Raw genomic sequence first — 137,805 nt, 5'->3', positions numbered from 1 at the left:
GTCGTTATTAAAAGTCACATGCACGTCTGTAAGTATTCGCACTTCAAGCTCTGAAAATTTCAAAGCAATTTCAACAGCATTTTGGAATTCATGGACAGGGCCGTCACTAATTTAAAAATAACAATTGACCTTCAATTATTTTATTTATTGTTATTTATTTCTCACTGAACAATTTATCTATTGCTGGTGTTATGCGCTTTATTATTGCTCTCTTCTTTGTGTGTTACTCATGTACAATGTTCTCTTTTGTACTGTTTCTGTGTGAGCTACTGGGCCCAGAATTTACTGAGTGAGCAATCCTAGGGGATGAATAAAGTTGAGTCTAATTCTAATTTAACGGGATTTATTTCATTTGCAGTTAAACAAACGCAACTAAATTACTGATTTTCTTACTCAAGGAGCGTGAAAGGGGCTTTCCATTTTACTGAACGTCTTTATGACATGAATGAGGGGGGGATTAAAATAACAGTAAATGACTGTAACAGATGATGAAAAATACAGAGCGGGAACAGAACAGAACTCCTTTTCAGTACTATTTGCAGTAAACATTTAAGATATTGTTATTTTAGTTGGTGCGCTTCTGTGACTCACTTGGACTCACACTGAGCTCAACTGGGAACTATGATAAGATGATCTGCTCATTCTACACAAATCACTTCAGAAAGAAGGATGAATCAGCATGTACAGCATTTTTTAGTATTAAATAGTATAAGTATTGAAATGAGATCTAATGATGATAATGTCATGTAATTTTTTTCTGAGACTCCGCTGTTTCAATAGAAAAAACAGATGAAGCGGAGGTGAGAAACACGACATGAGAAACAACTTAATATAGTACTTTATATATTTTATATTTGAGGGGGCAAGCAAGACATTAAGAAGTGGAGTAGAGGAGAGAGGCATGAAATAATAAAAATATATCAAATGTAATACTACATTTGGGGGGATTTAGTTTGAGGGGGCACAACATTTATTTGAGGGGGCCAGGCCCCCTCTTGCCCCTGCCTAGGCCGGCTTTGGATACTGCAAAGGATGATTGTGTGGTGACGTCACTGTACGTGCGTGAGCTCCAGCCACTATCGTTCTGGTTATGGCCGAGGTAAGACATGTATGCAGCTCTCTTTCTATCGTAGGGGTGGGACGCTACGCGTGACTCAATTCAATATTGTGACAAAATGTGGCCCACGATCCAACAATTTCACAACACACAATATCTACAATATTGTCAGCAAATTTTAAAGCCGAAAAATCACAACACAGCACGTTGTACATTCAGGTCAAATAAAGACGCTGTGAGACAAACTTGGCTGCAGTTATTTAGGAAAACCAACCCAGAACACACAGGGGTTACATTAGAAGCATTTTTGCATCAGCTTCTTGAAATAGAAGGACACAAATATTGACGAAAAAGATAAACATGAGAATTATCTCAGCGAAATATTTGATTGCACTTATGTGTGACATTTAAAGAAGGAACAATTGTTCTATTTGCTTGTTTAGCAAACAAGCATCTCCATAGCAACAAGGGAGCTAGTCTCCAAATCCTGGGATGATATTGCAACATCTGCTGATTACGTTCCAAGGGTGGAGCAGAAAATGGTGAAAGAAAATAAGTAGCATGTTTACACATGATGACCACAATGAGGATGTGCTACTTCACACAATGGAAATTTAAATTATAGTTGTCATTGAGCTAATCATCCCATCTTGGTTTTTACTCTATTTCAGAAAATGCCTGAAAATGATCCTGCATTTTCTAATGAATTTTAAAATGTAGCTATATGTGTTTAACTTCATTTTTATTGCAGATAAATAACTATTAAGTTTAAGTTGTCTGGGAGCAGCTAGCCCCCAGTGCGAAAGAGCCTTTACCCTATTTGGCGAACTCTCAAGGTAATGTGTCGTAAATGTCTACTTTTCCAACCCACGAACTCTTAATTCATTAACGCCCAGTTTATGACCCCACCCCTCACAAAGACCACCACCTACCCATCTCGTCATTTTCTTTCTCACTGGGTTGACGCACATTCTTCCTTGCACCATTCTCCGTGTGGGTTAAGTACACAGTGTGGTCTTAGACAATTTACCAGTACGGAACCAGTCCTGTGTTGTCGCTGCCCATGCCTCTGAGGGCTTGTTGCTTTATTGCTCGGTTATCTCTATCGAGTAATCAAAATAAACCTCTGAAGTGTGGCTAAACACACATTCTAAAGCCAAGGAGTGAAACTGTGATGATTTAAGTTGATAGTTTAATTTGCATTCAGAAGCTGTATCGCTGTCCTGTTGGTATGGTGCCCCGATAAGAAATAATGCCTGCCATTGTTGCCAATGTTTCCAAACACATGCTCTCTTGCAGAGAAATGAGATTCTCTAGTGTGCTAACCACACTTTCAAATTGTCCAGTTGTCAGATGATCAATGGATTAAAAAAAGTATCAATTTTTTTTGACCCGATTTCATGTGGTGAAGAAATGTTTGACTGATGGCAATTCAACGACGAGTCCAGTTCACAGCGCCAGCTCTTTTCAACACCATCACCGCACGACACATGCAACTGCGTGGAATTGGATCACGGCATTACAAAATGAGAGAAAGAAACAAAATGTATTTTTTGTGTGTGTGGATAGTGGTTATCTTGTATTTCATGAGTTTTTTGGAAAGATATGATAATGTATTGGTGTAGGTCATAAATACGGTAATAGGTTAAAACAACAGCTTGATTTCCAAATTCTGGACCCCAAAGTCAGCGTAAAATTAAGATTTAGGTGTACAACATGACTATGATGCACTCAAGTGCTCTTGCTTGCATGAAAGTCCAAATTGTAGGGTTTAGCTTTTCTAAATGCGCCCTGGATAAAACAAAAAAGTTAAAAACACATTACGTAGAAAATAAGTGCAGGTTTGCGATATGCACACCTAATGTTTCTCTGCAAACAATCGAATTGTTGGCTTGTGAGAGCAGAAGACATTCATGGATGTTAAGTATAGATATGCAAGTTTACGATGCCATATTTGATAACAGGTCCCCAGCAAAGTTGACATTTCCTGCATTACTAGCATAACCAGCAAAAATGCAGTCATTACATACAAAGCAAATTCAACATCCACATTTTACATTTCTATAAGATGTGCATGATCTTTAGTGTTCTTAAAGTTTATTCTGATGCAAAGCAATTGCATTTGGTTTGTGACCATGATTGATTTCATGCTGTTTCGCATGAAATACATCATACTTTGTAGGTTTCACCAAAAACTGCATCAATGGCACTTTTTAAAAGCCTCAAACATCTGTCTTACATTGTCTTACCACCGAGCCCACAATTGATAAATGTTAGTGATGTGTTAGTCTACACCAGAGGTGTCCAAATGTTTTATAAAGGGGGCCAGATTTGGTTAGATGAAAATGTACAAATGTACAAGCCCGACTATTTGGGCTGACATTTCTCGAACCGTTACCATTGTAAATTGACTTGTAAATATGTCCTTTGCTGTCTGCTGATAGGTTGGTATTGCAAATGAGAATCTGTTGTCAATTGCATTACCAGGATAGTTAAAGATTAAAATAATAATAAATTAAATACAAATGAATGATTTTATGAAAGTTGAGTGATTCTTTTATTAAATGTATTGAGTTTATTTTACTATTGTTATTGTTTTAATGAGAAGGGTGATATTGGTGTTTCTAAATTTCTCCTGTTCGCCATTGCACAGTTGTCCCTTTCAGTTCAGGGAAGAAAACTTTTGTAGTCATGGCATCACCAAAACTGGCTTTCCCGAAAAAGAAAGTGCTCGTTTTGAGCGTCCAAAGATTTCAGCTTCTACCCGGTAATGAAGAAAGAACACAGACGAATTAGTCATTTGAAAAAGACCACCTCGATGTTGTACATGTGCTGCTTTTCATTTCATGAATGAAGCACAATGCAACGCTCGCATTGAATTTTGTGTAAATGTGCTTGCATTAAACCACCGGAGACTTGCCACAATAACATTGGGTATTGTTTAAATGTGTGTGGGAGACTTTGATTTCACAAGCTCTGAAATTATCAAAAGGATTGCCGCAATATTTTGTATTTTATGGACAGTGACGTCTTTGTCAATAAGCTGTAGTGTGACCATCAAAACGTTATGCTCATAAAATTCCAAATATCGAAGCTGATTGTTCTAATGTTTGCAGCGGGCGTTTGAAGTTGACATACTGTAAGTAGTGATGTTCACATGAACTTTGAAGAATGATTGCAGTTTTAACTGTACATAGAGTGATTTGAAGCTTGTTTGCTCGAAGCGTCACGGTTGTGTTTAGCATGCAGTGCAAACAGATAAATCTGATGAAAAGATGAAGGGCAATAAAAAATGCTAGCCATATCTCTGTTTTTAAAAGATAAAGACAATTTGTAATTTTAGTAATGACACAAAGTGAATGCAAAGTGTTTCTTTGCGGGCCACATAAAATGACGTGGTGGGCCGTCTTCGGCCCCCGGCCCTTGAGTTTGACACCTATGCCATCAGCGACATAAGGCTGAGCATTTGTGTATTTTTCACAAACAAAGGAAGGGAAGCCAATGATTCAATGAATGAGTTAACATGTTATTTGAAGTGGTGAGATCCCCCATTGTAGCCGTTGGTGGATTACATTTGTGAATCAAATGTTTCCACCCAAACAATGAGGTCTATTCATTGATTCTTCAAAACAAAACTGGGGTCAACAAAGGGTTTTCAATGATGAGCTAATGTAACAAAATACAAATTAAAAATTGGGATGAAAAGGTTTGGGGTGATTTCATCATGAAGAGCCAAATACATCTGTGGAAACTGAGCTGAACAACTGTGAGTTATTTTGCTCTACTTTGCTCTTTGTAAAATGTTCTAAATGAAACTGAATCCACAAAACGACTGACACTGTCACAACAGATCTCTGGAAAATGAATGGAGGCCCAGTGACCTTGGATCTTAAATGTGGTCAAATAAAGTAGAAAAATTCAAAATCACAATTCATTTTTGTCATTGTCAAATGTTGGTCAGTTTGGGCTGTATTTTCATAGACAGATACATGTGCGCTCAGTGTAAAATCCAAAAACTTTCATTTTCATGCTGAGGTAAGTAGTTAAGCGTGTTCAGGAATTTAGCAGATCATGCTGGGCGTTCGGGCAGACCCCAGGGCATTTTCTTTTACACCGCCACCATCGGCGCACATGGCAATTTAGTGACACATTAAACTTGATCAGATAAAATCACACATGGACACAAATGGAAAGCAGTCTCCAACTGCCCACTTCACAGCAGTGATCAATGATGTCCTGGTAAACATTACTCATCCACTTTGCGCGCTTCCATCTTCTGCATGGACTCCAGCAATTTTATTTCTGCTTCTGCTATTTCATGGACTATGCTAACAATCACAACAATGCTCATGCCTGTTTCTAATTGCGCCTATCTACCAACATTAAGACTTTGCTAGGCACAAAAAATAATGTAACTCAATCACCTGGTGAGAGTTTTAATGACACTTCCTGTTAAAGAAAAACTATGCCAAATTAAAGTTAAGTTAAAGTCCCAATGATCGTCACACACACATCTGGGACAAAGTAAAAATGTGGACTTGACTCTATAACGCAATTTATGTTTTTAATTTTGGAAAACACGCCCTTGTGAAGATAAGCAGGTCGGCTGATGGATGGACGGGTCTTATATATGTCGGAATGTTCCCTCACATTGGTCTGGTAGAGCTTCTCATCCAAGAGGCTTCTGCTGAGCTGCAATTTTCTCACTAAGACTCAAGAGGTGGGTAATTTCTCTGCCAATTACCTCGTTCAAATTTACACAAAACCCACTGATTGCTCAATTTTTCCCCGTTAGCTCCACGGAAAAGAGACACAATCCTTTAGTGAATTCGGCCCTGTGAGTTTGGAATTTCAAATTTGGCTACTGTAAAATGTTGCCCTTATGATTAACATATAAGACATGCTGCAGCCACAAACGTATTGACTCATAAATTTCCCAGCAAAGTTTGCAGCTGGTTCATCCACAGATGCTTAAAAAAACTTGTGTGTCAGTGGAACATTATGCACACTGTCACTGATAGAAGATCGTCACAGGAAATACCTGAAAGTAAAAGAAGACTAAAACAGCTGCCCTCCACACCAAAAAAGGTTATGATAATAATGCTTAAAATACTGTTCTTGGTTGTTGTTTTTTAACACAGTCGGATCATTTTCTATTTTGGGTCATATTTTTATATCTGACGCATGGGGAGTCAATGCCTCACCAGTCACATGTCACTGCTACCAAATGTTAATCAAAGCTAAATATGCTTTGCCACAGCTAATGCAACTTTGTTATGTATTGTTCAGTCACCGTGGGGTATTTAAATTGATTTTGATGGCTTTAAATCCGTCTCTGCACTCTGTTAAGTAATCCTTAATCATCCAGTCGAGCCTCAACAACTTGACTACTGTCTGCGTGTTTGACAGGAATCGCCCGCATGGCTTACTACGGTGTGTGTACACTTCGAATGTTCTGCAGGAAGTGTGTCTGTAGTGTTATTTGACTCTGTGCCCATAAGCCGCGATTCTTGTTGTTTCTCATCACACCGCTGCAGTCGGCTAGAACTAAAAGCTTAGTGGCCAATTAGTGTATGACCTCTGGGTTGGCTCTGCCAGCCCCATGGTGCCCCCCTGTCCTGACAGGCTGTGACATGGCAGGCCAGCACCTAATTGGATCAACAGGATTTCTCGCATTCCGACCCTGCTGATGTTAGGGGCGGGTTCAATTGTAGCAGAATTTTATCAGAAAGATGTGAAAGCACATTAACTGAGATACACATAAAGCAATTTACCCTAATGCTTTATTTCAACTTAATGACAGGGTTTTTTAATACGAACTGAATTTTAAAAACTGTTAACATAGAAATATTGAACATTCAAAAATGGATTTTTTTTTTTACCTCATTTGAACATTTGAGCCACAGTCCTTCCTCTCTTTAGGTCGAACATTTCAATATCTGTATTTTTTAATACGCATGATCTGGAATGGTTGAAAATATTACCAGGTGCATTGTCAGCAAAGCTGATGTAAGAAGATGACAATGCAGCAATGAATGTCAGAAAACATCCTTTTTCGAATAATCACTTTGTCACTACTTGTATTTTTAGACCTTACATTAGTTCCTTTCGTACAATTTTCAGTCCAATCCTATTTCTTGTTTTAAATCTGTATCTCTCGTATATGCGTCATGTTGAACATAACTGATGATTTTATTCACCTCAATCTAAACATGTAAAAGTTGCAGCAAAACGCTGAGTCAATAACTTAGAAATGACAGAACCTTGCTCTACTGCCACCAGGTGGTGAACCCATTAAAACGTGAAGTATGTTTATCATGTTTATTAAATTGATTTCAACTTTGGCCGAGACTGAGTTTTGCTGCTGCAGACATGACACTTGAAAAGGAAGCAATTGAGCACAATATAAGTAGCCTACAATATCATTCCATCAGTCTATTGAACCGTCAGGCGGAGGATTGTGTATGAGAGAATTAAGGTCCAGGCATCATAGCAAACCACTTCCCTCCCTCTGCAGCGCATTTGGCTCCAATTAGCAAGCAGCCCCCTCTAGCCCCGGCTTCCTCTTTATCTCCTTTTTCTTCTTATGTTCTTTCTTCCAGCTCCCCCCTTACATGAGCGGCTTCCTACACCATGCAACTGACACAATTACCCCAAGTAGCTTTTGCAATGAGGCTGTCTTTGTTCAAGAGCAAGAACCAAGTGTAAGCACGTGTGTGTGTGCGTGTGCAAATTTGTGAGTTTAATTTGTAAGATAACCCTTATCCTCCCACTGCATTTTTGTTTAACAGGGCACCACCAAGGCAGATCTTGTCTGTTTTGAGATGCAAGTACACACACTCACAAATTGAACAAAGTGATTTAAGACTAAACATAAAGTACATATTGCAATGAAATGTAAGCCTCCTAGTGATTTAAGACTGAACATAGAGTACATATTGTAATGAAATTTAAGAGCCTGAATGCAGTTTTAAGTTGTGGCAAACATTGTACCTTCTGTTTTCGACTCTTTTGTCTTATCTGGCCTAAATTTGTAACAAATTAGAATCACTCCTCATCATTATACATTCTATTAAGTGTCTATTGACTAACTAGCAGACAATTATTGGGTGTGACCTGTTGAAAATCCATCAATCTATCCATTTTCTATACCGCTAGATTCATGAGTGAGTTGACAAAAAGCCTATACCCTGGAATGACAATTATTCACTATATAATTATATATTATATAGAGCAGGGGTCTCAAACTCAATTTACTTGGGGGCCACTGGAGGTCAAGTCTGGGGTGAGGCTAGGCCGCATTGGGGTTTTTTTCAGGGACCCCTGATATAGAGTCTTCAATCAACCTAAGAAGCATGTTTTGGAAAGTGGGAGGAAGCCAGAGTCCCTGGAGAAAAGCCATGGAAGCAGGGGGAGGACTTGCAAACGTATGCACAGAAAGGAAACCCATATTCAAACCGTGCACATGCATTAATCGTGCCACCCTATTGAAACATGTCAGGTGATTTTGGAATACCATGTGGTTCCAATGTGGACCACTTAAGTTTGAGAAAATTGTTCAATTAAATCAATCGAGCTTGTCAATGTATGGGTTGAATGTTTTCCATTGTTCCATCAACGTTTCCAATTCAGGGACATGAGGAGCCAGAGCCTGGCCTTAAATTGGACTCCATCCTTGTCACCAGTCAAAGATACAATAAAGACAGATAACCTTGCACACCGGCAAAGATTGGAAACTGAATTGAATTCGCGTAGCCTGTAAGTCAGTCAATTGAATACTATACCAATACAATTTATATTTAAGATACCATAGTAACTCAGGACTATAGGAAATAACATGAGGGACAAAGATAACGGGTAATGAAACAGATTATCTACATATTAAACCCTTATATAACTTCTCTGCATTATTAATAAATGCTGTCTTGTAATGGCATCAATCTATTTTATTGTCTCCCCTATTGGGTGTCTCTCTTCTTTTGTAAATTAAATGTTTTTCGGTTAATGCAGAAGTGAATGGCCTCATTGGTGTTTATTGATTGAGTGACGTGACTGCTGGTTGAACTAACAAGATCAATTCTGGGTGTAGTATTACGACTATTCTCTATCCTCATATTCAGTTAACGGACAGTGTGTATTATTTAGTGACATCTAGTGGTGAACTAATAGAATGCAATGATATAAATTCAATGCGTGTTCATTTTGAAGCACGCGCACTTCAGTGCCACACAGACAACAATGTTGCAAGCCTACCACAATGTCTTCTAATTTTCCCTTTAGTGACAAAGTGCATTGTATTTGTTACACAGGCTGTAGCAAATTTGCTATTTTTGTCCCCTTTGGGGTTCCATAGTAGAAAGATGGCGGAGAGACATGTCAGCGTCCGATACTATGATGCTTGACCCATGTAACAAAATTAAAGATTACCAGACTAGTGGGGTTTAAAATGGCTGAACATTAATCAATCACAAGGTTACACACTGTACTTTTAATATGCATTACTTTATTAAATTGTTTCCGGTATCCAATTATTTATTATCAATGTCTGCTCACTGACATTCTATCAGAGCTAGGATGCGGGTTTTTTCCCCATTTCTCCTGAGTCAGTAACTTTGTTTCAACATTATGCTATTTGATTCGAGCAAGTAATGGGAGTGCCATTAGTTTTGTAGGCATTTGTTCAAACTTTTATTGGGTTTTCATTAGGTTTATCCTCTGGCTTGTGGTAATTTCTTATAAAGAATGTTCCCAGAAGCATCTGGGATGGATTTATATAATTCTAATATATGTTTTTAGACTATTTACGAGTGTAGTCACTCTTTCCCCAAAAAAAAAAAAAACTGTGATAAGGTGAACTTTGGAAAACAAACAGGATACATTCAAGACACATTGTATCATTCTCTGTTCCTGTATATACTGAGGATTTGTTTCCTAGATAATGGCAAGATTCTCAGCTTTTAGTCATCGTACAAAAGTAAACTCTATTGGATTTCATGTGTGACACTATGCTTGTGTATTTGTGTGGTCATAGGATTTGTGACAATCTTATCTTTTATTTCAGACAGACCATCTGCGGAGGAAGTTAAAGTTCACCAGTGTCAAAAAGGAAGATGAACAGTCCCTGAACCAAATACAACAGTTCCTTGGTGCTCGGTGGGATGTGAAGCTGTGGTGAGTCATGTGTGATGATGCATACTGTAAAATGCAAGTCACGTCCGGGCCTCTTAAAACTGTAGTGACAGACTGTTAACTGTCTGATGATACATTTAGATGATTTAGACTAAAAAAAATCGAACGTTTTAATCATTTAGAATCATTAACTTCAGATTTTAGAAATGCAGCAATAAGCTTGGTTTATTCCATAATAATTCATAAATACATACAAGAACACACACCAAAAGTTTAGAAGATTATGTTTTAGCTTTTTGAAGAGACCAATGGACGGCATGAAATGTTCCCACCTACAGTATGAGAGGGTGCCAAATTGTGGTTAACACTCAAAGCTGATGCAGATGTCCCAGGGTTTTCGTTTCTTGTTAGCGACGGGAAAGAATCTAGCCAACTGACACATTAAAAAGGGTCCCCCGGCGAGGAAAGGAAGCCAGAATGCCACTTCACTTCCGTCAGCTGCAACACACACACGTTCAGAGTTTGTCATACTCCGCTTTACTATGTTTCGGTATCACAACTAATGGGGGGGTGACTGGGGTTGGATATGCATGACTCTGCAGCCTTGGGAGATTTATGAGAGATCATATTTCATGAATATTCTTGCACCATTTGTATTTGCATTTGTATATGAGATTCTAAGAATAAGAACAAAAGACCAGAAGCGAGGACAATAGCACAACTGTTGGTGTTCGGAGAAGGGCATTACTGATGAAATAGGTGCAAAACAAGACAGGGGGTTGGAAACATGTCATTAATTATAGACAATAATTATGTTGCAGTTATACTTGACAGTTTTGAGAACATTCCAAGATCATGGTGGTCCCACAGAGTTACTTTTTAAGTGGTGCAATGACAGAAGATATGTCAGACATCATCAACTGGTCCATTCCAGCATTTGTTTTAAAAATTAAAATAAACTTTAAACAATGACATATATGGAGACTAATTAACTTTACATGTATGTTTTGAAATGCAAGAATAAGTGTCTGGAGAAAACTCATTCAGCACAGATTAAAATTCAACTGTGAGAGATTGTGCTGATCATTACATCAGTTCCGCCTAAGATTATGATTAAAAAAAAATAGTCATAACATATGCTAGAACAAAGGAAAAACAATAATTTTGTGCGCAACACTTTGGCAGCTGTTTGAAAAACAGAGATACTCTTATCACACCTATTTGAAAGTGGTCACCTCATCAACAAACTTCCCAAACTACTCCAAAACAGAGAAGAAACAGCATGAAATCAAGTAGCACAGCACATCACACTGTAGACATCAAACAATGTTTTCAGGGTTCAAACAAATTTTCCCCTTCAATGACCACACCTCCATTCATTCCACTTCTTGCCCTATTATTTGAGAAAGCCGTTTAACCCATGTCTGTGACCGTGGGTCAGTCTTTCAATTAAACCAGTAAATGTGAGTGAATCAAGCTGGAAAAAATCCTGCTTTCCAGGTGAGTTGAATTCAAGTTGACCAGCTCAGACTGCGGTCACAGCAGTGCCCCCATTCTCGACTTTGCTGGGTTTGACTCACTTGGCTGTAAAAGGACACCATTAGCCAAGAGGGTCATTAAGCCATTTTTCACCAATTACTTTTCCTTTACACGCAACACTCTCAGCCGGAGGGCTCTTGTATTTTTTTGCAGAAAGAATGAGGCAAATCAATGCTCTGTGGAAAGTAAGAATAGAACAAATGAAAATCTATTAAAATAGGCTGTTATTGTTATCAATCCACTAATCAAAGATGCGATAATGGCTCAGACGCGTTCTGTTTGTGCTAAAGTGTAGCTGGGATTCTCAGCAGGAAATTGGGATGTACTACGTACCGTACATTTCGGACTATAAGCCGCTACTTTTTTCTCAAATTTTGAACCCTGCGGTTTATAGTCCAGTGCGGCTTATATAGTTTTTTTTCCATGATTTTTCTCATGACTAATACACTTATACACTCATAAAAAGGCTGTGGACTGCTGTTGTGCTGTTATGTTAATAAAAGTTATGCGTCCCTAAATAATCATCTCTTTCCTGACAATCATCTTTGTGTATATTCTCTTACAAATGGGAATTAAACATTAAAAACATTACCTTTGTAAATAACTCGTGTGCACGTGCGGCTTATAGTCCGGTGCGGCTTATATAAGTATAAAACTAAAACAAATCACGAATATAAGCTGGTGCGGCTTATAGCCCGAAATTTACGGTACGTATTTATGAATTTTTTAGGAGTAAATTATACCCTCAGATCATGTTGAAGGGAAGCCTCGCAGATTTGAATCGGATCTAAATGGAAAAGGAGAAGCGAACAATTTTCTCTCGGTCTCTCCATTTATCAATGGTCGCTACAGCAGATTGTTTACTTTTCACTCGTAGCTTGTAGCATATGGGTGACATCATGCAGTGAAAGGAAACTTTATTCTTTCTTTCATCTACACGCAACTGCTTCAAACAACAAGGCGCATGTATGTCGGAATAGTTATGATTGTCTTATTGCCAATGTTTAATGTTACGTTTTCTATTGATATATTGTTATTCTGTTATATGGTCTGTATTGCGCTTTGTACAGCTACAGCTGTTGTGAAAGCCGTATATAAATCAAGATGTGTTATAGTTTCCCAGTTCGTTCTTTAATGCTCACTATGCTATTAGTAATTAGTAATAAAGAAACCACAGAACGAAAGAAGAGAGTATCCAAACAAAACACTTTTTTTTTTTTTAACAAAGATAAAAATCGCTGGGGATCTGTAAAGTCCCCGGGATGGACGGAAACCCATTTCCTGTTCCGCGTTAACGTCTCTGTTTGGGTCAAGTCAGACACATGTCCATCCTGTTATGCTTTGTTCACTCAGGATGCAAAATGAACTGTGGCGTGGTGTGTCTTGCGCAAGGTTGATTGCCCTTCACTTGCTTGTGCGAGCATTATTAGAGTTGTCAACTCCCTAAAAAATAAATAAGGTACACCTCATCAACAGGGATGGCCGACCTTGATGCCTTCATTGCCTCATAGGCTTGATTTGGGTTTTATTTACAATTTATTTTGGTGGGTGAAACAATTTTGAACTAATTAAACATGAGTTGAATAAAATGCACTTTTTAGATGACCCAAAAAGTCACAAGGGGTCATATTGCTGTTCAAACATATGTCGCTGTCATCAATGCTGCTTTGTTGCTATTAACAGTAACGAGAGCAGATTCTGTATCATCATTCTCGTATATGAATATGCTGTTAGCTCATTGGTCACAGAGGAAGGGGAGATCCTTGGACCGTTCCCAGCGTAAGGTATCGAGGGCACCGTTGTTCATTAATTCCATCGATATTTTACAGACTATTTTTGACTCGCTCGGTACTAAGGGACAAAGTGCGTCCCTGTTCAACTCAATATGGGACGATAAATACAATTACGTTTTTCAAGGGACAGTTTGCAAAGAAAAAGAACCAATTTCATCATTTCCGAAACAACAAGGATGACACAGCAACAACAGCTGCTTTATTCTTGTAATCCGGGACCGTCAATAAACACACAGCTGCTTGTGAATTTGGCAGCCTTATTGGGGAATGATTGACGGTTGCAGAGTATTCTGTGAGGTTGTTTGTTATACTGGTTAGTACTCTGCACTACTAACGTGTATTTTCCGGTTTTGATTACCGATTCGAGCTTTTGGGGGAGGGGCGGAATGACGATTGATGGAAGCGCTTTTAAAATAACTTGGATGAATATGAGGTGGCACAGTGACGCACTGGTTTGCACGTCGCCTCACAATTTAGAGGTTATGGGTTCGATTCTGGCCCCGGCATGTTCTCCTCTGGGTTCTCCGATTTGCTTCTACATTCCAAAAATGGTAGGTTGATTGAGCACTCAAATTGCCCATAGTTGTGAGTCCTGATGATTGTTCATGTCTGTGTACCCTGCAATTGGCTGGCAATGAGTTCAGGGTGTCCCCCGCCTACTGCCCAAAGCTGGCATAGGCTCCAACACGCCCGTGACCCTTGTGAGGATGAGCAGTCCAGAAAATGAATTTATTTCAACTCATACGACTTTATTTAGCGACTGCCCTCCTGACATGCAATAAAATCAACTTAACTCCCTCCAACTGTGTGCCCTTTCTGGGCATTACCGAAGTAACACTGCCCCCTAGCAGTGTAACGTGTGAAGGATGTTACTTCAAATAAAACAAAAGTTGAAAAATGTCCCATGTCACAAAACTCAAAAGAACTAGAGCAAAAAGAGACTGACATTGAATTTTAATCCATCTGAAGGATACCATGGCACTAAAGACCATCATACTTTACACTGTTCTAAATTTTTAAATTAATTATCCATTAATCATCTTTTCTTGCATCACTTTATCTGTTTTTCCTCCTTTGCTGAACTCATTTCCCCTCCTCCGCTTTCGCTGTGTCATGTTTGAACCTGAACGTGGGAAGGCCAGTTGGTTTGATTTTGTGTGGGGTGTTTCTTTAATCCCAGCTGAATATGTTGTCTGTGAATGCATCCTTATCAAACAGTTTCTTGACTACTGTCCAACACTCTGCTGACTGCATGAGCCAAAACAACTCACTGGGGAAGCACATACATTACACACACGTAGACACAAGTGTTCAGTCTCCCTAAATCACCATGCTTCAACAACCAATTAAAAAAACTAATAAAATTAAATAGTAACCGGTGTTATTCTTATAAGAGTATCACAGATCATTTTGCAAAGCAGGTCTCTTGAGTTTTATTTCTGCATAGTTACCTCAACAATAAGTAAGTTTTGGAAAAACATTTTTTTTAAGAAAATCTGAAAAGTTGCAGCAGGCAGCTGCTTGCACTCCCCTAAATAAAATTGTGTTAGTATTCCGTCTTTCAAATGTTTAGATTCTAATATATCATTGTGTATCATAGATGCAGAATTGGATCGTACAGTATTATTTTTACATTCATTTCTAGTTCCTCTGTGGTCAACTTAAAACAACCATTGAGCTGTCCATTGAGCTGATCAGATACTGGATGCTATCATGAGATGTCTTTCCTTAAGGCATAAAGCTCAGCATTGCACGTAAATCAGTATAATTCCACAACTCATTAGTGAAAACTAATACTTCTCAATTAGTGCTAGTCTGTTGCAGTGAGCTGGGTAAATCTGAAAAGAGGCGGGTCAGACAAGGTTTGGGTATGTTCACAGATGCATGCAAGATGGCACCGTTAAAAAAGGGCAGTTTGCACCGTTGTGGGCGTGGACACAGCCGATTGATTCACCACTAATCAAAGCGGCTTCTATGATCATCCTTGAATTCGTGAAAAAGAAATTGATTTGCTTGAGTTCGGGAAATTGAATTAAGCCTACAGTTGTTACATTTAGGAACTGCAGACAAGTAAATGGTGTAAATTTGTCCAGGGAGATGCCAGATCTGTCCTATGAAGGAGGCAATTGGAGAGCGCCTTCCACCCCAATCATTTGTGTTTGTGCGTGACACCAACCTCCTAAGCTGATGATGACTTTAAAAATCTAATAAAGATAAGAATAATTACAATACAGTACTTAATAATGGTTTATTTTTTCATAGATTCAGAGGTTTTCGATGCACGCTATTGTCATATTTATGAATAAAATACGAAGACATCAACTTTCTACTAGCTCTTTTGATTTGCTCTATTAAACCAACAGTAGTAGTGCTTTCAATGCGGAACTCCCAGTAAATCAATTCACACCTTTTCTAAAATAAAGTTCATTTCATTAAGAACAACTATTGTATCGGCACGGAAACATTCTGCCACCCACGCTTCTTCTGCTTATTTGGCAAACTGCATAGGAATAAATCCTGCAGCAATCTTTTAGCACCATCTAGTGACCTTTGACTTCCATTGCAGATTATTCAAATTTCTTTTTTCTTCTTTTTTTTATCCTGATAGGGAAATATAGTTTTACATTTCATTATTGTAATTAATTCAAATTTAAATGTGCTCTAAGTCAAGATATAAGATGAAATGATATACATAATATACTATAAGTGTACTTCTAGAAGCTAATACTGTACAGCATGTCTTTTGAATTTACTGAATGTTGTGATGTATTTACTCTTAGAAGCAGTATTATGCATTGTACTTAATAAACTATTTCCAGATCTACTGATTATTACATTTGAGAGACCAGGCAAACATTTATTTAGTTTTACCACTCCTACAGCTTTCAGACTTATTTCAACTTAGTAAAATACACTTCAGGTTATAAACATAGGCCTATATTCTCTCTGTTCTGCTGAAACAACAGCTATGACTGTTGTGAACTACAATCAAATTCAGAACCTCCTTACAGTACTTTAAAGAAATGCTGACTCAATATAAATTCAGTAGGGCTCTGAGGTCTGTACGCTCTGGTCAATTAGTGAAGACAGAATTCAAAGCAAACATGGTGAAACGACACTTAGCTGTTATGCTGCTAGCAAATTGAATAAAAAGCCGACTGAAGTGATGTCAGCTCCAAGTGTAAATGCTGTTAACTCCAGATTTAAAAACTAAGCTTTTTTCTCCATGTAGTTGATTAATAGCAAATTGTGGTCACCACTTCTTCTCTTCCTCCTCATGTGGAAGGAACTCTAATGGAATAGTTACTTTTTGGGGGGGCTGTTATTAATATGTAACGCCGGTACATGTACATATCCACACCCAAGACTGATTGTCAGGAAGGAAGGAATGATTTTTTAAAAAAAAAGTGCCTTTATTATAAAAAGGACCAAAACAACCCCAAAGTGCAATAGGTCAACAACAATCGTAACACCATCATTTGAGTTTTAATAAATTATCTTCGGCTTACAGAATTCCGAAAATGCAAATGATATATACCACATAAACAACAACATGCTCTGACAATACAATTTTACCAGCATTAGCGTTAATAAATAAGTCCAGAGGAGGTCACTGCTGCGGGATAGGTTTTCAGGCACCAAGGATTTGTGTGCGTACGTCACGCACGCACAGAAGGGGGAGAAAGGCAACATCTGCCTGCAGACCGCAAAACGGGGGCGTGGTGTAAAAGGGGCGAACATCTAAAAAGAGGCGTACCCCCAGAAAGGGTTGTCAACTTGTATTTCATGACGTATTCAGACCCCCTCGAGAAAGGACGTGGAGGGGGCGGTGCCTGGTTCTGAAAGCCACGCCCCTAGATGATTTCATATTAAATGAGGTCGGAACAGACGAGTGCAGTCATCAGTACAGTAACAACACGGACTTCATTCACCTAAACACCGGTCGTCATGCTTCAAGGATGCGTCGGAACATCCTCTGTTACCCTGGCAGGAGAGTTGGTCCACTTTCTACCGCCCTCCTGTGAACTTTCCACGGCCACAGCAGAACGCAGCGGCTATGGACGGATACCGGTGCCCCTGTGCGGCATGCAAATACGTACTCTGACGTCGGCGATCATGTGGCTTTTGGCGTAGATCCTCCTTGTGATCGCCAATTTTTCTCTCTGCTGTTGCCTGTTGTCTGCCTAGCTACTGGAGCTACAGTGTTTTGAACAGCTTTCGCGCAATCAATCGCTTTGGGATTGTAAAGCACGATACCCAAGCATCGGGAGTGAACAGTGGACAGGTAAGAAATAATCCTAGTTTTCATTTAGCGCTGAAGTCCTGCAAGTCAAAAGTGGATGTATTCGTCTGCGGAACCATTCTCTCCTTCTCATCTTTTGCGCGTCTTCTAAACAGCTCAGCGTCTAAATATTCAACTTGTCTCCCTACGTGAACTTTGCTTGCCTGCTTATCTCCACCTGCGCGCTAAATGTGTGCATCAAGTTTTGGGACATTTTGGGTGCCCCCCCCACCTATGTTCGAGTTCTACTCTGAAACGCCGTCGCCGAGTCGACAGAAGGAAGGAAGCCAGGCAGAAAGTCGGGGAACTAGAAATGTCTGGTCGACTTTTCCTCCTCCTCCGTGTGTCGACATAACCAGCAAAACATGGCCGTCCTCTGCCGACATGTTGTTACGTCGCTGGCGAGAAGGAGGGGAACGTTTGGGAAGCGGGAGAGCATTTCCCCGCGCCGCTGTCACACCTCAAGCGGGGAGATAGCGTTCGGCTTGACTCCCCCGTCGCTGCATCCGTCCAGGGGTCTGAGTGCAACTTTAGGAGTCCCCTGTTGTTTAGCCACTTCGAATTGTGATGGAGGCGGCGTAACGCGGCCAGTCGGTGACGCCTCCTCCCAGCCGGGCGCAGGCTGAGGCTCACTGAGGCTGCGTGCAGGCTCCCTTACTGGAGCTCACTTTCACTGCAGTGGTCCGCTGCAAGACGCCAGGCGCGGTTCTCTCTGTCCCAATGTCAACTTTGGGGGCAGGCCTATTGCCTCTTGCTTCAGATAACAAATTGTTATTATTTGGTTGTGATGGGAGCTTTGCATCGCAACACTGTGTGAACGTACACGTAGGGCACAATTTAGCTTTTTCTTTGGATACATTTCTTGTTAAATCTGTCTGTCATCATTTTTAAGACGATGCCAAGACAACTTCATCAATTCTAAAGCATAAAGTACAACAAATTAAAAGTCCTGCTTTCAAAGATGATTTAACTTGGTATAATCAGAGAGTATGTCAGTTTCACAGAGGTGTTGATTTAAAAATTTAAATGTCTCGTATTTTGACTCTTGCCAAGCCAAAGGCGATAAGACAGAGAATATCAGAAAGCAGCGATGATTAGCAAAGGTTTGCACAAGGCGTGAATGTAGATTTTTCATCAGGGTTCGTTCAAGGTCGCAAAGACGTTTGCTAGATATTCGCCAACAGTTTTAATAGTTGTCAACAGTTTTTCTTGTCGCAAAGAAATAACCATTTGCAACTGTTTGCAACTTTTTAGGAACCTGACGAAATAAAATATTTCATAAGAAATTAGATCGCCATTGTACCTAAGATACAATAATTTATATGCCTGTAATTATCTTGGAAAGCTTAAAATAGTGAGTTAGAACAACAACATAGCAATCACGCTAGTGGGAACAATAACAATGAGATGATTTACCCCCAAATCGTTGTTTTAGAAGTGCGCGTCAAACTGGTTGCCCTTCGTCTTAACCAGTACTCAAGAAGTAGCTTATTTCCAAAAAGTCGGTGGCGCCTGCATTAGACTCTGAAAATGTTCTTTGTGTTTTGGCCTGTCAGTGAATGTATACTGATTGTGTTCTTAATTTAAGTCTTTTTGAGGTTGTGTTGTAGCACTGCTTTTTATGCGAGTCCATAGTCCTTTGTAATGTTTTCTAGATTTTTCTGTTCTAGAAACTAACATAGTTATCATACTGGTAATTATTCATCGTTCCGTGTGCAATAGATTTGACTAAATGTACACACTCCACGGAAGCTTTTGCTCTGCGTGAGTGTCGGATAGTTGTCTGGATCGTTATTGGATATGACACGCTTGGCTTTTGAAGACGTATGGTGTACATGTGCCAAAACCCTCCTCACACTGGGATGACCTAAAAATTCCATGTTTGTGAACACACACTACTCAGCTGCAGCCCCCAGTCAGCCTGAGATCTAAGTGGGTTTGATCACAGCGCAGTTAACCTCCTGTCATACTTTCTAGTACCTGCAATTCCTCCGGGTATAAACTTGTCGCCTCACACTCCTGCTCTGTACATGTGAAGAGCTATCCGGCTCATGTTTGTTCGCATGTTCGCCCGTGTGTGATGTACCTAATCGAGGATAATGTATCATTTAGAGTGACAGCGGGCTCGATTCTATTGTTGCGATAATGAATCAAAGACGGTCTCCGAGGAATCAAAGTAAAGCGTGATTTGTCTGTACATTCTATTTCAGCACGAATGTAGACCAAATTAGCACCTTTTTATTTAGCTACGTCTGTTGTAAGTACAAAAAAATAATAAAAATGATGACAGATGTATTTTGTGGAGGTGGGGGTTGGAGTGATGGCAGAATTGCTCAAAGGATTATTCACAAGCGTACAGATGTCGCGTCGTCATTGCTACACAGAGCATTTAAGGTCAACTTCAAGTCATAGTTTATTTTTGTTGATGGTAACGTATCTCACGGCCGTCAATTGCCATTCAAAGCACCATTCATGATCAAATTCCGTGTAACCCGCTTCTCACCCCCAAGTCAACTGCAGTAGGTTGTACAGGACCTGGAACAGGATAAAGCTGTGTAGAAATTGGATGAAAGAACCCAGACATGAATTGTTGTTGCTGTTGATAACGCTGAGAAATCCACTCTGCTTCCCGGAGGTGTTTCCTTCTCTTCTTTCAGCAGAGTGGAAACGGGAATGACTGGCTCTGTCAGATTTTGTGGGATAGAAAATCGCTATGCATGAAGAGCCGCCATCAAGTTTTAATCCAGAAACGGAATCAAAGGACATTTCATTAACTATGTCTTATTTGTTGTCTGACTTCTGCTGCAGCTTTGCAATTGTTTTGTCATGCAAATCTATTTGTTTGCAACTTTTGTATAGTCATAATCATAAGATATACTGTATTGAATGACAGGGAGGTTACCTGCTGTGATTGAACCCACAAAAATAATTTCAGGACAATTTTTTTTCTTTTTTTTCCCAAAATGTATTTATTTGTTTTACTGTATTGTAAGAGGAGTTTAGTGTGGAAAATGATTTCCTGTTACAGAGCCATGGCCCGACCCCAGGCCCGTCAGACAGAGAAGAAAAATTGTGAGCAAGGTCTGAGCATTCAAATGGTCTTCTGAGTGATTGGACAAAAACTCACACTCCTACTGTATATCTTGTTGAAAGTATTACCAGAAGCTATTATAGCTGCGGGTGGGAGACCAACTCTATATCATCTTCCATTTACAATTGCTGTAAATGTAATTACTCATTGTCCCAATATTTATGTATCTTTTTTAATAAATGTCATTTATGGAATACAGAGCACAACTAGATGGGCTTGAGTACATTGTGTGTGTGTGCGCGTGTGTTAGTTTAAAGGCTTGTTGATAACTTTTTACTTTGGTGATGCAATGAAACAATAATGTTGTGTGTTTGTGCTGATTTATTCTACATCTGTTTTGTTATTTTTGGCTGTCTTGCAGTGTTGTTTTGTTTTTTTCAATTGACATCAATAGCTTTCAGCATCTGCTGACTCTACATAAAGCATTCAAATCATGTTTCAAGCCGGCCTCGGTCTTTACACAATATAAGTCATAGCACATTTGAAAGATGAATCTGCTCAGCTCGGCACTGCAATGACATCACCAACAGTGACGTGATTTTGTTTCAGTTTTTCAGATGTTGTTTTGTGACTAATGCTACCAGAGATGTTAGGTCATCACCTGTTTTATGAGGCAAGTTGGTAAGAACCAGATGGAAATTTCTTTGTTTTGCAGGGCTGAAAGATTAATTGCATTTGCAACATAACCATAATTTGATCAAATGGGATTTGCTCATTGGAAGTGGTTAGGGGTTAGGGTTAGGGTTCTGACTTGTCACTGGGAACTAAATGGAAGGGTTCAAAGTAAGCAGCTCCATGAAAGGTGTAATTCGGTGTGCATGAATTTTGGTGGGTTTTCTGTCTAGGCTTTTGAGAATTCAAATTATTCAGTGTCTTAAAAGTCAGGTGTTTTTTTTTTTTCATTGTAAAAATTGTAATATGGTTTAAATAATTTTAACTTTATATTTTACGCAGTGACGCTCTGGTGCGTTTGAGGACTGACGGAAACCCCAGCATAGGGTTACAGGAGAACCTGGATTTATTGTGTATTTTACATAAGGAACACAGACGAATCCCCGTGATAACCATTCAGCTGCTGCCAAAACAACCATCCCTAATATGCATAGCATTATTTTACACGTATAATTTACTCACCTCATCTTCTCTCCATAAGCATTTATTAAATTCCATGCTATTTTTGTGCAAAGAATGGATATTCTCCGCTTTTACGCCATTACAAAAAATGTCCTTGGTCACCCAAGCACTTGTATTTCACCGATAACATTAGTGGATAATATTATATACATAGGTCAACGCTACACTTGTGTGACAGAATTTTGTTGTTGTGGTGAATGCTTACAAGACTGAGCGTCATATTAGACCTTTACGAAGCATTGAGGACATGAATAGATTTTTGCCACTTCCTGGCTCCCAACTTTGTTGGAACAGTTTAGAGCTGGACATTTCCACCTGATACATTGCACCAGTGTACAAACCAAGTCAAGTATGAACTTCACTGGCCTGCATAGAATCCTGACCGGATAGAACATCCTTGGGAGTGAAGACTCAGAGCCAGGCCTTGTCCGACCTCAGTGTGTGAACTCACAAATGCGCTTCTGGAAGAAGAGTCAAAGATTCCCATAAACGCACTCCTAAGCCCTGTGGACAGCATTCCCAGAAGAGTTGAAGCTCTTACAGCTGCAAATGCTGGCGATGGTGAATTAACGTCATATTGAACCCTGTGAATTATGAATTCATAGTCACTTTGGGAAGAGGGGGTGGCTCAGCGGTGGAGTAGATGTCTCCCAACCAAGAGGTTGGAGGTTTGATCCTCAGCCAGTGACCATGTCGAAATGTCCTTGAATAAGACTTTGAATGGTATGTCATCAGAATGTGAATGAGGAGGCAGTGTGAAGTGCTTTGAGTACCAAAGGTAGAAAAGTGCTATACCATTCAAGCAAGCCCATTTACCATGACTTAAATTGTCATTTAAGTTGTGCGTGAAGGCAGGTGAGCCACAGTTCTTCGAATGCATTGCGTGGTGCAATGCAATGAATTATTGAAGTTATCGTTAATTCTTGTTTTATATGTGTCTGTTTGTGTTGTCGGTAATTTCTTGAATGTGTGTCTTATTTAACTGTCACATTTATGGGCAATTTCTGTTGCAGTGTTTTGGTATTTCGTTTTCGTTTTATGCTCTAGCTCCTAAATTAAACTCTTATGGGCTATTTTTGTTTATAGCCTAAACAAATCAGGCATTTAAAATGAACAACAACCTGAAGAAACAAGGGTTTTGCATCTTTTTTTTCCCCCATCACTATCTGTACGGCGGTGAATAGTTTGAAATCCTGCTGCCATTTTTTTAACAGTCATTGCAGTCTTTTTAAAATTTTGGATGAAGCAAAGGGAGGCACTGCGTGTTCACTGACAGGCTCATTGCACTGCATCACGTCAGCCACGGGCAGCGTAATGCCACCCCAACCCCCACCTCCCCTGATAGTGTAAAGAGAAGACAATTCTGATGTGAGGAGAAGACAGAACAGAACAGGTGCAGAGATTTGACCACACGGTAATGGGGAGACTCATACATAAACTGTTTTCTTCAATGAGCAATGTGCAATTTGTCTCTTGATGTATCCAAATCCATGAGCGATCGTTTTAGATGTTGATGACAATGTTGTCACGCTGACCTAATTTGAAGGCTGCTAGATTAAAAATGGGCACCCCTCCTCCCGCATCCCTCTTTCAATTTTATTTATTTTTTATTTTTTTAATTCACTGCCAACGTTGGAATTTCCCCGAGTGGGACAAATAAAGAAAGATTGATCTTATATCTTAACAAAACACAATGTTCCTACTTGGGGTTATTTAGTTATTTATACTTTATTTGAGTCACAAATATCCAAGACCTCTCTTTAATGGTGTGGATAAGAGTACAAAGTTAAGTTAGCTTAAAAACTAATGACGTGGGTCCCACATCACTTGCTATGACTACGACTACCGCTACTTCTATTCTTCGTATTATTTTTCTATTTATTATTTTACTTCGTTTTGGCGGTTGACAAATACATGCAAATTAAGTCATTGTCAACTATTGGGTTACATGGTATGATTGGTCTTTTTACTATACTGTATATATTCTACTACTCGCATCATTAAATCAATCAATCAATTAATCAAGCCTTAATTTAGTTTGCGGCTTTCATACTATGTGCGTGCGTGTATATGTATATATGTGTGTATGTATGTATGTGTGTGTGTGTGTGTGTGTATATATATGTATATATACGTATATATATATATAATGCACATATACATACATACATATATATTAGGGGTGTAACGATTCATCGATTAATCGATATAATGCTCTACGATTTGTTGGCATCGATGCTAAACGTAAACATCGATCTATATCGCCCGTTTTTGACCTCGGACATTAGACACGACTTTATTTTGAAATCCAGTTCATTGTTGCTTGCTTCCTCTTTCCGGGAGCAGTGCGCGGCGTGTTGAGTTGTGAGCAGAGCAGGCACGTGAAAGGGGAGGCGACAACTACGCGGCCCCTGGGCTGGTGCTATGACTAGTGTCCAAGAAGACGAGGAAATTCGCTCCCCTTTGGGCTTCAAGTCATTCGTTTGGAAGCACTTTGTAATTTCGTAAATAAAGAGTTTGCAGTACGTTGTTGATTTTGCGTCTGAATTGTTATAAATCAGGATATTGTTCTCAGCTCAGTGGCCTAGTGGTAGAGTGTCCGCCCTGAGACTGGAAGGTTGTGGGTTCAAACCCCGGCCGGGTCATACCAAAGACTATAAAAATGGGACCCATTGCCTCCCTGCTTGGCACTCAGCATTAAGGGTTGGAATTGGGGGGTTAGATCACCAACTGATTCCCGAGCGCGGCACCGCTGCTGCTCACTGCTCCCCTCTCCCCCAGGGGATGGATTAAAATCACACGGGGATGGGTTAAATGCAGAGGACAAATTTCACCACACCCAGGTGTGTGTGTGACGATCATTGGGACTTTAATCTTTTTAATCTTTTAATCTTAATATCGATCGTAGAGCACTATATCGTGATGTATCATGAATGAATCACAGCAGGCTTTAAGATATCGGCGAATATCGTATCGTGGTTCTTTGTATCGATATGATATCGTATCGTTACAAAACCCGCGATTTACACCCCTAGTTTGTAACCCTAACCTTGATTTAAAACCCTAGTCGGAAACCCTAACCCTAGCTTGAAACCCTAATTAGCAATGGCAAAACTCCTTGGAAACCCTGGTCGGAAACCCTAACCCTAGTTTTGAAAGCCTAGTTAGAAACCCTAATCTCAGAAACCCTAAAAGTAGTTTGAAACCCTCGTTGGAAACCCTAACAGCTTTAAAACCTAGTTTGTAACCCTAAGCTTGGTTTAAAACCCTAGTCGGAAACCCTACCCCTTGTTTGAAACTTTAATTAGCGATGGCAAAACTCCTTGGAAACCCTGGTCGGAAACCCTAACCCTAGTTTTGAAAGCCTAGTTAGAAACCCTGATCTTAGAAACCATAAAAGTAGTTTGAAACCCTCGTTGGAAACCCTAACCCTAGCTTTAAAACCTAGTTTGGAACCCTAACCTTGGTTTAAAACCCTAGTCGGAAACCCTGAGCCTAGTTTGAAACCCTAATTAGCGATGGCAAAACTCCTTGGAAACCCTAGTCGGAAACCCTAACCCTAGTTTTGAAAGCCTAGTTAGAAACCCTTAACCCTAACCCTAACTCTAGTTTTGAAAGCCTAGTTAGTAACCCTAACTCTAACCCTAGTTTGAAAGCCTAGTTAGAAACCCTAACCCCAACCCTAATCCTAACCCTAACCCTAACTTTGGAAACCCTAGTCGAAAACCCTAACCCTAGTTTTGAAAGCCTAGTTAGAAACCCCAATCTTAGAAACCCTTAAAAAGTAGTTTGAAACCCTCGTTGGAAACCCTAACCCTAGCTTTAAAACCTAGTTTGAAACCCTAACTTTGGTTTAAAACCCTAGTCGGAAACCCTGAGCCTAGTTTGAAACCCTAATTAGCGATGGCAAAACTCCTTGGAAACCCTAGTCAGAAACCCTAACCCTAGTTTTGAAAGCCTAGTTAGAAACCCTAACCCTAACTCTAGTTTTGAAAGCCTAGTTAGTAACCCTAACCCTAACTCTAACCCTAACCTTAACTCTAACCCTAACTCTAAGTCTAACCCTAACCCTAGTTTTGAAAGCCTAGTTAGAAACCCTAACCCCAACCCTAATCCTAACCCTAACCCTAAGTTTGGAAACCCTAGTCGAAAACCCTAACCCTAGTTTTGAAAGTACCTTGTTGATTTTGCGTATGAATTGTTATAAATCAGGATATTGTTCTATATCGATCGTAGAGCTCTATATCGTGATGTATCGTGAATGAACCACAGCAGGCTTTATGATATCGGCAAATATCGTATCGTGGATCTTTGTATCGATATGATATCGTATCGTTACAAAACCCGCGATTTACACCCCTAATATATATATATATATATACATGTATATATATATGTATATATATATATATATATGTATGTATATGTATATGTATATATATGTATATATATATGTATGTATACAGATGTATATGTGTGTATGGTTAATATTGTTACACTTTTGAGCTCCCTGTAAAGATATTCTCCGGTTAACATGTTAATCCTATTGAAAGTAAGCCTGCTCTGTTGCTGTGCAGAACGTAGCACAGCACTTGAGATCTCAGTGCAGCACTTTGCTTTGCCCTCGAGGAGCCACGTGATTAGTTTTCAATTAATTCTGTGGTGGTCCAAAATGCTGCCTCATACACTCCTGCTAGAGACACTATGTACGTGGTAGCCGTGCCTTTCCTTACCCACACACATGCATCTCCTCTTGCTCTGCATTGGCTAACTTGTTGAACAAGTAGTATGAAGTAGAAACAATAGTAGTATGAAGTAGAAACAATGCATGTGTTTCTACATGCATTGTAGAAAAATTGCTGTCCACAAGCAGCAATTTTTGATGGGACGATAGGTTGCAGTAAAGCCTCTTGTCGTTTTATGGTTGATTTATGAGCGCCATTTTAAAGGACAGATATGGGTTTATATTCAGTGTTTTTCATAAGTTGTGGCCACTGCTGTGACAACTGTGTGCCCAAAAAACTGTGATTGGCTAACTGCCCCGGTGCAGATATTTTCCTGGTTCTTAACTACGCCAGTGTCAGCCCATTTACCATTTACAGCAAACAACATTAGCGGAATTCTGCATGTTGCTCAGTACTCTGTGTTTTTTCCTTGCACGCCTGATTAATCCGGCTGCCTCTTGCCGTTTCACATCATCCATATTTGAAGGGAGTCCATGTCCTTCTGAAACATGTATTTAACATGTCTGCGACTTTTTGTTCCCTCTCACTGAATGTAGAGTTACCTTTTGACCTTCAAATGCAAATACACTGCAATTACCATCAAGGTTTGTCAACTGTCATAGTTATAAGAGAGAACCCCCACATATTCAGTTGTGGGGCATTCGCATGTTACTATTCTTCATTATTCTTTGAGATTCTTTCCAATTTGGTGTTATTGTGCTCAGGCCAAAGCAAAAAGAGTATGCGTATATGTTAGCACGTTAGCATCTTGTGGAATCTTGGTGTTAGGTTTAAATTAATTTAATTTTTTTTTTTTCTTTTTGCTTTTGAGAAGTCCTGGTTTGTTTGTGATCCTTTAAGGCAGGGGTGTCAAACTCATTTTTGTCGCGGGCCGCATTGTAGGCTGTCAACCCAAATAAATGAACACCTTATATTATATACAGTATAAGCTACAAAACAAACTGACAAATGTTTTTTTTTTCAAATCAGACTAGTGGAAACTTTTCAAGTATTTTAAAAAGATGATTTTTAAAAGTTAAGACAATTTGCAATTTTAGTATGTCATAAATTTAATGCACAATTTGTCTTCGCGGGCCACAGAAAATGATGCGGTGGGCCATATCTGGCCCCCAGGCCTTGAGTTTGACACCGGTGCTTTAAGGGTACTCCCTGTGCTTAGTAGGCGTGTAACAGTGTACAGCAAAATATTGAACCGGTCGGTCCACTTAGCTTGGGACAATACGCCCTAATGGACAGCGAGATTTTGGTACTTTATTTTACACAGATATATTTACAGGCAACCATGTATGTGCCTCTTGGAGCTGATAAAAAGCCCGCCCTCCCTCCGCAAGGTCATGTCCAATCGCTGTTGGGTCCACACTCGCGCTCTTGTACTACTACCCCTTATTGCTTTGGCCTTGTTGTTTAGAAAAATCGCTTGTAAATGTTGGCAGTCAGAAGTTATGGTTTCCATGTGCAGCCACTATTTTGAACTTTTTCTACTCCCAAACCCAGCTCGCTTCTTTTTCTGGCATTTATTTGACTGTACACAGAGGGGTACTTCTCACATTTATAGAAGTTAACAAATTTGTAACAACACATTGAGAAGTCAGAAGTTATGGTTTCCATGTGCAGCCACTATTTTGAACTTTTTCTACTCCCAAACCCAGCTCGCTTCTTTTTCTGGCATTTATTTGACTGTACACAGATGGGTACTTCTCACATTTATAGAAGTTAACAAATTTGTAACAACACATTGAGACGTCATTGTTTCTGAAATAAAAATATATAACTTGTATTCAAAATCTGAGCGGGGTGAAATATGTGTGATGTCACGCTATGGGCACTTCAATTGGACAAACTACATAACATTACACCTATTAAATAAGACCCCATTGTAATCATTTATCTTTTCCATTTGCGCCTTCTCTTCAACTTGAACCTTTGTCTCAGTGTAATAAAGAGAATAACAAACAAATGAACTGAATTGTGCTTTAACACTCTACAGTTCAAAATCTTTATTACAAGTACAGTATGGTTTCAATTTTGCATCTTCCTTTTAATGGCACAATAAATGGTGCAATTTTTCTTCGCATAGAGCGGTGGTAGCAGTTTTGAATGGACCCAGGATTCTCACTAGATCTTGGGCAACAGCAATGTCACTGCAATCCAAAGTGTCAAATTTTTTGTTGTAGTTCTGGACAGCAGATTCAGCGCCTGCTGCTAGTTAACGTGTCTAATGAGCTGTTCTGGCATGTGACGTCCACAAATAGTTTGTGTGCGTTTATTCGACAAAAGTGCTGTTGCTGTTGAGTTGTGAAAAAAATGAATAAACTATCTGCCTGACACGTACAAGCCAACACAATATGCGGCCAACTTTGAGACCAGTCTGACCATCGAGATATATCGTGAGTCCCGAGCCGAAAGCGTGACTCATAACTTGCAGCCCTCTTGTATCTATGTGCTGAGTGTTGTCGGTCACAACAGCAACTCTGTGATTTCAGTTTAAAATCTAAAAAGCTGTGCTAAACTTACCTATTGAGCAGAAACATCGGTCAGCCCTGAATCCTCTTCGCTGCATGTCGGCTCCTCCACTTTGAAAAGCAGACTGTGTGTAACCAAGGCCAACTAAAAGAGCTGGACAAATAATGATTTTTACTCTTGATACCTTTTAAGAGGCAGTTTTGTACTGGCTGCTGTCTGGTAGCGTACTTGCCTTTCTCAACAAGTGAGTACGGCGTCTGTGTATGTTGGAAGCCCAGTTATGGCTGTGACTGGGCTGCACACACTGCACTGTCGTTGTTATTTGCGTCGTAAACAGAAAGCTAAATACATTCACACACAAACAACAGCACAAATCTCAGTGAAGTTGTATATTTGATCTCTGCTGTGTGTCTGCAATATTATAAGCAGTAAAATCAGGTGATTGGCTGTAAAGGGAAGAAATTGACTCTCAGAGTGAATCAGCGTTTGACCATGCAATTTCACCGCATTTTTGGAGGACGACCCATATAATCTTTAGTTCGCATGGTGCTACATTGGCAAGGTTACATAGAAAATTCGCTACAAGGGGTCAACAACCTGGTGCCCCCTAGGACCATGTGAGTAGCCCATTAGCTCACCAGTAATGGGACATTGTGGTTTTCGAGTAGTCATAGAAGTGATCGTTTGAAAACACTGGCCAGTATTTATAGAAACGGCATTGTTGTAATGCGAATAGATATTTTTCTGTTTCCTAATTCTTGTGATAAATCGTTAACGTGATCTATGTCGTCGCCTTAATGAGCTTCATTCAATATTAGAAATAAAACAAGAACATTAAAGGTCGTTCGAGAGCAAATCTATGTTATCTAAAGTATCAAACTGGCATTGATCCCTACCCAGAAAGTAGATCTCGGTTTCAAAAAGATATGTGACTCTTGTTCGAGACACAAACAATGTGTTTCTGTGGTTTTACACATAATGACACTGGTTTACGCTATAGTCATGTTTTTCAGAGGAATCTGTAAGGACAACTCACTGTGTGGGATGTGTTGCTGTGACTCACCCCCACAGTGTATTTATCATCTAGCTGCTCCTATAACAGTTATGCGGTCGTTCTCTCTGGCGTCATCGTTGCCAACTTCATACATGAGACAAGGTCTCTACCAATTTCCCCTGTGCTGTTTTGTTTCTCCTCCCAATACATGCTGTAATGCTATCCAGTGTTCATCAGTGGTTTTGCTGCCATCTTCTGATTCCCTCAAAATGACATGGCTCCATTCTCGCATATAGCATTAAGAAAGAAGAAAAGAAAGTCTGGCACTTGCCAGGCGAAGTATTCATACAAATTTAATGAGCATGGCGGGAGTTGGGGCACACAGAAGCCAAGTGATGCACCAAGGTTAGACACGGCTGGTAGACATGCTTTTTTCTTTTTGTTTGAGACAGTGAGTGTTTCTTACTTTTTATTTGAGATGCCTGATGTTTCTTAGGGCTTTAACTTGATAGCTGTTACGAATTATATTATTTGGAGTCCCTTTACGTGAACATTTCCCCAAATGTCTCAGTAGGTACTTGGAAAATATGCAATGTCTGACACTAAAACGTGATTTCTTAGTCAGTTAACACTGAATATCAAAATCTGTAGCAGTTGTGATTACAGCTTACCGATGAGGATATGGCATAAATTGAATTGCTCATCAGATCTTTCTTATTGTGTGGGCAATACAAGTAGGAGGAGTACTTGGTCCAGCTCCATGTTAATCTTAACGCATCCTTTTTTTTTTTTTTTTTTTGTTACGCCAATCCCCTTCACAACTCAAAAAGTGATGAAACAAAATGTCCTACAGGAATTATCCATCCCTCCATTTTTAATACCGCTTATACCCTCGACTGGTTGCCAGTCAGTTGCAAGGCACATATAGACACATCAACACCATCGATGAGTGGGAACTGAACCTACGCTTCCTGCACCAAAGTCAAATGAATCCAACACACTACGTCATTAGTGACTCATGTAAGAGTTATGATTTCATTATTTCTGCCATTTTAGTCCTCGTACGTATAAGTAATAAAACATCATGAAATTCTAGAAGAGACATTTTCTTCATGGTCATAGCAGATACCAAACGTGACATTTTCTTTGAATGATTTTTCTCATTTTATCCATGGCTCACCTCGTTCTAATACACATTGCGGTCAGACTATTACTGTGAAGATAGTCACTGTAGCAGCTGGACTACAGCGCTATGTCCTCAGTTGCTATAGCGACACCATTGTAATGAGTCTGCATTCTAATGACTTCTGGGTCGGTCGTTTGATGAGTTACATTATCTGGGGAGTAACTTTGATTCGCAAAGTTCTGTCACAGCGGTTGCGTCAACTCTTATTTTTCTCATTTATGTAGAGACCCAAGTATTGCCATGAAGGTGGTATGCAAATTTTTAGAGGACATTCTGGTATCAACTCTTGGCTGTTCTATGCAAACTCACTTGATCGTGAAACACTGTCGTTTTGATTTGTACTTGTGATTGTGAGAATGATGCGTCAGTGTGGAGCCCCGAGAATATCAATTGACATTCCAGTCTAACTCGCTGCTTCTTTTATAGTTACCCTGGAAAACTTCTATCTTTTCTCTATTCTCATGATTGCGTTAGAAAGTTGTCTAGCAACAACAAAATAAAGCTGATTGCTGCCTTTGCTTTTGTTTCTTTGGTTCTCTATTTGCAGCATTGCATTCAGTCATTATACTCTTACCGAGAGTCAGGCACCATTTTCATGTTTTATATCTGCACTGCAACAATGTCATCAATTACAGTGATAACACTGCTAGTTCCATCCTGAAGTTGTTAATGTAAATTTAAAATTCATTTTGTGACAATGAGGCGACAAATTTTACATGATCTAGTGATCATTATCTCATAACACAGTATTTTGCTGAAAGTACACGTTTCAAATCAGTTTCTATTAATGGTCCATTAGGTTTTGCCCACAGTAGTCGACTCAACATGTGATGCCCTTCTGTCCTGCATTGGTACATGTTAATAGAAGTGGCTTTATGTTCACTTTGAGCTTTACACTGCTTGTGTTCTGTTAATGAAAATAATAGCAGAAAAACTTGAAAACGCCCTTAGAAAAATGTCTGATCCCTTTATGATAAAACATTAAAATACTAGCCTTAAGCCCTGATTTTACTGAGCGGTGCGGGCACATGTCACAGTGATAAGATATTTAATTGGTCAACGGCGAACAATCAATTCGTTTTCTCAAACAAAGCTTATCTAATTCTTCTACTAAGAAATCGGCACGCCAAGATGAAAAACTGAAAAATGCTAGATCTCCTCAATTGCTCATCTTTGTAAACAGTCCTGCTCCTGTTCTTTAAGAATTAAGAATTGTCATGCACTGCCTATCTTGTAGATGTCATATCATTCGCGATAGTGAATCAGCCATCGTCACACCACCCACAAACACTGACACAAACACAATCCAGGCCAGGGTTTTCATTCCGAACCGTAACATTGCGAGACAAACAGAACTGTCTGTCTTGGTCATAATGTGGCTTTGTAGTGATGGGAACATTGCTTTCCGCTCTGCTGAAAACTAAATAGGGCTATCAGGCATATTTAGAAGTAGAAGAGTTTTCCCATGACTTGTGTCAGGCGGCAATGTACTTAAAAGTACATCTGGCAAAGCTGATATCTGTTTTTGTTTGTCCAGGTGTTGTCCTGTCATGCAGTTTCACGAGGTCATCCTACTGCAGAGGTGACGCTGTCAGCCAGACAAGCCCAGAACGTCACCCTCTATTGCACCTTTCTCTGCTACTCTCTGTGCCCCAGGGGGCGGTGGCGCACCTATTCTAAAAGTTTGACCCATCCCAATACACGGTTCTCCGAGCTAATGCATTCTGCCTCTCTTGGTTCCCAGTCGTAGTTTCATTTACAGCATATCCGGTCAAGTAAAAGTGTAGCGAGCCGTCCTTCATTATTCATCATCATGTCGAGCCGACGGAAGGCTTCCACCCCCTGTATGATCCGACCACAGGAGACCATGTTGCCGCTGGATGATGATGAGGAGGTACCGTATTAATGTCTGGAATTTATAAGTCCTTACTCTGAGTTAGTTAAATAAATATATTGTGATGTTTTTCTTTTGTTTTAATCAAAATACCCTACCTGTACAATATAGGAAGAATTATTAGATTTATTTTTTTTTTTTTTACATACTTTTTAACTCTGCTTATTTATTACATTTTGGGCAAATATATTCCAGCTGTAAAAAACAGATTGCACTGATTTGCAAATGGAATATCTCATCCGGTCATTTCTAATTGTAAAACCTGTCTTCCTCTGCCAGACAACAGAGAACCTTACTGAGGAGGATGCTATGGAGACAGATCCATCTGGTGACCTCGACCTAACGGGGAAGACCTCTGACTCCCCAGCAGCACCTGACATCCCAGTGTCCGAGTCATCAGACACTTCCAAGTCTTCGCGTAAACAAGCAAGAGGCTATGAGTGCAAATACTGTTCCTTCTCCACTCAGAACCTCAACACATTCAAAGAACACGTGGATGCCAACCACCCCAATGTCATCCTCAACCCACTGTACCTGTGTGCTGTATGTAACTTCAACACGAAAAAGTTTGACTCCCTGACAGAACACAATGAGAGGAGTCATCCCGGGGAGAGCAACTTTAAGTTCAAACGCATCAAAATGAACAATCAGACAATCTTGGAACAGACAATAGAGGGCTGCAGCAGCAACGCAGTCATTTACAATAGTTCCAGTGTTACATCTGGCAAAGCGGAGGGCCAGACCGCTGTTCCCCACAACAAAACCACCGCAGTCAAGATGGGGAAACAAAAGGTCATGTCTTCAGATAATAAACGGACGGAGCCTCAGTTGTGTAAACTGAACTCCGACTTGGCTAAGAAAGCAATCACAGCACTCAATGTCAACGGGACCGTAATCATCCCAGACTCGGCTCTTCTCAAAGCTGACGGCCTTTCTCACATCATGCCTTCCTTGCAGCGGCCTGTAAACTACACCCAGGTAGGATGCAATACAAAGTCCTAGGTTAGGTGTCAGCAACTCTTAACCCCAAATTTGAGCAGTATCCCACAGAATGAAAGTTTTCTTTTGAATATTTTCTTTATTCTGATTTTTTTTATGGTTTGCCTTATGTGGCAAATAGCTCAAAAAATCTTGGTGCGAGGTCTCGCTTGTTTACCAGAGGTGAGCGTTCCGTCAATACTGACGGAAGCTCTGTCAGTCCATCACTGATGGATGCTCCTTTTGCTGGCAAATGTCGGGAAACGTAAAAAGAAAACTGATTGACTAAACACAGACGAAGTTTCTCACTCACTGGGTTACAACTAATTTTGGTTTTTAATGCACCAATGAACCACTAAACAATGAGATCAGTGCAAATCGTTAATGGATGGATAAATTACTTCAATTAATCATTTACGTTTTACGTTGAAATTATTTTATATTGTACATCCCACGCTGTTGTTGACATGGGCCCACTGTTTTATCTGAAGCCAACAATCTCGAACTTGGATTTTGAAATTGGAAAGTGATTTTAAGTTGAACCGGCAAATTGGCGCTGTTGTCTGGCTTTTTTTTTTTTCTTTTCCTTTTCCCCAGACAGCTGGCTAAAATAAAGCCTCTCCTTTCTCAACAGCACTCAAACACTAATCCATGCCTTTGTTACATCTCTGCTAGATTACTGTAATGCATTAAATGGACTTTATCTGAAAGGTTCTTTTATTTATTTTCAAATCTTTATCTTGCGGAGGATCAGAGGAGTCGAGCTTTTTCTGTTTCCGGCCCCTCTTTTTGGAATGATCTTTGTGTTAACTTAAAACATATTTTGATTCTATGACTCTGCATTGTTCTCGTATTTTATGATGACTGCTGCATTGGTGTTTAAAATATTATATTTTCACTGAACTTTGTATGCAGCAATGGTTGTTTTAAAATTCTCTATACGTTGAGTTGAGTTGAAAATAAGGCTCTGTTAGTGAATTCTATTAGCTTCCATAGCTGCTTTCATATTTTCAAGCTAGGACATTTATTTAATTTATTACACTGCATATTGTGTTTGTCATAATTTGTTTTATAGTAGTTAAAACTATATGAAGTGTAAAATATCAATATTACTAAATGTTGGTGTTTCACCATAATTAGCAGTCCGTCATTATTATTCCAGGTGCCGAAGATCGCTATTCCTCTCAACACAACCAAATACAATCCCTCTCTGGACGACAACCTGACCCTCATCTCTTCCTTCAACAAGTTCCCCTACCCAACACAAGCTGAGCTCTCTTGGCTTACCGCAGTCTCCAAACATCCAGAGGAGCAAATTAAAGTTTGGTTTACCACCCAGAGGCTCAAACAGGGCATTAGCTGGTCACCAGAAGAGGTACAAACTGTCTATTTGCTATCCCTTTATTTGTTTGTAATCAAGTTGTTTGTCAGCTCAAGACTGTCAAACACACTGAGAGGTTATTGTAATTGAAATATCAATGGACATAACCGTAATATATTTCTCCCATACTAGGTGGAGGAAGCAAGAAAGAAGATGTTCAATGGTACAATCTCCTCTGTGGCTCAGACCTTCACAGTTGTCACGCCTCAACTTACCACTCAGTCGTCCGCCAACACAGCACCAGTAACCACCGCAGTCTCCAAATCCTTGCAGCCTACGGCCTCACTCCTCCAGTCCGTCCCTTGTCATCTCCTGGGACAGACCAGTCTGGTGTTGACTCCCGTAGCCAATGGCTCTACTGTTACATGTGCACCGCTGGCACTCACGTTGGCTAACCAGGTGCAAACAAAATATAATACAGATATTTAATTGACTCTGGACCACAATTCTGGCAATTGTGAAATCATCAACCAGAATTAAAACATGTCGTAAAAAACGTGTATAATGTAATAGACTCCCCAATATGTGATCATTTTTCGGGGGGTGGGGGATTTATTCTGCACGGGATTTTACGTTCATCCAAAAAAAAAAGTCTAACATCTGATATCTAATTTGAAATGTAACAAAAGCAACTCATGGTCTTTGCCTCCGTTTTTTTCACAGGTTGCTCAGTCACTCAAACGACCCTTGGCCTCTCCCTCAACTGCCTCAGAGAGTAAAAGGCCTTCCATCATTCAAGCCATATCTGCGCCTATCACCACATCCAAACTCGCATCACCCAAAGTGTTAAATTTCACCGCGGACCCCAACAAAACAGCCGAGCAGCTATCAGTGCTGCGGTCCAGCTACATGCAGTGTCCTTTCCCTGAGGAAGAAGAGGTAGGAATAATAATATAACCACTGTTATCGCGATAAATATAGACGGAGATAATCACATGCATTTTGTCATGTGACAGATCTACAGGCTGATAGAGACCACCGGGCTGTCCAGAGGGGAGATTAAGAAGTGGTTCAGTGAACAAAGGCTCCTTAATCTGAAAGGTAACTGGTACCTCATGTCTGAAATTATGAATGACCTCGACCTGTAGGTTTTCATTTAATGCTTTGAAGCTATGTTTGAAACGGTCACGTGCAGTCCTAAAATAACAGCTTCATAATCATTTTGGAACACTGGTTTGGGACGGGGAGGATATTGTCTCTGTTGTTGCCATGGTAACACCATCTACTTTTGGAGGACTGAAATATTGGCGGGCTAGCCTGGACACAGTGTTCAGCACAAATTCCGGATAAGGGGAAGAAAATGGATGGAAAGAATATTAATTGGGGCACGTTAGTGTAGTCTTGTGTGTTGTGGGAAATTATCAAATTACACTTAATTGGCCAAAAAAAAAATTTATTCGTGACATATAATATATCTATTGTAGAGACTTATCCACCTTATTCCCAGCATCTGTCATGAAACCACCAATTTGTGAGGAGCTTCCAGTTAAATTCTCCCATTGGTTACAATGAGTTTCGATTCACGGGGCGGTTTTTGGAACAGTTTTCCTTTTCTAAGCGACAATTAGCCTTCATTCCCTTGAAAATTGTCTTGCACGCTTTGGCAGCTAGTAGGTGTGCTACTGGCGGTCGTACAAAAAAGCAGTTGAATCTTTTACTCCAAGAGCATTGTTTTTTAACTGGCTTTCCCAGACTAACAAAGATGAAATTAGTCTGAGAGTCGTTTGGGGGGGGGAAATAAAACCACCTTGACGTTGTACCTGTGCTGCTTTTCATTTCATGGATGAAGCACGACGCAACGTTTGCATTTAATTTTGTGTTAATGTGCTTGCATTAAACCACTGGAGGAGAGTATTTAGTAGATTTTGGATTTTATGGACAGTAACTCGTGTCAAGCTGTAGTGTAGCAAGAAAGACGTTTTGCTCATAAAATTCCAAACATTGAAGCCGATCATTCTAATATTTACAACGATCCGAGTTGTAAGAAGCTTGTATACAAGCAACTGAGCTCATCTATACTTCTGCTATCGTTCTAAATTTCAATTTCTGGCTAACATTTTTCACTCTGTACCCTTTGAAGGTGTTCCTCCGCCCCCAGTATTGGTGAAAGCTGAAGTGACTCCAGTACTGAAAGATGGACCTGTAAGGAAAGCGGTTCCAAGCCACTTCCCCCTGCTGGAGCGGGTGAAGGGCAAAACCTCTGAGCAACTCAATGCACTCGAAGAGAGCTTCCAGAGAAGCAGCACTCCAACAGACACTGAGCTTGGTACAGTTTCACTGTCAGACTTTTATGTGGGCCTTGCCCTGTGGCAGACGAACAGGAATTGCTGAATTATTGAATAGAAGTGATGCCTTGTGAATTTGGCCTGAGTAAGAAAACCTCGTGAGAGGTTGAAAATAGAGTTCATAGATTGATCTAAAAGAGGAAATCACTGTGAAGCTTGTGTGAAAGAGTCTGTTCAGCAGTGATTGTCATTTTCACACAATGGCTAAGAGCTTGTCGAGACAGTATTCCTAGTTTTTAGTGGAAGCAGCTCACCTGACTCCTTGAACTCTGTTCTGCTCTAGACCAACTGGCCCAGGAGACCAGGCTATCCAAGACTGAAGTGGACTGCTGGTTTTCTGAGCGCAGGGCGCTAAGGGACAACATGGAGAAAGCCTTGCTCAGCGTGACCCCGAAGAACACAGATGACAAAGGCGACAGACCGGGCGTGTTGCTCAATGGCTCTTCCCATCGCGAGCAGGATGGGAAAATGCTCCAATCGTCAGCTCTCCCACCCTTCCTCTCTTCTTCCTCATCTTGCTCCCCTCCTGTGCTCGCAGCCTCCTCGCCTCATCCCCCGACCTTGTCTGCCTCTGCATCACCTCCAATCCTTAATTCGTCCTCCTCCTCGTCTTCTCCGCATCCTCCCATCCTCTCGCTGTCGACGAGCCCGGCTCCCATCCCGAGTGGCTCACTCGCTCTGCTGCGTGAGGTAACAATTGATAGACTGACTGCCTAAAATCATGCCTGAAAAATATGTCCTTTTTAGATGGTCTGCTAATGATCACTGAGTTTTTGCGTGGGGACGAGAAATTACTTGTCAGGGTTTTTTTTAACAGAAAGTAGCTTTTTCTTGCTAGTTCGGATGGAAAGAAGTTAGAACGGAAAGTGAATGGGTTTTTCGGTTACACTGCGTTGTGCTAAGTGTAATGTGAAAAGGCCTTTCAAACTAGTGCCATAAAATTTTGCTCTATTTCTTCTAGTGTAAGCCACATTTTTCTGCGGGTAGAGCTTATTCTGCCATCTGCTGTTTGTTTGCATGTAATACTAGAGTCCAGTTTTGTGAGAGCCAGTCAGATCTTATTGTAGATGGTTGAGGACTAAATGAAATTCAATTGCTTTCTTCTGTGTAATATATTGCTTTTGCTCTTCTGACCTATCTTGGCAGATGTTCTGCCGGACCCAGTGGCCAACACCCGAGGAGTACAGCCAACTGGAAGGGCAAACAAGCCTGGGCCGCACTGACATTGTGCGCTGGTTTAAGGAACATCGCTCAGCCTTGAAGAACGGTGAGACCATGGCCTGGTTGGAAGCTTACCAGAGCCAAAAAGAACAACAGAAATCTGGGCAAGAGCAAAATGGAGACAGTTCTGACAAACCGCAACAAAGTGTATCACCAGAAGGAAAAGGTATATTACATTGGATCAGCACGCTTTGTGGAGTTGTCCCATTTTAACCCCACAAACTTTGCTGTAGTGGAGGAAGCTGGCGAGAAGAAAACAACAGCAGCATCTATGGAGAACTCCAAGCAGTCCAATCCAGACACAGTACAATGGTTGACTGAAAAACTTACTCACAGTGTGCCGGACCTCAGCCAGGCCAGGCTGGACCAAACCAGCTCTAGCATTGCTGAAAAGGGGAGGTGGGTATCTTAATGTCAAAAAAGAAATCCTAAAAAGAACTCCGACGGATGGACAGTTCCACCTTACAAATGAGACAGTTCTACCTTACAAATAATAATGCTCCGTCATGACACTGTCAGTATCTAAAGTTCTATCCGATGATGTATGAGGTCATCTATCAGCTCAGTTTCATGCACATTGAATATCGTTGAAAGTGTCATGCTGTGTTGAAAATGGTGCATTATGTACTGCGTTTGTCAGGTGGGTTCAGGTGACAGTAGCTGTGGGCGAAGAGAGCGAGGGAGGATTACAAAGACAGAGACTGGCGGCAGATACTGATGTTTTGACGATGGAGCAACCTGGGAGGGTTACTGGCTGATGGTAAGTAGATGTATTTGATTATAGTTTGGTAAGTTCGCTAGTATAGTTTGGTAGATTGTTGGTTGTATATCGGCCTTTTTTCCCCCCAATAAATGTTATAACAGATATTCAAACCTTATGTGTGCACAAAATTATTGGTACTCCTCCTGTTAATGAAAGAAAAACCCAGAGTGGTCATAGAAATAACTTAAATATAGAAATAATTAGCCCTTTCACACCAGCATTTTTTTCCCTGAGGGAATCTTTTTTTTTTTTGTGCTGATTTTGACATAAGAACAACATAGGGCAAATGGAGTGCTCATGGGTTTTTTTTAGGTTTTTTTTTATGACCCCATTGTTGGCTTGGCACGCTCCACTCCGCTAACTGGGCGTATGTGAAACGTCCTGACTTGATTGTTATTGGTTACCTGGGACATGGACAAACATGAATCAAATATGCTGCCATCATCATTTTTTTAATAAGGTTACTTTTAGGTCGCCGATGGTGTAGGCATACACTCGCCTGACTGTTATGTTTCTTCAATTCAAGTTATTTCTTTGACCAACGTGAGTGTTTCTTTCATTAGAGGGCTAGCAACAAATTTCTTTGTTTCAAATGAGAAAGAAGTATTTTTGTAACAGTAATATAATCAAGCCAATAGTTTTTGTTTTTCTTTATGCTCATCCATTTATTTTAGTATAAACAATTGAGAAAAAATTACCGATATTCTCAGCAATTTCCCAAAAATATTTTGTCCACACTATGCACTGTTAGTCTAGCCTTCATCCAATAATATTTATTTTGGCCGTGTTCTGAAATGAAGCTAAAACAAAGCTGATTTGTGCATAGTGATTTCACAAATGTAACCAAATGTGAGGCTGGCATACTTTATTTCTGCTGTGCTGGGAATTTGTCAGTGCAGCAGCAATTGCACATCTTACTCTTGTAGAGAAGTCCACAAACTGTGAGCACCCTGTGGTGGCATTATAAAGTTTTGAAACAAGAATTGACTGCTGCCATCTTTGGCTTCAGAGTTTTCCTCCTTTTCCCTAGATTTCACACAGAGAGGGGTTTATCCTCCTATGACCCGCAAAAGGATTATCTGTCTGTCTGTGATTGGCTGTGGCCATGAATGGGGGACTGGGCCTTTAAAATGCCACAGCTGCAGTTTCATCCATCCATCCATCCGGGAAGTTATTTGTGTCTAATTAACTGTGATTGGTCCTAATAATGGACAGTTTGACGGCAGCCGTCGTTGCGACTTGCTGTCATTAGTGTGTGCATACACACACATACATCAACATACAGCCTGCTATTATTGGAGGGAGGCACTGCCATTCATTTAATAATGATGTTATGTAGTGTCAATCTTTGTTTAAGAGGACATTTGTTGTACATATTTTTCTGGCAATACACTGTTCAAATCTGTAACTTCTTGTACTTAATGTCTCAAATGTTATTTGATGAAAAATCTCAACCTGACAGACCGTTAACAGAAGATAATGAGGTTAATCAAACAATAGCTGGGACTTCACTTCTTAATCATGTCTAATTTCTTTTCTAGCTGATGTGAAAGCATACAAGGGTCACGTACAAGCTGCCAAACGTGGAAACAGGGATGTATCTCCGTGTGGTCACCAAGCAGATTGGACATCTGCTCGCGTGTCATGTGGCGCCGATGCCCATGTACTGTAAGGAGTGCCAAAGCTGGACTTCATTATTTTTGGGGTGTCATGGTGGTGGAAAAAGTATCTTTGTAAATATTTTTTCTGTATTGCTAAAAAAAAAAAAAGTCTGTACAGTTTTTTTTCCTGAAAGGGCATGTTTTGTTACTTTTTTAAAAAATGTGTGCCCAGTACTTAGAATGTTTGTGTTCTTTAAAGCTTGAAGTGTAAAATAGCTGTTTATTTGCTGAAAATCAAGCCTATTTTGGAGGAAAATTGAATCTGCTTTCTGCTCGGTAAGAGCTTTTTTTTTCTTTTTTTATGGAACTAACTTGTACTGTAAGGCTTTCTTGTGCTCAGCGACTTCGTCTCCAGCTCGAAACCTCCTCTTGCAGCGTCAGCCCTTAAGTTCTCAGACTATATTCTTCAAGGAGAGGGAATGGATTGTGGGAGTACAAGCTTGGCCTCGCCTCGCCTCACTGCTGGAGACGGAGCCACGCGTTTGCCACAAAGAGCCACATGTGCAGACCAAGACGAACTGCATTAGGCCAATGAATGATAGAATGCACTAACTTGTATCTTTTTGAATCAGCTGTTGTGCTCCTGCATCAGTACCTGAGGCAATAACAGTGCAGAATGTTTTTCTGTTTAAACACGTAGTCTGTCTGATCGCACCATGCTGCCTTTTCAGGTCTTTCCGCATCAACTGATGATGGTTCATTTCAATGGAAAAACAAATTCTTTTTGACTGAAATTAGAAAGTTGGGGAGATTCATGATTAAGTATCGAAAGCAGTTTCAAGTATGAATCTTGTTCAGCCGTGAATTGTGAACATGTCTCGTCCGCTTTCGCCTTTCTGTGGTTTGTCTTCGCAATGGACAGCGGGGAAGTTTAGTTTAAAACTCGTTGTCAGTGTACAGTTGGTTCAAACGGCGATTTCTTTTAAATGTACGATCAAACCTGTGTTGGCTGCCTTAGAATCAACATTTTTGTTTCACTTCTCAAGATTTAAAGGGACGTTTATTGTTTTTGTCTGATTGCATCGTCATGCATCATTTGTGCAAACGCTGCTATAGATTCAACTGTCACTTCTATATAATGCTGGTTTGAAAAGCAGAATGAACATGTTTCCGCTGCTTACGTTTCATGTTAAAGCGTCCGAGCGTATTCTGGCTTCTGGTTGGCTTCTAAGAAATACTGCCTGCATTTTCATTTTCTACTTTAAATCTCCTCTAACCCAATAAATACGCAAGCTGTTCAAGCAAACAAGCTGTTTGAAAATTGGTTGTGGTGAGCAATTTAGTTATTTTCAAGCAGGGGTCTCAAACTCAATTTACCTGGGGGCCACTGGAGGTAAAGTCTGGGCCGCATTTAAATGAATGAACATTGAAAAATCAACCATTTCTTCAGTGTTGCTTTTAACCCTCTGTCGTGTCTTGAGTAATGCGTCTGCCCTTGAATTTTGAGTGTACCCCACCTCTCACCCATAGCCAGCTGAGATAGGCTCAGGCTCACCCGCGATCCAATGTGGACACGCAATGGAGATAATACGGTTTTGAGAAGTCCTCCCCAATAGTGTGTAATGTCGCCAGAGATTGCCAAGTAATTTGTGGCCTTGTGAAAATAAAAAAAAACAAAATAAAGTGACATAAAAAATAAAAGTATAGTAAGTATAAATAGATAAATAAACACACTCAGACTCAGTCATCTTTTTGGTAACTGTTGTATTTACAAAAACAATAATCACTTGTGGCACTAGGAAGTCTGTAGCAGACAACCAAGACATTACTTCCAGTTGGCCATGTGTGCCCTACACAGAAGCATTCATGTTGACAATTCCAACAGTCTTGTGATATGCTATCTGAAAGGGTGGAGAAACTCATGAAGAACCTAAGTCAGCTATGGCATTTCTCGAGCTGTCAGTCTGCTGTCAAAGGGTGAAATAAGGCAGTAAACCAAACTGTAAGAAAAAGGGTTGAATAATGATTTTTTTTTTTTTAAAGAAAACATTGAAAGTCACAAAACAGCAGTCTTATTTTACTTTTGGAGTTAAAATACTTGCCACCTTTACTTTTCACTTAAGACTTAAATTAACTAATTTGGAATTCCTCAAATAGAAGAAAGTGAAGTAACATTTTTTTTAATCCAAGTGTAGTTGCTCAAAGTAGGCAATAGGTTGCTCTTGTCATCTTTTGTTAATCCCCCAAACGAAAGCCTTGACCCCAGTTGTGGCGCCCGCCACCGCCGCCCCCACCTCCTGCCTGCTCCTGAGGTGCTGCTCTCCTAGTGGGAGGGGCTCCAAAGCCTGACACTCCTCCTCTCCGATTAGGAAGGAGCTGATACCTGTATGACAATTACAAAAAATGTTTAGTTTACAAAGACAATGGGAATTCATTTCTCATGTAAATTGTCATTGCAGTTGTGCAGAACTGTATAGCATACTGAGACCCAAATCTATTTTTTTAACCTCTGTTGCACCTACTGCACATCAATACAAAATAATGAACATTTTTATAATTTAATACCTCTGTTTAGGGCTGGCTAATTAATCAAAATTCAACTGTGATTTTGATTTTGGCTTTTCACAAAAATTGAAGAAAATCAATTAATGTGAAACAGCACTGTCTTTGTAATGTCCTACATTGTGAAAGCACTCTGAATGCACCGTGTGGTTGTGCACAGCTCTTGTAGTTGAGCTCACTAGATTGTGCAACTAACCTATTATTATTTTAACCTATTTTACTCATGAATACTCCACTGCTAATCTATCTAAAACATGTTGACACGTTTCTTTTACATTTTGTTTAAAGAAGTGAAGGAGAAAAAAATATTTCTTTAAATCTGTGTTCTGCAAATAATAGAACTTACAAGAACTGTGGCGTAGAAAGGAAGGTGCGTCCTCCTAGGTCCATGGGATATTTGAACATGAGAAAGAAGTAGAGGTGACCCACCAGGTTCCCAATGAGTTCATTCACAAACCTGCCCAAAAACAGCAGAGAAGCATGTCGATCGATGTCTGTTGTCAAAATATAGTGCTAATGAAAAAAAAGATGCCGTGACAAAGGGAAGAGGTTACTTACGAGCCTCCGATGATAAAGTTGAAGATCAAAATGACCCAAGGCAGATAATGTGCCTAAATAGAACATATTATGAATATCCTGGACACGTTAAACAAGGCTGTTCATGAATAAATACATTGATGCAATTTGAGTGGTGAAACAAGATGTTACCTTGAATCTTGTTCCAAACCAGAAAGACACAATCGTGTCTTTATTGAACTGAGCCCAAATGTACAGCACAGACATGATCAATGGGATCATCAGCAGCTAAAAGAAAAACAACACACTGTAAGTATGCAGGTAAACATCATTAACATTATTTTCTGCTAACACTGAGCATCATAACATTCTACAAATATTTACTTCATGACCGAAGTACTATGACTTAACTACTTTGTAAGACTAGTGCAGGGTAGTGACACGCTGCCTTCCGACATACATACAAATCCACGTTTAATAATGAGGCTTTTTAACAACCACTTACCTGCATGTCCATGAGCAGCCCAGTTATCTAGAACAAAAGTCAAGGACAACCACCACAGAGGTCACTTTGGTCACAGCTGGAGATTTGCAAATAAAAATAATAAAAAAGACTAATTACACCAGAATGACTATGTTGAGGTTTGGTGCTACTTTGTCTGCATGTGAAAAAATGACAGTATAGGAAAGGATACAACAATGCAGATCCAGTTGAAGAGGAGCATGAAAACATAGTCAGCCGGTCGCCCATCAAACGCTCCTAAAAAAAAAAAAAAAAAAAAAAATACAATACATAAAGAAAACACAGTGAGTGAGTGAGTGAGTGAGTGAGTGAGTGAGTGATCTCACCTGTCTCTAACCGAGTTGAGTAATTGTAGAGAAAATAAAGGTTGACTAGATACAGGAAGCCAGTATTGGGGGACACTGGGAAATACAGGGTGGCAGTCACTGGTCTCCACAGCTAAAAATAGAGCAATGAATCTAATTGAAACACAATCCAAAAACATAATACAAACAAACTGCTTTGAGAGGACACAATCTCCAAGATAGTATTCCCTGGGTAAGTGCTACTGCAAAAACGCCAATGTTTGCCACACTGTAAGAAAGTTAATAATAAATTCTGGAATTAGCCACAAAGGTTGCATTATTGCAATGCAACCCTGCATAATAAGAACTTGGTGCATGTCAAGTGAAAAGAAACAACACAATAAAAACATCTGATTGCATCTACTGGGGAGGTACAGCTAGCAATGGCACTGGTATGTGACATCAGCAGGAGTGCCGCAGTAAATTGACCATTTTGACGAGAGTGGTCTAAAAGTAGTTACACATTTCACGTAGCACTGAAATGTGTCTTTGTTCATCTATCAACGCCAGAAATGTCGAGTAACTAGAACAATGAAATGCAAAGTAGCCTGTGATGTGAATCCGATTTTCAGGACAACACAAAAAGCCCATTTTGACACACTACGTTTTGTTATTTTATTTGAAAGTGTACGGATCTGTAGAAATAACTCAATTGTTCAAATTCTGTCTGTTTCTATTTTTATTTTTTTATCCACTTTACCCGGAAGTTTTTCGGCTAGGCCTATTGGGTGAGCCAAGCTAGCCACCTGCTAACGCACTGACACTTTCGTAAACACAAACATTCCAACATAACCTTGGATCTCTCGAGGAAAACCCAAGAAACACTCACGTGAAATCTCCTTAGGAACAACCCAGGCCTCAGTGCAAGGTTCATGGGATCAATCAATCCGAGTTTCCCGATGAGGGGAACAGCAATCGAGGCAGCAAACCAGCTCCTGGTGATGAAGGGGATGCTTTTGAACCAGTCCCCGATGTCTGACATCTTCCATATAATTATTTCAACAAACTAACCATAAAGTTCAAAGTCCGATTAGAAGTTAAGTGAATTATCCTGATAACGCCAGCGCCCATAAGCCTTTCATCAATATCACTTCAAAAGTTTACATGACGTGGCTAATCACAACCGGCTAGCTATGCTTGTTAGTTACAACTGTAACGACGTCATCCTCCTCCGGTTAGGATTTTCAAAATATTTAGTTTGTAGAAAAAATCCAATTGAACAAAGGGTAGACACGATTTATGTAAAACTAAGACCAAATATCCTTATTTGAATATATAATATGACCTGGCTCATATCATTCTGAATATATATTAATTATATAATATATTAAAAATATATTTTAATATAATAAATTATTTTATTTTGAAGGCACAGCCATTACCAAAAGCCGGGTGTTTTTTATGCTAATTTTATTTTCATGCGTCCAACTTGGATTTGTAAGAAACAAAAAAACATGTGCCATCCCCACGTACAAATAATATTTTCCCCAAAATAATATTTAATAACATATTTATCATGTCTGCAATGACAATGACGAAAAGGGTGGTCCTATAAAAAGATTTCTCCCATAATGCACCTCTCTGTTTACGTGTGACGTAGACTCCGGGCGACACAAATTATTTCATTGCAAAAACGTAAATTGGAGGAAGTTAGTTCATTTACGATTTATAACGTGGGAGAATACCTTTTTTAAATATGGCCTAATGTCAGAGGTTTTACTGATACTGTTTGGTACTTGTTTGTTTGTACGAAAAAGCGTCGGTTTTCTTTTCAAACATTCCAGACTGCCCGCCCAGCGAGTAAGAGATTAAATCAACCAGTGGTTGGCGTTTCAGTTTTGTCATATTGCTCCAAATGGAGCTTCATTCATAAATCTTTTAAAATGGATGTGACCGACATCGGAAACAAAGAAGAAGGGAAGCTCAATTATCGAAAACCAGCTTCTGGAAAAGGGTAATTATTAGCTGAGCTGAACTGTTTACATGGCCATTGTCATAGTTTTCTAAAGTGTACACACGTCAAATGGTATATCATATCAAGATGATGGATGATGCATGGATCACGTGTTTTGAATCTGTGCAGGGTGCAATGAAGTATCATGAATATTAAGCCTGTTTCTCACTAAGCAGCGAAGGGAAGCAAGGGTTTGCGCACATCCTGAATGTTGATTTTTCATCAGGGTTCGTTCAAAGCCGCAAACGCTCGCAAAGACGTTCACCAAATATTTAGTTTTTCTTGTCAAAACGAGATTTCGCACATGTTTACAATTTCTTTGTGACAAGAAAAACAGTTTGCAACTATTTGCAACTTTTTATGAACCCTGACAAAATCCCAACACTTGCTATGTGTGCAAACCCTTCGGGCTCAATGGCGTACGGGCTTTAATATATTCTGCAGAAAAATGTGCTGATCCAAATTCAATTGAACATCTTTGGAAGGAGCTGAAACATGAGACAACTGGAGAAATTAGCTCATGAAAAGTGGGCCAAAATACTTGCTGAGAGGTTCAGAAGTATCATAGAAAGTTACAAAATTTGTTTGATTATGGTGATTGTTTCAAATGGTTGTGCAATATTAAGAGTGACATCATTTTTGTTCGGGACAGTTTCATGAGTGGGTTTGTTTTTGTTTGTTTTCAATCTGTTGAACCATAATTCAAAGGCAATGTCTGATTTTCAGTGGTTAATTATTATTATTATTATTATTACTATTATTATTATTACTTTTGTCAGATTCAAGTTATTTTTGTGACCATTATTTTTTGAGTTTTTCTTGAATTCACAGAAGGGTACTGACAATTTTTTCAAAGTCAAAGTCGGCTTTATTGTCAATTTCTTCACATGCCAAGACACACAAAGAAATCGAAATAACGTTCCCACTATCCCACGGTGACAAGACATAGTACACAATATACATACAAGTAAACAACACAAAAAAATTAAAAAAATAATTTTGTCTGCCTGTGTAAATATTTAATGACATAATTTCTCTTGAATTCCAAATAATCTGCGTCCAAAATGGCAGAGAACAGCATGTCAGGTTTTGAAGCTTGTTATTGTAGTTGCCATGATTGAGTAGCCATGATTTCTCTTTTTTTTTTTATCTCTCTCTCTTTGCTGTTTTCTTTCTTAGTGTGTTGTTTTTATTCCCACAGTGTTTTGTTGAAGGTCGTACGTACTGCTCAGCAAGTTAAGGTGCGTTTCCTCCACGCAGCCTTTAACACCACAGGAGAATCCTTCCTGGCTGGTGATCACCATGGTAACATCTATTCCATTGACATAAGTAAATACAGGTGAGTCATTATTTGTTCCCACGAGAACCCCGTCCCCTCCACCCCAATTCCATGAAACTGATTTTTATGATGCTGACATATCAGATACATATGTTTCTCTCAGTTTGTCCTTCTTATGTTTGGACAGATTTCGTCTCGTGCAGAAGACGGGACAGGCCTGCACTGCTCTGGCATTAGGCTCCAATCAGAGCAGAGAGTTCCTGGTGGCTCTTGTTGATAATACCATCAAGTGTTTTGACCAAGGTAAGAGAAACACTTACACATACAGCATCACCATCTTTGAGTCTAATTGTATTTTAAATGCTAGTTTTTGTCTTTCACACAAAATCCAGCATTGATATTTTTGTTATCTAAAGCACCCTGCAAAGTACAAACCAGAAATAAGATAAATACTTTGTTTGCACTTGATTGTATGTGGTTTTTGATTGCACAGACACAAAAGAGATGGTCAGCTGTATGCGGGGTCATGAAGGGGCCGTTACGTCCATCTCCATCCATAGTTCTGGCCGGTATGCCATCACCACTTCCTCAGACACTGCTCAGCTATGGGACCTGGACACCTTCCAGAGGAAGAGGAAGCTCAATGTCCATCAGTCAATTGGCATTCAGAAGGTAAATAACATGATTCATGTGTCTAATTGTGGGGTGCACATGTGTCCATTTGTAACACTTGTTAAAGTTACCAAATGTGACTCGATGATGGTTTAATTGCAAAGTTTGACTTTCATAGGTAATACAATGGTGGTCCTCGTTTCAGGTTTTCTTCCTCCCTCTCAGCAACACCATCCTCAGCTGTTTCAGTGACAACTCCATCTTTGCCTGGGAGAGCAAAACCCTGGTGTGTAAATACCAGCTTCCCGTGCCAGACCACGGAGCTCGGCACACCTACAAGACCTTTGCTGTAACGCAGTGAGTCACCTACTTCCTAGGCACACTGGCCAATGCCTGCGTGCTACTCTGGCATGTTTCCTAAATCTTCATCAAAGTCTGAACAGGATAGTGGTCCACTAGAAGGAGAAGAAAGAGAAAGACGAGATTGAATAATCAGGGGGGGGAAAGTAAAAAAAAAAAAATTATATTATAATTATAATAATATTTTGCACAAAAGTAATAATAATAAGTTATAACAATAATAATTGTTATTATTATGATGTGTCTGCGTCCACGAGGAGTCCACGTTACATTTCATTTTTGTATTAGCTTTTTTTTCCTGATATTTTTAAAAAGGAAATAAAAATAAAAAGTTGCTAAACTAAACTAAATAATAAACTAAACTATAAATAAACTGCAAAAAAAAAATACTACATACTGTAGTATTTTTTTTTAGCAGTTTACCATTGTAAGGAAGAGTGGGCATTATTTATTATAAGTTATTAAGGATTCTAAACTGATAAGAGTGATACACCAAAAATGTGATGCTATTATTTCAGCAAAATAATGAAGTATTAGTTCCACGCATATGTTTGAATAAAGATGTATTGTGTCATTGTCTATATCCCATATATGATTCAAATGTCTGTTGTTAACAGGGACGGTAAGAGCCTGGTAGCTGGGGGCCGGTCCAACCTTCTGCACCTGTGGTGTTTGGACAGCAAGAAGCTGGTCAAGGTGATCCAGATGCCCACTCAAGTTCGGTTTGTCAGACAGCTGGAGTTTCTTCCCGACAGCTTGGATGGAGAATCCAGTCAGGTACACTTGCTGTGGTTTTTCCCACCAATACCGCTTATATTATAGTATTCAGATATTTGATTTCTTCACAGACATTGGGTGTGTTGGGGCAAGATGGAATTATGCGTTTTATTAACATTCACACCTCCAAGCTGCTCTTCCACATCGGGTCCCACAATAATGGCATCAACGCAGTGACCATCAGCCCTACTGGCCGTCATGTGGTGGCCATCTTTGATGACGGCAGCATCAGCATCTATAGTACTCAGAGTCTCATGGAGGATTTAAACGTAACCCGCATCTGATAAATAAATATTTGGCTTAAAATCAGCGATTGCAGCTTATAACCTACTCTCCTCCACAGCATCTTCTTCCGCTGCTTGCGGTAGTCTCTGATAGTGCAGCAAGCCAGGCACCATCAAATCTAAAGGTCAAATCTGATACGATACAAAAACCAGCCAATCACACAGCTGGGTCGAAACAGCGGAAGATCCGTGCTCTTGCTGCTGGGTCTGCAGTAGAAGATAAAGAGGTAAGAAATATAGACAAGAACAATATTTTTCACTTGCTACACAAAAAAACACTAAACTGTCCTGAGAGTTCGTAGTTTTTCTTTCCCAAGTTTTGAAAAATATAAGTCATAAACATGGCCTGACTGGATGAAATTGTTGACGAATCTACAACCTCATTCTTGTTGTAGCTGTAAATTGGGAACTGATTTTCTTCTCTGGTTATAATGGATCTGGTGTCTCAATTTTTATCCATGTGAGATTTTGATGTAATAAATGGTTTGTCTTTATATTTGACTAGAACCAACTCTACGGTGGTCTGAACAAGACGCGACTGGTGGGTCTTCTGAAAGCATTTGGGGAATATCCTGCTAAATACCGGTACTGTCATTCTCTCCTCAGTTTGGAGTTTGAGCATCTTTTTGTGATCTAGAATATTTTGCAACCTTTTAGGATGTTTGTGTGGCGGTCCTTGTTGTGCCTTCCTGAGAACTACACAGCATATAACAGTTTGACTGAAAAAGGCGTCCACGCAGCTTATCTCAGCCTCCATGACAAGTATCCCATCAAAAGTCAAAAACTTCAGAGAGGGCTGCAGAGGTGTGCATCCTTCGACTTGAAATGCTCAATTTAAACATGCACACGGTTCTCACGGCAATATTTTGTCTGAATCCTCACACAGGGTTTTATCTGCACTGTCTCATTGGTCTTCCATCTTTGGAGAGGCAGAGTATCTCCCGCTATTAGCCTTTCCATTTGTCAAGTTGTTCCAGAACAACGCTTTGCTGTGTTTTGAAGTGGTGGCCACTGTCTTAGGTACATCTTGACCACCACGGCATTTGTCACACGCTATCCAAGATTTTAGCTGATTAGGTTGTGCTGTGTCGCAGTGAACTGGTGTCAACACTGGTTTGAATACTTCCCCAACCCTCCTTTAAACATCCTCAACATGGTAGAGAACCTTCTGGCGCATCATGACAAGGAGCTTCTGCAACACCTGGTGGACTGTGGGATCACCTCTCAGGTATTCCCACGTGATGACACACTTTGTCAGAAAGGCGCACGTGTGCTATTTCTAAATGAACCGTGTGTATTTGTGGTAGCTCTACGTGTGGCCCCTCTTGGAGACGTTATTTTCAGAGGTTTTGACTCGTGACGAATGGCTGCGACTCTTCGACAACGTCTTTTCCAATCACCCGTCCTTCCTGCTGATGGCCTGCGTGGCCTACCTGATGTCCTGTCGGGAGCCCCTCTTGCTCTGCTCGCAGAAACGGGACTTTGAGGTAAGCACTCGCTTTCTCTATATGTGTATATATGTACAAAGTAAATTAAATCAACTAAATGAAAAATGTTGTGTCCCCGCCCCCCACACACACATATATCAGTATTTCTTCCACCATCGGAACAACTTGGACACGGAAGCCATGATCAAAGACACCTACCGGCTGATGAATAACACGCCGGCTGAAGTTCATCCGAGGAGGATGCTCTTGGGGTTCACGCCGCTGACGAAAGACTCTTACCCTGTGTTTAACCACTACCCGGAGTTCATAGTGGAATATCAGAACCGGGAGAGGGAAAAAATGCGGCAGCAAGAGCTGGAATACCTCCAGGAGAGGTGACATTGCACTTTAGAAAAATCATTTTTAGAAGATGAAGAAAAAAAATGTAAAAGTGTGCACACTTGGTCTCATTAGGCAGGAGATAATGTTGCAGCGTACAGATTTGGTACGGCGCCAAGCTGAAGAGGATACCTATTATGTGCAACAGGTAGAGCTTTTGAGAGGAATGGTGTTAGGGAAAAAAATGCACTTTTTAAAACGTTTCGGACTCAACTCCTTTGACTTCACAGGAGTTGCTGCAAAAGGCTGAAGAGCAGCGCAAAATTATCCTGGCACAAGCGGAAGAGAAACTCGTACAGCAAAGGAAAAAGTAAGTATATTTGGATTTAGTAGTTAGAAAAATTGGTATTAAACTGTCCTGGTCCTGTCACAGTTTGGCAGCCATGAAGAGAGACCTGAAGGCGAAGGAGTTACAGCTTCTCGATGCAAATAGAAATCGTCTTTTCAAACACCAGCAGGACCTCCAACTCTCACAATTACACAGATTGGACGAGGAGATCCTAAGAAAAGTAAGAAGGATTATGCATTATGCTGGGACGAGGTTTAAAAAGGTAGTTGTTCTACTTTTGTTTGAACCATACATTGGCACTCACCACTGGCGAGCGACAAGCGGATTGCTCTGTTCAGAAAGTCCAAACATGGGCGTGGTTCACAAGCCCCTTAAATGAGGCACTTTGTCTCATTTAAGAGGTCAAATGACTAAAAAATCAACTTTTGCTACTAAGGACTTATTGTAACTGTTTGGCTGCAGATGGCGCTCCATGAGGAGGAAACATCTGCAGCATTCCAGGCTCTGGATCTCAGGCAGATGGAGTTGGAGGTGGAGCGGAAGCAGCTTCAACAGGTGACACCTTTCTTCTTTCCTTCTCGTTCACCTTCTCTGCTCTCTTTTCCTGCTCCCCTCTTGCCATTGTGAACAATGCTAGAGAGGACTAGCGTAGTCTCCCCATTTATCTCCTCCATCTCTGTTCGGATTTGCTCGATATTTACTTAGCACGTTGTCATCCATCCTCAGTATTCAAAGGAAATACGTAGTTTTGAATCCAATGCCACTGACAGCCATGTCATCATCCTCTTCTTTTTGTCAGCAACTGTGCAAGGAGCAGCTTCGCATAGAACGACAGGTTGCCGACATGAGGATGAAAAGCACAGAGGGAGAGAAGGTAAGGTCAGAAATATGCAATAGTATCTGGAAGGTAGGGAGAAAAAAGGTGCGTGAATGATGTCATAAGCCAGATAAGGACTTAACAACCGGAGAGAGTTTTTATTTTATTTGTGGGCTGATCAGGCAAAATAGATATTAAAAAATTACAAATTTAGATTTGGACATTTTATGGCACTTTTTCATTGAGCTTTAAGTCAAAGTCAAAGTCTGCTTTATTGTCAATTTCTTCACATGCCAAGACACAAAGAAATCGAAATTACGTTCCCATTATCCGACGGTGACAAGACATAGTACACAATATACATACAAGTAAACAACACAAAAAATAAAAACAAGAAGGCACAAACAAAGAATAAATAAGAGTGATGAATAAATAATAAATAAACAAATAACACAATAAATAAGAGGAGCAAAAATGGAGCAAGTGTGCATACAGCAGACAGTCAGAATATAGCGCAAAAGTACAGGACACTACGCAGAAGGGGGGAGAGAGTTCAGGATCCTAAAAGCCTGGAGTATGAAGCTGTTGGTGAGTCTGGTGGTGCGGGAGCGCAGGCTCCTGTACCTCTTCCCAGAGGGCAGAAGATCGAACAAAGAGTGAGCGGGGTGACTCACATTACTCACAATCGTGGTCGCCTTGCGGGTGAGATGGGAGGTGTAAATGTCCTTCAGGGAGGGGAGTGGAGCACCAATAATCTTACCAGCCGTGTTCACTATGCGCTGCAGGGCCTTCATGTTGTATTCAGTGCAGCTACCATGGAGAGGATGCTCTCAATGGTGCCACGGTAGAATGTAGTCATGACGGCCGGAGGAGCACTTGCTCGCCTGAGTTTCCGCAGGAAGTACAGGTGGCGCTGAGCTTTCTTTGCCAGTGATGCGGTGTTGGCGGACCAGGAGAGGTCCTCACTGATGTGCACCCACAGGAATCTGGCGCTGCTCACTCTCTCCACCACAGCACCGTCGATGGTCAGCGGCAGGTGTTGGGTGTGACCCTTCAACAACAATTTCCTTGGTCTTGTTGACGTTCAGCAGGAGGTTGTTGTCCCTGCACCACGCGGTCAGAAGGTCAACCTCCAACCTGTACTGAGTCTCGTCGCCCTTGGTGATGATTTAAGCAAATGATTCACCTTTACATTAACTTTTAAATCATTAATCACTTGTTTCAGGTTATTTACAGTTCAAAATTATTTTAATTTTAATGTCATTTCCTTTGTTATTGTTGTTTATATAGTGCTTCATATACTACTTGAGCAACTTGGTAGTTTTCAATGCTGTGAAAGCCACATTCCAGCTCCACTTTTGAGTCGAGCATCTTTTGTGGCGTCCGTTCACTTGCATGTACAGGAGCTGGAAGACTTCCCGGCAGAGTCGCATAAACCTGGCTCCGATCACAACTGGCAACAGGACGCCGAGTGCCAACAGCACGACAATGGGGAGCTGGAGAAGAAAAGGCGAACATTAGCGGAAAGTGACCGGCTGACGCGCACCATGAGTGATGTTGCTGGAAAGGAGGTGAGAACAACAAAGAAATGAAGGGACAAAACGCAGAAACAATTCAAATTAATTGATTTAGTACTGAAAAATGGGCATTATCCGTGTGTGGCTTCCAGTGGGATGAAGTGGTGAGTCAGAGAGGGCGCTTAGCGGAGCGACAGCGATCCAGGCCTGCAGCGTACACAAGTAACTTCACTCGTACACAATCATACTTACATTATGATTATGAAGATGACTAATAATACATAAAAATTAACCAATGAAAATCAGGCACTACTTTTGAAATACGGTTCAAGCAAATTACATACTTTAAAAAACAAACTCGTGAAAGAGTCCTCAACAAAAATGATAATAACCCTAGAAAAGAAAATCATTTCACATGAACCACAGAAAGTGAAGATGGGAGCTCAATCGGTGGATGTTAGCATATTTTCAATCATGTGTTTCCAGGTTCTCAAGGACAGAGTTCCAACACCCCTTACGTCAGGACGGCCACCACTAAGCCAGCTACACCGAAGCAGGCTGGAAGCAACGGCATGGTGTGCTTGAACAGCTGCTCCCCCTCAGAAAGCACCGCCACCATCTGTGAGTCTACACGGGCAACGTCATGACCCGTTTACAGAGCATTAAAATTGGTCATTTCGTGGCTAAAACATATTGTTCTCACTCTGCTATCTGCCAGTGTCACTGGACAGAGGCCGGACACATTTGGACAGCAAAGAGAGGCAACTGATGAAGCAAATCAAATGTCTGAGAGAAAAGCTTGTGGCCAGAGCCCTAGAAGACAACGGTGCCTCCTCACAGTCCCTCTACACACACTGACTGACTACTCCACTGACCACCAGCTCTTACTTAACTCTTATTGACACTCTGGAACCTATCTTTGTTGACATTATTTAACATCCATGGCTATCTTTTTATGTTGAAAAATCATGCATGCTTATTGTATCATGTTGATTCGACATTTTAAAGGCTGTTTTACATAGTTTTATTTTCACTATTTTTACTTTCACACATTTTAACTGTACAAACTTTCAATACATGGCCACTTTCAATAAGAAAGGCAGCTTGTGATAAGATCTTTAACCTGTTGCAAATTACTGTTTTGGAAATCTCTTCAAATATTGCCAATGGGGTTCAATATTGCTAACTAATGCCATGAGCGGTGGTATGGAAAACACATTCTGATGCTTTTTAATGTCATTTCAGGATTAAAAAGTTTTAAAAAATCAAAAGTCTGTTCATTGATGACACTTCATATGAGGTCACACATTACATTTAGGCAATAAACTATTACATTTTAGTACAAAAGCATGCTGTGTATCTTTTGTTAACAGGTTGTCAAAAAGGTCAACTTCACTGTCATTTTTATTTTCTCTGTTTTGTTTTGGCCACCGTGACTGCTTGCATGCATGCATACATACATACATACATACATACATACAGACACACACACATACATAAGGCACGCACACCGTCGTAGTGATGTGCATTCCAGTTCTTAAAAGAACTGAAACTTTTAAGTGAACTGAATCTTTTGAATCGGTTCACTCAAAAGATTTGTTCAAAAGAAGCGTTCATCGAATCGTTCGCTACACTTTCATATTTATTTATTCTTTTCTTTTTTTTTTACCTCGTGTAGTGTACCTTATTGAAGTGTCCGTGAGGTGTACCTCAGGCCACTTCATTAGGGAAAAAGCTTAAGTGAAAGTGAAAAGTGCCACACCCGCCCTCACCCCCACCTCCTGATTGGCTGTTTGATCTGTGACGTCATTCGGACACTGCATTAGGTACCCCACCATTTTCAGGTGTACCTAATAACAGGCCACTTCATTAGGGAAAAATCATGGCCAAAGCTTAAGTGAAAGTGAAAAGTGCCACACCCGCCCTCACCCCCACTTTCTGATTGGCTGTTTGATCTGTGACGTCACTCGGACACTCTATTAGGTACACTGCCATTTTCAGGTGTACCTAATCACAGGCCACTTTATTAGGGAAATATCATGGTCAAAGGTCACAGGTGTCAAGCTCTAGTCCTCTGGGCCGCGTTCCAACATGTTTTCCAAGTGCCCCTCGTTAAGCGCACCTGCGTGAAAAGTTTTAGCTCCTTTCACGTTCTGCAGCAGCTAAAACTTTTCACGCAGGTGCGCTTAACGAGGGAATCACACGGATACTCCATTAGGTACACCGCCATTTTCAAGTGTACCTAATAACAGGCCACTTTATTAGGGAAATATCATGGTCAAAGGTCACAGGTGTCAAGCTCTAGTCCTCTGGGCCGCGTTCCAACATGTTTTCCAAGTGACCCTCGTTAAGCGCACCTGCGTGAAAAGTTTTAGCTCCTTTCACGTTCTGCAGGAGCTAAAACTTTTCACGCAGGTGCGCTTAACGAGGGAATCACACGGACACTCCATTAGGTACACCGCCATTTTCAAGTGTACCTAATAACAGGCCACTTTATTAGGGAAATATCATGGTCAAAGGTCACAGGTGTCAAGCTCTAGTCCTCTGGGCCGCGTTCCAACATGTTTTCCAAGTGACCCTCGTTAAGCGCACCTGCGTGAAAAGTTTTAGCTCCTTTCACGTTCTGCAGGAGCTAAAACTTTTCACGCAGGTGCGCTTAACGAGGGAATCACACAGACACTCCATTAGGTACACCGCCATTTTCAAGTGTACCTAATAACAGGCCACTTTATTAGGGAAATATCATGGTCAAAGGTCACAGGTGTCAAGCTCTAGTCCTCTGGGCCGCGTTCCAACATGTTTTCCTCGTGACCCTCGTTAAGCGCACCTGCGTGAAAAGTTTTAGCTCCTTTCACGTTCTGCAGGAGCTAAAACTTTTCACGCAGGTGCGCTTAACGAGGGAATCACACAGACACTCCATTAGGGACACCGCCATTTTCAAGTGTACCTAATAACAGGCCACTTTATTAGGGAAATATCATGGTCAAAGGTCACAGGTGTCAAGCTCTAGTCCTCTGGGCCGCGTTCCAACATGTTTTCCAAGTGACCCTCGTTAAGCGCACCTGCGTGAAAAGTTTTAGCTCCTTTCACGTTCTGCAGGAGCTAAAACTTTTCACGCAGGTGCGCTTAACGAGGGAATCACACAGACACTCCATTAGGTACACCGCCATTTTCAAGTGTACCTAATAACAGGCCACTTTATTAGGGAAATATCATGGTCAAAGCTCACAGGTGTCAAACTCTAGTCCTCGGGGCCACGTTCCAACATGTTTTCCAAGATTCCCTCGTTAAGTGCACCTGCGTGAAAAGTTTTAGCTCCTGCAGAACGTGAAAATTAACAAAATCTTTTCACGCAGGTGTGTTTAACGAGGGTAACTTGGAAAACATATTGGAACGCGGCCCCTTGAGGACTGGAGGTCAACACCCCTGGTTTAAGTGAAAAGTGCCACACCCGCCCTCACCCCCACTTTCTGATCTGTGACGTCACTCGGACACTCCATTAGGTACACTGCGATTTTCAGGTTCACCTAATAACAGGCCACTTCATTAGGGAAAAATCATGGTCAAAGGTCACAGGTGTCAAACTCCAGTCCTCGGGCTGCATTCCAACATGTTTTCCAAGATTCCCTCATTAAGTGCACCTGTGTCAAAAGTTAGGCTCCTGCAGAACGTGAAAATGAACTGATCTTTTCACTCAGGTGTGTTTAACGAGGGTAACTTGGAAAACATATTGGAACGCGGCCCCCCGAGGACTGGAGTTCAACACCCCTAGTTTAGCTGAAAGTGAAAAGTGCCACACCCGCCCTCACCCCCACTTTCTGATTGGCTGTTTGATCTCTGACATCACTCGGACACTCCATTAGGTACACCGCCATTTTCAGATGTACCTAATCACAGGCCACTTCATTAGGGAAAAATCATGGCCAAAGCTTAAGTGAAAGTGAAAAGTGCCACACCCGCCCTCACCCCCACCTCCTGATTGGCTGGTTGATCTGTGACGTCACTCGGACACTCCATTAGGTACACCACCATTTTCATGTGTACCTAATAACTATGCATTTTTTTGTACGTGTCAAGAATGTGTATTTGACTACTTGCTCTTTATTTTGGGGGACACCAACACATACTACACAACGTAAAATACATATACATATTCTCATATAATGTCAGGTTTTTATGTTTTCATGCCCAAAAAAATAAAAACAAGGAATAAAACACCAGACAAGTTTTAACATAAATGTTTATTAAAATAATAATAATAATAAAAGTAAATTTCAAACCAGCAATCTAATGTGAAATAAAGTTAGCCGTTAGCTTGGAGAAAAACTTTCAGCTTGCATATTGGGTTAAATATCTCATCAGCACAAACTGACGTCACATCATACGTGCGTAAAGAAATAGTTGAACTAGCACTTAAAACTATTAAACTTACATTGGGCGTTTATCAAGATCATTTGGTTCATAAATATAATGAAATAATAATGAAACCTAACGACAGGATTCCGCTAGATGGCGACAGAGTGATACTTTTTTGTTTCTGAGCACAAAAAGTGAATAGACTTAAATTTCAGCAAATAACAAGAGGATAAACTGTATCTCTCCTTTAGTTTATTATTATTATATTACGTGTCAGACAAGGGGAACATCCAAGACAGTCAGGATACATCTCTTGAGGAAAGAGTTCAACCCCCCTCCCAATACAGGATGACCTTTGAACTAACAAATCCTGGTGATAGAATTGTGTACCATCACCATTGTGATCATCCTCACCTCATCAGTGTCTCCATCCCTCCACCAATGTCATACTTTCTATCCCCCTGGCATGGCATGGCTGCATGCGGACGTATAATTTAGCACCAGTTTGAGTGAGAGAGGATGAAAGCAAGGCTGTGTTTTTCTAAAGAAATTAAGTGAATAAGAGGGAATGCATTAAACGTGTGCTTCTAAATTTACAAACGTGGTTGTTTAGCATAATGATACACACTATTAAGGCAGGGAAGACGTCAAACAGTACTATGGCGCCATGTAGTGGTTTTAAAATAAATTCAGAAAGTAAACGTCACAGGATTTCTTGAAAATGCTGATAAATCACCAGTGTTTTCCATTAAAAAAAATTAGGGTTAGCTACTCCCATAGTAAAAATATTTATGATAAAAAAAAAAAAGTGAATAGTTGAGTACACAATTCTGTAATCGCGCACCAGAGCACATTTTTCTGGGTTGTGTTTACCAATGACAATCATACTCGACTGCGTGCATTGAATTTGATGTCTTTATTGAGAAGTGTCATTGGCTCAACCCGACACACAAACGCGCATTCACACGTGCATTCACACACAGACACACGCAAGCATACATACAATCAATCAATCAATCAATCCCTTTCGAGTGCGCTCTATGGACGCGTGCAGTCACAGGAAGTGACATGTGCGACTCAGGTGCGAGGTGCTCGTGCTGCTTTGGCAAGGCCGTCTTTCCTGCGTGCCTTACCTTCAGTATTTAATTTTTTATTTCCTCAACAAGTGACCGCATCGCAATCCTGCCGACGCAGCGACCATTGGTCCCTCCCGTGGGTCGTTCGTCTTCACACGCCAAAGAAAGAAGTCCTTGTCCTCTGCGGGTGGCCATTTTAGGCCCGCCTGTCCGCGTGAGCCTTCGTCTCTTCCTTTGGCCGCTTTTGGGCTGCTCCTTAGCGTCTTTTGCGGGCGTCAAGCATATTAGACGGTGTTGCGCGGCGTGCCGTTGAGCGCCATGGCCTTGCCGCGCGCCGGCGAGCCCATGGGCAGCGTCCCGAGCGGGCGCTGTGCCGACACGCCCACCTCGAATACTTCGTGGATGGCCTTGCGGAAACAGTGGAAGTTGTAGTCGATCAAGCCTGACGAGAGAAAAGCGAAAGAGACAGAAAACTGGATTCAAATTGGAACATTTGGACATTGAGTTCATTTAATTGTGTTCGATTGAGAGCAGTTTAGAGCACTCAGAGGTCCGCCATTGGTCTCATTACTCAACGCGGGAGGTCTTTTACCTTTGCGCTCGAAGCTTTCTTCCCTCAGGATGCATACGAGCGCCAAGAACTTGGTGACCTCCTTCAGGTAGAGCACAGTGGTGTTGTTGAGCTTGATGATGGCCATGGACTCCTTGTCGTAAGCGCTGCCGCTGCCATCCTCTCTCAGACTGTACCGTCGTCGGGGGGGGGGGGAAAAAAAAAAAAAAAAAAAAAAAGACTATCAATATTGGATTGCTTTGAAGGCCTGACGCAAAAATCTGGCTCACCCGTAGATGCAGGAAACGTCAATGACCACGTCAATCATGTCGCAGCACAGCTCGTACGACTGCATGTCCACGGGGGAGCTGTCGGTGGCGATGTAGATCTTGCTCACCACGTCGAACAGGAAGGCCTTCTCGATCCCGGAATTCTGCAAGGCAAGGAAAACGGGAATTTCCAGCGAAGCAGCGACAAAGGGCAAGCGACATAGCAAACATGTTCTCACAGAAATGAAGATGTTGAGCAGGTTCTCCAGCGTGGGCAGCTGCGGGATGAGCTTCTGCACCACCTTGCTGAAGGCCTCAAAGATGGAGTGGTCGTAGATGCTCGTCAAGTAGAAGCTAAGCCACGGAAAAGGGGTTGACTGTTAATACGTGGCGCTAAAAGATCACTCCTGGCATCGACTTGTTTTCCATTCGAAGGAACAAGTGGTATGTCACAGAGACGTGTCAAATTACAGCACACTGTGTGACATCGTGTCAGTTTGTGCTAGCATGTTTGGGCTAGGATGTTAGCTAATACTACTCATAACGTGAAGGTGGTTGCTTTCTGTTGAATGATTCAACTCCAAACTAGTTGATGATACAAGGCATTGGTGCTTTATGGTTCTCTGATTTAGTTTACTTTGCTGCCATCTTGTGGCAGCTAGATGTCACTACAACCCCCCTTTGGGGTATAGATTGTATAGCTGTTTAGTTTTCTTTTTGAGATATAATTCCTCTTTATTTGTCTAGTAATAAAGGCGGCGTACCTGAGATGAAGCTTCTCCAGGCTGGCGTCGGCCAGGTCGTCATTGGCCCTCTGGTGAATGTCCCGCTGGGTCTCGATCTTGTGGTCGTCCGAGAGGCCGTCCACTTTGTGGATGAACACCTCGAAGTTGATCTCCGGGTTGACCCGGTACGCCCGCGACACGGTCAGGTGGAGTCGCCCCAGGGCCTCCACGTAGTCATCCTATGCATATGAGCAATCCTACACTTTCAGACATGGTCTCCGAGATGTTCCTGATGAGCACAATGCCTCGTGCTTCACCTGAGCGTCGATGACAAATATGAGGGCTCCGGTTCCCCTGAAGATCATCTCGTAGTCAAAGGTGGGGTCGAAGAAGTCCACTTGGCCCGGGAAGTCCCAGATCTGGAAGTTGACGAAGGAGCTGCTGGAGATGTCGTCCTTGTAGATTTTATTGGTGCTCTCCAGGAACAATGTCTCGTTAGGCGACATTTTGTGGAATACCACCTGGAAAATACAACAGTTGACCTTTCTTTACCTTCTGCCTCAGAATTTGAAAGCTTCACTTCAAAACCTTAAGGCAAGAGTGCAGGGCAAACAATATTAAGTGAGCCCCACAATCAGCACTGTCATCTCACATCCAGAAGAACAAAACAAAACAAAATGTTGGCAGCGCTGCGTGAGCTCTTCAAGTCACAGGGGCGGTGAAGCAGCAAAAAGCCACATCACATGTTTGCTGGACCTACTCAAAGCTGATTAGCGCAAAGAAATTGCGTGCCCACCACTGTACGAGTGCTAAATTTGACCACCAATATGAAAATTCAACAAGCCACTTTCATTTGTTATTCAAAGACACTTCAGTCAAGTCACGAATGCGACAGATAAAGGCCATTAAAAAATAAAAAATTCAAACACAATTCCTGGAATAGTGGCAGTGGCCCAATTATTTAGTGGGTGGGATTTAAAAACATTGTCCTAACTAAACTACAACCTTTCTTCAAAATAGCAGATGTGCATCAAACAAGCGATAAGGGAAATTAGCACATCGCCTAAAGAGTAAGACTCAGCTCTTTTGGAGATTTGTTGCCACAATAAATTGCCAGGTACCTCTGCTTTAATAATATCCAGTTACATTTAACTTTCAAGTAAATTTGCATTTTATCATTGAAGGTTTTTTTTTTCAAACTATTAGGGAATTTTTTTAATGATAGTGTATTTTAGCACTTTTAAAGTTCAAACTATGCAGCGTGTTAGAATGGCTTACAATAACGAGCTTGTTTCTGATGAACCCTTGTGCCTACTACACTACTGTACTGTATTTTAATGTCGCTCATGGTGGCAACACTTGAAAAGCAAATTAGTATTTTGTCAAAACTACCTGAAGCACTAGCTTACAGGAAAGGGGAGGTGGTTGTTTTGCTGTGGCCCGCGGGGACACTGTTGGATACCATTTAAAAAGTCACAGGACGTTATGTCCACATAATCAGGGAGATGCATTAGGAGTCTCTGGAAGACTAGTTAATAATTCACAGGCTCACTTTCGACTAGGAGACAATTATTTAGCTTAGCATTTGTGGCTAGCTGCTAATACTTGTACTTTAGTTACTGCATGTGATACTTGTAGCTCCATGTTATCACGAAGCTAGCTGTCGGCTAACACACCTTCTGTATGGATGACTTGCCACTTCTCCTCAGCCCCATGAGCAGGATTCTCGGCTTGCTGTCGGACGGCGCCGGGCTGTCCTCGATGTCCGCCTCTTCGTCCCCGTAGCCGAAGTCTTTGGGGAACGAGTCGGCCACCCCGTAGCTACCCGCAAGCTGCTCCACCTCGTATTGGATCGACATTTTGGGCCAAAAGCGACGGTCGCCTTATCCCTCGGGTGGTATCCCACTGATATCACCCCCTCCGCCTCTTCCTCCCGGGCCACGCGCCAACCTTCACTTGTCGACCACCACGCCCGTGATTTTACCCACGGGATTCACCTCGTGTAGCCGCAAAAAAGTGCGACTACTGTGCCGTTAATGCTCCATTTGACTGACGTACAAACTGCTCGGACCAACACGTTTCCTTCGGATTTCCTCGCTCTTGAAAAAAATAATGCATTTCATCCCGCCCTTCTTAATTCTGATTGGATGATCGACCGCGGATTCGAAATGCGATTGGTCCAGAGTACTTGTCATTTCAAGAAGTACTCGTCGCTGTCACCTGACTTGTTTCGTGACCTGGCAAGCAAACCTCAAAAGTATTCTTCCACACTTGTCATTTTCTTACCTTGAAGAATATTCATCATTTCATCATTATTTAATAACATGGAACAATTATGTTCTGATACAAAACAGACCCTAAAATAGTAGGCAATGTTGAGTGGCATCGACAGATGACAACACGCGAGACGTTCCATGACTCTCAACAATATCGGAAATAATAACTTTTTTTTTACCAGCAAAGAAAAAGCTGAGTAAATTCACAATATAAAATACAATGCAATACAAAATATTCTCAAATTTAAAACATTTGGCAGCACATATGGTGTTTCTATGACCAGCATAAAACGTCAGTCCCAGACGTTAAGCATTGTGTTGACATTGTTCGTTTTATAACCACATAATCATAAAGACTTAAAACAATGCACGCCGCCGTCATTTATACTGATGATAAAGCAAATTAGTGTGACGACACAACAGCGTTTCAAAGTGAGAATCAAGTCGAACATCAGGGACGTCCTGAACACGACACTACAAGAATTTAAAAACATAGGTAGGATTATACTTAGATGTTTTTGTCACCATAATAATATATAGAAAAATACACCACAAACAAACAAAAAAAGAAATCAAATTAGGAAATTGAAATAATATTTTCTTTTTTAATTCTATTTCCGGTGTGTGTCGGAGGTTGTCGTCGCTGACTCCAAACCAGCGTTAAACTGCGGCGAAGAGCTTCGTTACCAAGCGAGACAAAACCAAAACAACAAAGACACCGTATTTGTGTTTATAGCGTTCGACAATCTTTTTGTCAACATGTCGCATTATAAGGTAAGTTTAATTTGTTTTATTCAAACAGTTGTCAAGGACTTATTTTTCATAAGTACGCTCGCATCGTACGGGTTAATGTTTGCAATTAAGAGTTTGTCGCGCACCTGCACTTGTTGCAAAAATGTCATTACGTTCGTTTGACCGCAAAAAGACACGAACATTTGTTAATTTATGTGATATTTCAATTTTGTCAAGAGCGCCAAAGTTATGGGGGAACGCGCGTCTGTTTCGTTTTCGCTGAAATGTATGCATTCAATTATTTCTGCAGGCTCCAGACCACAAGAGAGAGCAATTTCGGAGGTACTTGGAGAAAGCTGGTGTTGTTGACAGTTTGACCAGTGGTAAGATAACTATAATTGATAACACAAAATTAATTGACAGTACATTATTTTAATGGCTTTGGAAAAATAAAAAACATGATTCAATACAACTGTACAAGTAGTCATTACTGGCCAATATGTATAATGAAGGAAATCAACAGCCACTATGAGGAATGGTGCATATGTTGTCCACATTTTAATTAACACGTTTGTGTCTCTATTTCAGTTTTAGTAGCGCTGTATGAGCAACCAGAAAAGCCTACCAACGCTCTGGAGTATCCTCATTGCTCAAATAAATTAAATATCCTTGTTCAGAATAAAGTTAGATGCCTTAAACCCAAACTGTCCAGATTTGTCAAGCAGCATCTTGGCACACCCGGCCTTACAGAATCTGACACGGAGGCTCTGCAGCAGGAAGTGGTGGACCTGAGGCAAAGGTGTGCCCGTCTGGAGGAAGAGAACCTCGACCTCAAAGCCAGAGTGAGTGTCACCATTTGCCCGGTCTTCCAGTTTTTTTTTCCCACTCCTTTCAAAAATAAAAAATAAAAAGTGAGTGATACATTCCATAGTTTTACATTGTATTTTCTAGTAGTTAACCTAATGTCCCCTTCCTCTAGCTTGAACACCACGAGCCACCGCCCGAAGAGCCTGCTGTTGCGGAATAGACTTCCGCTCAACTCCAGGGATGTTTGACTGCTTTAAGTTTTGATGTTTTGTTTAGTTAGTGTCACTTTAAAAAAAAAAGTGCCTTTTTCTATCACCACACAAGTCATCTAAAATTCACATTATGAAGAGGACAGCTTAGAAACATTTACTGACACGTAACCATACCTACAGCTTTTATGTTCATAATTGCTGCTCAGATGTATATTGAGGTTGTAACGTCACATCTTCACTTAGTCTTGTCACGTTAAACTGATTGTAATTGTGTAGAAATCAATCAAAACACTGCAGAGGAAACATCAAAACGAAAGCCATTTCAGTACGATACTTGTACGATGTCTAGACACAGTAAGTCCGTATATTTTTGTTGTGTTTGATTTAAATGCACACATTAGTAGCAGGTGAGTTTTGTCACGTTTGAGTTTATTTAAATGATTAAAAATATTTTGCAAATGCTACCCAGTGGTTTACAGTTTCTTATTTAAAAGAATAAAACAAATTTCTAGAACACTATTGAGGGTTACTGGACTAACCTTGCAACTTCAGGTTGAAGTCACGAAGTATCCACGAATTGCCCCGCCCTGGCGGAACTGAGCTCCGCCATAGCCAAGGTGCTTTCTTGCTGCCTCTCTGTGACAAGAATGATGTCCCTCCTCACGACCTTGGAGGCCAGGTTTAGGATCTCCAGGATGTTGAGGATGAGGGACAGCGCGGCCATGAACTGCATAAAGACCATGAAGATGCTCTTCTCCGTAGGCTTGGACACAAAGCAGTCGATGGTGTCTGGACAAGGGTAACACTGACATTTGAACAGCGGGTACAGCCGCACGCCATACAGGAGATACTGCCCGGCCATGAAGCCCACCTCTACGGCGGAGCGTGTGAGCACATGGGCCACGTAGGTGCGCAGCAGCGTCCCCCTGAGGGGTGCCTTGTTACACCTCCCACGCTCGAGCCGCTTCAGCGCCAGCTCAATTCGCTGCTTGGATTCATCCGACTCCGCTTCCTCCAGCCGTCTCCTGAGCGAGACCTTCCTAAGATGCCGCGCTTTTTTCAGAGCCCGAAGCCTGTAGAGAGCATGACTGGCGTAGACCAGTGAGGGGGACGCCACGGAGACTACCTGCAGCACCCAGAAACGCACGAGTGACACGGGAAAGGCCAGGTCGTAGCAGGCGTTGCGGCAGCCCGGCTGCTGCGTGTTGCACGCAAAGTGGTCCTGCTCGTCAGTCCAGACGTCCTCGGCCGCCACGCCCAGCACCAACATTCGAAACACGAGCAGCAGCGTCAGCCACATTTTTCCCACCATTGTGGAGTGCGCGTGTAGCTCCTCCAAGATGCCACCCAGAACGTTCCAGTCGTCCATCTTGCCATTGTGACTGTAAAAGTACAAGATGGGAGAATCTGAATTCTGCAACTGGCAAAACATTCATACAAATTAAGTAAAATTCAAAAAGCTTAAATAATCATTTCAAAACAATGTTGAGGATTATACAGTATATACAGTTTATACAGTAAGCTTATTTTGATAGTTGTTAAAGTTAGAAGTTAAGAGTAGTTATAGTTAAGACATGTTAGAAAGGTAAAATGAGTAAACAAATTAAGTCAATTCATGTTTTCATGTACAAGAAAATAATGCAACCACATTCATGGTCCATTTCGCTTCAACTTAACAAAAAAAAAAACTCAAATTTCGCACATTTGTAATGTTGTAATAATAAGTTGTTTACCTTCCGGCGTGGACAGATTGCCGATGGTGACTCAAATCTCCGTGGGTCATGCGGTCTTCCCCGCAAAAAAACAGTGCAGCAAAACAAAAGTGAACTAACAAATGGGTTGGGATCACCTCGCCTTCTGAGCGATCCCCATCGTTCATCGCGCTAATGCGGTACAAAGCTGTTGTTCAGGGAAGCGCGGCAACAACATCAATTCCACAGGAAGTCCGCGAAATGTGCATTTAGGTCACGGCTTTATCGACGTCAATCTCTGCAGGGAGGGATTGTTTGGAAACATCAAATATTGATCATCACACCAAAGCGCGTCTGCTTAAGACGTACATGTACATGCCAAGTTGGCGACCATGTACGATCACACACCTATTGAGCAAACACATGTAAATAACATGACTTAACACTGAATGGGCATGTGTCATAGGAGGAAAAAGTGAGACTGCGGGCATCCTCGTCAATACATTACTGTCCACACAGGCCTGGTTCAATCTATAGCGCATTGTTATGTTAATAGGATCAATGGTGTTTCAAAGGCCACTAAAACCTGCGAAGACCACTTCTTCTTTTACACGCTACTATCACAACACTGAATGAGCGTTAATAAGTCAACATTAAGCTTTTCAAGTTGCTTTTATATTTACTTTTAGCTACTAAGTGGTTAATACTAAAACTAAACTAAAAAACTAAACTAAACTAAAATAGTCATAACAACATAGACAAACTGAAAACGGACATGTTTTTAATATGACATGCATTAAATGACAATAAAATACAATGTAAAAACTTTGCAGAACTATAGGCGAAAACTGAAACTAACAAATATTGAATGGCTATGCTAGGACGGTGCAGGCGAAATAAAAATGTTGAAGATCACGGCAAAGAGGAAGAAGACCAGGTAGGCCACGATACACATCCAGAAGCGAGGGTCCTTCAGCAGCTTCTTGTTGTAATCGCTAAAGAACACGTAGCCCACAGTCATGCCCGCAACGATGCCCGCAAAATGAGCCACGAACGACACCTGGCCATCACAGGAAATTCTGGGTTAAACTTCTCTTACGCGCCTTTTACAAGAAATCATTGAAGCATTAGTTAGTTACCTACTTAGTAGCCTAGTTACCGGTTAGAACAGTTGTTGTTTCTGGGATAGCTACCTAGTTAGTTGGTTACTAGTTTATTTTTAGTCAGATAGTGGACAGGCATGTTATTAGTAGATAGGTTGGTTCGTTACTGAGTCAGCAAGTTACTTTACTTTAAGTAAAGTTTGCTATTTTTGTGGCAGGGTTTGAAGCTACAAGAAGCAAGAAGCAAGTTATAACACGATCGGCTGATGGACTACGAGAAAAAGCAAATGAAGCACCTCCTGATCTTATGTGGCACGCTGGAGGCAAGCAAGTTGGATTTCTAGCGAGGACACAGCAAGCAGGCGCACGTACCTTCATACCTCCCTCGTCGCCGGCAAATCTTCTGTAGAAGGCGAAGCCAAAGTCCACGCCCACTGCAACATATAGCATACATCTCAATAGTTGAATAGAATTTTTTTTTGAAAAAGTGTCAATTAAAATAAAAGATGTCTGCCTACCAATCAGCACGATGACAAGGATGCGAAACACACCGAGCAGCGGGATCATCTCTCGGAAATTCTGCAACACGAAAAGTAAAAAAATTTATTATATACAATTTGACTCCTGAAAATGATTTTTTAAATATTATTTGTCTTATATTGCAACTTTACAACTAGTTTTTTTCTTGAATTATTACAAACTCAGTCTGAGAAAATTAAACCTTATTTCATCACAATAACGTATTAGGGTACAATTACAACTTTCTTTGTTCAATTTTTGTCTCTTCCTGTAATGTCAAAATAAATCACAATTGTAACTTCATTTTTTAACAATTGCGATTTGTTTTTGCTTAACAAAATTATTACTTTGTGCTTGTAAACAATTACAACGGTATCATGTAGTACATAAGGAGCCTCACCACCACAGCATTCATAAAGTAGCCTCCAATGAGGGCGTAGACCCCCCCGGAAGCCCCCACCAGGGCACTGAGAGGATCAAAGATGGAGCTCGCCAGTGAGCCTGGATGTAAGACAATGCAAACGTGTTAAAAATGATCTTTGAACGTTCCCGTCGAGAGCGCTCCTCACCTGCCAAGACTCCGGCCATGTAAACCATTCCCACTTCAAAGCCTTTGTGGACCAGCTCCAAGGGGATGCCCAGCAGCAGTTGCATGAACAAGTTGCCCACGATGTGCTCCACACTTGATGGAATTCAGGCACCGTTAGTAGTTTGAACTAACTTTTCCTTATCCTAAAGCTATGTGAGGCATTTTAGTGCAGTTGAGGTGGTCGAATGTGAGACTTCAAAGCTAAAGCAGCTTGTAATGCGATCATGAAAACATGTGGCGTTTGTTTTCTTTGTCTTTCCCACGGACGTTAGGCCGCACTCACCCAGCGTGGACAAACATGTAGGAGAGAAAGCGCCACGCTTCCTGCCTGTACTCGGCCCGGTAGGTGAGGCGGCTGTTCCAGATGCCTTCATCCAAAGTCACCCACTGCTTCTGAGGCTTCCACACGGCGTAGTAGATGAACATGCACAGCTGGAGACAAAATGCGTTAAATTCACTGTGACCATTATTTTTATTATGGATTTGTTTATTTTGAGGGGTTGGGGTTTATCACTGCTACTTCCTGCACTGACTAACATCTGCAATAATCATTAAAAATCCGACTATACCAGAGTCTGACACTTTTTGGATTAATCCTTTATTCTTTAGATTTTATTTTTGTCTATAACTTTGTTTCACGTCAAATTATTTTCACTCCTTCATTCATTTTCTCCAATAGCCTATTCATTATTAAATTTCTTTGTGCATTCTCCTCTTCAGATTATGACTTCCCCATAAATGACCACCCTTACTCATTACTCCCGTAATTCTGACTTTTTTGTCATACTTAGTTTTTAGCTTGAACACGAATTGATTGGTGCCTTCAACTGGGTGTTGCCACAGTATGATGTCACGAGATTTATATTTAAAGCGTTCACCATCCCGCAAAAGATTTACGCATTGCAAGTCTTTCAAGTGGACATGTTTTTTTGGGATGTTCCTATTCTCCTTTGAGCTCATGTGATGAATCATGAACCACAAAAAAGGAAGGAAGTGATGCTTGAAGTCCAAAATGTTTATTCAAGATGACCCAAGCGGATGTCATACCTCTACAACACTGATGATGATGATGAAGATGGGCGGTGGGCAGCAGTTGGCCCTCTGCAGGTAGGTGCTGCGGGAGTCTTCTGGAAGCATCCACCTAGAGATGCTCTGCTGGAACTTCTCGCAGTATCCCAACTTCCGCCTCCCGTCTGGGAGATCATCTCTGGCCTGGGAGTCCTGTTTCTGCTCTTCCCGCTCCACGGGGAACGGCTCCTGTTGCTCCAGGTCCACATCGCCCATCGCCACTGCTGCGGCGGAAAAACATACGTGACACACAACCAATCTGACATTGCACAAAATTATTTATTTATATTTTCAACTGTATGTGCAGTTGATATAAATGGTGATAATTGAATTCGTTTATTTTTTTAAATATAAAAAGTGGGCCTTGGCTAAATAAACTCTTGGAAACACTGGTTTAAACTCAGGGAGTGTACCTAATCAAATGTCCAGTTAAATGTCATTGCGCTCCCTCCTCAAGGCAGATCAAGCATGCACGGAACTAACTGGTTTCCCCCCCCCCCCCCACACACACAGATCATGCCGCTCATCTTTGCGTTATTAAGCCAACAACAAACACGATCACAACTCTAAATATATTAAGCGGCAGAAAGGAGCGTAATTTAAGTATGCAAACTCACTTCAAACTTGACCGGGAGGCGAGCCAAAAACACTGTCGACCCGGTGCTTGGTTAGGATCGATGAGGGGCAGCTCGTCCGTTGTTTAGTTTCGGCAGTTTTTAGATTTGTTTCATTTGTGTGCAGCCTCTGTTGCTAGCCGGCGTCGTCGTCTCTCGTCTCGAATGAAAACTGGAAGAGGAGGAGGGGAGAAAAATGGCTTGAAGATAATTATAGTCCCCTGAGCTTTTTCCCCTTCCTTCTTCCCAGCGACTAAACAAACAAAGACGCACGTAATTCGGAATATTTGACCGTCTTACTGCAGAGTTCCGAGTTGTCCAAGAGGAGGAGGAGGAGGAGGGCGGCTAGCTTACCTGCTTACCTGTCAGCTTCTGTTAGCTACCTGAGTCTACCTACCTGTTAGCTCCCGCCTCTCCCTGCATGCCACGCCCGTAAACTAGAACGAGACGGCTAAGCTTGATTTGCCCTAACATTCATAACAAATTTAAAAAATATAAGCAGTAAATGATTAAGGCCACCGGTACTGGGGTCATGTGAATCCAGCCTGATTTTTATGGACGTAGTACAGTCTATTCAGCACAAGTGAGGTGTTATTACGTTAGTATACCACACAGAGGCGCTCAAGTCCGTATAATGTCACACTCCTGTTTAAAGCAAATATTATACTGTATTTTTGAGTAAACTACTGGACTCTCATCAGAAACCGTACTTAACTTGAAAAGTAATAATGAACGTACTGTTTTAATAAAAGTTTGGAATTTTGAATCATTCACTCTGTACTCAACTGCATTCCATCCATCCATCCATCCATTTTCTGTACCGCTTGTCCCCACGGGGGCCACGGGCGTGCTTGAACCTATCCCAGCAGTCATCGGGCAATAGGCGGGGGACACCCTGAACCGGATGCCAGCGAATCGCAGGGCACACAGAAGAACAACCAACCGCACTCGCACCTAGGGGCAATTTGGAGTGCACAATCGGCCTACCAAGCACGTTGTTGGGATGTGGGAGGAAACCAGAGTGCCCGGAGAAAACCCACACAGTCACGGGGAGAACATACAAACTCCACAAAGGGAGGGCCGGAGGTGGAATCAAACTGTCACCCGAGCCTCCCGCATTTGAAACATACAATGTAAAATATAGAAAATTGTTAGAAATCAAGACAGAATCCAACTGGCAAATTTTATTTGCAGAACTTTTATTTTTTTTTTCAAAAGGGAGGAAAAAAAGCACAGTCTCATGTTGACAGAGAAAGAGTGAGCAAGGAGGGACGACATGAGAGGCGTTAAATACAGCTGCTCACTCCAAAGAGCTTCTATCACATGAGCCAAGAAGAATAAGCTTTGTAGTCTACAGCGCCAGGCCAGAGATTGGACAACGGGGATCGGCTTCAGTCCACATTTTCAGGTAGAGAGAGACAGCAAGAGCAGTGATGAGAAACTAAAAAAAAAAAAAAATTAAAGACAAACAACAGGCGGGAGGGCGGGGGCAACAGGACAAAGGTCATCTTCTCAAGATTTCGTCGAGCTTTTTGGCCAGCGGGAACAGTTTTAACTTAAACCATGGCACTGTTTGTCTGTGTGCATGTGTGTGTCTGCATGTGTGTGTGTGTGTGCGCGTGTGTTGGTGGTGGGGTTAAAAAAAATAAATAAAAATCAAGTGGTAGAGGGCCTTAGAAGAGCAGCCATCTTGTGTGCGAAGGAAGAAGCTTGGAACTCGTGGTGGCGCATTCAAGAGACATCTGAAAAGAAGCCAAGGGCAGTGCGTAGGCATCTTTGAAGACTATTTTCATCAAACTAAAAAGTCCAATAAAACATTTAAAATAAATCCTAAACACAAAAAGATGTTTCACAAATATAAGTTGGTATTCTTACAACTAGCAGGCCGGGCGCCGTATCTTCGCATGATCTGATCTTGCGTGAATTTCACAAAGGATTCATATTGTTCTGTGGAGAAAAGCCCAAATGATCAAATGGGTTCATTTCGATCGACCAATCACGGGAGTCCATCTGATTTCCATAGCATAGAGAATGTAATTGTTACACTTACCTGAAAGTTTTGTGTTGAGGATCTGTTCATACTCCTCGCGGATCTTCTCCTCATGGTCTTTGAGCAAGCGCTCGCACAGGTAGCTCACCTGCTTCAGCGTGAACGAGGGCTGGTCCCGTCTCGAGGCGCCTGACAACCCAAAAAAGATTTTTTGTGTGTTTTTTTTAAAAACGAAAGGACATTTTTGAAATATAATTAGTTTCAAATTCACAAACGTTTCCCACAAATTCAACCAATGGCTGCGAGTCGTGCGCAAGCTAGCAATTTCCTCCAATCAGCACAAGTGCTGGTCTTCAGCTACCTGGTGGGGAGCAGGGGGCGTGCAGGGATGAAGAGGGGCTGGGGACGTCAGAGTGTCCACATGCCTCCGTCTGGTTGAAGGCACCCTCCAGCTGCCGCCTCCTCTGGATCCGGCTGTACTCCTGGCGCAGGTTTTTGAAGATCTGCTCTGTAGAACGACAAACAACAACATATCAATTCGAGCACGCATTACTGATGATGACTTGGAGCATTTTGGTCATTATCAACTTTTTGATGTGCAAACCACTGCTAGCATGCTAATTACCTACGTAACGCATTTCACAACAGCCGCAGTAGTAATCGTGCGATGCTTCACATTTATCGTTAAAGGTTCAAAGTTTAACAAAAGCTCCTGTGAAAACAAACCAGCTGATAAGCAAATGTGAACACCGCATCTAAAGCCCCTCTGGAAAGTGGCCATTTCACTGGCTGGATCACAGAGTAGAACCTTTCAATTTAGCAGGCTCAAGTGAATTAGCCAAACAGAAAAGGCAACAGCAAACTCTCATTTATCTTGGGTGGAGGGTCCAAAGCTGCCCATCAGCTGCTGACAAGCAAGGGAAGCATTCGTGGAAGCAACGTGTACCGCTAGAAGTCACGTGGCCAGCGACGATTGTTCAAAGATGTCCCCGCGCATATTTGCCTACGTCCTCATCAGTAGTACCGACTCAACTCTGGGGTTTTGCTCGGTAACAATGGGCCAGGCTGAGCAATCAATCACAGACACTTCCTTCCGGGAGTTCGGGGAGGGAGAAACATGGCGAAAAATCCAGAGCGAGCTCAAAGGCTCAGACGCTGACCAAACAATGAAGCAGACACGAGATCCAGCACATAGATTGGACTCGAGTGGCTGGGCTGTGAGAAAAACCAGCGTGTGTGTGTGGGGGAGCGCTGAAGCCTATGATGGCTCAGTTCAAGTTACAGTAGATCAACAAAAGGCGACCATTTGCTTCAGGGCCTGCACTGCATTGAAGCAATGCTGCATTCCAGGAAACTGGGACATGTCTCCGTTCAAAAGAAAAGGGAAAATGGAACACTGTTTTGTTTTGTTCCCACCCCGCATCACCCTCACTGGTCGTTTTCAAGCTAAACATTAGCATAATGCTAGGGGCCACATGCTACTGTGAGCGTTCCAGGAAACTTCTGCATTGGAAAATGTGCAATACAAGAGGAGTTTGTTTTTCTAGCACGTGAAAATTGTGCTGTTTGTTGGCTGGTGTCTCTTGTGTAGTCTTGTCTTTTCATCACTTGGCGTTGGCATGATGCTAGTAGCTGAAGGCCACTGTGAGTTTACAGGAAACGAGGAAATTTCAGCATCAGATTAAAGTGCACTAGAGCACTGATGTTTTTAACAGCTAAGCGACGTACTGTACCAAGTCTAGCTATTTTATCAAATGAAGTCAACCATTTTGTAAAATGAGGAAGAGGCCATTTGCATGAACTTCAAGTGAACGTTTCCAGGGAGAGAAACAAAATGTCAAACCGGAATAACACAGTTGTGACTGAGCAGAAGTACGTGATGTATTTGTCAGAAAACAGCTGCGCGTGTGTGCGTGTGCGTTCCATCAAGCTCGATGAGCATGCTGCGTAATCGATAAGTACCACTCCCTGTGTCGGCCTTCATGCACGTGCTCAACAAGGTTCCTGGTCTGGCAGGTCGAAATAAACCATATGGCCCTTTCTTTGGCTTTTTATTGCTACAGCGCCACAGGAGAAGGTTATGTAGTACAAAATGGCTGATAGGTTGATCAAGTGACAAAGGGGCATGCATTCGGTCTCGTGAAGAGACCAGGAGACTCAATCATCTTTAGGCGTCATCGTTTTTTTTTACATCTGTTGTCTAGTAACAATATTCAAATGTTCGGTTGCGCGGTTAAAGGTTTAATGTTGCCGACAGTTAGAATTTTGGGTTTCAGATTTCACTATACAATTGACGGCAGCTATTCACAGGCAATGGGACCACAAATACCCAAATTCCATGTGTAATTGATGCTCTAGAACCAAACTCCTGACTTCCTTTCATTTTTTTAGCTCCCAGGTGTCACCAAAAGACCAAAACGGCAGTATTAAGAATCTTGTCCATGGTAAACCGATCATTCCTTGCAGCATGCTAATGTGGTTGGAAATCATTACCCTGGACAAACGGACAACGCTGAATTAAGTGACAAGCATAGGTTAAGCATGGCATCAAAGTTGGTCGAGCATTTCAAGGGTTTGCTGCGGTGATGATGCAGAATCTCTTTTGCAGCTTTAATTCCTGCTTCTGCACCTCAGTTTATCAGAGAGGAGTGAGGCAAAGGCATCAAGGAAATGAACAATGCCCTCCCACCCTCAGGAGGAAAGGAATAATGGAAACCCCGCCACCCAACCACCACCTCAATCCAAGATGATTGTGCCAGCTCCTAATTAGCAGCCTGCAATCCTATTAGCCTGCTATCATTTGTTCAACCTTTCCCTGTCATTTTGCAACATCTTATATGACGACACATGAGGTAGACATCACGGCTACGGAAGGAAGACGTGACGTCCCTCCACATTAATAAGTGAAATTTACAACTTCGATTTCAACATTGAAGGCCAACAAAATGAATTCACATTCGATTTCGTGGTTACGTGTTGTACAGTGGATGCCATTAATGGTGCATTTAAATGAAAACGTGAGGAAATAGAAGTCATTAATCAGCAACAACTCAACGACGACATTCCCCTCTCGGATGTTAGCCTAGCGAGCTAAGCGCTAGCTTCCAACCCCCATTCAAGCTAACCACTCCACCCAAATCCCCTCCTCCCCATGACACCCACCCCAGTAAAGGCAACAAAAACAGCAATCAGGTCATGTTAAATCGTACCTGGCGTGAGTCTGTTTTCGCCCGCCACGCTTTGCGGCGACATGGAGTGCGTCGGGCCGTCGCCGGCGGTGCGGAGGTTGTTGCATCTTTGCGGGGACGGAGTGCCGGGTGTCCCCGGTAGGGGGTTGCACCGTCTCCGCTTGGGAGACTGGGGGCTGAGGAGGGCCTCAAACTCCATCGAGCGCTTTAGCGTCGCCCCGCAGGCCATCTTCGGCGGAAAAATGGGACGTCAAGCCTATAGAAAGGAAATTCAGTGAGTGTTGATGCCGGTGCCGGCCGTTCTTTTCCGGGCTTCGAGGCGTCTATCTTCCTTCCCACGACAACGGCTTTTTCTCTCTGAGGGCCAAGAACCGACTGAGCTTACTGAATTTTTCAAACGTCACAATGGCAGAGCGTACCAATGAGCAACAGAGAGCGGGGTGTTGTCGTAATGTAGCGACTTCTTGCTTGTTGTCCTTTCTTATTCACCGGTATATTTGAGTCATACGTTTTTCTAGACATTCTTATTAACCCATTTTAAAAAATAAACATGTTATGACTTCTAACTCTGTTTTCATAACGTGTTGTTACGGACCCTCCCCTGCGGTTAGAGTAATGGTTTGAGTTGAACTCCAACTAAAGTCTCTGGTGTTCAGGTAAACGTAAGCTAACAAAAGCTGAACGTCAAACTTAATTCTTTGAGCCATCGTCTAATTGTGTATTTTTCACCTTAGGGTTAGTCAAAATGACGCCTTTTAAGTCAGCACCCTCTAACAAGCTCGCCAACGTCATTTCACCGTGGATATGACTTGCGAAAACAACCATTTCACCTGTTAATCGCTAGCAAGTACATGGACTAAATTTGTGTAGAGAAGGGAGAGGAATGGTTATGAACACAATGGTTTATTTTTTTTAATTCTCAATATTATCCTCAATTTGATTTATTGAGCACCTTAAAATCATCGCCCTGAAAGTGTTGTACATAAACATCTAAACACAAGAATAATCAATACAATAAAAACAGCCAACGTGACACTAAAATATTCTCATGCTATGTTGAGTCATCAAATGAAAATGGACGGGTTCAAAAAAAAAAAAAACACACAGCGAGGGTTTTTGTCTAATGTGACCAGTGACCCAAAAAAGCCATCTTCCCTCTGAGCTTCTGGGCAGGAGTGATGAAGCAGCAGAAGCTAAGGTCCGTCCGGCGAGACCGTTTCGATATTTTAAATCAAACAGCAGTATAGTTTTAATGATTAGATGCGAGGGGGTTAAATCCAGTAATTTATGGTGCTTCCCACATCAGTGTCAATGGGAGCGTTTAGCAGTAGCCCCCCCCCCCCTTTATTCAAAACAAAAGAATGCTCTAGTGGTGTATTGCCCCCACCCTCCACCCCCAGCAGTCTTTTCTTCTGGCATGTGCCCCATTTAAATCCCCCTCTGCATAGGAGCCTTTGTGGCCTTCACTTGCAGTTAGTGTAACTGCCCCTGCCTAAAATACACACACCACACCCCCAAGCTCTTATAGGGCCATACATCACACACACAAGCATATCCTCATGTCATCACATACCTAGAAAACAAAACATTGTACTCCACGACAATTACAAAGTCATACATGACAATATAACACTTAATCACAGTGAAACTCGCTGGGGTTCAATCTGCTCCATTTCGGCACCACCAAAATCTCATTGTGAGCCAGAAGACACTGAACTACCTGAGAATCTACTCTGTTTCTCTCAGTATGAAGCTGGATTTTTTTTTTCCCCCCCTCACATTTCTAAATTCATTAGTTCAGCTTAAGCTAACGTTAGCCACTTAAGATTGTGACCCTTACGCCGCAAGCAGCGTTTGACTTTGGATCTCTTTTTTTTTTATTCCTTGAGAACTACTACCGAGCCCTGCGTTTTAGTGTCCTAATATCCAGTTGCTACTGCCTGTCTGTTAGTTCCAATACTGAGCAAAATTGAGAGCTTCCGGGTAGTTCCTGTGTGGTACAGTTCTCCATTGATGGTGCTCTTTGGTCTGAATCCCCCGCAGTGGCCTTCTTACACGGAGCGGCCTGGCTGAGGACCTTAACTTGGTGCAGCAGGGCCAGTCTGAGCTCCCGGCAGCGCAGGGCATAGAGTAGGGGGTTGACGGCCGAGTTGAGGAGACACAGGGTGCTGCAGAAGGCGAAGGCCCGCTGCTGGGTGCGGCTCAGTTCCACAGCCACGTCGGCCAGCATGAAGGAGAGCGCTGGGAGCCAGCAGCCCACCAGGGTGAGCAGGATCAGGCCGAAGGTGCGCGCCAGCCGGATATCCATCCTCATGCGGGCGTGGCCTGCCCCCACCGCCCCCTGGAGGTTGCTTAAGGAGGCCTCGTGGCGGTGGGCTTTCCACAGGATCAGGACGTAAGCACCCAGGATGAGCACCAGGAGGACCAGGATGAAGCTGGTCCAGCAGGCCAGGTAGCCCCGACTGATGTAGGGGAAGAGGTGGGAGCACGGCGATGCCAATCCAGTGGGGCACGTCCAGCCCATCAACAGCAGCGTCGAGATGAAGATAGTGGCGCTCCAGAGGGCGAGTAACCCCAGTAGAGCTCGACGGTGAGTCAGCAGTGCCTTGTAGCCGGCCGGCCGGTGGATGCATAGGTAGCGGTCCAGGGCGGTCAGCAGCAGGCTGCCCACCGAGTTGGTGAAGGCCATGGTGACTCCGCCCAGCTTGAAGAGGTAAGCGGTAGGGCCGTCGCAGCGGCGGAACAGGTGGAAGTCCAGGAAGCTGGTGGTGAAGAAGCAGCTGGCAAAGACGTCGGCCAGCGCCAGATTGCCGATGAAGATGTAGGAGGGACGCTGGCGCAGCGAGCTCGTGGCGGCGATCAATCCAAGGATGACGGCGTTCTCCAGCAGCGTGATGGGCCCGGCTAGGAAACAGATGGAGCCGATGGCCGTCTTCTCTGCCGCGATTAGGACCATGTAGAATTCCAGGTTCTCGCAGGACCTGTTGACTGGGAGAAAACCTTCAGATCGTCTAAAACCGAGAAGCGCATCGTATCTATTGATGAGGCATACCAAACGCATAGATCCTTGTTTTGCTTCGTGTCACTTGAGTCAAAGATCACCCACTCAAGCATCTTCCCTTACCCGTTGAAGCAGACGTGTTTTCTTTGACTTGGGTGAGCACTAAAGAAGGATTCTCCAGTTCCTCCATTTTAGCCCTTCGGTTTTGTAGCGCCTTGACGACAATAAAATATGTTATACGTAATCACATTGTGACTGTCATATACAATGAGCTAAATGTCAAACCTCATGGGCGCCAACCAGCACAACCTTTTCCACTCCAACACCAATTAAGGGCAGACGTTTCCTGCCAAGGGAGGGAGGGGCAAAAACAGCAACAATAATAAGCACAAAATGTAATTACGAGTCCTCTCTGTCAATATTGAACTTCGAGCTAAGAGGGAACATTGACATTTTTAAGGGAAAGTGGAAAGTCATTTGGAGCTCAAAGCAAACAAATGTAATGATCATTACGGCCTCGAACATGTCGGCCATAAAGACGAGAGATCGGCGTGAATGTATTTGTAAAACTTGTCTTCAGTTGATATACAGCACAAAAAATAAATACATTTATCACCAAACTCACTTTTTGGACTATTTTTCAAAAGGCTCCAGTTAATTTCCTGACAATGAGGATGCACGATGCACCGCCCCCTGGTGGACACATGAGGTAGCGGACTTGTAATCAGAAAGTGAAGGTCGGTCAGCTTTTATGAATCCTTTCCCCTATATGCAATCAATAGATTGAAGTAATGTAAGAGGATTGGGCTGAGGTATTAAATAATGGAGCCATTAATGGGGGTGGACCATTAGAGTCAAATTTTTAGGAACAATAAATCCATTCTAGTACAAGCTACCTGTTGTCAAGAGAGGCCTTAAGATACTGTAACTTACCATTGTTTATACTAAATATTTACACTATTAGGTAACAGTTTGATATATAAAGCATCAAATAAAACATGTCAAAATATACACACGAAACATCTAACATGAAAATATAATTGTATAGATTATACCAAACGATGTATTCTCAATAACATGATTAAATAGCCACCTTAATGAAAAGAATAAAGTATGATGATTCAAGTAGCCTATAATGTTCATATTACACATTCAAATACAACATGTAAATACTCCTAAACTATCAAACTAGCGTGAATTAGAAATCTCTAAAATACACTTAAATATAAAGTCATGCTATCAATCAAAATCCATTGTTATATGATACATGTACATGTATATAATACATATACATGTAATATCATTTTAAAATTACGATGATTGTGAAAACAAACTGTCGAATGAAGAAGTGCTATCATTTGGGAAAGTTGATTTTCCTCTTTTTCTATTAATCACTTAAACAAATACATAGCACATCCCCTTTTTCACAACTGAAATGTGACGTTGAGTCACTTATTCCACATGCACCAAGTTCAGCAGAAATTCATCATCACAAATCATGACGATTCCCCAAAGTATTGCCCAACAATATGACAGCTTGCATTAGCATATTTCAAAATTGACATGTGAAGAAGCTCACGGCAGGTTGCTTACCTGTTGCTGTTTGCGCTCGCCACTTTTAGTGATGTGAGCACAAGAGGAGAGCAAATAAGACCAATTGGACAGAGCGAGAGGGAGGGATGATGATGATGATGATGAGAGGATGAAATAATACAAGGAAGCATCAGCCTGAGTGTGGTCTGTTGCCCGGTCATCTAAATGGAACGTTTCATTTCACTATTATAGGAAAAATTGAAGAAAAGAGGCAATCATTTCACTTGGAGATCCTGTAAAACCCGGCATTGAGATACAAGTGCACTTCAGACCCCCACCACTAGACGGCGGTAGGGAACATCACAGCATATAAATTCACTTTGTTTTCCTTGCAGTGGAAGCACAATGGCTGGTTTAATAAAGTAGTTATTACAGATATTTTCAAAAATGTTAAAAAAAGTCTGTGTTTTTCGAGCTTAATGCGCAAAACATTGAGAACAAAACAGGTCTCAATGTGAAATGACACCAATTTGCGCCGTTAACGCTACTCCGGTCAATTAACTCCCTAAGCAGTTGTGTGGTATTTCTTGACATACTTTAAGACGGTATCGTCATCAACTTCTGGGCTGGAATATATTACGACGCCTTCAGGCATTTTTCCAAACCATGTTGAAACACGTAAAGTAATACTGCAGCAGGACTTGTATTACTTTCCATATGAAACATTTGGAATGAGGAAGAACAGTGGAACAAGTTGGCGCACCCGTTTAAGTGAAGGTCAAGAAGCTAGTCAGAAATAAAAGCCCTGCTCGCTAATCGCATTGGTTCCACGGACAAACACAGTGCAGCTCCACCTTTGTCGTCGTGACTGGCAATAGGTTTCTGGCAGCAGGTGAATTGTGGTCACTCATTGGCAATGAAACCGGCGTAACAAGAAAATAATTCTAGTGACGCAAACCACTTAGGCTTTCATTTCAACAACCTCTCCCTGCCTCTTTCTTCAAAGCCAAACAAAAGCCACAAATGTTTCCTAAAAGAAAAACTTTTTTGCCGTTCGGTGTGATTTTTATTTTGATTAAAAATTTGCGGCTGACTTTTTTTTCCTATTTTAAATTTTTAATTAAATGGGTTCCGTTTTGACAAATGAAAACCACTTGTTTTGCACAAATGTGGACTGAACCAAGACCTTGAAACTGAGATAAGGAACAAAGCAAACTACTCTCCAGAAGGACTCTGTTTTGTTTATTTAAAGCAGTTGTCCCTGAGCAAGTCTATCTGAATGTTATGAAATCTCAACATGTGAAAACAGTTTCAAACGTACTTCAGGTTCGCACAGTCAAAGGGATCATTCCGTAAACAATGCAGGCCTCGAGTGAACTTGGGGAGGAAAAACTGAGTTAGTGTGCCAGGTTTTTTGCTTGAAGAATCAAATGACATGGACGTGTTCTTTTTTTTTTTTTTTACTATGGGTGTCATGTTTACATTGACAAATATGGTGACGTGGCCTTCATGCCAGGTCGATGCGACCCGCAAAAGGCCTTGCTGATGACCTACTTTCCTTAGTTTGGGACTTGTGATTAACGACTCCACCCCTCCCCCCTGCCTGTTGTGCAACTTTTAAAAGTCCACACACTCTCCAGCGGAGGAAAGCCACTCTTGACTGACTGATCATGCTCTCCCGAGTTTTTACCTTTTTTGTGCAAACATGGCCAAGGTTGTACTAGCTGACGTATGGCGGAGATTAAGTGGTACAAAGGCCAGAACGTGAGGTTCCCCAATTGTTGTTAGTCTGGAAGTTATGTTATGGCTGTTACGTATGACTTCCTGTCCCTTACCTACTTACCAGTTTCACAAGACACAACAACAAAAGAAAAAAAATTTTTTTTTTCCTTGTTTACCTGGATACCGGGTACTCTGGCTTCTTTCCATACTCCAAAACAATGCAAGTTAGAATTACTGGAGACTCAATTATATTGCTCTGAAACTGATAAAGAAAAACTTGGTCATGTTGTGCCATTTGATTATCTGACAGCAGTGATTTAGTTGTAGCAAATTACAGGTTAGTTATTGGAGTTTTGTTTGGCCTAAATATAACAGCACCACCACCTCGCAAAATAGTTAAGTCTCCCATGGGTCGAAACACAATGTTTTAGTGAGTTGAGGAATGGGGGTGGGGGTTGATGGGTGGGTGAAGGGTTTCATTTCCAGCCTGCTGCAGCTGTTTCGACACAAAATGGAAAAAAAACAAGACAAGATACTAAAACGTCTTATTTCATCAAATGATTTCTTAAAAACTGCGTTCGATTTCGATAAAGGATCGACATTACATAACGTTTAATCCGCTCCTTACGGTGGCCTGTCCGTAGCGTATGTGTTGTGTAATTACATTGCGTTACCTAACAAAAATGTCAAACAGCGAAACAGCTTTGTACACTCGACATGTGGTGTATTTTTTTTGTGTTTTCTCTTCTCACTATGAGAAATTGCGGAAAGCACAAACACAAAGACAAGTCAGTCACTGACGTCACTCGTCTGGCAACAAGCAAGAATGCGTCCGTTTTACTCGCCGCTGATTGGCCGGGGCCCTTCAAACTCGCGATGTAATTGGTCGGAGGGTGCCTGCCACAAGCTACATAGACGAGATGAGGGCGACATTTTGTAGCAATTCAGACACAGTCGGAAAAGACGACGAGGGAGAGATAGGAGCAGACTGCTTCCCCGAGTTTTGTTTTCCCATCTACTAGGTGACCATCAACCGAATTAGTGGGAAACACTAACGAAGGATCTCTGTTTTGCAAAAACAACAATCCGGACGAAAGGCTTCGACGATCAAGCCTTAAGAAGTCGGTAAGAGACTAGTTATTTTTGTTCTTCCTGGTCGCCATTACAGAGCTAAAGCTTCTTTGTTTTGTTCTCCGCTAAAGTACACTGACCTACAACGGAGACGGCCAATTGAACCACTCCAACGCTTTACTAGATTAATTATCACGTAACAACGCAAATAACACATAATTATCGGTGAGAAGTGGACTTTAAACGAGCGAAACTGCGTCACTACAGGAAGTGTACGTTGACAAATTATTAAATCGAATGTGCGATGGTGTTTTTTATTATTATTGTAATTATTATATCATCATTATTATTATAGGTCTTGCGGCTTCGTGGTGGATCGTGTGCGCCTAGGTGAATTCATGTTCTACTGGGCTCCGCGATCAAGCGACGCCCATTGGCACTCGACGACCGCCAGCCCGGCACACTCGACGGGACAAAGACCGCTCGATACCAGCAGAAGGAGACGCGACGACGACAACACCAACATCGACTGTTCTCGGGGACGGAGAAAGCTGTTTCGAGGCGGAAGACAGGCGAAAAGGACGAAGAAGAGGGCTCTCTTCCTGCGTAACTTTGTGGCAACAAAGAGGTGCGTGCCTCGAGCTTGTTTTCGTCTTGTGGAGGCGATGGGGGAGGGGTGGCTGGCTGTCTGTCCTGGCGCTGCTTGCGCTTCTGCACGTAGGCAAACGACTGCATTTCCACGGGCAGAAATTGAACGCTAGTAAGCAATAACTTTAAATGAGATTATAATAAATATTTTTTTTAATTGACCAGTAAACATCTACTGTAGGAACTAAACAATACCATAGATAATTGGGTAAACAGTTATGGGGGGGGGGTTAACACAGTAATTTAAATAAAATTGTATCCGATTGATGATGATGATAATAATAATAATCAATAGCCTTATTATGACAGACCTATAACGGTCCTTTACTGGGGGGGCAAAACTGACAAGTCAATAATAAAATTATTACTTTACCGTGTAAGTACACTGTATGAGGTTATCAACAAGAAGTTATGCTACAGTCATGGAATGCCATTGCATATGTTAAGAATGTGATCAAATAACAACTATTGCTGCAATTTTAAGCTGTATGGGACATGAACCAATTTTTTTTGGGGTAAGTTGACGCAACAAAAACAGGACCTTAAAAAAAAAAGTCTTAATTTGGTCAAAAACACTTTTTTTCTTGACATCAAATTTAGGAAGATGGCATTTTGGTTTTGTTGAGGGTGGAGAAGGAATATGGGTAAAGATGTGTCAAAGCACATAAAACTAAGGCACCCATACCTGTTTGTTTAGGTGACAGTCAAGGTGAAGTATCATGGGAGGTGGCGGCGGAGAGCGGTGCAGCAACATTCCAGGCGCCCATCATGAGCGCCCCAAGAAGAAGAACCAGCATCTGGGCCGAAGCAAGCAGAGGGGCCGCGACCAGAACGGCAACATGACGGTGGTGTCGGCTGCGGGGGCCGGTGTCCTCCACCAACATCGGCGCAGCAGCGACAAGGGCGTTCTGGGGTTCCAATGCTCTCCGGAGGCGCGGCAGGCCGAGGCGGCCGCTTCCATCGCCCGTCTGGCCGCCGCCTACCAGCAGGACTGGGAGGGGGCCGTGTCCCACCTCAACACACTGCTGAGCGCCCGGGGCAGCCCCAGCTATGCTGGGCCCAAGTTCAGTGAGCCGCCCTCGCCCAGCGTGCTGCCCAAGCCACCCAGCCACTGGGTGTCCTTCCCCATGAGTGCCGGCGAGAGTAGGGAGATGATGACCTTCCAGCTCAAGAGCCTCTTGAAGGTGCAAGCCTGAAGAGGAAAATGGCTGTAATACGCTTTTTAATGAGCTGTTTTTTTTTAACAAATCAGATATTACAGTCCTCTTGCCTCGCTGGTGACGACAAAGTGGATACCCCATCCAACACACCCACCCACACAACACCTTTTTTTTGCGTCGGGTTTTGTTCTTTTTATTATGGCTATCAAAGCAGATTGGGTGCACTTATTTTTCCACACGTTACTTAATTCCCGTCCGCTTCTGTGGACATATACAGCCGATTTTATTTTTTATACTCGATAACGGGTTGCCAGCACAGTCCAGTCTCCTTTTTTGTAGCACATTTAAAAACGAGAAGCCCCTCTGGCTTTCTTGTTTTTCAAACAGTAGGACGCTCAACTGCGATTCTGCAGGGAAATCACGTGTACATTCTTTTTTAATGGCGTTTTGATGAAAGTTGATATCATGGCACACGGGCCTCTGGCGGTCGACTCCTGTGTACGTACCTTTTTTTATTGCGCTGTGCGCACATGCACTACTGGGGACGTGCTGCTCAAAGGCCCGGTTGGCACTCGTGTTCACACTGCCTCTCAAAGACATTTTTCTGCCGTTGCTCTTGCTATTGTCCTCCTGTTTGGAGGGAGTATCACGAAGGGGGCGACACCTGCGTGTGTAAAATTACAGATGTGACATTCACTCTGAAAGTGTCAGTGCCCCACGTGAAAGGCGGACAAATGTCGAGTCTTGGTGTTTGTAGTGTGTCCAGGTCGTCTTGTTGTGCTTCGGTGGTGCCGTGCGTTAACCAAAGCTGCCCCCCCCGCCTGCTTCTGTTACTCAATCTCATCTTTTAACACCCACTCGTCCCGCTGTAACATGCGGAAGAGGACCAATAAAATTGGTCCTGTCTGCGGCACAAGTTTGTGTTGAAAAGATGAGGCTGCGTTGTCATTTTGTGACATTATGAGCGTGGTGCGCTGTTTGTTTCTGGTCCATCATGATTTTGAGCCCATTTTGCACTGCACTTGCTCCAGATGTGTTGTTACAGGCTGTGACGGTCTAGAATCAGATGCGCGATCGACTATCTTGTTTTCCTCCTCACGTGAGCCATTTTCTGCTTTTGATTCGTTGTTGCTTTCCCTGTGCAGAATTGAATCTGCTTCATAGCCAGACTAAAGACGACAAAACCTCATTCGATGATCATGTCTTTCAGGAGCCATGTAAATACTAATAAGAATGATGGCATGTATAAAGTTCTTGTAGCATATTGTACATTTGCAAGCACAGAGTACGGCGGAGGCTTGCAGACGAAAGTATTTTTAGTACTAATTATAACACTGAATGTATGGGACGAGCACCGTCTCGACTTCGTTGATGCTGAAGAATATTTTTGTTAAGAAAAAGAAAGAAAACCAAGCATTTGCCAGAATGAGTGAGCCCTGCACTGAAGTCTTTTGGGAGATCTTGCACATGGTTTTTATGATTTTGTACGATGCAGTGTAGAGTGAAAGAAATGTGTCGCCGATTGGAACCGGGGAGATTTGTATTTGCGCGACATTTATCTGGATGAATTTGTAACTCGGGTTATGCCTAAATTTGAGCCCCTTAGAAAACCAATTTGACTATTTTTGTCCTAAAAACAATTTTAGAAGCACCCTTACCTCTCAGCTGATCTTCCGCCAGCTGATTATTTTTATGTTAATATGCTGTTGATCCAGTTAAGTCATGCATTGCAGTCTCCTCATGCTAAATTAGAACTTGTATTGTCATAAATTGGATTTGAATTTGTCCCCACTCATTTTCTTTGGAAAGAAGAAATGCCCTGTTTATTGGTAACAATTGGTTTAAAAAAATATGGAAAAATGCATTGATTGAAGTTAAATTTGACATGAAATTAATAAATAATCCCTTCCCCATCCCCCCTAAACCGTTTGACTGTTGATTTCTTCATTTAATGTATATTGTCCAACCAGGTCAATTTTGTCAGGTAAATTACTTTATTGAACGACAGAATTTGAGAATGGTGGCCCACAGTACAAATAGCAACATACTGATGAGCAAATTACAGTAAAACCTCAGATGAGAATCTTTAAGTAAAAATGTTACCAAGGGAAATAACGGCAAGCGTCTCAAAACGTTTTCATCTTTACTGTACTGGCATATTTTAAACAACATTTACAGTAGATTTCAGTACTCACCCTGAACGCTTGACATGGAATGGAAAAGGTCCACTGTCTCCTTGTGGTAAAATAGAGGTATTGCTGAAATTCAGTAGCGAGTACAAAAAGGTACTTATATCTCATGTTGTTATTGCGCAACCTGCTACAGTCATCACCCAAAACCAAAGAATAAGCAAAACAAAACAGTCCTTTGTTGGATGTGGGAGTTTACAGTGAAGTGAAAAGTCCAACATAACAATCCAACGAAAGGAAATTATGGCCAATGTCTTCGAAGAGATTTTCATAGTCTACATGGAAAAACATCAATGAACAAGAAAATGCAGAAAAACAAAATTTGTTTTTTAAGTGACTAAATGTCAAACTTAACTGTTGTTTAGCGCCCTCCAGATTTGTACTCTGCCCAGGAGCGGGAGCGTGAACGCGAGCGGGATGCGGAGCGGGACGCCGAGCGTGATGGAGAGCGGCCAAAAGAGCGCTTGTGGGAACCTGGGGCCAGGCGGAAGTCTTCTTCCTGGGCGGCGGGGCTGTGTGAGCGGGACCCGCTCTTTCTGCCCCTGGGCCTGGAACGGCAGGGCGAGGGCGAGCGGGATGCCGAGCGGTTCCGGGATCCGGCCTCACGCGGGGCCCTGTGGCGCTCGTGCTGGGCGCTTTTGTGCCTGACCACAACGGAACACAATTCTTAAAACACCTTCTCAAACATTGACTTCCCCACATATAAATTGTAAAACATAAAAGATCTTACTTGTCATTTTCACGGCTCTTGCTGCGTCTGTGTCGGCCGTAGGGGCGTGAGCTGGAGCAGCAAATAAACAACCATAAGGGGGCGCCAAAATAAACACTAGAATATGTGCAACGCAGAGTGTAGAAGACAGTACGTACTCTTTGGGGCTGACCGACCGCCGCGGTCGCCGTTCGTATGAGGCGCTGCGCGAACGGCGACGTTCATAGCTGCGGCTACGTGATCGTCTGCGGCGCCCGTCGCGGTCGTCATCATCGTCGTAGCGCGAGAAACTGCGAGGGGAATGGCGCTCTTTGGACTTCATCTGGTTAGGAGCTTTTTCGGGACAACGTAACAATTATTGAATTGGCACAATGTATCCTAAACAATAACGTCGAATTTGCTATCATTACCTCAAAATTTACATCAAATTTGCCAACACCTCAAAATGCAATTTGACACAAATGGGTCCATAAAGTAAATGATGGTCTTACTCTTGCGGTCTCCCTGGGCGAACTGGATCTCGATCTGGCGCCCACACATCCACTTGTGGTCCAGGTTGTGGAGGGCGTCTTCAGCATCCCGGACATCTTCGAATGTTCTGACGTGGTTAAGGTTTTAATTTCAGGACGCAAGGCCACACACACATGCACGCACGCACGCCCGCCCATAAGATCTAGGTTGATCAAACTTTCAGACTGATGAAGTCCAAGTTAAATGATTAGCGATTAGCAACTAGTCGCTGGTGTTGTAAAGCCGACAAACCGAACCACATGCATCACACAAACCTGCCGTTATCCGTCATGTTCTCAAGGACACATTCACTTGCAGATCAGTGCTGGCATATCATGAAATAATCAAGTACAATACACGACACCGAAGAGTTCAGTGATTGGAGACTTTGTGGACAAGACACATCAATAAAATGTGATCAGATTTGAGGAGGATACATATAAAATGTCTTGTTTACCTTTTAACATGCTTGATCTTTGAACTTGAGCTTGCTCTTTATTGCCTTGGCAGAGGAACGGAGCACTTGTCTTTGCCCAATAAACACGCTTCGCCCGCTTTTCCTCCCTTTGGCCCATAAAATGGAGGCGCTCCCTTTGGCAGTCAAAATGGCCGCTCTCTCGCTTGATCGCACCCCTCTTTGTATCTTGATGCTTTTGCTTTGTTTTTTGTTTTGTTTTGCTAGCGCTTGGTCTTTGGCTTTGGCTACTCTACCTGGTAACTTTTCTGTGTGTAGTGGTAGGGGGGGGCTGGCTCTCCAGAACTGTATCTTTACCATTCTGAGGCAACAACAGAAGAGATAATAGTTACAAACGAGAACACACCACAGTGGAAACAGCAAACAAGAAGAAAGGATATTGAATGTAAGCAAATCCTCTTGGTCGCCGCGTATAGAAGTCAAGTGGAATGTAGACGTCTACAATAGGCCCGTAACGACCAAACTCGTGCCGCAAATCTTCTGGCCTATAGTGTCGTGAAATAATGAAATGATCACATTTTTATTTTGTTTTGATTTTATAAGTCCACCTGAACTGGAGCACACTGTGCTATGAACGAACAATAGTGATCCAAATGGGCGCAGTGAGTGGACGTAATTTCAGTTAGAGGTTTGGATGTAAAACTTCACACACACACACACACCACACACACCAATAGCTGCAAACGGCTGCCGTGTGGATTAGATCATAACGTTATTATTACTGTTATCTGATTGTTATTTATTACAGGTCATTTGGTAGATGAGTACACGTGTAATTTGCACCAGCCGATATTTAATAACTGACAAATCTTGACAAAATTAATAAATAGTACTCAATGTCCAAAATGGCAACTTTTGTTGGGCTTTTGGCTTAGTTCCTTACAGTCATTTTCTCTGGTCACAGCGAGATACCCGCATGACGATTCGTGTCAATAAACAAAACAAAACATCCATATATATTGAATATTTAAATAAACATTTCATCACATAATCATACAATTAAAAAATAGGTAGGTAGACACATTTTGGAATATTTGCACAAACATAAAAAAGCAACGAGGGTAGATTTTTCCAAATACATAATCTACTTTAGGAGTTTTTACTATGCAGTGTGCACGTTGCAATCCGCATAGCCTGCAAATGTAAGACATGTATTAGGACGTTACGTAGTCCTTTTAGTGGCTTTAAACTTTCTACCTTCAAAATGGAACAATAAAGACAATTGCTTTCTAAATTAGTTTAAATATTACTTTTGCTGTTTTGTCTAATAAATGTCAAACAAAAAAACTAATGCATAAAGCAGCTGGTGATATTTTACCAGCGGTTCGTAACCAACGTTACTATTCTCCTTCTAAAGAAATGAGTCTTTTCTTTCTTGTTTTTCTGCAATATCTCAGTTAGCCATTTTTGAGAGGTTAGCTCTAGCTACATTAGCATTTATTTGGCTATGAGGACTTACCTGGACTCCTCGGAGATATTCCGAACAAAGAGAGAGGAGTTCGGGGGTCGCAGGTACCTCGCCATTTGCGACGACGATATATCGTGGCAGGTGTTTGCTTTTTTTTTTTTTTTGCTTTTTGTTTTTTAAACAATCCCCCGTTAGGCGAACCCCAACTGTCTGCAGCAAAACCGAGCCTGAAGTCTAGCAAGCAAGCAAGGTACGTGACGAACAAGATGCAAGCAATGCGCATGCTTGTCTTCCTCGCTGCAATTTGTGCGCGTGCGCAGTGGAGAAAAAATAATTGCGTTTAGGGTTCGTAGATAAAAACGGAGGATCAATGAACAAACGTATGTATTGTATTTAAATAGCCATTTATTTCAATTGTCACTGTCCAGCTTTTCACATTTTCTTGCTCTTCCTGACGAGAGTTACGGAGCCCATGCTTAAAGTCTAAAACGAGAGAAGAGAGGAAATTTTAACGATAAAGTAGATTTACTGTGCGTGTGATAAGTGATGAGTTCAGGGTACCTCGATCATTTCGCCTCCTTTGATCTCTTGGATGTGGCAGAACTTGCCAGTGTTGCAGACCAGCTTGCCGCCCTCCAAGTTGACAACGCACTGGGTAACAGAGTAGATGCTAAAAATCCATCGACTGCACTGTCCTCCTTTCATTCTTTAAACTTTTCCAGTACACAGCACTGCACCAATTCACACTTGCATCAATTTCAACAAAAGATTCATTTTTCAGGGTACTATGGCTTGTTGCAAAAAAACCCCAACAACAACAAAAAATATCTCAGCTTTCCTCATAAACAATTTACCTTGAGCTTCTTGCCGTCCATGGTGGTAATGTCAGCCTCCTTGCCAATGGTAAAGGAGTTGGTCACAGTCTTTCCAGGGGTCTTGGAGGTCACCACGAAGTCCTTGCCCTTCTGCGAGATCTCTGTTACCGGCTTAATGTCCTTGGCCATCTTGATGACTTCATCAGGGAGTTCTGTGTGAAAAAAAAACATTTACATATAAAGATAGGATCAGTCCCATAAATTATTTTTTCTCACCCATGGCCTTGAGAAAGGCCTCGTAGTTCTCCTGGGCGTAGACCTGCCACGTGCCGTTGAAGTCCATGTTGACCAGAAGGAGGCTGAGACGGGCTATGAGGTGGGTGAAGCTCAACCGTGTGGGGAAAGTCTGCCCGAGCCGGCTCGCTTTTATCCTCTCCCCGGACGAAGCGTTTAATTAGTAACCCCATCGGACGCTGTTTGAACAACCCCGAGTTCATTTGCTCCATGAATTGGCGCGAAACAAAGATGGCGGCTACTTTGACTCAAGAGGTTCAGATACATGAAGCAGGGACAAGAACATGACTGCGTGTGAATTAGTAGGTCTACTTTTACCTGACTTTTTTTTTTCTCAAGTAACTAATTCTATTTCTGTATGAGTGAGAGGACCTTTGCCACTTCTGTCACCTGATGAGATCAAACTGAATTAATGAGAATCACAAAGCTCACACTGTTAGCATCAAAAGCATTTAATTTCAAAACGTATTCCCTCAACTTGTGGCCATCCCCAGACAGTGCTGAACACAAATGAACACTTCCCATACAAATGTGACATTTATGTTTCACTCCAGCCATTTGAACTTGCTAACCAAACCATTAGCACCAACTGAAGCACCGCCTCACCCAATGTGACCCCAATGAAGACAGAGTACCCCCATAAAGAAAAAAAAATGGATGGTTGGATTATTTATTAAAAAAAAAAAAAGGTGCACAAGTACGCCACTCTCATTTGTGCAGTTGAGTAAATAAACGCCACTATTTGTGGAAACGCATCATTTGGACTTAGCTGTCTGGAACTTTTCTCCTCCCCGCGGTGCCGTTGAACCTCCTCACATGACTCCAGTGGCCAACCGTTGGGGTGATCAACCCTATGGACTGTTTGCACTTTTAAAGTACAAACCGGCTCCTTTAATTTTCAAATCTTGTTCCCTTATTGTACCCAGTGTCTACCAACCTGTGACTTTAAAACTACAGCACGTACTGAATCACGCATCTTTCATCATCGTCTGTGAATCAGGAAGTAATCTGCTAATTAACAAACACAAAGCCACGCCATGTGCACTTTAAATATATGATATATTGCACCAAATATTGGAAGCTACCCAAAAGTCAATTATCTGGCCTGGCGACTGGCGGGTGCGACCATATTTCAGGGGGACCAGTGCCCCTGTGCCACCTCCATTCACAAGCCCATCTCCATGGCGTTGCTTGGCGGCAGCTCGCCTCGCTTGTACACACTTACGGTGACGTCCACCGACTCGGAGCCGCAGCGGTTGCGCACCAGTATGGAGTATCTGCCCGAGTTGTCCGTGTGGACGTTGTTTATGGTGATGGTACTGCAGCCGGGCTCGCGGGTGATGAAGAATTGGTCGTCGCCGGCGATCTCCCGCTCGTTACGCAGCCAGAAGACGTCCGGGGTCGGGTCGCCCTCGATGAAGCACGTCAGGCACAGAGACTGTGAGCGGGAGAACATTGTGTGATTGGAAAGTCGAAAGTTGCACTGCCATTAAAATCGTAAATTATTATTTCAAACATCATGGTGGCGATTTGACGCTGGAATGAATCGAGGTGTCTAACCTTGCCCTCCATGATGGCCACCACATCCGGAAGACCTTTTGTCACCTTGGCTCGGTCTGAAACAAACTCAAGTCAGTCGATGACAACCACCCGAGTCGTTTCTTCTCAGGGACAACTTTGTGACTCACTTTTCTCAATGACGGCCTCTTGCCTGAAGAGATGAAAAATGTCTAATCAGTGGTCAGTCAACAATACGGACCAAGTTGAAACTAAAGACAACTTACTTAAGCCTCTGGTGCTCCCGCAAAGCGTCTGCAAATGCTGCAAAAAATGTCAATTTCATAACAAAGTTACCCCACACTTGCCGTGCAACCCAAACGTGCCCTCACCTTGTCCTGACAGGTCCAGGTGGCGCTGGTGTGTCTCGACGCCGTCAAACATGTCCAGGGAGTATTTGCCTTTGTCGTTCTCTGTGGGGTTGAAGATGTCCATCCAAACAGTGTGCACGTTGCTGCCCATCCTGATCCTGGACTGGGGTTCCATCTGTTTGCCCCTGGGAGACAAACAAAACCAATCCCGACCACGTCCGACTTCTTATCATTTGTTAACAATGGATAGTCAGCACAGTGGGTTCGTGGAAGAGTTTTTTTAGTTTTAAGTCTTCAACAAAACTAACATGTTTTCGGAATGTGGGAACTTGAGAACCTGCAGAAAAATAGGTGAGTTTCGGATGCAGAACTTCAGCTGCGGACAGATTTGTTCAGTTTTCCGGTGTATTACCTTCACGTCCAGAAGGTGGTGCTACAGGCTCACTTTTAAAATGCATCAGCACTTGCCATAATCGTCGATGACGTTTAAACCACCTTTTCTTTGTCCAATGCGCACAGCTTTATGCCAAAGTTTGATATTTCGTCTGTCTACTTCAGTTAAATCACCAATGAAATGTAATTGTTTTCTTAAAAAAGCCAAATTGGACATTACTCAAAGCAAACATGAATAATGATGGGATGCGCTTATGGAATCAAAGTGAAAAATAAATTCAACATTTGGTTTGACAGCCCATTTCTCTTTTGAGACTTCCTTGGCTCCGGTCGACTCAAATCGTTGCCAAACATCAGTGTTCCTCATTAGGATCTCAGTGGGAGCTGGTCAGGTGCCAATCCTGGCCGAAATTGGACGAGAAGCGGGCGGGGTCCATTCTGGTTGCCGGGTCAAGCACACACACAGTCACGCCTATGGCCATTTTTGTCTTCATTGAACCTAACATGCACGTCTGACTAAAGTTCCCCTCTGCTTATTATTTATGCATGACCTGTACGGCAGTCCTGTCAAGTCTTACTTGAAGCTCCAGGTGGTCTTCAGGTAGCTGATATAGTAGGTGAGACAGCAGTAGAGCCTGAAACCTTCTGCGGTGCTCTGAACCCGCAGCGGACCGGCCGACAATCCTGTAGACAGGGATGGAGGGATGCATAAAGGTTGTGTCATGTCAACAAAGCAGTTTGCTGTGTGACTCGCTCACCGCATTGTTTGCTCAGCTGCTGGAGAAGCTTGTCGTACTCTGCGAAAAAACATAAACAGAGTTGTTCCAGTCCAACTTGTCAAATATGTTATAAATGAAATATGTAAATATGTTCTAAATAGAGTGGTACCTCTATGTACAAACGCCTATACTTACCAACTTTTACAGATACGAACCGGAGCCTCACGAATCACGATTTTTCTGCATCTACTTACGACCCAATTTTCGACTTCCGACCCAACGCACCAGACACAAGACATTGAATTATTTTGCTCCCAGTAGGGCCTGGAAGCGCCGTTCATGCCATTCATGGCATTCATGGCATTCATGGCATTCATGGCAGCATCACTTTACTGTTCTGTCTTCTTGGGGATATTTTCACCAAGTGTAGCAAATTTAAATAGGTGCTCCCCTCTACAAGCAAAGTTACAGGGGTACTACTTCTGACAGCGGCCCTACTAGTCAACCTGTGAGAATAAGTACGCCTCCTCCCGTTTTAGCCAATGGTGATTCCTGACGGCCTAATGACTTTTTCACGTGGCTCAGTCGTATCTCACAACTTATAAGTAGTGGGTTCAATTCTTAATTAGTACTGACGAGTACATGAGCGCATTGCAACGAGTATGTGGAATCATGCAATAATTTACTAGCCTGACTTTTTCTGTGTCTTCTTGGAGGTAGTTTTAGCAATTGTAGAAAATTAGAAACTCCCTAAGCAAAGTTAGGCGTTCAAGAATAAAGTGACATTTATTTTTTGTTATAAAGGTTTGAAAAAGCAAAAATAAAATTGTTGTTTTGGTTTTCTGTATTTTTTACATGGAAAAATAGGGCAAAAAGTGTGACTTTTGGGATAGTCTGGCACGCATTATTTGCTTTTACATTGATTCCTAAGGGAAACGTTGCTTCCACTTACAAACGTTTCTACTTACAAACCCGACCGCGGAACCAATTAAGTTCGTAAGTAGAGGTACCACTGTATGTATCAACAAATGAGCTCTCGCCACATCACCTTCACCCTGCAAAGCCAAAGTGCTGACGTCCTCTCCTCTGGCATCTGACACTACCGCTTTATAAGAGCCCGCTTGCTTTTTGTCAACCTGAGAGGGGACACAACTCAAATAATTAGACATTGAAAACTGACACACATTATGATTAATGTTTGACTACCTGTGGGATGGTGAGCGTGCTGTCTCCAGACGGGGGGTCATAATCGGTCTGTGCCACCGCCACTCCGTCCTTGAACCACTTGAGGGTGGAGTCTTTAGTTGTGTTTGTCACCTGTGGCATCACAGATACATTCCACCAAATTCAAGCCGGGACATTTCATACAATAATACAGCGTATGGAAAGGATTTGAGAATCATGAGGAAAGATTGGGGTATGGGAAGGAAAAAAATCTTCACGTATTCGACGGACTCCCCAAAAATTGTCAATGTCGAAATGACGCTCTTAACGAATGTAGCAGCAAGAAACCACTGGAGGGCGCCAAATCAACATTGTTATTGCTCTGGCCTGAGCACAAATCCAGGGAATAAGCAGTCCAAAACAAACAAACAAACAAACAAACAAACAAACAAACAAACAAACAAACAAACAAACAAACAAGGCAAAGAAACACAACTACTAGGCGCAGACAACACATATTTAAATAATTTCCCAAAATATATTTTGAAACTTTAAAACTGATCAATTTGATCCATAACAAACTAAAGCAGGTATGGCCATCCTCAACGTGTGTCAACATCATGAAACTATTGGAAAGTAATATCTCCACAAAAAGGAGCATTTGAATGCTCTTAGCGTATTTTCTAATAATTCCCCTTTGGTCGTTTGCACTAATGACTGTCACGCAAAGACCAAAACAGCGCCATTATATTCATTGCCACAATTAAGTACCTTGCACTTTATGATCACTTGGCATTCCTCGTTAACGTTCCAAGACAAGAACTCCTCGAAGTAGGGTCCTTTGGGAGGACAAGCAAACGATGACAATGTCATGGTGATGTATGCGGAGCTCGTTGTGCATCTGCGCCTCTTAAAGGTCACCGGCAGCCATTTGTTATCGTAATGAGGCGGCCGCGTTTGAACGTGCGAGCCAACGGCGCACGTGGCATGTTTACAGAGAGACGCGCTGACCGATGCCTCACCGCTTTTTCTCTCATGGTCGCGTCGCTTGGCGTTTGCCAGGGCCATCACCTCACGGAATTCTGAATGGTGGCGGGGGGCACAGATAATTGGTTCATTAGATACACTGACACAGTCTGATTACATTCGATGGAAAGAGCAACAGAAAAAGGAATTCGGATGTTTTGTTATGCAGTTTTGGTTTATGTGTTTCCTAGATACACTGACACAGTCTGATTACATTAGATGGAAAGAGCAACAGCAAAAGGAATTTGGATGTTTTGTTATGCAATTTTGGTTGATGTGTTTACTCATTTTTGTGGCTGTCGTCAATTTGGGAGGCCTTTCATTTCACACTACTGCTGCTTATTTATACATTTACTTCTATTCATTATTGTCATTAGTGGTAGATTGAAAAAGGTCAAGGTCAATGAGTTTTTCCTGCGTTAGATTTCCTCACAATTAGACGGATGTTTTTTTCTTTCCATTGTTTATTCAAATTCACTCAGTCAGGTGTAAGATGTTTTTTTTCTGTTGTAAGTATGATTCTTGGGTTAGGGTTTTAATTTATGGCTTTTAATACAGAATGTGTTACATTTTGGGAATATCTAATATAATATAACATAATCTGTTATGTGACTCACTGTGATCCACCAAAACCAACGTGAACTGGTTCTTGGCCCGTCCATCCCGCAGCTGGGCCGTGTACGAGCCTTCATCCTCGTGGCTCATCCGATCTATCAGCACCTCCACCAGACCGGCGGCCTTGTCAAAGCGGATTCTGCGGTTCTGCATTTGCGCGGGCAAAAAGATGCAAGGTATGAAGGCGCTGTCGCTTGGAGAGCTACTCACCCATGTGCATGATGAAATATTTCTGCAATTCGCGCAGGGCCCACTCAGAAGCGGCAACAAACATCATTTGAGCTCATTTGCCAGGTTTTTATGTTCATTACGTTGAGCTCGTACGATTGCGTGATGGCTCGGCGTGCGACCATGTGATGTACGACGAACCCGGCAGCGCTAATCAGCTAAATGGGCTTTTGGATTCGCAAACCTCAGCTGTGATCATTCAGAAACGATGCGTAATCAGCGTTCCTCGGATGGAACTCGGGATAGCGGGCAGATAATGGAGCGAATGGAAATGAGACGCCGGCGCTGTCCGCGTGAGTGGCAGCTGCTGCCGCTGAGAGAGTCGATGGAAATAAGCCAAGCGGATGGCGACACTATGTTGGATTTGTGTTCTGTCGACTCCACAGCTGAATGTTTTTAGGTTACAGTTAATAAATCATTATGCTTTACTTATTTTCAGCATCCGTGGTCAACTCAAGGTGAGTGGAGAATTGGCTGTTTAAAACCAACGCAGATTCAGAATTTTTCTTTTGCCAACCTCCCCAAACAAAATGGCTGCAGACTTTCTATTTAGAGCGTCATCAATTCTTCACTTCTTTAAACAGATTGGCCTTGGGGGAGGTCATCCTCGTACGGCCCTCCACTTGTCTGACTTCATTATATGGACAGGGAATGTAATAAAATTCGCAGCATCTGTTTTGAGTTTGTGTTACGCTGCCCTATAATGTTATTTGTCATTTTCTTTTCCTGTGTCACAAGGGTAATTTCCTCCTGCGGATGTTAAATCTACAGAATGCAAAATTGGCATTTCCTTTCACCTTTGTTAGCCTGTTGCTATTTTTTCTTTTAACTCAGTGATGCGTCGGGCCCATGTGGGCGTCGCTCTGACACCTTCACACACTCTGTTATTAATGGCTCGCTTTGCAGTTTTAATTAACATTATTCTCCTGATATTTACTTATCTGCAGAAAAAATATAATCCTCAACCATAAAATACGGACAGGTCCTAATTTGATCTGTTTTCATCAGATGAGGTTGTATTCAAGAGATTTTTTCTCCCAAGTATTGTCGGAGCAGAAGAAACTTTTCGGCAGCTCTTACGGGAGTGCTGGAGATTTCTTTGTCGTTGAAAACCAGACGCAGCTCGGCATCGTCGCTCAGACTTTCCGTGTGAAGCCACAGACGCACGCCGCCCGTCTCCGAAACTTCCACATGCCAGCCTGACTTCAGTTCGATAACTGCCGAAGGAGAATTTTTTTTTCCTCAACCATTGAATTATTACACATATAGAATAAATTCAAATATAACATGAGGAGGCATACGTGGATTTTGGACTTGCCGGCTGAGTTCTTTGAGGCGTTCAAGGTCTGCAAGAGTGAGAAGAGGTTCATTAAACATTTGAATTGATTGATCACGTTTGGAAACGTTGATGGGAGAACATGACGGCTGATTGGTGTTGTGACCTTGAGAGAAGGCGCTACGCAAAATTAGATTGCTCAATTCACTGAGCCCGACTTTGTGATGCCGCTGGAGGTGATTGGGAGTCTCGTTCACTGAATTAATCCACAACATTAAAAATCCATCTTACAAATATTCTTCTTTTATAAACTCTTTGAAAATTGGGGGTTTTCAGGTTGTTTTTCAAACGGGTGTAGAACGTGAACGGTTAGGAGATAGTGAACGGTCGGAGCGTAATTTTACACGACCTTCGGCGGTGAGGAGGTAGCTGGATGACAGGCTGGGATCGTCGCTCATCTCCACGGTGTAGAGAGCCAGGTCTTGCTCGCAGGGGTCGTTGAAGGTGAGGACAGACCTAATGGAGGCAAAGATGGATTGTTGCACCAAGTGCACAATTTTTGTCATTTTCTCCTTTTCAAAGGCCTGAAGACACACTGGGCTGTGCTTTGACTTTTTTTTTTTAACTTTAAAACAGTTCCCAGGTTTCCTAATAACTTTCAGCAAAATACCCGTAGGATCAGGAATTAAAGTCCTGTATTCGTTTCACTGTCTTGTTCGAGCCTCATTTACAAGAACGGTCGCTCTATTAGCTCATATTTTAAGCAGGACATAAGTCATTTATCCTCATTTCATGTACCCTTGTGAGGATGAAATGGTTTTACGAGCGCAGCGGGGTAGGACGGAACATCGCTTGCGAACGAACACGAGAAGGCACTTAAAGAGTGTGAAGAGGTCAGCGACTTTGGAGACTTGAGTTTCAGCCACGGAAATCCAACTTGGCTCCATCTGGCATCCTTTTCGCCAAGTTCCTGACCCTGTGATATCACCCCGTGTTCGCACCCTGCGCGGAGCTGCCACAGTGGATGGCGGTCCCCACCTGCCGTCCTTGTTGTCCGCCTGAGCTCTCGCGCCGTCGATGGGCTCCGTGTAGTTTTTGTTCCAGAGACCCACGCTGCCGTCGCAGACGTGATCGCACTCGTATGCCAGGTAGATGAAGCCGTCATCGTCCACGCCCACCTCGATGTTTTTGGTATCTGATGATGATACAATAAAAACATTTTGTTACGTTATACAATATTTTCAAACAGTCGCTTCAAGTCAGATTTCTAGCGGTGTACAAGGGTCGACCTGGTGAGGTCTGCGCTGTGACTGGCTCCGAAGGGAGGGAGGGGGCTCCCGCTCCCGCCTCATTGACAGCCGACACACGCAGACGGTAGATTTGACCCGCCTGAAGACCTGGAACCTGCATGTCATAAGAAACGCATAAAACATTTAGCAGCCGTGTCATTATTCTAAGTTTTTATTAATATGTCAGAGCAGTGGACTGTCAGAGAACACATGACTCTGATCGCTTTGGAAATCAAAAATGGCCGCCACATGACAGAAAAAGCCAAACCTGCCTGCCATTTTTCCCCCCCCCACCTTATAAAACGTGTCCGTGACCGGCTTGTCATTCACAGCAGTCCATGTGTCGGAATCATCGCCCTGGCTGATTTCCAGTAAGTATCCCGTGATGGGACCCCGGCCTTCGTAGAGCGGCGCGGCCCACAGGAGCACCAGCGAATGGTCGCTCACCTCACGGACCTCCACGTCGAAAGGACAACCTGCAAAGAGAGTGAGCGTTGAGCTATCGATAACCGCAAAACGGCGACGTTCCCTTGATCCGCCCCTGGTTGACTACGGCGGTTCATTTTCTTAATGATTTTTGGGGCTCACTTGAGAATTATTAACCCCAACCAGGGAAGCCCATTCGGCATGATTACTGAGGCGGGCTTAAAAAACAAAAAGCGGCATGTGCCAGAGAATGCCTCCTTCCATTTCCAATATGAATGTCATAGGCGGTGTGCGTCCATGTCTCGGAAGATACGTGGCTCCCCGAGGCCTTTTGTTTCACTGCGGCTTTTACGTTGCCATGGCAACACTACTTGAAGGCTGAGCTGCAATGAACACACTAGCATGATGAAACACGCCATCAGGATGGAAACATAAATGCTACGTATTAGATAAAAAGGGAGCATGAAGGGTAAAAGATTGGTTACGCCAAAATAATTTGGTTCCAAAGAGGTGGATTTTATCCTATGATAAAGAAAAAATTTCAGCAAAATATAAATGAAAAGATTTTATTTTAAAGCCATATTGCATTTTTTTCTTCGGGGGGGGGGGCAATGGTTTCATCGTTTCCCATTATTTCCCATGTGGCCAAAATTGATGAGCGATTTCCCCTCGTTTATTTTCCCACCGTTTTGGCACTCACCAGGCTCCGGCATGGTCCACTCCTCACACAGGAAAGCCTCGCTGGCATCCGACGGCTTCCCCACGCCAACCATGTTGGCAGCAAACACGCGGAACTGGTACCAAAGCCCGCTGGTCAGGTTGGAAACCTAAAACAAAAAAAGACTTGAGAAGCTAACAATGGCAAAAAAAAACGTTTTCGGTCGAGCATTGAGCCTGAAAAAATGTTGAATGAGCTGGACTCAGCATTCAACTTGTGTTCTCTCTGCCACGTTTGTTTAGATTTATTACTCCCAGGTCGCACAGGAGCTTTTTCCAGCATTTCAGCGTTTTCTCTCGAGACCCCCCTTGGCACTGTTGCTTTGGCAAGAGATAGACGGGATTCAGGGAATTCTCCGCATCCAACAAAACTCAACGGCGCTCTTCTTTTACATTTACCCAGATGTGTAATTTTACACTTGTAACATCTAAACAATCAAAAAGACATCCACTGGTGTATAATCAATCTCCTTGAGACGGGCTAAAGAACTTTCCCGGCTTGTTGCCTAGTGACATGGCCAATGTGAACCTTAAGTCAATATTTTCATTACTTTCAGATTAACTCAAGGAATAAGGGAGATTTGTATAATTATGTAAAAAGTGCAAAAATGTCATTCTGCAAGATTCTCATTCAAAACGAAGCTTTAAAAAGAAAGACATCAAGGAGGTTTGGGAATTTCTACTGACCGTTGCTCGCCGCTCTCTGACCGCCTGCACGTTGACCTCCTGCCACGATTCGGTGCCCGCCTCCCTCATATCCAGGTAATACCCCCTCACGGGGTCGCCGCCATCACGGCGAGGCCTCCTCCAGCCCAAAACCATCTCAGAGCCGGTGCACATCAGCAAAGCGATGGCCGAAGGAGCCGAGGGGACGTCTGGAGTCGATGAAATACAGAAAATGGAAAATCCCAGCAGGGGAGCCGAGCCGCAGCTCGTAAGACTTACAATCGGCATTCAAATGAGACCACATTCAAGTTGAAGGCCGTTCATCCTCGTGCAGAAGCTCACTAGGGAGGCCACAGGAGGGAATGGCAAGCAAATGAGTCACATTATCTGACAGAGAGTCACGAGAAAAGCCCAGTGGCTCGCTAACAGCCACATTATTATCTGTCAAGAAACACGACACCGCAACAGTACATCATAATAGCTGACATCTTTGGAACTTGAGTTGAAATACACCCACTGGAAGCCACATTGGGTAAACCTTTGTTTGCTTGGTTTTATCAGTCAGCTGTTTTGTTTGTTTGGACCATCAGTGGTCAGTCGGTTGGTTAGTCAATCAGTTGATTCTTTCGCGTGTCGTTAAAAGGTCCAACAAATGTCAGTGGAAAGATCTTAACGTCCATACATATTTGACTTTCACAGTAAGAAATGAGCTTACGAATGGCGGCTTTGACCAGGATGGGCGGAGACTCCTCCGAGTAGTCACTGTTTCCCGCTCGACTCACTGTCTTTATCCTGAACACATATTCCTTACGGTTCTGGAGGCCGTGGACTGTAAACCTGGAGCGTAAATAAATAAATAAATAAATAATTAAATGAATAAAAAAGTATGTGTGGGAGAAAAGCCTTTTGTGTCCGTTGTCACCTGGGCTCAGTAACGGGTTTGTTGTTGATGACCTTCCAGTCCCCTTGGCCGTTTTGGCTGCAGTACAGGTAATATCCCAGGACGTCCTTGTTGTCTTTGGGTTCCTGCCACTGAAGAGACACCGAGGTGTCTGTGTCTGGGAAGACCAGGATGGAGGAAGGTGGGGCGGGGACGCCTATAAAAAAACAAAAATGGTTGGCTAATAAATAATGACTACACACTTTATTTCCTTTGGTCGTTTGGGCAGCTAGTTGGTCCGTCCACCGGTTGGTTGGTTTCATTGGTTCGTCGTTTACTCAGTCAATTGGTTGGTTGGTTGGTTGGTTGGTCGTTTGGTCAGTTGGTCACGCGTGCACACAGACATACTTACTTTGTGATTTTCCTAAGCAGATTGGACCGCTCGGCTCCGACGGCTCACTGACGCCATACTTGTTGACTGCACGCACTCTGAAGTGGTAGCGCATTCCCTTGACCAGGTCAAAGACGGGAAACCTCGGAGAGTTGACCACAGCATCCAGACTGACCATTTCCCAGCTGCTCTTCCCTTCTTCCGACTAAAAGCCAGCCCAAAATGTGAGTCAGACTGCAAAATCATTAGGAATGCATTGACACAGGCACCGGTGTCGGTATTGGTATCGGTACGGTCTGTCTGTACCCAATGTTTACAACACCAACACCATTTTTCCCTTTCAAAGCTCAGCTTTAACGTCGACGTCGTGTTTCGCTCCAAAGCCCAGCCTTCATTATGACTCCCCTTTTTCTTGAAGGATTATTTGACTTTCCAATGCACTTTTGCCAGGGGTGGAATGCGAGCCAGAAAAAGACCGTCAAAGGCACCACCGATTATACAAAGCTGGCTCAAGGGCGAGAGATATATTTGAATGCGGCCTTCATTAAATAAGTGGACGGCAAGTAGCAAACTTTTGTATTTCACATGTGCTTTTGACAGCTCTGACACTTTTATTACTCCAGTAACGCATAACAGTCCAATAAAAAATTCTATTTCCTGCGGCACGTTCCTGATAGAGCTGGAAAATGTTGGGGCGTCTGGGCTTGATATTGCACAGCCCGGGGGCCTTTATTGCTGAGAAGATGAGGCGGGTAGGCACCCACAAGGTGGAGGGATTCATCTTATTTGAACTTTTGATGATTCTCAGGGTTGAAAGAATGAAAAGGTGGTGCGATTTTTTTTCCCCCATGTTCAGTAAAGGATGTGATGGGAGCGCTGACCTTAAACTGCACCCAACCTTGAAATCACAGATATTCTTTCCCGCGTGTTCACTTGCACCTGTCTCGTTAGATTAGAGGGCAGTGGGGAGCCCGTGCATTTAATTTGCCACATGTTTCAGCGCCGGGCGGCCTAAAACCAACAAACGTGTGATGATGACACATTGATCCTCCATTTCAGCACATGCGGGAAAGATGATGAGATGAGAATGTGATCCAATAAAATCCAGCCTTTCAAAAGACAATAATGTTGAGTTTGACCCACCCGCTCCACGTAGAAGGTGAGCGGCTCCTTCCCTCGGGGTTCTGGCTCGCTCCAGCTCAGCACCACATATGTGTCGCTGAACTCGCAGGCGTGGACGTCGGTGGGCGGGAGAGGAGTTCGGACCTGGCCTGTGACGTGAGGAGAAGATGAAGAGGAGTTTGATTTAGCATTAGGGGCAGGGAAGAGACAGCCTCACCAACTGAAGTTGCGTCATCTTCCAGCTAGTGACCTCTAAAAACAACTTTTATGATTTGATGACTAAATTCTCTAAACATTATATCATAGCATTCATTTTTTGTAAATCCAATTGTGTGTGTGTGTGGTGCAAAATACTCTTTCATGTGACAGTTCCTCACAGGAATTTCAAAGCAGTGTGCAATTGGGTCCAAATGAGGATTGTTCCACTGAGTGCCGTTTTCGTTTATGAATATTTCATTAGCCGGAAAGAGTTTGCCCGCGATGAATGAAGCCGCACATAACACGCACGCTTTCACCTTCATGCATGCGTGTGGAGGACGCTGCCATGAAGACAGCGTCAATGCCTTCACTGTAACAATGGAACAGAATTCTCACCTTCCAGTTCATCTTTTACGATGACGACGGTCCCTCCGTGCACCGTGACCACTAAGGGAGCACGAGAGACAAAGACCGTTAAATTTGAGCTCTAATGAAGTCATAATGATAGCATGAGTGTGTCAAAATGGCGGCCATAGGTTGGCGTGACAACTAGAGAAAGAGAGACACAAATAGGTGAGGGGGAGCAACATGGATGGATGGAGAGTGGGCCGCAAGGCGGTCAACCTTATGTCTTGTCCTTCATCTGTGTTTAATGATGCACAACGCTGGACCAAAGCCCATCTGCCCTACCTATTATGTATTGAGAGGAAAACACACACACACACACACATGCTACATCTCAGTGCACATTTCAATCCCTGGTGAAACACGGCCATAGTCCAGTACAGTACACCCCGAAGGAAATATTTCTTTTACACGGTACATAACAAAGTAGTAACACAGTAAAATTAAATAGATCTCAATAGATGTATAGACAGTGTGACCTTGACTTGATGAAATTCTTTTTAGGATGGCAAGTACAGTACAAATAAGTAAAAAAAAAAAAAATTACTCATGAAATAAATTGCAATGACTCCCTCCTTTTGTAACATTTTTAATAATAAAAAAAACGTAACGCTGTTTTCTTATGAAAGTGTGGCCACGGGTCCACACCGTATAAAAACATAATGCAACATAATAAAAATTAATCAACTGGTTTTATGACGTGTAATCACTTTTCGTAGTCACAAGAACTGTGGCTATCATGTGTTGGGAGTACCGCAGGGTTACGTCCTGGAACCACCCTCTTTCTCACCTCCCTCCCTGTCTCCCTTTTAACGGCAGCACCTCACCCATGGTCCTGGCATGTCGGAGGGGGTCCTCAGTGACAACAGGCTCAGTCGCCTTGGAGGGCCGCCCCACGCCGGCTCCATTGACCGCCCGAACTCTAAACTGGTACGTGGCTCCTTCTTTCAGCCCAAACACCGGGAAGTGGCATGCTTTCTGAGGATTCTCATTGCAGCGCAGCCACTGGCCCTGACTGAGGTCACACCTGTAAAAAACAGAAGGACAGATTGATGGCTCCCCGCAATCATAAACGAGCACATTACTTTCAAAGTTCCCCTTTTATAACATAATGGCGAGACTGCGCGACAAATCTAAAGCAGTAAACACCCCGCTAAGGCCCGTAATAACCACCGCGCTCAAACAAAGGGCCTCCCAAACACATTAGAAACTTATTTTCAAAGATAAATGTGCGGCCCGGCAACTTCAATAGCAATCTATTGCCACATTCTGGAGAACAAAGAGAGATGAGCGGAGTTTGCGCTAACGATACGGCCGTTGCTAGGGAACTGGATAGCTAGCGAGGTGGTCCATCTCGAAAACAGCCATGTTTAGGAATTCCATCCAGCGCTCCAATTAAAAGCCATAAAACACAAACATACACAGCGGCATCATCATGCACAGATGAATGAGGGCATTAACACAATACTAAAAAAAAAAAAACTCGACAAAGACAAATTACAAAGTAAAAAAGTGGATTGTTGATACTTGAGAGCAGCACCTGTTCCTCCAGCAGGAGTCTTTGATTCCTGTATTTGCAGGGCTGATAATTATCACGCCTAACATTCATCTCATGAAAACTATCTCACCTGCTACCCCGCGTTCCCCGACTGCAGTTTTATCAGCCGCTAATCAATTTTCCCGAGAAGATGAGCCTCCCACTTTACAATCGTGCTTTTGTTAATGTGTAACTCAGGGCCTCTCTGGGTAATTCATTCCAAATATATCTTTTTTTAATATCCTCAGTACGGTAATTAAATCTTGATTTGGCTTAGGTGTATAAACTGTGTGTTTGAAGAAGCCAAAAAGTAGCACTTGGGTTGTGTCAAAATTGGAATCTCAGGCTGCCTGTCTTACCTCTCGATGTAGTAGCCGTCTATGGGCGACGATCCGTCGGCACTAGGTGGCTGCCAAGTGAGGAAGACGTAGTCTTTGTTGATGTCGGACACCTGGACCAAAAGGGGAGACGCAGGTACTCCAACCACTGTCGCCGGCGCATCTGAGGAACCATAAGAATTGAGGAAGAGGATGTTGGTTGTTTTTTGATGTTTTTGTTATTTGGTAGTTTTTTTTTTTTTTTTTTGTGGAAATATGTGGACCCTTTTTTTGGACTTTCCCATCGTTTTGGCTGTGAAATTTCTCGAAGGAGTGATATCTGCATGTGATACACTACTATATTTAAAACAAGGCATATGGAGAGGTAGTTATAGTGTTTGTATAATTGCCAGTGTTATTTTCTGTTGTTTTGCGATTTTTTTGTATGTTTTGGAGATGTATTTTATTGTTGGCAGATGGCACTTAAGGCATATGGGTGAGGAAAGAGGACACGAATGCCTGCCCACGTTATGTTCCAAACTATATTAAAACAGCTGCTAGATTGAATGAGACACCAAAAAAACCCAATAATTAATGTTTCTCATTTATGCAAAGCGGATTGTAATGGAATCTGACATGCTCCAAACCTTGTCTTGAGGCTACGAGGGGGATAATATTTTTCTTCTCCCCTAATAAAAACCATCCAACACATCTTTTCATTTATTTTCCTGCGGCTCCCATGTTTGTTTTTGCTCTCACCAACACCAACCTTGTATTTGTAATGCAAATGTAACTGCTGAATGGAGGCACTGCATTCAGACGGACTAATTAATACCTCCAGCTCTCGCAAAAGAACAGGCTTTGTGACGAGGGAGACGGCGAGACCGCAACCCAGACGCACTTTTGAGGCATCATCCGGGAGCGGTTCCTCGTCCTTTTGTCGCCAGTCGCTTTGCTCTACTGCGCGTAATGCTGTCAAAGGTTTGAGACGATATGACAAGAGTTCTAATGTGAGTGCTCGTGTGATTATTCGCAAATGCACTCGGCTGTGGAAAAATACACATAGTTTCACGTGACCGATGATGCAGTTTTCCCAGCTGAATGAATGCGCCGGCAGGAAAGCAAACCAAAGTCTGGTAGAAAGATAAACTATTTGGGAGTGCAAAACACAATTGACGAGAGATGAGAACTGGCGCACGATCATATTTTGTATGCAAACACGTTTTTCAGAATGCAATGCGCGAGCTTGTTTTGAGAACTATCTAATGCGATGTGGCAGCGATTTGGTCTCACGGGAGCTGGCAGAGGATTTCATACCATTTGGCCTGCCTGCCCCTTTAAATCAGCTGCGACTCAATTAAAAGCACATTATGAATAATATTGAAGTAATTACAGAAAAATAAAAGCTGCTAAATTGTAAATATCCGGCTAATCCCCCCCAAAAAATGGCACTATAATAATGATGATGATAATGATAATAAAAATGGATGAATGTTAGATCAAAGAACCACACGAGTCCCAAACCCATGTATACCTTCAACGTAGACATAGGCACTAGATTCCAGGATTCCATCCAAGGTCTTCAGGCGGACCGTGTAAACTCCTTCATGCTCCTTGTACACAGTGTTTATTGTAATTGAAGCTTCATTGTTTGTGGTCTTCATGTCCACAGCACCAGATTGGAGCAGTGGCGTACCTGAAACGGCGACATAAATGGACCCTTAAGTCGGCGTCTATGGCAAAGGGTCCAGCTCAGTCTAGAACCTTACCATCTCTTAACCAGGTGACTTCCTGTTGGAAGGGCAGCAGAGGTGAGGTGAAGGAACAGTTCAGGGTGAGACTCTCGCCTTCTTTCACCCAGGTTGGCGGAAAGGTCGTAGCAAAGCCGGCTTGCTGCGAGGCTGGAAAGAGCAGTTCACAAACATCAGATCCAAAATAATTAGAGGCAGAGAAGGTCCCTAACAAAGCACCTGTCATAGTGCTAATAGTTTGTTTGTTTGTTTGTTTGTTTAAATATAGTCTCTATAGCATGAATGAATCAGGAATTGACAGAATTGTAGCTTGAAATCAAATTTGTGTCTTTGAAGTGAAACCCTTCTTCAGGGTCGCAGAAAAATCTAACTCCAAGGAACACGAGTGAGGCATTCCCTCAAGCAAAGCACGATGCAAAAGCCAAAGATGTGACAGCTCGCGGATAGTGAACCGTTCCTGACACGCTATTACTTCAGCTAGCACTTGTCAAAGGCACTGAGGCGGTACCATCTCGCAAAAAACAGAAGCTTCGGGTGCTGTGAGGTCTTGTCAAAACTCGGTGGCAGGAAGGAATCAGAAAAAATCTGGCATAATTTATTTGTGTTCTCGACTATCACAAGGATACACGCTGTTTTAATTCACCCCGGTTGGATCGTCGCGCGCCATCATTCAAAGACTCGACCTTTGCGTCACCGCTGGGATAAATGTGCCGCGGTTGCTCTTTTGCTGATTGACTGACTCGCCTTTGCGAGCTGTGATCGCTTCCATACGACGTCCCGACGTTCAAGTAACATTGTCCCATAATATGCTGACAAAATGCTATTCAAAGCTTTATGACGGTGGCGGGACGTATTTCTTTCACGCTGATGTTGACACAGAGCAAGAAATAGAGATGACATCACATGAGTCATGAGTGGACGACAATGCCTATGATTAGGGAATACCTCGGCCGTTTGGGCACACCTAAGCAATCGTGGAGAACAAGAAAGAGACCCGGCGCATGGAGAGCAGTGCAAACAACGATAAATCATTCTGGACGGCGCCGTGCCCGAGACTTACTTTACTTTGTTTTATCAGGGCCTTTAAAAGGCCAGCTTTGCTTGCTTTGGCGTATCAAGCGTTTGCCTTACATATCTATCAATCAGGCTTTGTGCAAATGGTACTCGCAATTGTGTCATAGAAAAAAAATTTATCCAGGGAAAAAATCCAGAGAACAAAAAAAGCTTCCTATGCGTTCTTGCTTCATTAGAGATTAAAATTAGAGTTGGGTGAATATCGATACTCGGTACCGGTATCGATATCGATACCAGCCTCATTTTAAGATATCAGAGCTTGCGCTGTTGTTTTAGGATCAGACATTAGAGGAACAGAACATTCCCAGAATATTGCTAGATTGGGATATACATATAGTATGTCAGTACTTGGTACTGGTATCAGTGACCATAGTTCAGCTCAGCCAAATTTTTTTTAGCGGTATGTCAAACTTGTTGACTGATTTGAAGACGGCATCATGCCAATGCTATTATATCAACGCATATCAAAAAGAAACTAGCGCCACGCAAACACAATTTCTCGCGGCAATTAAACTGCCTCTTCTTTCAGATGGAGCCAAAGCAATAAAAATGCTCATGGCCTTTTTTTATAGCTTAATAATTCACTCTGTTTCACCCGTTACTGTTGCACTTGTCTGCATCATTCATTTCTGAAAGAAGCTAGCCCCCTCCCCAAAAAAATCTCTATTTTATGTTCCATATTTACTTATAAAGTAATGTGCATGGGTGGTGCGCGTTCTTAAGTTGCACCAATACAAACTGAACTCTGACCTTAAAACCAAATGACTGTACTATGTACCAAACAGTGACTATTGACATACTGTTACAGAATCTGGTGGAACATCCATAGGGTAAAATAAATGTAAACACTCATTAGAGGGAGCTTACCACGAGTCCGGGAATCATCTGAACCAGCCATGGCTCCTTTATACGCTGCGTGGCGAAGCAGCACCCATCCAAAATGGAGACACAGAAAAAAAAAAAGTTTGTATTTAAGAGAATGAGAGGACACACTAGTTCAAAGTCATTGCCGTGGCACACCGACTCTTCTCCATCTACCTTTTGAATTCATTATGCATGAGTACTGCAAGATCGTTTATGTGATGGACACTACTTGGCTGTGCAATATGTGAAAATGGTATCTAGAGAGTGTCAAATCAGAAATGGAGATTATGGTGCCAATCGTTGATACCACGTACGTAAAATACTGACCTATATATTGCCCTGTGTCGAGAATTACTCACAGTTCACCACCAGTGTGGCAAAGGTCATAGCTTCACCCAGAGGACTTTTGGCCACCACTTTGTACACGCCGGCGTCATCAGGAGAGCATCTAATGGGACAAAGTTAAAGGTATAAGGCACATTTCTGGACTGTTACCAAATGTAGATTTCTAGTTCCATACCGTCTGATCTCCAGGTAATTAAGACCAAATTCTTGCTGAAGCCCGTAATTCCACGGCATGTCAGGCTTTTTCAGCACCTTACCGTCTTTGTACCTTCAAGACACAATCAATCAACAATTGATTGCATAAATTGAACTTATAAGGAACACAGATTCGCGACGGCACGGAAGGAAGCTAACAAAATATTATTACACCCTTGCGATCGTTGATTCATTCCATCCAGTAGCCTAAGATTTCATTTTTAACAAAGAAAGTGGGACTTTTGAAGAAAAAATATTTCAATATATTTGGTGTTAATCAGTTGGAGTGGGAATTTGACCTGAGGGTTTTTTGATGTCTTCGCATAAATGCAATTTTAATGCCGTTCCGTCATTATGCCGAATATTTATTAATAAGACCTCTACCTTCCATCCATCCATCTTTTCTAGCGCTTGTCCTCATTAGAATCTCGTGTGAGCTGGAGCCTTTTCCAACTGACTAGGCAAGAGGTGAGTTACAACGACTTGCGTGAACCTTTTCAAAGACCCTAACCTGCGTAGTTTTGAAATAAAAAATCAGGCTGCAACGGAGATTTGTACCAGGAACCTTAGAACTGCGTTGCAAATTTGCTAACCGGCAGTTTGACACAAGATCACCTGGTGCAGAAAGACTGGTTAGCAGATCCATATCTGAAACATCTTACCATGTGACCTGAGGAGCTGGGCAGCCTTGGACCACGCAGGCAAACTGCACCGTCATGCCCTCCCAGATTGTGTGAGCCCTAAGGGGCACAGCGAAGTCTGGCACCTTCTGACTTAGACGCTTCAGATACTCCAAGTACTCGGACGCCTTCCTTTGTGCCTGAAGCGTTGCATAACACAAATTCAATTATGTATTTTTAAGTCCAAATGATGTCTCACAATATTTACCTCGTTACGAAGGGCCATCTTGTCCACACGTGTGCGTAGCAAACGCTGGTTCCGCATCATCCTCACATCAAATTTCTCATACTCGTTTCCAAACATCGTCCACTCGTCTCGATGGTAGCTTTTGTCGGCCACTCGAGTTTCCCTTAAGATTTCCCTGGATGACGTAATTATCAATTAAACGACGTTGAAGAATTAGGTTGATTGTGTCATAAAACATGACCAAAATCTGGGCCCGAGCAGCCGTCTAAAAAATGTTTCCCCAGTAGGTAGACTGGGGAAGTTGCAAAAAAGACCGCTTTGATTGCTCGTTCATCTAAAAAGAAAACATCTGGTATGCATTTGACTAGCTAGCTAATGAACTAACTGAGTATCTACCAAACTAATGAACTTTTCCCCAGTCAAGCATTAAAGGCTTGTAGAATCTATGCCAGAGTGCATTGCAGGCGATGCCATTTTAAAAATTCTTACAACTATATAAAGAAAAACGTTCCCAGACAAACTTAAAGGCCTTGATATTTAATCATGAAGCAGGAATAAGCGATTCTAGTGGCCCGTGATGCCACTTCCCAAATACATTTCATGTTTTTTTTTTAATGTGCCTCGCCATCTCCGTTGTCGTCTACAGCTAGCTAGCTAAGCGCGCACACTAAAACTTGCATAGGTAGAACGTTTTAATATGACACTCGTCGCCAGGGGCGCGCCTTTTGTGATCTATCGCGTGATTAAATATTCACAAACGCAGCTCTGATCTATGACGACCGCTCTGGCACGAAGGGCTGAACAAGTAGTTGGGATAATTGGCAGCGAAATGTACAAACAGCATAAATCCACACGTATTCTCATGCGTGGAAAAACCACTCTCCAGAAAGCTGCGGCTCCTTTAATACTGTTTGTGACCTTTCCTGTCACAAACTCTTTTTAAAAATATGGAATCAGACAGCTGGTCCTAAAGCAAAAGGGCCGAGAACTTCAGCCAGCAGGAGTGAGATTGTTTATGGCTTAATTTCTATACTGGAGGACATTTTTAATATTTATTAGCAATGTAGAGGACAGCTCCTGTCAAGACAAAACATTCACGCATCCATCTGTCAATCCAACGTTACGCTTCAGTGCTGCTGAAGGAGCCATTTGGAGACACACGCACAAATTAATCTTGCGGTTGACACGTTTCTCTCCCCTCACTTCTTCCCACTCCTCTGTGAAGTTTAATTGAGTTAAATTTTCATTCGCTGAAATTTTATCTTCTAGTTTTTGTTCAAATGTCCCATCACATAATTTTAATCATTTAATTCTCCTGCTCTTTCTCTGTGACTCCTCTGTCTGTATTTACTTTTAACTGATTTCTTTGCAAGTATGAAAACATAAAATTAAATGTGGGGCTCCCCAAGGTTCAATTTTAGGCCCAATACCTTTTCATCTTTATATGCTTCTGCCTGGGGATGTCATCAGGAGACATGGTGTCAGCTTCCAGAATGAAGCAAAGTGGGAAAATGGAGGATTACCCTTCCAAACAAACTCTCCTCACCCTTGTCAGGAGACTGTCTGCACTGCTAAGAGATGTTTTATGTTTATCTATCATTTCATGAATCATTTATATTTATTTCACATTTATTTCAGTTTGTTAGTTGCTTGGTATTAAATATATTTTTCATTTATATTTTTGATCGTCTTTTATGTGTTTACAAGCATTTTAGAAAGTTGGTTTCAAAGGATTCATTGAAATAGTACTTTTTTTAGTCTGTTACTGACAAGCTTGGAAAAAAAAAGACTCACACCTGCTACCTTTCCTTCCTTTTTCTGAGAGGTGTCAATCCTCAAGAGGTCTTAACAGATGGAGAAATCCAAAGGTGAGAGCCAAGCACATTAGCAGTAAGGAGACTGGGTTGGGATTGGTTGATGACTGTCGAAAAAAGTTGCCCCGCAGACGATTCCTGCAGCTGAGGTTCATTACTGTCACGTTTTGTCTTTCAGGGCGCATCAGATGTCATCCTCTATACTCTTCGCTCGCCCTCTGCAAGTCCAAAATAACTGCTTGTCTTCTTCACTTGCAGTGTGACAGCTTGTCTGCTTATAGAATTGAGCCACACTCATTGTTCAGTCAGGAGTTCCTGTCCCGACAGGTACCGTGCACTTTGACGTGTCCCGTTGGGCTAATTATTGGATTCCTAAGTAACTACACATCTTTTTGAAAGGCCAAAACGGGGAAGCTGTGTTCCCAAGATGGACAAGTCAAATGTCAAGAATGTGAAAAGTAGTAACTTAAGGCCAAGGCTGAATTCCAAATTGCTGGGGCTAATTAAATGTCCCACTTGGAACATAATATCCGAGTTTTCCCTTAATGGTACAGTTTTAAGTTAGAGGCAACTGTGCTCCTAGTAAAAAACAAAAATATTACTCTGGAGCTCAAAATAAAACAAATGTAATTTGCATTTTACTTTTCAGGGTTTGGCCTCCTCTCTGAAATATGGACTGGAACTACAGTGGCCCTGATGGATCAAGAAAGGGTCAGTAATGGCCTATACATGCTAAGATGGCACACTCAGACACATGCAAGCAGGACAGCAGACATTCTTATAAGTACATTTAACAAAGAGGCAGTGTTTCTTGTCTGGGATTATTTTTAGATCCATACATGACAGCCGAGGAGGATTTCTTGCCCTCCTTTCCATTATAACGAGATGTGCGACATGTCAAAGGTGACAAGACATGTTATCTCATCCCCAGAACGATAAATAAATCAACCTATTCTCCATCTTTCAAATTATAAAAACTCTCAGTGGGGAAAGAAGTTGAAACGCAAGGCAGGGAGCATAAAAAAGTCAAGACCGATAAGACAGCTGTACCAAATGACGAATTAACCAGAGAGTGAATGACCCAAAAATGGTTGAAACTTCTCAAGTGGAACAAAAAGTACAGGTAGAAATAAATAACTAGGTGTTGTTTTGGCGCCTGGAACTTTCTTCTATAAAAAAAATCTAGCTCAGGTTTAAACGACAAATTTTCTTCTAAAATGAAATTGAATAGGAGCAAGGGGAGCGTTGTGAAATTGTGGCTGGCATGTCCGCCGTACAGTTCGAAGGTTCCGATGGCAGCGCCATCCTTCCTGTGTGGAGTTTTTATTCAAATGCGACTATTCAGTCTTTTCGGAAACGTATTTATGGAAGGATGAATCGCAGCAGCCGTTACCATAAATGAAAACGGCTGCACTCAATGACTCCTTCGAGGGTCCTTTTGGTGAAAAAGGACACGTGTCCGCTATCCGGCCTTCCGTAGATAAATGGGGGAGAAGAGGAGCCCCGATTTCCGACCTTTGTCAAAAAATGAGAATCTAGCTTTTAGTTTACAGAGCATTTGAATCCACTCCAACTAAATACGGAGCGGAGAGCTCGCGGTGATAACCCAGGAAGAAAGTCATCAAGTTCTCAACTGTTTCCATTTGGCGTTGACAAAAGCCTTCATAAAATTAGATTCGGAATACAATAGTGCCCCGGGGCTTTGATTGATTTTGCGATTGAAACAGCTGCCAAGACGATTGCCAAATGTTTGTGCCTGCCACCAAAGTTACATTTCCAACCAGTGGTGCCGGCAGTTCTTATTTATCTTATTTGTCTGCGCCGCTTGTCTTTTAAGATCCCAAATATGTTGCCTGCTGTTATTTATTTGATTTCACTCCCACTGCGCCGTCGAAATGTTTTAGCAGCAGTTCATAATTGTCAAAGAACGTGGAAAAAATGCCCAGCATCTGCGACACACTCGACTCGATTGTATCTCACCATGTTCGGTGACGGGGGACGTTTTCCATGTTGAGGATCTCCTTAACGGACATCACGTCAGCGGGGATGATGGGAACAAGATTAGAGTATGGGACGACTTCCTCCTCGCTGTCAAAGAGAGAGAATGAAAGTGATTGGCGTTGATCTAAACTTGACACTTGAGTTTCTTTCTACATCACAGCTGTAACCAAAGATCTAGAATGGTGAACAGATAATTAGTTGACATCAGCATGGAGTGAGTGAACATCTGTAATTTTTTTAAATTAATTTGATTTTATTTCATTTTTTTTACTTCAACTCCACCCTGAGAGACTGCAAAACAATTGAAAAACAGTACTCGGCATTTCAGTCTCTTTGTATTCATTTGCCGATGCTGGAAGGCTTTACCCTATTAAGGGTAAAACATCTCAAAGTTGAATTTCCTCACATATACCTTGGTAGAAAAAAATGACAGCTCCTATCTCCGCAGACAGTAAGGAGCTTAAAGGGATGTGGAAACTCTTGTGACAAAGGTGCAAAAGTCAACAAAGACAAACAAAACAGCAAAGTCTCGGTAAGAGCGTCTTGACAGGCGGCCGCTCTTTGAAATGTCAATAGCGCTAATACCCCATGTCAGCGTGACGCTAGCGGATAAGCCGGCGAGTGAGCTTCTTTGCCACTTGTAGGTGGTTATTTGCTGTTGTTTGTTTTTTACCAAGACGGAGCTTGACAATCTGCGTTTTCTTTATATATAAACGGCACATTAAGCCATCCCTCTCAAGAGGTTGGTGTTAATGAGGCTAGCGGAGGCCTCGCCGCGTCACATGGCATCTTTGTTTTGGCCTTTCTCTTCCACGAGAGGCCTCCTCTCCTCTTGTGGCACAAAATCGAATCCGCCGCATGACCTGTTTTCGCTTAAGTGAGATAAAGCTGATGAGCACATTGCGCTCATACACACACACACGCACGCACGCACGCACACACACACGCACGGTCTATCGGGAGCTTATATAATAAGGTAGAACAGGGGCCTCTGATGTGATCATGAGACGGTTAAGACAATAAAGCTCATCGGGTATTTCTATCATAGTGACAAGTCCTTTATGTATGCTATGCAGCCGTTGTTCTGCTTGAGATTCTATCTCTACACTAAAATTAAGTACAGATACCTGACAAGGCGACTTGAATACAATCACAAAATATTTGTAGTTGATGCGTGTAAGTCTACGCCGAAGTAGCGGCGTGTCCATTTAAAGCATGCAACAATGGAGTTAGCTGACCTTTAGCGGGCCTCTGAACAAGAGAGACGTTGGCTCGCCCAACACCAAGGTCACTTGAGGCATCCTTGTAACGGGAGAAGGGGGTGGGGTTTTTAATCCATTGATGACTGATGCACTCTCAGCATTTGAATTTGTAAGCAGAGGCTGACTTAGCTAGCAGTCGTCGGTTGGAGATTTGTCCGCCTGCGCTTTGTTGCAAATTTTTGTTTATATTTTTGACAAGTAGTCGACTGAAGACTCCAGCGAGGCGCAAACGTGTCGTTGAAAAGCATGCTGTTATTTGATCGTCAAACACGCGGCGTCTTATCTATTTGCTCAGGTGCCACAAGCTAGCTTCCGTTGCGAGCTCGCAAGCCCCGAAGCGTCGTTTTCAACCGAGCCCCTCGTTTTACAAATGGCTATGCAAATCCTCGCACCACTCCTTGTTTTTCTTTTTTGTTTGCAAGCTGTGGAAATTCTCCTTGTGTTTCATCGCACGGAACAACTTCTGCTTTTTTTTTTGAGGTCTTATTTTCGTTTCTTTCTTCTTTGTATAGAGTCCCTTTGAGAGCGAGCTGAAAGGCCGAGGCCGTTGAATTATGTAGCGTGCAGTATCGCTCCGGCACGCAGACGCCGTCACATGCATATAAACGACTGACAAACACACGAGGTGCACGCCACCTTGCATTGTTTGCGCTTTGCCAACATTAATAACAGCTTCCTCAATTTCCCGCAGAAAGGGGAAATAGAAAAGGGGAAAGAAATCGCAGGCAGCGCGAGTAAACAGCGAGACGAGTCCGACAAGCGCTCAGTTCTTAAATCAAACCTGAAAGGCTTCCACCGAGGAGGAAATTTCACACTGCTACCTCCCGCTATCGCGTCTGCTTTATAGTTTCTGACTGGAGGCACGTTGTCGTGCGGGTTCTTCGCCTGTCCGTCACATTCCCCATTTGAGGCTCATCTCAGGCAAGCCTTCGGGCTCTGTCTTTGAATTTTGCATTAACATTTTGTGGAGTGATGCGTGAGGATTTGCCTAGTCATAAAACTCTCGGGTTTCACGCAGAGATCCTGCAAAATTGCCATATCGGAGCTGTTTAGAAAGAACACAGCATCTCCCAAAATCAGATATTGCTTGGCAACATCAGTGTACGAAAATGGGCGAAGTTGCCGGAGCTAAACTTGATGCCCCTGTCCCTACATGGTGGAGTTAAGGTAGTCTTTGACTTATGACCACGATGAGTTCCGAAAGGCTGTTTTGTGGGTCAAATTATTTGTCAGTCAAAGAAATTTCCAGAAAAATCTGAAAATATCCAAAAGTATTTTATCTGGTCTGGCATGCATATTTCAGGGGATGGCAGTGCCCTGGTGCCCTCCCCCCCAGCTCTGCCAGTGCTTGGTTTGTATCTACGAATGTTGTAAAAATAATAAATTAAAAATTATGATAATAAAATAAAAAAACTAAACAATAATTCAGAAATAAATGAAAATAAGTTTGATCAGATCCAGCCTCCCCAAAAGGCCATTTTTGTTTTGAATTATTAGCATTCAGTTCGAAAGACCTTGCAGATGTGTGTGTGTGGAAGCACGCATGTCCCTGGGAATCTGGTGTGTACAAACACTTGGTGTCGTACCTCGAGGTGAAGGTCTTCTTGTTACTGCGCGATGACACCTTCATGCTGTGAGACATCCTGGATGACTCTTCCTCCAGCTCTCGATGCATCGCCGTCCTGGTTTCCATGGTAACTCCCAATAGGCACCTGTAGGTACGTGGGAGGAAAGTAGTTCAGAGCGATTCTTTGTTCTGAAGCTAAGCAACAATATTCAAACATAAATTGTTTTTTCTAAAAGGGGAAAAATTCAGTTAAATTCTGTGGGGAAAATGTCCGTTTGAAATGTTCCGCTTTTTAAGTCGTTGCTGAGTCAATGTGAACGGGCTGAGGTTTTTTCGGCCTAGTAAACACGTTCTTTCCGACCTTATTAAATGAATCACCCTTTTTGTTTTGCTGCTAATGACTGCCCCGTCGAGCTCCGGCGCTCTCTTGGTCGCCATTAATCATCACAGCTGTTCCCGCTAAGCGAACGGTCTTATGCGACCAAACAAACAAATTCAGGTTGCCGTTGAGTTATTGCTTCATTCGCCCACTTGTACAAACGGCAGCCATTTAAACAAATGTAATGCGTCTCTTTCAATTAAGTCGTTGTTGGTAGCACGTAGGCTAACGTACCTCCCTTGTTGGCCTCTTATTGTCTCTGCGGTGTTAAGACAAGTTTTTTTTTTTTAAATTAACTTCCATCTTTATTCCCAATTAATTGCAAATAAACCTGTATCAAAACACAACTGCACTTTTTCTTTATATTAAATAGTCCCAGCAGTAAAGATCATATTTGAAAATTGGTCATTAAAATTCCATCCTAATTCTCAGAGTATCCCACAGTAAAACTGATCTCCTCGGGGAGGTTGTTCCAAGGCCACTTAAGTGGATGACGCCTCGTGGCGTCTATTAGAGAGAAGGCCGCTACTTGTAAAATATAAAATTATACTGTCAACAGATGACCAATGAATACAAAGTATTTCCTGTTGTTATTGTTAGGGGGGAAACACTTCATCCCAACTGAGAACAAACTAGCTCTCTTGTCCCCCCCCTGCGGAGTGTTATTAAATCCTGTATCCATTGTGGCCTTTAAAATAAAAGACCAGGACAAAAAAAGTCTGTCTGACGTAAAGGAACGAGAAAAATCGAGCTGGCAACACACGCTGGCTCATCAGCGTGGTGCAGATGCAGCCTTTGAGGCGCTGTTGGTTTTATGTCAACGAGGCTAGCCGTGTGCTATAAAGTGTACGTAACCTTTACAGCACAAGACGGGAAGTCTGCACGCCACCTGCGCTAAATCACGTCTCTGGACATTTGTCAGCGCCGTCATTAAAAGAAATGTGCATTTTAGCATTTTCAAATATTTCATTCTTTTTTTTTTCTAGCGTGTAGCCTAACTAGCATCACGGGTAAGATGAAGCCTAACATTTCAACTCGTTAACAGAAAACTTTAAAAACATTTTAAAGTAAAGAAATAAAAGTACATTTTTAAATACGTAACAGAATGGTTTGAAATTGTTTGTAGAGGACCTTAATCAAAGGCAAAGTTTTTAACCTGGATGTTGGCAGTTAATTGTCTTTTTATGAAAGGATAATGAAGTCTTTGAAGACTTTGTATTGAACCGCGGACACCATCTTACAATCGACCTCGAGCCCCAAAAGTTTGGAAAACACGGCTCAAAAACTAACACTTGCATTATTAATTCATCACAGATTTAAATGATAATGGTCACCTGCTTTATTGAAACTAAAGATATGAATACAGCCGGACTCTGAAACCATTTTGTTATTAAGTGCTAAAAGCTACAATAGCATGTGGATAAACAATAACAAATAAAATTCCGTTTTGAAAATTTTTGGATGTCACTCACACTTTTTCTCAAGCAAACAAGTCGAATCCACCGGATCGCAACGTTTCCCCAAATCAACACTGTGTAAGCTCTCTGTCGTTCTGTTTCTGTCTCATCCCTTTGTGGTCCGTCCGGATGAAGCGACGCAAAGCTCCGACACTGTAAAGTCGTCAAATATAGATCCATGACCACCTCCCCATGCCTGCAGTCGCGCGCGCGCACATACACAAACAGTAGTCAGGTCGAATTAAAAGCCTTTCGCTGGCTACGGGATATGATGAATGACCAGAGCAGCTGATGGGAACAGCCGGAATGCTTTCGGGAGAACAACGGCCTTCGCGTCTTGTCTTGATAACTTTGACTGAGAGAAAGATATGCTTCTTTAATGCAGTGAAGCCTCTCTAAAGTCTAGTTAGTTGTATTTGAAATTTGACCAAAAGACCTCTGGTCCTCACGAGGCCTCAATTCATCAAGTGTCAAAGGATCAACTTGCTTTTTGTCCAAATGAATGACGTCAGAAAAGAAACATTGTTAAACAAAAAAAAAATCCTTCAGCATTTCATCCTGAACATCCTGAATTGTTGTTGTTTCTTTCTGCAAATATTACTTTTCCACTCAAGCAGACGTCATCATATGGGAGGTTGGGGCGTTATTTATAAGCTCTTAAGTGGGCTGTGGAATATATGCAGCACAATATGAGCTTGGCTTTCCAAGTCTGCCCGTCTCATCGTGACACCAGCCATGACTATCAGACTAAGAATAACCAGTGGGACAAAGCAGCTGAGAGAGAGGCTGGCTACCTTTTATTCTTCCTCGTCCGCCGGGGATCGGCTCAGGGCTTTAATTACTCGTAGGGGATTTCCATTAAACCTGAGTAGACTTGGTGTAAATGGTGTGCTAAAGTCCAACAAGCAACCAAAACTAGTTATTTTGAAACTTTGAGTTGAGTGGAAAAAGTTGAACATCTCTGTTGACCTTTTTGTCTTCTTGCGGAAAATAGGCGCTGCCAGGGTACTTCCTGGTGGTAGAAAGTGACTACTACTGAAAATGATGACATATTTGAATAACAAAATTGTCACCAACACATTTGTGGAAGACATGTTTCTCTCAGGTATATAAAAAATATTTGGTTGGGTTGTCTTTGAGTCATTTAGCAAAAGATAATGGCTAGCCTGCAAGCTAACATCGACTACGTAGTGTGCTGTCCAGTTCTGTATGTGCCATTAATCTTGTAATTCAGAAATACTATCATTGAAAAGACTTGCGGAATTTTGTGTAACAGTGATGCAAATAGAAGCGTTGCTTGAAAAAACAATTTGGCTGCAGTTCCCCCAGATATTCACTGACATCACGTGTCCGCTTGCAGAGCCTGCCCGAGGTACGAAATATGTAATGAGTTTGTCTGGCTGCGACGCGGAGGGCATAATGTTGAAAATGACTCTATTAATCATTCATGTTGTTCCCTACACACGCTTATGTATTATGAATAGAAGACGGCGTTTGGCCCGTGCGCCCCGCAAACATTTATTCCCCCGTCTTCTCAAATGAAAGCGCTAACACTGTGATGTAGCCATTTTGTCTGATCAAGATGTTAAGAAACATCTCTTTGGAGTAGCTAGAAACAACCAAATCCAAACCGCTAAAGAGTCCAGGCAGCTTCAATCTATTCGCTGGCAAACCTTCGCTTACTTTCCCTCTCTTGTCCCCATCAATGGGTCGGTTACAAAGCAAGACAACAGAAGTTTTCGGCAAAGCGATGGCTTCCAGCTAATTTGAACACGATTTGGTTTGATGCATGTTGGGTGATTTCTCAAAGGGAATGCTTAAAACAAAATTTATCGTATAATTTTTTTGTCATCAGATTTTTCTCTTGGTGAAACTTGGTTCTTTGTCACTTCTCAGAGAAATGGGCAGTAACAAAACCAGTAATCATTTTACATACTATGAAAAAAATACTTACAGTTGTTTGCATTGAGTTTCGTCATAAAATTGTATTACTAATCATTTTACTCTCTTTTATTTTATGCATCTTTAGCTGGCCATTTTCAAAATATGACTAAATTTCACCGGATTATGATATCCCAGTAAGAAAAATCTATACAATTAATGAACGTCTCATTGTACTTTTAATCATGTATCAGTACAGCTAATTTACACAATCTGCTCCCCGCACTGATTTTCTCCGTCCATGACTGAAGAGCTCTGATGGTCGAAGAGTCGCCATTCAGAGAGTCGCGACAATACAGAAATACCTTCATGTGCAAGCTAAAAGGTAAGCAGAGCTGCAGAACTGTTACCTTCTTATTAAAATGGTGTAAAGAATCATGCACAAAATGTAGTTGTACTAAGTTCATTTTGGTTTTACTTGTTAATCACTTCACTGGTTCTTTTATCTCAAACAAAATATTTTAGGTTGCATTACCTGACATGTTTCGGCTTATACTTCCGCCTTCATCAGAGTATTTTCCCCTGGACAAAAATACTCTGATGAAGGCGGAAGTACAAGCCGAAACATGTCAGGTAATGCAACCTAAAATATTTTGTTTGAAATAAAAGAACCAGTGAAGCGATATGCACAAAATATCTCCTTTAAATCTATATCACAGCCAAAAGCAAATGTCTCAATATTATTAGACTTTATCAGATCTGTATTCCCACGACTATCTGAATGACCTGTAACGCCTCACCATATTCCACGATACACATCTCTAACTGACCAGCACTAATTACATCTGCACTCATGGGAAATTAAAGGCAGGCTATAGGTGTTTTCTTTTTTTAATTTACCATAGAGGCAAATGAAAAACATCGTAAACGTCCGCGTTGCTGGGATGCACTCAGATGTCAGCGTGTAAAGTTCATTTCAGCAGAACAGTAAAACTTAATCAGGTTGGAACAAAAATGAAAATGAAATGAAAGCCCTCTTAACCAGGAGCTACACAGCTCGAGTTTGGACTCTTCAAAGTGTGGATCGTACCTGTTTTTCATTGACCTGTAATCTCGGATCTAGTGACCTGTATACACAAACACCTTTGAACCGGGCAACCACAAGCTGAGCCGTGATTGGTCGTTACCAGAGCCCTGCGCAACTGTGATGTCATTTTCAGTCGAACGCAAGTGGTAAAATTTTGCTCCTTAATTCAGACTTAATTAAAATTCCTTGAAAGGTCAAACATTTTCAATGTAGCCAAAGTCCAAACTTTTCTGGTTTGCTCATTTCCCATAAGTCACATCTCTGTTTTATCCAGAACACTCTCTCGTCATTACTTTACAGCTTCTATATCAACAAAAATGCGACCTAAATCTGTTATCAGTGTCACTTGAACCTTGCCTGTAGGCTTTTGAGTATGTTGACCGCTTTATTTACACACAGGTGCGGAACTAGCAAACACTGAAGCAAACAAACCAGACCACAGAGTTAACAGTGAATAGAAATTTGTAAAAAAAAAAACATTGCAAAAAATAAATAAATCACACTTGAAAACATATGTACATCTTCACAAACAATGACAAGTCAACAGGGTTGAAGGAGATAACGTTGATTTATGACGTTGCAAATGAGTGTCTTGTGACAACTTTGCCTCTTGTTGAACAAACTTGACGTCTACCATCTGCCCTCCAATCGTATGAAGCAGAGCACACCCTGTTACCACCTTACGTACACTCTGAAATATTTTAACAACCAGTGCTTACAAATATTCACAGTAATTCTGACTTTCCTTCTGCGTAAGCATTGATTAGGCATAGACTGTGGAACGGAAATCAATCTTAAAGGCCAAATGCCTCCACAAATTCGCGATAAGATCCCAAAGTCTTTGGCAAATCGCTATAAGACACATTTGTTCTGGTGGAGCTAAAATTGAAAGTCCTTGTGGAGTCAAATGTCGCTGAAAAATACAGTAAACAAAAATAGCTTTAAAAGACCAGGTATTAATCTTGTATTTGTAGTGCCCAATCTTCAAGAAATATTCCTGGCGATTCTGCATTGTCATTGAACTCCCCACACTCCGTTTCTGTCGAACTCGTGAAAGTCCAGTCACGGTTACTTCTCATGAAGTCCTGATCATTGTTGGGTGTGGTATCAAGAGGCAACCAGTTTTGTTTGTACCGCGATGCCGGGTAGGCATCACCGGCTGGCATACTATTGCTTATGTAAATTCCAAGCGGCGCCGACGGAATTTGGTCGCAGTCCATCAGTACAGGGGTCCCGTCGACACACCCAGAGTCTGATGAGTCAAAGCTATCCAAGCGATTGACAAGAGCCAAAACTGAAACGTTCCCCCCAGATTCCAAGCGGTCGGATAGCAGAGGCTTTCTCTCTACCTGGAAAGCCACAGATGCCAACTTCAGTTGTCCGTTGGCATCTCGGACCGTGTTCAATTGCAGCTGTTCGGACGGAACCACGTCCAGGCCGGATGTGTTTTCCGCAAGGGTCCTCGGAAACTCGCTTGGTTCTGTCGGAACCGCCCCCCCCATGGAGCTGTAAACGACAGAGGACTGGCTACTGGAAGCCTGGTCTTTTGGTCTGCCCACCGATGAGTCAGTAGCACCCAGCCAGGGTTGACAAGGGTCGTCCTGCGGGGAATAGCCTCCAGGAGGTCTGACGCAAACCCCGTTTGGATTGAGCCTGGCAGAAGCATACTTGTAGACATAGATTGGTTCAGTTTGAGCAGAGACCATCACTCTGCAAATCAGCAGATTCCTCTCTGGGTGTTGGTGGACATTTGGCACTTCTCTGGCGGTACGTAATTCCTATTGTGAAAGGCAAAGGACACATTCGGGGAAATGACGTTACCTCGTAGAAACGATCTAGATTGCTACCAAGCTAGCGATTCATCATCAAGCGTCTGCCTACACCCTCTTCAAGTTTAATATAGACATACAAAATACAGGAAGAACATGACACCATCGTGAGAAACTCTTAAGTTCACTTGTAAGTTGAGCTACCAATGAACGCTGGCCCTGCTTGAGGTCTGTAATTTCTTGTTGACGTAGTACAACGGAGAAACACGTTTTCATTGTTCTGTCTACACACAAATATGTCACCACAAAATGATGCTCAGTGAGGCTCTAAACTACTGTTGCAATTACCACACGTCAATATTTACAGTCATTCAATGCCTTCAACTTTCGGACCCACGTGCCAAATCCTGTGCTACAGGGGCCCGATTTTCCAGTTCGACCACCTTTCCAGATCCATGTGTTTAGTCAGCAAAAGAAGAATATGAGAAGAATGTGGTGACTCACCAGTGACCGAGGTGGCTTCTTGTACATCCCGCCCTTCACGTAGCTACGCACAGCTCCAAGCAGCACTATGGCAATGATAACCAGGAGGGTGGCGGCCGTAAGCGGCCATGGTAGAATCTTGGTGAGGTCACCTGGGGGAGTTAAGCAGAAGTTTGTTGTGAATGTACGCCGCAAGTTCCTAAATTTTTTTGCTGTCAATCTAGATCTCAATCTACTGGTCTCTATTGATGGCATGTTGTCTTGCGGGGACTGAAAAAAGTAAACAAGCCTATTTCGACAGAGTAAGGTGGAGAAAGTAGTGTGCATGATGTGACGCTGTTATCGTCTTGGAGTTAGTGACGATCGAGCAGGAGATTATTTTTCACGCAAGTTTTGGTCTCAACAATAGGACAAAGAAGGAAGAAAAGGTCACAAGCACTTTCACATTCTCACGTTTTAACAGAGACACGATTTAAAGCAGTTCCTGACAAAATAACCTCAAGAATCAAGAATTTTATTTATTTAACTTTATTTTATTTATTTATTTAGATTAAAATGTATTTAATTTTTTATGTATTTAATTTATTGATTTTATTTATTTAACCATAACATGCATGCCAAAAATGTCTGAAAGGACACTTGGACCCAGAACCTTCTGTGGTCTGAAATCTCGCAAGCCGTCAACCAAAGTAAGTGATGAGTGCCTACTTGGTAGGTTTGCGCAGAAGTCGGCCTTCTCACTCTCATTGCGACCCCACTGGCACAAAGGCTTGTAGACCACATAGCCGCAGTATTCACGTTCGCTGAATTTCAACTGGAACTCAAACTGAGCAGACAAGCTGCGGTAATACTAGACACACATAGGAACAGAAATTGATCAGCTATTGCACAATCCAGTAAGTGAATTATGCAAAATTGTGTTTTTACCTGTACAGCCGACTTTGGGGAGGTGATCTTAAAGGTATATTCAATGGACGTATTGACGGGACCCGTTTTGCTCTTCTTGATGATGTCCGCTACGGAAACATCCTTCGGCCCCAACGGAAGCGTGGCACTAACAAACAAGGACGCCGGTGTCACGTCTGTAAACAAGATGGCTTTGCCCAGAGTAGCTGTAGGGGACACGGAATAACGTCCAACACGGCTCAAAATTGACTCCCGTGTACCGACGTGCTGACTTACTGTCTGCGACGGGGTTGAGCCTGGTGGTGCGTCCGTGGAACCGACCGTTGGCGAATACCTGCGCCACGTAATAAACGTCGGGGAGCGACGGGGTTTCCGTCGTCAGGTCGCAGTGAAGAGCCGTGATGTTCTGACACTCGTTCTTGATCCGGAAACGATGATCCGAATCGTACCTGCAATGAGTTTGGCGGACCAAATGAAGTTGATACTGCGGTAGTTTTTGTGACCTGCGGCTGTTACGCAATATTTATACCCCTGGTTCTGTACCTCTTGTACTGGACGCTGTAGAGGACCTTTTGGTCGGTGGATGAAGGCTCCGCCGCGATCCAGTTGAGCACATTGTAAAAATTCTTGGACTCAAAGAACACATGCGTGTTTCCGGTGGAAAGACAAGCTGTCACACACAAACCGGGGACAAAGTCTATTTGAGTCATTTCAGTGCACGATAATTCCCAGTCTTTGTTTGTTCGCTTCAAACTAACATCTTCAATCAGTAACATGATGTGTTTTGCTTAACAGGATGACTCTAAGTAAGTTTAGACAAAAAAAAGTCGCTTGTTGTTTCCCATGAGCCGTACACTTCATGCGCTCTATTTTATAGCCCAAGCGTTTCATAAATAAGTCGCATATACACAATAAAATGAGCCGGGGCTGTATTAGCGTTAAATGTTATCGCCCTTGGAGTCAGTCGCAGGCAAGCAAGACAAAAGATTGAAGCAGTCCATTTGGACAATTTGCATTTTTATCAGCTATGTAATGAGTTCGTCAATATCACGTCAGGTGAAGAAGTTCATCATAAAATAGGGTTTTTCCATTATTGCCTGATAGAACATCCCAAATAGACGAGTCCTCCTTGCTTTTAATTCCAGGCATTTTTTGTTTTGTTTTTACAACATAAAAAAAAAAAACAATTTGATTGAAAATGGAAAGAACGAATACAATAGAAAAGACACTCACCGTAGCAGAAGAGGAGAATAATGACTTTGACAGAACACATCTTTTCTGGATTGTTTGTTCTCCAAAGTGTTAAATGATAGCAGGGTTACGTATAGTTCAAAGTCGCCTTGGGTTTCTCGCCGTCACTGCCAGCCATCCTCAGGGCGCTCTGCTCAAAGGAGTATGCAGGTGTACTTTTATCACCTCACTTCCTGATATTCCGCTCAAAGGATGTCACACCTATTTTTTTTTTAATTCAACTCTCCTACTCGTGAGTGGCTACAGGTCATCCAGACAAAGCATACCATCCCTCTAAAAGTGAAAGAGAAAGATTAACCCCAATTCCTGGATAAGGTATGTCATGAGCATGTTTTTCAGGTTCTCCAACAGGTACACGCTCTAGGATATCTTATTATAATAACGTTTCACTAGCTGGGTAAAAGTGAGTTAGGTGTTCTGTTTCGGGTTTGGTACGTTACAGTTATAATTAGATTTTGGTCTACTTTCAGCCTCGCCTTCAGGGTCGGGAGATTTAGGGTTAGTGGAGATTACGCGAGTGGGTCTGATATACGTGCTGTGGATTAGATTCAGCCAATGCAGTCGGAATTTTTGATAGGACTCAAAAAAAGTGGGAATATTCTTGGGAATATATTATAAGGCAGGGAAAGCAATTTCCTTCAATTAGAATCAGATTTGCTGATAGTACGGTTTTCGTGAAATAGTATATTAGTGCACCGGTTCCACTGTAATTAAACTCCGACTTGCCCTTGATTGTTGTGTTTATCAGGAATGTTGTCTTGTTTGGGGTGGGCGTTTCATTTACCACAAGGGACAAATATAATAATCTTACATTCTTAGTATGCATATAACCTTTGCTGTGGTGTCAGTGGCCGTGACAGGAAGAAATGTAAGCCACCATGAATTGGAAGAGTACATGCCTGTACTGCCCTGATTCACACCTTTTGTAGCTGGGCATGGGCTTCAGTTCACCCGCCACACTAATGAGGACAAGGCCTATAGGAAATGGATGGTGGGCGCTTCAATATGCTTTTAACCAACAATAAATCCCACACCATTGGCTCAAATCCTAACAATCAATTCACTTCTCGATATAATAAGGCCATCCAACCGAGTTGCAATGAAATATTGTTAGCTTTCCTTAGCTTGTGATACTGTTAAGTCAATTGCGCATCGCCCGCCCGCCTGCCTGTACGAGTCCTAAAGGTCCGGTGTGATGCATTAATCAAGATGACAAAAACAAAACAATCAATAAAGTACATGTTTCGGACCTCTCGCTCTATGTGGCACCTCGGTTTCACTTCACGCCTCGCTGAGCGTTACTGCGGGCGAGAGCCTGTCCTCCCGGCGGAGGCGTCCCCGCTGAGGCCTCCCCCTGAGCGGCGGAAGTGCTTTGATGACGTCTGCTCGCAAAAACGAGATGAAGCGACTCTCTCCAAGTACATCATCAATGAATCATCGTTGGGCCTGTCTCGGTGAATCACAGGCAGCTCGCTCTCTAGCCTCTTCCCCGTCGCTCAGGCATAGCTACGTCTTTGATCAGTCGACACGGGGGAAGGTGGCAGTTCACCTCACCCAATCTTGGGAACTCACGTGCTACTTTGCACATGTTAGCCTACGGCGTCTCCCACCTAAACACCGTGCCACCCACTGCTGTTGTGAGGCCGAAACATTGCACGATCTCTTCTTTGTTTTGGTATTGTTAGATAAAACCAGGGACTGTACGTTGATATTCTTAAGGGTACCATGCTAACTGGAACAGATAATTGTTTGTGCTGAGACAATAGCAAAGTTCTAAAACAGACAGCTGCAAAGAAGGGTAAACGTACCCAAGACAAAGGTAGCGCCGCTCCAAATACATCACACAATCAAACAGCCATCGCTCAGCAGGGCAAAATAAACAGAGCACAATGACTCGACGGCCTTTTGAAAAGATCAATCTTTCGCAGCTTTCTTGGCTCATTGGCGACGCATGACAGATAAATCCCGGGAAGTTAATTAAACACAACAACCAAGGCCAGGAGGTGCCGCCATAATGACTCGAGAATGTATGTCGTCCCAAACAAGTACAGGGAAAAACAGATTGAATTCCCTCGACGACACGCCCGTGAATGGGCACATAATGATTTTTTTTTTCCACACTGTGGCCTTTTGCATGAATTAATGAGCAATGCTTTTGTATGTCAAAATCATCTGTTGTGTGTCTCGCGGTGAAGGCACTCATTTTAGTTGCCGCTATTAATTGTGCAATGCATGCAGTGACATTATCCCAAGCCATCAATTAATGTTATAATTAATATTGTGGGGTTGAGGATTGGGGGAAGCAATGTGAAGCCAGTGCGCAGCGTGAAAATGATGGAAATGCAGCATGAAATTGAATTCATCGTAAGTAATAACTTCCGTTTTCCAACTCAAGTTGTGAATGTGTAGGTTATGGCTATGAATCACCTGAGCAATAATTTATGAGCATGTTTTACTGATCCCCTGCCAGTGACGGATGAATAGAGTCCGAATTGCTCTAATTCGTTTAGATGCGATGTGGGGGGACAAAAAGCCATTTTCGAAGGAATGAACATTAGTCTTCCCCTTGCCCAAATATTCTTTTGCTTGCCATTTGTCTTTTTTCAAATGACCCTGAGAGGAATTTGCAAAACCAGATCGTAGAGTTATACTTTTCTACCAGCCTACTACTCCTTTTAATACATCGAGGGGAAATTCAAGTCACATTTGTTTGTTGCACACCATACAGAAGCGGATAACACATAGAGAAATGTAAGGAGAGCTGTCTGAGTCAGCGGGGCACCAAATACATTTTTATATTAGTTCGCAACACTGTGATCCTCCAATTTCAAAACTTGAATCCTTTAAGATGAGCGACTCCCACCCTTTGTAATACAAACCAAAACAAACCAAACAAAGATAAACCAAACAAAAATAAACCAAACCAAACCAAAGACAAAGACAGACAAAGACAAAGACAAAGACAAAAACCAAACCAAACCAAACCAAACCAAACAAAACAAAACAAAACAAAGCACTTACAATGGGGAACTAACCAAAACAGGAACAGGAACTAGCCTAGACTTTCAACAAATATCCAAGTATAAGTTTGCTGCCAAAAATCAATGCACATGTGAATTTGCGAATGTCAGACTACGACTATGCAGGGATTCACTGTATATGGCTAGCGTGCCACGTCGGAAATGCTGTCCGTCGCATCATCACTAATGCTCGTGACCTTCATGATCCTAAGATAACTTGGCGACATTTGTCAAGTTATCGCCATTCAGGCTTAATATCCTCGTCAGCCGAGCGCCACGTTCTCCATTAAAGTGTTGTCACTAAGCTGGTAAGCGGCGCGTGCGCGTCCGCTCCGGGGTTTGTCTCAAATTCGCCAAGCCGCTTTGGACGACACGGCTGACTTCAAGCACATAATGCTGCCCTTCAAAAGCGGTCAACTCTGAAATGAAATAAAGCCAAAGGTACATAACAGAACAAAAGACTCCATATGCCTGCAACCTGATTCACTTTGACCTTGTTTCGGCTGAATTCAATTCGGCTAAATAAGCTGTGTTTAAAACGTCTGTCACCAGGAAGTCTTTGACTTCTGTGACGATAAACACAAACAAAAATCCTGGAAAAAAAAGTGAGAAGAATGATTCGAATGCGCTCCCACTTCATCTGTCACGACAGGCTCAAGGTTATCTGGCCTCTCCCGCAAAGCAATTCGTAGCCGCTCTCGCAAAGCATGCATCCGTCTTTGTGTGGCGGAAAGGAGAGTGATTTCTAAGAGTTCTTCCAATAGAGTCTCCTCAAAACTCATCTCCTACTTCAATGAGATTTTTTAGAGAGATATTGTATTGTTGAGTATTTTTCTTGTATTCTCTCTATAGCTTACTAGCTATCTAGCTAGCTGTGTATCTACAGCTGCTCGCTAGCTTTTAAAGTATCTTTCAATTAGATGAGCCTGTGGATTATTAAATGTGAAAAAAAATTAATCTTTATTTGTTAATTACCTCAAATGTGTTTATGACTAGAATGAGAGCAGTCTCATGTGCGCAAGACAGTAACACCCTAAGCAGTTATTGAAACACTCAGGAACCATTTTGAATTTAGCAGGAATCAGCAGTCAGCAGAAATGATCAAATACGAAATTTCCCAATCTAAATAAAGTCTTTCTGTGTAATGTTTTGTAACACATATGGCTGACAACCTGTTAAAAGGCTTTAAAATTACCCGTCCAACCTGACCTTTTCCCTACGAAATCAGCACAGACTGTTTAGCCCACGGGTGTGCTTGAGTGCATATTTAATCTAAGTGTGCGCCGGCAAATTAAAAACACAACGAGAATGTCACGGCATCCAGTGTGAGTTTACAGAAATCCATCTGCAAAAAAGGTCACATATCCTCTCTCCCCCCCACCCTTCTTCCACCCCTTCCTATGTGCTATGACTGTCAGTTTTCCATGCAGAGCGGTGAGCAGCTATCGAGCTGTCACATCTTATCTTCAGTGTGCACTCTTTTCGGTGAAAAAAAAAAAGAAGCGTCAGTGGAGCCGAGGCTCAGCGGGTACTTGGCCATTAAAAAATAATAACAACAACAACAAGCGAGTCTGGCAGCTTTTTGCCGTGTATTCCAAGCATTCAGGGAGTCGTTTGCTCACTGTGGGAGACTTTTTTTTTTTTTTACAGTGTTTGTGAGCATTTGTGGATCCTGTAAGAATTTAAAGAACTTACAAACTTCTTTCCACAAGTTGAAATAGTTCCAAGTGACTTAATACGCATGTGACTTGCTTTTGACAAAATACCCCTGGGATGAAGTATGGTACTTCTACATGTCACCGCTGGCATAGATAGATGAACAAAAACACATTATTTGTAGCTCATAAAAATATATCTGTATGTATACATTATCATTATTTTGACATCTAAATATTGTTTTATTGTTAAAGTTAAAGTTTTACTTGATATATTTTGATAAAAAGACAATTTTCTCCACGTTTTGGTCAGAAACCTGTTTATTTGGCGAAACCAACTCATGCTGTCCGAGATTACTAAAGATTGAAAAAAGTTAGAAATAACTTTTTGTGTGGGGAAAAAAAGGTGTCTATTCTTTCTTTTGTTAAGTTTTGTGCTTATACTGTTACAGGGCAAAATATCCTGTAAGTCTTGAAAGATAATGTTCAAATGTTTTAAAACGTCAAGCAATTTCTTGAAAACGACTGATATGGAAAGTCAGTGAGTTGAAAATAATTAAATGCAAAATAATTTGAACTAATTTATTAAAGAATAATAATAATAGTACTACCAACAACAAGTTCCAAGTCCATCTGTTTTCCCTTTTAGCTATAAAAATTTGACTTTAGGTGCGCAAGATTTACTGACCCCTGCTGGTGCAACCACAACATGAACCAATAAGCCTCATAGAGTGCTGAAGCTTATGATTATCTTTGATCAAATGTATTTGTTGTGCTCCTGGTGGACTTTGCAGGGCTGTCCCTTTGCTCTGATAAATCTCTCCATGCTGATAAATCTCTCTCTCTCTCTGGTTGCTATCTGATTAGCTGGAGCGTGAAGCCGACTCGGATTCATTTCACCGCTGTCTCCCCTCGTTCCGTTCCGGCGTGTTGTTTCCCTCCCCAAACAAAGGCCTCGACAAGACACTAACAAACGGCGAGCATGCGTTGCTATCTGTGCTTTTTCATGCTTGCGCTCTTTTCACAAACGCTAGCGTGCCGGAAGAATTTGATGAGCTTTGCCGTTTACACAAAAAAGACATTCGGGGGTTGGAAGAAGACACGGGAAGTTGTGTGAATTGAGCAGACTCAAAGTACTCGTTGCCCGAGTACAGCCAGACTGGCAAAATGAAAAACATCTTCCTTGAACTTTTAAAAGCTTCACAGAAGAAGCAGCGCATGTGGCCTATTGACTCACAATAGCGCAAACTAACCATCCACCAGAAAGGTGAATGTTAGCATCACGCCTCTGCATGTGGCTTCATCACGTGGTCACCAGATGACGGCACACGGCCACTCACTGAGTGATTATTAGCCAGCGGGCACCAAAGCACGATGGCTCTCGACGGCCGCCACCACCACACCAGCTCATCTGTTCCCATAGCTCATTAAACCAAACAGCCCTTTAGTGAGGTCCATGTTGCAATATAGAACTTGAATAATTCGGGGAAAAAACTGTCATAATACTTTTGGATCTAACGATTTAGCTCGGCTCCGAGCTTAACTAAGATCTGTAGAAACCGGTCAGAGCGTTCCAACAGAGCGGATGCTGGCCCCCTCTGATTTCTTCTTTTTTTGTTATATAGAATAGATTTGATGAACGAAAATACTAAATATCTTCAGGCGAGCCTCACAAAGCAGAGTCAAGTGTTTTACCTCTTTAATACGTCTGAAAAAAGGACACGCGGGGGAGGTTTACACCAGATAACATCAGCGGATCGTATATATATATATATATATATATATATATACACACTGTACAATATAGGGCTGTTTAAACGTATCAAAGCGTCCATGTTCTCCCCTTCTGGTATCTCTATACATCACCATTTCGCACGAGGTGCCTTTAGCGTTTATTTAGTCTGAGACACCTGAGGGAAATTTACTCGTGACGGCCTGAAATACATTGATCTCTCCTTTGAGCTTGACTTCAGGCTTTCACTTTTCACACACTAGCCTCGTAATGAGGAGAGCGGCCTTTTTGTGGTTGCCGTGGCAACCATACATAACCTGCAGTGTCTGTGGTAGGTTACACTGTGGACTGTGTTGTATAGGATTTATTCATATCCGACTTCAGAATGAAGTGAGGCTAAACTGTGCTCATTCCAAACTTGCTACTCGTATGCAAAAATGTACGGTTGTGGAAAAAATATTATTAATAATGCACTGAATTGTCTTCCAATTGAAGACAATAAGGCTACTTGTCCATGCATCTCACGCTGGATTCAAGGATATTGAGTAAAATTTCAATAGGCTTCCTATTGTGAAGGACAGAACTCATCTCAAAAGTCTACCCGGCACGATAGCTAGCTAATAATGTCGTGTTTACGTTTGTGGATGAGAGAGCCCAACATGGCGGCGCGCTATGTACACAAACTCCTATATGTTGGATTTATGTATAATTCATGCATGTAGATCATATTAATTATGAAAACACCTATTACAGCGGTACTGAATAATTCCTGGATGCATTAAGAAGAACGTAGCGTATGCCGTGCATCCATTTTAGTTCCATCCTTGCAAGAACCTTGGGGAATGAGTGACATGCTGTTTCACCAAGATAAAAGCGTTATTATGTGACACAAAGCAACTCGCTTCGGTCAATTTACATGACAACAGGAGATTTGAGGCTGGTGTAGCGATACTGTACCGGAGAGGTCATCAAAATGGTTCCCAAGGGCCATATGGACAGCCGGCGGGCTTTTTCTAAAAAATTAACTCAGCAGTCTGTTCCGCTGTGATTTTCTAGGATTGTTGTGGAAGTGATTCTTTGAAAAAAAAGTCCACAGAATAAAAAAACAGGAAATTAAAATCTCAAGTGGCGATATAGCTGAAGCTCTCAAAAGCGTAAAACCGTTGGGGCACACAGTAACACCGTATTAGCCATCTTAGCTCACGATCATTCCAACCTCCGTGATGGAGCATCCTCATTGATCTGCCGCTCACACCCCAGAGAGGAAAAAAACGACGACGACGGTGGGAGATATGCGAGCGCAAAATGATGAGGCGCCATTCATCCCTTTGCATCGAAGTTCTCCTGGGAATCATCCATTAATCGCAAATTCAGAACTGAATGGCTGCCATGGCGGCGGTAGCGGTTCGCAGAGAAATCCGATGATAAGAGCGGATGAAAAGAAAATGTCCTTTGAATGCACCGTTGATCTTCTTTAGCACTTTAACAGAGCCCCAGAGTGGAATTAGCATAAGATTGCATTGCTCCATAGCTAGGCTGCTAGGTTAGCATTCCAGACAGATTTACTAGAACAGGCCACTATTAGCATTATTTTGGGTGTAATTCCATAGTTGGCCAGTAAGTGGTGGCACACTTTGTGTTTAATACAGTGTAAATTGGAAAGAAGATTGATAACATTTTCAAGATCAATGTCCTTTTTGCTGACGAGAAAGTGATTATTGAATGTCTCAATCCTCTCCCATCCTGCTTTTTACACCTACAGAAAGCAAAAGCTGCTGGTTCATTACATAATGTACGGTTTGGGGCATAATAATTGATATTTATATTGAAATAAGTTGTTTTGTTTGGGGAAACGATAAGATTTGTTTACTTAACAGAGGGATCGGTACGCATATACCGTATTTTCCAGACTATAAGGCGCACCTAAAAACCTAACATTTTCTCAAAAGCCGACAGTGCACCTTATAGTCCGGTGCGCCTTATATATGGACCAAATTCCTAAATTTAAACTGGCCCGAAGCATGGTGTCATGAAATCAATCATAAGTGGCCCGCTGAAGACTATGAATCATGAATCAAAAAGACTATGGATCATTATTTTGTGATTATAAAGTAATTTGTTGCGTCTGAAGTTGAAATAAAAACATAAAATGGAGAATGATTTGATTTGGATTAAAAATCTGACATGATGCATTAATGGTTCGCCTTATAGTCCGGTGCGCTTTATATAAGGACAAAGTTTTAAAATGGGCCATTCATTGAAGGTGCGCCTTATAGTCCGGTGCGCCTTATAGTCCGGAAAATACGGTACAATATTTTTGTATTTGCAACATTAAAAAAAAACTGTTAAGATGGAATCCTTTAAAGATTCCTTTTCCTTTCCTGTCTCAGAATGACACCCAGTCACTCAATCAAAGTCGACTTTGCTACCTCCTTCCAGTCAAACTAATACGTTGACGAATCCAACAAGCTGTCGTTTACCTCCAACTCGGCCTTGTTGTAAATTCACCCACGGCGACAATGCGGCTTAACGAGACGGCAGCTGGCATCCGCTACCTGGTGTAATGTGGACCAAAAAGGCCTTTGAACGCTTTGTAAAAAGACAAGACGAGTGTGCGGGCTGTCAAAAGTGACACGATTTCCAATCTAGCTCCAATTCATTACAATTGATTACGACAGCTAAATTGTTGGCGGGAAATTGATTGAAATAGAT

The 137,805-nt window shown here is 42.2% G+C and overlaps 14 protein-coding genes across 26 annotated transcripts; 4 read left to right on the top strand and 10 right to left on the bottom strand.

Annotated features, from left to right (window-relative positions):
- Positions 1-17,416: 17,416 nt before the first annotated feature.
- Positions 17,417-42,857, top strand: zhx2a (zinc fingers and homeoboxes 2a). 4 transcript variants are annotated; one of them, XM_037273802.1, is made up of 14 exons: positions 17,417-17,614; positions 17,707-17,803; positions 32,951-33,307; positions 33,587-34,285; positions 35,448-35,660; positions 35,799-36,065; positions 36,330-36,545; positions 36,623-36,707; positions 37,747-37,932; positions 38,235-38,641; positions 39,098-39,338; positions 39,406-39,571; positions 39,813-39,932; positions 41,477-42,857. In XM_037273802.1, the coding sequence occupies exons 3-13, from the start codon at positions 33,227-33,229 to the stop codon at positions 39,928-39,930; spliced, it is 2,679 nt and encodes an 892-aa protein (XP_037129697.1). In that variant the 5' UTR covers positions 17,417-17,614; positions 17,707-17,803; positions 32,951-33,226; the 3' UTR covers positions 39,931-39,932; positions 41,477-42,857. The 4 variants fall into 4 exon arrangements, with proteins under 4 accessions (XP_037129697.1, XP_037129698.1, XP_037129699.1 ...); XM_037273803.1 differs by having other exon boundaries at positions 17,417-17,803; positions 32,951-32,995; positions 33,158-33,307; XM_037273804.1 differs by having other exon boundaries at positions 17,417-17,803; positions 39,813-39,936; positions 41,489-42,857.
- Positions 42,858-43,283: 426 nt separating this feature from the next.
- On the bottom strand, positions 43,284-46,647 carry derl1 (derlin 1). The gene is made up of 8 exons (XM_037273999.1): positions 46,311-46,647; positions 45,464-45,575; positions 45,310-45,374; positions 45,120-45,146; positions 44,807-44,902; positions 44,657-44,709; positions 44,445-44,555; positions 43,284-43,919 (listed from the first exon to the last, which is right to left on the bottom strand). Exons 1-8 carry the CDS (start codon positions 46,461-46,463, stop codon positions 43,772-43,774), a joined length of 765 nt encoding a protein of 254 aa, XP_037129894.1. The 5' UTR covers positions 46,464-46,647; the 3' UTR covers positions 43,284-43,771.
- Positions 46,648-47,061: 414 nt separating this feature from the next.
- On the top strand, positions 47,062-56,462 carry tbc1d31 (TBC1 domain family, member 31). The gene is made up of 23 exons (XM_037274008.1): positions 47,062-47,435; positions 48,637-48,774; positions 48,902-49,017; positions 49,208-49,386; positions 49,532-49,683; positions 50,304-50,463; positions 50,535-50,732; positions 50,807-50,974; positions 51,253-51,332; positions 51,405-51,551; positions 51,634-51,767; positions 51,842-51,975; positions 52,055-52,234; positions 52,337-52,569; positions 52,649-52,721; positions 52,804-52,883; positions 52,947-53,082; positions 53,325-53,417; positions 53,662-53,736; positions 55,083-55,250; positions 55,349-55,418; positions 55,683-55,817; positions 55,915-56,462. The coding sequence occupies exons 1-23, from the start codon at positions 47,365-47,367 to the stop codon at positions 56,052-56,054; spliced, it is 3,060 nt and encodes a 1,019-aa protein (XP_037129903.1). The 5' UTR covers positions 47,062-47,364; the 3' UTR covers positions 56,055-56,462.
- A 3,987-nt stretch (positions 56,463-60,449) lies between these two features.
- On the bottom strand, positions 60,450-64,290 carry rragca (Ras-related GTP binding Ca). The gene is made up of 7 exons (XM_037273646.1): positions 63,849-64,290; positions 62,490-62,693; positions 62,212-62,411; positions 61,687-61,801; positions 61,469-61,611; positions 61,221-61,369; positions 60,450-61,070 (listed from the first exon to the last, which is right to left on the bottom strand). The coding sequence occupies exons 1-7, from the start codon at positions 64,029-64,031 to the stop codon at positions 60,913-60,915; spliced, it is 1,152 nt and encodes a 383-aa protein (XP_037129541.1). The 5' UTR covers positions 64,032-64,290; the 3' UTR covers positions 60,450-60,912.
- A 762-nt stretch (positions 64,291-65,052) lies between these two features.
- Positions 65,053-66,286, top strand: LOC119135781 (c-Myc-binding protein-like). 2 transcript variants are annotated; one of them, XM_037273657.1, is made up of 5 exons: positions 65,059-65,222; positions 65,491-65,563; positions 65,769-65,817; positions 65,893-66,022; positions 66,160-66,286. In XM_037273657.1, the coding sequence occupies exons 1-5, from the start codon at positions 65,208-65,210 to the stop codon at positions 66,205-66,207; spliced, it is 315 nt and encodes a 104-aa protein (XP_037129552.1). In that variant the 5' UTR covers positions 65,059-65,207; the 3' UTR covers positions 66,208-66,286. The 2 variants fall into 2 exon arrangements, with proteins under 2 accessions (XP_037129551.1, XP_037129552.1); XM_037273656.1 differs by having other exon boundaries at positions 65,053-65,222; positions 65,769-66,022.
- Positions 66,263-68,535, bottom strand: gja9a (gap junction protein alpha 9a). Its single transcript, XM_037273647.1, has 2 exons — positions 67,933-68,535; positions 66,263-67,581 (listed from the first exon to the last, which is right to left on the bottom strand). The coding sequence occupies exons 1-2, from the start codon at positions 68,076-68,078 to the stop codon at positions 66,759-66,761; spliced, it is 969 nt and encodes a 322-aa protein (XP_037129542.1). The 5' UTR covers positions 68,079-68,535; the 3' UTR covers positions 66,263-66,758.
- Positions 68,536-68,654: 119 nt separating this feature from the next.
- On the bottom strand, positions 68,655-72,355 carry rhbdl2 (rhomboid, veinlet-like 2 (Drosophila)). Of its 7 annotated transcripts, none has more exons than XM_037273649.1 (9): positions 72,181-72,355; positions 71,787-71,955; positions 71,149-71,390; positions 70,385-70,533; positions 70,082-70,194; positions 69,913-70,013; positions 69,512-69,572; positions 69,366-69,427; positions 68,655-68,950 (listed from the first exon to the last, which is right to left on the bottom strand). In XM_037273649.1, coding segments are annotated over exons 2-9 (912 nt in total). In that variant the 5' UTR covers positions 71,788-71,955; positions 72,181-72,355; the 3' UTR covers positions 68,655-68,767. The 7 variants fall into 7 exon arrangements, with proteins under 7 accessions (XP_037129544.1, XP_037129543.1, XP_037129549.1 ...); XM_037273648.1 differs by lacking the exon at positions 72,181-72,355 and adding an exon at positions 72,057-72,176; XM_037273654.1 differs by lacking the exon at positions 72,181-72,355 and adding an exon at positions 72,138-72,176 and having other exon boundaries at positions 71,149-71,393.
- A 600-nt stretch (positions 72,356-72,955) lies between these two features.
- On the bottom strand, positions 72,956-77,359 carry akirin1 (akirin 1). Its single transcript, XM_037274069.1, has 5 exons — positions 76,983-77,359; positions 74,135-74,281; positions 73,834-73,962; positions 73,659-73,730; positions 72,956-73,525 (listed from the first exon to the last, which is right to left on the bottom strand). The coding sequence occupies exons 1-5, from the start codon at positions 77,188-77,190 to the stop codon at positions 73,515-73,517; spliced, it is 567 nt and encodes a 188-aa protein (XP_037129964.1). The 5' UTR covers positions 77,191-77,359; the 3' UTR covers positions 72,956-73,514.
- A 290-nt stretch (positions 77,360-77,649) lies between these two features.
- On the bottom strand, positions 77,650-81,942 carry cnr2 (cannabinoid receptor 2). The gene is made up of 4 exons (XM_037274066.1): positions 81,556-81,942; positions 80,248-80,308; positions 80,086-80,176; positions 77,650-79,949 (listed from the first exon to the last, which is right to left on the bottom strand). Exons 1-4 carry the CDS (start codon positions 81,714-81,716, stop codon positions 78,895-78,897), a joined length of 1,368 nt encoding a protein of 455 aa, XP_037129961.1. The 5' UTR covers positions 81,717-81,942; the 3' UTR covers positions 77,650-78,894.
- Positions 81,943-83,165: 1,223 nt separating this feature from the next.
- Positions 83,166-88,020, top strand: pnrc2 (proline-rich nuclear receptor coactivator 2). The gene is made up of 4 exons (XM_037274070.1): positions 83,166-83,177; positions 84,172-84,342; positions 84,644-84,916; positions 85,634-88,020. Exon 4 carries the CDS (start codon positions 85,656-85,658, stop codon positions 86,130-86,132), a length of 477 nt encoding a protein of 158 aa, XP_037129965.1. The 5' UTR covers positions 83,166-83,177; positions 84,172-84,342; positions 84,644-84,916; positions 85,634-85,655; the 3' UTR covers positions 86,133-88,020.
- On the bottom strand, positions 86,875-91,677 carry srsf10a (serine and arginine rich splicing factor 10a). The gene is made up of 6 exons (XM_037274068.1): positions 91,439-91,677; positions 90,360-90,464; positions 89,486-89,589; positions 89,153-89,327; positions 89,016-89,066; positions 86,875-88,929 (listed from the first exon to the last, which is right to left on the bottom strand). Exons 1-6 carry the CDS (start codon positions 91,501-91,503, stop codon positions 88,647-88,649), a joined length of 783 nt encoding a protein of 260 aa, XP_037129963.1. The 5' UTR covers positions 91,504-91,677; the 3' UTR covers positions 86,875-88,646.
- Positions 91,678-91,774: 97 nt separating this feature from the next.
- On the bottom strand, positions 91,775-92,627 carry fabp10a (fatty acid binding protein 10a, liver basic). The gene is made up of 4 exons (XM_037274071.1): positions 92,479-92,627; positions 92,242-92,414; positions 91,949-92,038; positions 91,775-91,870 (listed from the first exon to the last, which is right to left on the bottom strand). Exons 1-4 carry the CDS (start codon positions 92,543-92,545, stop codon positions 91,820-91,822), a joined length of 381 nt encoding a protein of 126 aa, XP_037129966.1. The 5' UTR covers positions 92,546-92,627; the 3' UTR covers positions 91,775-91,819.
- A 300-nt stretch (positions 92,628-92,927) lies between these two features.
- On the bottom strand, positions 92,928-121,510 carry myom3 (myomesin 3). 2 transcript variants are annotated; one of them, XM_037274062.1, is made up of 37 exons: positions 121,325-121,510; positions 119,493-119,618; positions 116,624-116,731; positions 112,851-113,004; positions 112,625-112,782; positions 111,943-112,035; positions 111,782-111,870; positions 111,426-111,470; positions 109,503-109,634; positions 109,268-109,429; positions 107,776-107,917; positions 106,707-106,906; positions 105,871-105,921; positions 105,298-105,425; positions 104,176-104,359; positions 103,806-103,980; positions 103,599-103,720; positions 102,905-103,092; positions 102,201-102,327; positions 101,369-101,550; positions 101,075-101,189; positions 100,824-100,980; positions 100,195-100,301; positions 99,811-99,855; positions 99,590-99,726; positions 98,284-98,428; positions 97,663-97,722; positions 97,412-97,479; positions 96,683-96,793; positions 96,525-96,612; positions 95,516-95,554; positions 95,336-95,441; positions 94,386-94,549; positions 94,281-94,317; positions 94,185-94,207; positions 94,057-94,112; positions 92,928-93,934 (listed from the first exon to the last, which is right to left on the bottom strand). In XM_037274062.1, exons 2-37 carry the CDS (start codon positions 119,597-119,599, stop codon positions 93,662-93,664), a joined length of 4,278 nt encoding a protein of 1,425 aa, XP_037129957.1. In that variant the 5' UTR covers positions 119,600-119,618; positions 121,325-121,510; the 3' UTR covers positions 92,928-93,661. The 2 variants fall into 2 exon arrangements, with proteins under 2 accessions (XP_037129957.1, XP_037129958.1); XM_037274063.1 differs by lacking the exons at positions 119,493-119,618; positions 121,325-121,510 and adding an exon at positions 118,688-118,821.
- Positions 121,511-124,642: 3,132 nt separating this feature from the next.
- ifnlr1 (interferon lambda receptor 1) lies at positions 124,643-130,167 on the bottom strand. Of its 2 annotated transcripts, none has more exons than XM_037274064.1 (7): positions 128,669-130,167; positions 127,979-128,105; positions 127,712-127,884; positions 127,457-127,641; positions 127,241-127,379; positions 126,551-126,693; positions 124,643-126,055 (listed from the first exon to the last, which is right to left on the bottom strand). In XM_037274064.1, exons 1-7 carry the CDS (start codon positions 128,706-128,708, stop codon positions 125,234-125,236), a joined length of 1,629 nt encoding a protein of 542 aa, XP_037129959.1. In that variant the 5' UTR covers positions 128,709-130,167; the 3' UTR covers positions 124,643-125,233. The 2 variants fall into 2 exon arrangements, with proteins under 2 accessions (XP_037129959.1, XP_037129960.1); XM_037274065.1 differs by having other exon boundaries at positions 126,551-126,681; positions 127,238-127,379; positions 128,669-130,163.
- Between the last annotated feature and the right edge of the window lie 7,638 nt (positions 130,168-137,805).

Source organism: Syngnathus acus, chromosome 16 (assembly GCF_901709675.1).
Source record: "Syngnathus acus chromosome 16, fSynAcu1.2, whole genome shotgun sequence".
Classification (NCBI taxonomy): domain Eukaryota; kingdom Metazoa; phylum Chordata; class Actinopteri; order Syngnathiformes; family Syngnathidae; genus Syngnathus; species Syngnathus acus.
This window is presented reverse-complemented; position numbering and strand designations above follow the sequence as displayed.

What these genes read in the sequence shown, in the direction of transcription:
- zhx2a (XM_037273802.1), top strand. Translation starts at nt 33,227, where the DNA reads ATGTCGAGCCGACGGAAGGCTTCCACCCCCTGTATGATCCGACCACAG. An exon ending in CACTCACGTTGGCTAACCAG is followed by an intron (nt 36,066 to 36,329) that starts GTGCAAACAAAA and finishes TTTTTTTCACAG; the next exon opens with GTTGCTCAGTCACTCAAACG. An exon ending in CACTCGCTCTGCTGCGTGAG is followed by an intron (nt 38,642 to 39,097) that starts GTAACAATTGAT and finishes CTATCTTGGCAG; the next exon opens with ATGTTCTGCCGGACCCAGTG.
- derl1 (XM_037273999.1), bottom strand. Translation starts at nt 46,463, where the DNA reads ATGTCAGACATCGGGGACTGGTTCAAAAGCATCCCCTTCATCACCAGG. An exon ending in TGTTCCTAAGGAGATTTCAC is followed by an intron (nt 45,576 to 46,310) that starts GTGAGTGTTTCT and finishes CTCTATTTTTAG; the next exon opens with CTGTGGAGACCAGTGACTGC. An exon ending in GGCTGCTCATGGACATGCAG is followed by an intron (nt 44,903 to 45,119) that starts GTAAGTGGTTGT and finishes TTTTTCTTTTAG; the next exon opens with CTGCTGATGATCCCATTGAT.
- tbc1d31 (XM_037274008.1), top strand. Translation starts at nt 47,365, where the DNA reads ATGGATGTGACCGACATCGGAAACAAAGAAGAAGGGAAGCTCAATTAT. An exon ending in AGTCAATTGGCATTCAGAAG is followed by an intron (nt 49,387 to 49,531) that starts GTAAATAACATG and finishes TCCTCGTTTCAG; the next exon opens with GTTTTCTTCCTCCCTCTCAG. An exon ending in CGCAGAAACGGGACTTTGAG is followed by an intron (nt 52,235 to 52,336) that starts GTAAGCACTCGC and finishes CACATATATCAG; the next exon opens with TATTTCTTCCACCATCGGAA.
- rragca (XM_037273646.1), bottom strand. Translation starts at nt 64,031, where the DNA reads ATGTCGATCCAATACGAGGTGGAGCAGCTTGCGGGTAGCTACGGGGTG. An exon ending in CTGGAGAAGCTTCATCTCAG is followed by an intron (nt 61,802 to 62,211) that starts GTACGCCGCCTT and finishes TCCGTGGCTTAG; the next exon opens with CTTCTACTTGACGAGCATCT. An exon ending in TGCTCAACATCTTCATTTCT is followed by an intron (nt 61,612 to 61,686) that starts GTGAGAACATGT and finishes CTTGCCTTGCAG; the next exon opens with AATTCCGGGATCGAGAAGGC.
- LOC119135781 (XM_037273656.1), top strand. An exon ending in TGTTGACAGTTTGACCAGTG is followed by an intron (nt 65,564 to 65,768) that starts GTAAGATAACTA and finishes TCTCTATTTCAG; the next exon opens with TTTTAGTAGCGCTGTATGAG. An exon ending in ACCTCGACCTCAAAGCCAGA is followed by an intron (nt 66,023 to 66,159) that starts GTGAGTGTCACC and finishes CCCTTCCTCTAG; the next exon opens with CTTGAACACCACGAGCCACC.
- gja9a (XM_037273647.1), bottom strand. Translation starts at nt 68,078, where the DNA reads ATGAACGATGGGGATCGCTCAGAAGGCGAGGTGATCCCAACCCATTTG. An exon ending in CAATCTGTCCACGCCGGAAG is followed by an intron (nt 67,582 to 67,932) that starts GTAAACAACTTA and finishes GTACTTTTACAG; the next exon opens with TCACAATGGCAAGATGGACG.
- rhbdl2 (XM_037273649.1), bottom strand. An exon ending in TCATCATCAGTGTTGTAGAG is followed by an intron (nt 70,534 to 71,148) that starts GTATGACATCCG and finishes TTTTGTCTCCAG; the next exon opens with CTGTGCATGTTCATCTACTA. An exon ending in ACTTTATGAATGCTGTGGTG is followed by an intron (nt 69,573 to 69,912) that starts GTGAGGCTCCTT and finishes TTCGTGTTGCAG; the next exon opens with AATTTCCGAGAGATGATCCC.
- akirin1 (XM_037274069.1), bottom strand. Translation starts at nt 77,190, where the DNA reads ATGGCCTGCGGGGCGACGCTAAAGCGCTCGATGGAGTTTGAGGCCCTC. An exon ending in CGAAAACAGACTCACGCCAG is followed by an intron (nt 74,282 to 76,982) that starts GTACGATTTAAC and finishes GTCGTTCTACAG; the next exon opens with AGCAGATCTTCAAAAACCTG. An exon ending in CGCCCCCTGCTCCCCACCAG is followed by an intron (nt 73,963 to 74,134) that starts GTAGCTGAAGAC and finishes TTGGGTTGTCAG; the next exon opens with GCGCCTCGAGACGGGACCAG.
- cnr2 (XM_037274066.1), bottom strand. Translation starts at nt 81,716, where the DNA reads ATGACCGGGCAACAGACCACACTCAGGCTGATGCTTCCTTGTATTATT. An exon ending in GCGAGCGCAAACAGCAACAG is followed by an intron (nt 80,309 to 81,555) that starts GTAAGCAACCTG and finishes CTCCCTTGGCAG; the next exon opens with GAAACGTCTGCCCTTAATTG. An exon ending in TGCTGGTTGGCGCCCATGAG is followed by an intron (nt 80,177 to 80,247) that starts GTTTGACATTTA and finishes ATTGTCGTCAAG; the next exon opens with GCGCTACAAAACCGAAGGGC.
- pnrc2 (XM_037274070.1), top strand. Translation starts at nt 85,656, where the DNA reads ATGGGAGGTGGCGGCGGAGAGCGGTGCAGCAACATTCCAGGCGCCCAT.
- srsf10a (XM_037274068.1), bottom strand. Translation starts at nt 91,503, where the DNA reads ATGGCGAGGTACCTGCGACCCCCGAACTCCTCTCTCTTTGTTCGGAAT. An exon ending in AATATCTCCGAGGAGTCCAG is followed by an intron (nt 90,465 to 91,438) that starts GTAAGTCCTCAT and finishes ACGACACTATAG; the next exon opens with GCCAGAAGATTTGCGGCACG. An exon ending in CGCCCAGGGAGACCGCAAGA is followed by an intron (nt 89,328 to 89,485) that starts GTAAGACCATCA and finishes GTCCCGAAAAAG; the next exon opens with CTCCTAACCAGATGAAGTCC.
- fabp10a (XM_037274071.1), bottom strand. Translation starts at nt 92,545, where the DNA reads ATGGACTTCAACGGCACGTGGCAGGTCTACGCCCAGGAGAACTACGAG. An exon ending in GGCCTTTCTCAAGGCCATGG is followed by an intron (nt 92,415 to 92,478) that starts GTGAGAAAAAAT and finishes TTTTTCACACAG; the next exon opens with AACTCCCTGATGAAGTCATC. An exon ending in AAGGAGGCGAAATGATCGAG is followed by an intron (nt 91,871 to 91,948) that starts GTACCCTGAACT and finishes CTCTCGTTTTAG; the next exon opens with ACTTTAAGCATGGGCTCCGT.
- myom3 (XM_037274062.1), bottom strand. Translation starts at nt 119,599, where the DNA reads ATGGAAACCAGGACGGCGATGCATCGAGAGCTGGAGGAAGAGTCATCC. An exon ending in GACGGCTACTACATCGAGAG is followed by an intron (nt 106,907 to 107,775) that starts GTAAGACAGGCA and finishes TGTTTTTTACAG; the next exon opens with GTGTGACCTCAGTCAGGGCC. An exon ending in CCTGGTCAAAGCCGCCATTC is followed by an intron (nt 103,093 to 103,598) that starts GTAAGCTCATTT and finishes CATCGACTCCAG; the next exon opens with ACGTCCCCTCGGCTCCTTCG.
- ifnlr1 (XM_037274064.1), bottom strand. Translation starts at nt 128,708, where the DNA reads ATGTGTTCTGTCAAAGTCATTATTCTCCTCTTCTGCTACG. An exon ending in GCTCAACCCCGTCGCAGACA is followed by an intron (nt 127,642 to 127,711) that starts GTAAGTCAGCAC and finishes TGTCCCCTACAG; the next exon opens with CTACTCTGGGCAAAGCCATC. An exon ending in CGACTTCTGCGCAAACCTAC is followed by an intron (nt 126,694 to 127,240) that starts CAAGTAGGCACT and finishes CAAACTTCTGCT; the next exon opens with TAACTCCCCCAGGTGACCTC.